This window comes from Dendropsophus ebraccatus, chromosome 3 (assembly GCF_027789765.1).
Source record: "Dendropsophus ebraccatus isolate aDenEbr1 chromosome 3, aDenEbr1.pat, whole genome shotgun sequence".
Lineage (NCBI taxonomy): Eukaryota > Metazoa > Chordata > Amphibia > Anura > Hylidae > Dendropsophus > Dendropsophus ebraccatus.
In genome coordinates this window covers 36,073,646-36,217,824 of record NC_091456.1, presented here as the reverse complement: position 1 = coordinate 36,217,824, position 144,179 = coordinate 36,073,646, and the positions used below count along the sequence as shown (strand labels likewise).

The window sequence follows — 144,179 nt, the reverse complement described above, 5'->3', positions numbered from 1 at the left end:
CGAGATGGGCTCTAGCTGGGGGGCGGGCGGCCTTCACCCCGGCACGGGGGGGGGGGGGGGGTGACAGGTTTCCTTTAATAAGCCAATGCCAAAATGTCCTGTGTTAAAGTGAGCTTCATATCCAATAAAAAATGTTTCAGATATTAACTGGTTAACTGAATGCATTATACTGTAGATCTAAAAAGAGCCAGAGGAACCGAACACTTTTAGATCATGTTAATTTTAAATAGAGGTTGCATGCAAATAAAATCCTGAGCCAATTTCTTTTTTTTTTTAATCATCTAACACCCATTAATGCAGATATTCAGTGTCAGCCAGGGTATTCTGTAGGATTGTGTCTCCTTTCTAAGTGGGCAGATTGATTATTCAGCACCCACTGCTCTTTTTGGGAAAGGCGCCTTGGGATGCCCAAAGTCACAATGCATTAGAGGCGATTGCTGGCCCTTTGGGGGTGCCATGTCTGCAAGCAGCCCAACTGCATCCTCTGTGACTGCTGCCTTTATCTAGCACAGTGCTGAGTCTCCTAATTAATGCCACGTGTGGCAGTGCGCTGTCAATCCAGATCAATGTTCAGAAAGCTATTAAATAGCTAGATTTGTAAATCTGCGAAGCTCCTCTAATTGAAGAAAAGTGCCGTCAAGTCACCCCTAAGTTTAAAAAAAAAACAGCACACACAACACAGGTCACTGGGACTTAGAAAGACATTTTGTTACGTTTTTGCCAATATTCTGGTCTGCTACACATGTGACGGATAGTAATTAGAGAATTTTACATAGTATTCTTTGTGGTAAAATATACTATGTGTAATGCTTATGAGTTATTAGCCTCATCATCCTACCCAAGGATACTGGCTGTGCATGAATATTATTAGGATTATTAAAGAATTCTATCCAAATCATGTTTCAGAAAGGTAATTTGTGTAATCCGAAATTTGAAACACAAGAAAAAATATTCTGTAGTGGAACTGAAAGAAGCAGCAAAAAAAAGTGATCTTTCACGCAGACCATGTATATTTAAGAAATTTCACCCAAATCGTAGTCAGTGAGTTTCAGGACCTCTGGTGTCCCTTCCTCAGGATGCATCCTCATTTTTGAGGTCTGAGGAAGGAACACCAGAAGTCCCGAAACACATTGCCTACAATTTAGCTCAATAAATTTCTTAAATATTCATGGTCTGGGCAGAAAATCTTTTTTATTAATTTATTTTTTTGCTGCTTTGGAGATTCTGACGTCTGTCCGGACTTCTTGGTGTTACATAGGCTGTCTTCCTGCTGCAACTATCCTGTATGACATAGACTGTTAATATCTTTATACAGTAGTTGGTTGTGACTTGGTATAACCAAACCAGTTAAGCGGTTATATAGAGGATTCTTGAGCCTACCTTAAACTGAAATTGTGTCACCCTATGAGGCGCTCAGCCCTCTTTTTCTTTTTTGTTTGTCTCATTTCCACTGAACTGAAAGAAGGCCTCTGTGTAAGGGCCCTATTACACAGGATGATTATCGTGCAGAAAATCGTTATATCGTTCGAGTTTAAACAATAATCGTCCTATGTAATTGCAGGCAACGATCAAAAAGTTGTTTGTGTGTTGTTGATCTGACCCTAAAATCATTGTTAATCATTCACTAATCATTAACTCTGCATTTGTTCACTAATCGTTCACTGTAATTCCACATTGTTCCTTCTTTTGCTGGAATCAGATAAAGTAAATTATAGTAGTAAGTATCAATCGTAACTAACAACTATCATTCTGTGTAATATAGTGAACGATTTCAGATTTACCATAAACAATCTTGTTTGCTATCGTCAATCGTTAAAACTTGCGTTGTCTAGTAGGACCCTAAGTCTGTACTCCACGTAGCGATTATCATTTAAAGATTGGCTATAACGATCAATTCATAGTGAAAACTAGTGATTTTGTAGCAAACAATTCTGAGGTTATTTACATTCACCAATTACTGTTATGAATGATCGTTTTTTTACGTCGGTATATGGTCACTAATCATTGCTCAGGACAACCTACACAACATGTTTGGTTGGCAAATGACTTATTGCACGAACAGATATGCAAACGAACGGTGAACTACCAACAATAATTTTTCAACATGTTGAAAAAAAGATTGAACAATTTTTTAGTCATCATATGATTGTTGGGTGTTATTCCATGGACAGATATACAGTTATTTTTCGATACTCGATCCGTGTAATAGGGCCTTAAGTCTAGTGTAGTGATGAGCGAATACTGTTTGATCGAATAGATATTCGATCGAATAGTGAGATATTCGAATATTCGATATTCGTATGAATATCCCGCGAATATTCCCGATAAATATTCGATAAGCGTTCAAATCCCCCAACTTCAGGTTTCACCCTCCAAATGGTCAAATAGATGTTTTTCACTAATCGAATACTTGTTCCCATAGACTTTAATGGGATCGAATATGCGAATATTCGGGATATTCGTACGAATATCGAATATTCGAATATCTCACTATTCGCTCATCACTAGTCTAGTGTAAGGAAAAAAAAACTGAACCCTCTGGATTGTTGGTGTAAACTGGTCAAAAGAGTCTTGTGTACAAAAATGCTTCATAAAATTGACCTACATCCAAGGACATACTTTGGGTCCACTCTCCATATGTATAGGTGGTGTGTATAGTACATATATTTGGGTATTAGTTGGATGCTGTTTTATCAACAGTGGCTGTATCTGCACACAATTTATTTAAGAGGTATTCCCATCTGGACATTTATGGCATCTGCACAGGATAAGATGAGATTCACACCTATCTTGAGATTGAAGACCCTCCACCTCTACCAGCATGGATGTAGCCCTAAGACCTAGTTGGGATAAAAAAACATCTTATCAAATATTTTACACAGTTTACATAACCTTTGAGCAGTGAAAGCAGTGCAACACTGACCGGGACTCCTAAGTGGCTTTGAAAAGATGAAAAAAAATTTAAATATCATATGTTAAAAACTTTTTCATATCTCTACATGTATGGTCCCCTTAGCACCGTAAAAAGAAAAAAAGATTATGACCCAACATTACAGTGGGTTACATATAGATGTAGTGTTTCTGAAATGGTTGGTACACTGTAGGAAATAATGGGTTAATATGACTGGCCTGTATACACTTCCTTACTTTTCATTCCTGAAGAGCTGTGCAGTGAACACAAGGCAGGAGGGGCTGCTCAGAGGCTCTAAGTGACTGGAGACTGTGGACAATTGAATTCTTATTGATATCCTTGTCTGAGTGTTCACCTAAAGGACTTGACTCGTAGGCCAGATCATTCTATTATGGGCTCTTGCCGACATAGCTAGTAGCTTGAGGATCGATTGTAACATCTTTTCAGATTGTTTGTTTGGGAGTTCTAAAATGAAGCTTTAAAATATGTTTTAGTATCGGGAGGGGACAGAGGATGGACTCCGTGGTGTCTGGGGATGAGGACGGCGCATCCATTAAAGAGGAAGACAGACCGACAACTTAACGTTTCTTTTGATGTTATACAACTTTAGTAAAAATCTAGAAGGTTCTTACTGGCTCTACGTGTATATATATATATATATATATATATATATATTAGGAGTTATAGTCATTAACTTCATATATTTTAAACGGTTAAATATGAAGTCCGGCGATTTATAAAATCTGGCAGCCGGCTGGGGGGAAATTGATTACAAGTACGGACTTACCTATCCCCGTCCCCTCGGTGAGGAGCAGGATCGGCATTGGGACCCCTACCAGGCTCCAGGATCTCCAGAGCTAACATGTCCCGACTCGGCTGTAGGCTGGCCGCTCAGTGATTGCGGCGGGACACCGCTCAAGTCTCTGATTGGCTGAGCAGCCAGTCCATCAGCCAGGACAGGCCTTTTCCCCTCCGAGTCATCACAACTCAGGGGGAAATGCCTTCTGGCACAGGGAGAGGTAAGTCCGTATTTGTTATCAATTTCCCCTGTGCCCCTGCCGGCTGCCAGATTTTTTAAATTGACGGACTTGAATATAAAAAATTGCATGTTTCAGTGACCATATTAGCTAAAATTATTACAAGATTAAAAAAAAAAAAGTTGTTTTACAATTGAAGATTTGAGAAATAGAGTGTCTGCAGGTGCCAGAAAAAAAAATATGGGGGCCGTATTATCACTGTGTCCTCTGTAACATGGCAACGTTTTTGAGCCATCTATTTTCTCTTTTTTTTTGTTTCACTTTTCACTATAATTTTTGTAAATAAAGTATCAAGTATGATATTCAAGTCCTGCAAGAAGCACATTATTGCCTACACTGGCAATATCTCAAGAATTGTGTTGCTATTTAGTATTTACGAGCTCTCTACAACAAGCATTCTATTACAGGGGTAGGGAACTTAGGCTCTCCAGCTGTTGCAAAACTACAACTCCCATCATGCCTGGACAGCCAAAGCTTTAGCTTTGGCTGTCCAGGCATGATGGGAGTTGTAGTTTTGCAACAGCTGGAGAGCCAAGGTTCCTTACCTGTTCTATATTATTTCTCTACTTTATTACCCAATAGGTAAGCATGGGAATTCCTGCACTAAGCATTCCCCTTTCATTAAAGGGTTAAACTTCCTGGTGGTTAAGGTAGAGTAAAACCCGAGGTGTGAACATAGTAAGAATAATAAAGCGGACACTAAACCAATGCATTAGAAAACTAATTACATTACTGGGTGAATGTGCCCACGTTTTGCGTGTGATGTGATAATCACTTAAGGCCGTGCACTCTCTTAACTGAACTGTAACAACCTTATTGGAAAATGGGCCGCGGCCTGCTACGTGCAAATGACTGCATTCTTTTCCCCCAGTAGTGACAAGTGTGTCCTTATAGTGAATTAAAAACATGGTTAAAGGGAGGCTTTTCGTCCCCTTTGAAGTAGATGGCGGTTAATTTTTAAACACAATTAACATGGACGTTTTATAACCCTTTTACAGGTGTATGTGAGTCTATGATACCCACATGGGTTTATATATATATATATATATATATATATATATATATATATATATATGTATATTTGTAGGGACTTGAATAACGTATATATTCTAATAGAACTGATGAATGACTACAGTACAAGAAAATGCTGATTGGATGATGTAATTAATTAGCACCCCCCCCCCCCCCCCCTTAGGGCTTGGTCTCTGACAGGGGAAGAGGCTGCTGTTTTGTGTTTCAGCAGAACCTTTGTGGCCTGCTACTGGTCATTACATCCGCAATGACTCTCTCTGGACACAGGCCGTGACCCTTAGCCAGCTTCCCTGGGGACTGGTATGAGGTCAAAGAGCAAACTCTACTAGTGATGGGATTATATTGAACACACATATACTGGGAGCACTGACTGAAAGCTTTAAGCATGTTTTACAATCTTCAAGTAAACCAGAGCAGGTACTGTACAGATCAGAAATATATATATATATATATATATATATATATATATATATATACAGTATATTAAATGAGTATGGGCTGCCAGGCCATGTGATATAAGTAAGTAATAACATATGTGATTGGTCTTTGTAGAAGCTAATTATGTACTGATAGCTGAACCCAATTCATCAGTCACTCGCTATGGATATTGTACATTGATTGCTTCTCTTTACCAAATAAGCTCACTTAGTGAAATGAATGGAAGGATCCATACCAATTGTCAAAGCTCTTCTACCATTCTCCTTTAGACGCTTACGGTTAAAGGGGTTATCTAGCGCCACAAAAACATGGCCATTTTCTTCCAGAGACAGCACCACTCCTGAGTTATATAACTCAGTTCCATTGAAGTGAATAGAGGTTGTGGTGCTGTCTCTGGAAGAAAGTGGCCGTGTTTTTTTGTATCCATGAATAACCCTATCAACGTCACGCCTCTTGAAGGAATAAAATAGAAAGCTTGTTTTAAATGGTATTTTAGAAAATGATTTCCAAAAAAACCCAATATTATTATTTGGAAGCAGGTCTGCAGTGACCTGGCCACGCCTCTATGACACTTCAGAGCTACAATAAATAAGCATTTTTTTCAAGGGATTGCAGCCTCAGGCAACTGCAATAAAGGAACAGATATTGTCACTACTAGCATAGCAATGTAGCCATGGAAGCAGCTGACCGATTCTCTTTAAGGGTATAAACCCACACACCGTATATGCAGCGTATTTACTGCTGCGATACGCAGCAAACTCACAGCAAACTCGCAGCAGATTAGATCTAAATAACTGAACACAGCATCAAATCTGTACCAACAAATCTGCTGCGTATTTGTTGCGTATCTGCTGCGTATACGGTGTGTGGGTTTATACCCTAAAGGGATACTCTGGCGCTGATAAAAAAAAAAACAATCAATCGATCATAAACATAGTTTTTACATTTACCATCCCTCCGTTGTCTGTCTCTGTTTGAATTTCCCACTGTTTGCAGGTCCCTAAAGCTCCAGTTGGTGGCTTCATTTTTTCTTTACTTCCTGGTTTGGTCTTTCCCATGATGCACTTTGTCTCCTGTGATGTCTAACTGACTCTGTAAAACTGTTAGATGGCTTACAGCTGGTTCAGCCAATCAGAACTGAGCAACCTGTGTCATCTGACAAATAGAGGCTGGCCTAACAGGGCTTAGACCCGCCTCCCTCTTGATGATGTCATTGTCACAAAATGGCTGCCACAGATAAGCCTGGGGTCAACAGTCATTAGGTAGGAATGAGTTTACTTCACTTCCTGGTGGGGGTTAAGGGGGGGAAAGATAGGGAAGGGGGCAGATAGGTAATTGAAGCATATTACAAAGTTATATAACTTTGTAATGTGTTTCAATTACTGGGAAAAAGCTTTTCGCTGGAGTACTCCTTTAAGGTCCACGTGCATTATGTCACCCCTGAAACTCCACTAACGGATGATGTCAGTGGAGACAGGGCATGATGGAATTTTACAGAGATAAGCCACTGCCATGTGTATGGGGAGGACAGGGGAGATAACTGTCAGCCGAACAATCATTCGCCGACAGTTTTTGAAGATGTATGCCCACCAATTACCAAGAGTGCATCTACATCTACAAGGACATGCAGTTAGCTAAAGCCCCTAATACATAGGACGATCAAAGGGAGCTCGCGCTCGCTTGCTCCTCGTTCCCTCGTTCCCTAGGAGATAGCGGGTGATGGCAACAGATCATTGCTGTCGTTGTCTTTCCTCTAATAAACTTGATCATGTGTATCTGAAATCAGGAAAGAGATAGGGAGTCACACTGAATGGTGACAATCACTATACAATGCTGAGAGATATGTTGTGCTGTGTAAGCATCATAAATAAATGAATAATCTATGCTACACTATTGGGAATCCACTGGATATAATCAGTCAGACTTATGCTGCGTTTACACGAAGCGATAATTCACCCAATCGATCGTTTACCGATTTTGAAGCAACGATTTGGTTTTTATAACAATCAGCGTTTAGACGAATAAATTGTTAGAAAAATCGTTCAAAAATTCATCAGAAATATCGTTATTGCGATCGTTTTTAAGATCTCTTAAGCCCATCTTTCACATAGGATAAATCTTTGAAAGACTGTTTATACGAAGCGATCTGTGATTTTTTTTTTTTTTTGTACGACGAACGACTTAAATTAACGATTTCTCGTTTGTCGCTTAAAGGGGTAGTGTGGCGCTAAACAATTATTCACTAAATAACACACATTACAAAGTTATACAACTTTGTAATGTATGTTATGTTAGTGAATGGCCCCCTTCCCTGTTTTTCCCCCCACTAACGCCCCCCCTGAAGTGTAGTGCTCTATACTCACCTGATTCGTGTCGACCCCCGTCCGCCATCTTGAGACAATGATGTCATCTTCGGGCGGCCGGCCTCTGCCGCGACATCAGCTGCTCAGCCGCGATTGGCTGAGCACAGTTATGTTCAGCCAATCGAGGCTGAGCAGCTGATAACGCGGCAGAGGGGGGCCGGCACGAGGGACAGTCGGAGCGGTTTGGCCAGCCGCCCGAAGATGACATCATTGCCTACTGCCGCACATTGACATTGCCGCACTACCCTTTTAATCGTTTGCTGTGTTTACACGGACCAATTATTGCCCAAATGCGATCGTTATTGCGAAAATTCAAACGATAATCGCTCCGTGTAAACGTAGCATTTGTTGTATAATAATATGTGGACTATAACAGTTCCTAGAGACGTCCTGCAGATCTGCTGTCACCGCCCTGTGGCTTTTTGGCGTTCTTTTCCTTGCCATATTTTTTTTTTTTCACTGCATCTGTCTGTAATCTACTTGACCTAGAAGTTGTCTTGTATGGATCATAACAGTGTAATCATTCTCTATTTCCTAATCAGCACCCCTTCCCCCTCCACTTGCCCTGTCTGGGCGGCTGGTGGTTTTCCCTGAATGTTTGCAGGTTTTAATTAGTCCTGGGGGCTAGTAACAACCCTGTAACCTATCAGAGACCCCGAGTAGAAATAAGACAGAATCATGAGCAGGAGACTGTTGCATGTCAGGCTAATATGTGTTTTCGGATGACTGTATATGATCAAAGGCCTTCAAAGGGCAAAATGTGAGCAATAACTTATCCCTTATATTAAAAATTCTGTTAAAATGAAATAGTAACTTTATATAGGACCATAACTTTGCTCATAACTTCTACGCTGAACTGATACTGAAATGTTAATGTTGTTGTTGTTGTTTTTGTTGTAATGTTGTATTGTTTTGAGTTCTATAGTGTACAATTATTATTAGAATGTCTTGCCGGTTTGAGGGGGGATCCACATTTAAGGGCCTTTTATACGTAGATGCCATATGCCATTTGTGTCCTAGATGGGTATCCATCAAGTTAACCATGAAAATCTCAGCCTGGAGCCAACACAGACTGGTGTTCCACAGCTTTCCTCATCCTGATAATACTAGGCTGGTACTGGTTAATCTGTACTTGGGAAATTATGAAAAAGAATGGAAAAAAAATGTAGGTGTCCTTTGGTTTTTGATAACCAGTGAGATACAAACCAAGCAGCGTAGTATTACTAGGGGCCTTTTCACCCTATTGGTCACCTAGAGAGTCATTTTGGACTGCTCCCACCCCCACCCCCGGCACTGGTACTTGGATTGTGCATTTACAGATTTAGGATATGTTCACACTACGTATATGTCCGGCCGCATATTTTTCGCGGCCGGACATATACGTGTAAAACTCTGGCAGGAATTTACGCAAGTTGCGGCCGGTTACGTACGGTCCGCGAACTTACGCTCGTAAGCTACGTACACTTCCCGAGCGGCGTACGTAGCAATCTGACAGCGGTCTTTTACTTGAATATCTTTGGCTAGCCCCGGACACCCCACAGAACCTTTTTGATCGGCAAATCGAAGTGGAAAAAAGAAGAAATCACCACTCCGTACGGGACCGCATATTACGCTACGGGCGTAAGTTACAGCATTTCCGTCCCAAAAAAATGGTCTGGTTAATTTTTTACGGCGCCGCATACGATCCAGGCGAAAGTTCTTACGTAGTGTGAACTGTGCAGCCGTAGATCGTATACTTTCCATTGTACGCAAACTACGTAAAGCTCTGGCCGCTTATTCACGGAGCGCGCTACGGCCGGAAACTTACATAGTGTGAACCTAGCCTCACAGACATTTATATGGCCCCACTACTAAGTCCATAAATAAAAAAAAACACCCCAGATGCATTCTGTTTAGCTGTTCTCCTAATATGCAAGAGAATGGGATTTTTGCCATACCCCTCCACTGCCATCCAGCTGCTGATTGACAGGTGACTGCCTATACACAGCATGGATAGATACCTGTCAATCAGCAGCTGGTGGGCGGAGTTTTCTGCTTCTCATGAATATCCAGGACTACTGGGCTCATGCACATAATGGAGAAGACTACTTATTGTCCATTCAAAAGGATAGCTTTGAATTAGCTGCACAGAACAATGTAAGCGAAACATCATTCTGTTCAGCTTCTCTGTCACTTCTCCGTCTCTTAGATAGAACACCATAAACCTACTGACAGAGTCTCTTTAAGTCCAGATTGATGGTTGACCTTCTGAAAGTTTCTCCCATTTGCACACAGGATCTTTGGAACCACTGGGTTCTTGGTCACATGAAAGCCCTTCTTCCCCCAATTACTTCGTTTTTCCAGTTTAATAATTCTAACCTTTCTGGTTTCACATTATAGGGTATTGTGTACAATGATGAGAATGCAGTGAACATACTGAACACTTCAGACCTCAACTCTCTACTACTAAGATGGATGTCACTGATATTACTGCTGATGTTGCTGATGCTAGTGATGGTCCGCTCCTGCACTTCTGAGCCTTTTGGCCTAGCTGTCTCTTGGCTGCACTTAGTTGTAATTGTCAGTGAACACCTCTGATTTCAGTGTCACAGTTGCAAATCATGTATATAGCAGGAAGACGCGCGAGCGTGTATGTCAGCTGAATAAACCTGTGGGAAGCTGTCAGATCCTGTGTGCTGAGTCTTCCTGCTACATACTTGAAGTGTATTCTACAAGTACCGGGTGCAGTGCTGAGTGCCGACCAAACTTCCTACACAGTTGGGAATCATATGGTAGACCATCACCATAGCCCAGCTAGCAGTGCCTACTGCCCCAGCCTCATTCTCTATCAGTGTTGGCTTGTCTCACAGGCCAGAACTGCACACTTTTTTTGTAAGGTAGGACAAGCACCTCTTAAAGGGGTCCTATCAGCAGGTTCATGAACACAAACCCGCTGATATCTCCCTACAGCTGCGTACCTCAAGTTTAGGACACTGGTCTTCTTTTTTCTCCAGGTCCCCTCACTTTGGAGAAGTATGCTGCACTGGGGGCGTTTCTTGGCCCCACAGAGTACTCCATTGGCCTGTCCGCTGCCTCTTTCAGTGGCGCCTACTGTGCATATTCATATATGTATAGTCAGACCAGTCTTTGACGCGCATGCGCAGAATGAGCACCTGTATAGAGACGGGCTATTGCACATGAGCGTCAAAGACCAGTCTGATTATACATATATAACTATATATAGAAGGTGTCACTAAAGGAGGGGGTGGACGGGCCAAGGGGGGGGGGATTTGTGGGGCTCAGGAACGCCCCAGTGCTCCTAACTAGCTGATTTGCATATTTTCTCTGAATGAAACATCTGAATAATGCCGAGACCTAGAGAAAAAAGAAGAAAGGTGCCACAAAGCTGAGGTACGCAGCTGTAAGTTTGTTTGCATGAACCTGCGGATAGTTTCCCTTTAGGTACATCACTACTTTATTTTATTTTTTGTACCTTAATCTATGGCATGGACCTTCTTTTAAAATTGCCGTCCAGTTCCCATGCTCAGACCACGCAACCAACATCCCTGTGCCAGCGCCGATTGATTAGGGTAAAAAAAGCAGAAATCAGAATTTGTCTAGAGAACTGTTAGACGGTTTTGCACAAACCAAGCTCTGTCCATAGCTCTTTCCATAGAACATCACAGCACTTTCCGGCAAACTAGCCCTGCCACATATTGCCAGAACCACACGGCAACCAATATATATATATATATATATATATATATATATATATATATATATTTATATAGTACAGCTTCTTCCCAGAACTACGTGTCAAATGTAACCATAGTCTCCCAAGATAACCGAACGGGAGAAACGGTTGCCTCCAAAAGATCAGGACAATCAATTCCATCCTCTGGGAACATCCAGAGATGAAAACTGAATATTGCACGGTGTCCCTGCTCAAGTCATCACATCTTAAAAAATCCCAGCTGTCAGCTGTTTTCAGACATCCCCCCCGAGGTATGATGAATTGATTATGTGTTTTTAATCAGACGCTTATAGGATTTAGGGATTAAATGTTCAAGAGAATAGAGATCATTATTTCTTTAAATGATGTAACTGTAAAAGTTACCGTTCCCATTATTATAGTTAGTCAAAGAGTCTATTTGTGGCCTAAAAAAAAAATCCCCAGAAAAGTATTAACATATTTCTAAAGCTGTGCTGTGTATATATGTATATGTGTGAAGGATTAGCTAGAGAAGGGTTAATAATGTGCTTTGGCTGGTGCCATGTTCCATTGCTTTAACCACTACCCCTAGCACAGCAGGAGACAAATTATTTCCTGCGTCGCTTCGGTCCGTTGGCATCTTTTCGCCAGTAGTTTTTAAATCATCTCTCTCTAGCGTCTCCCTAATGGGAACCACTTGGCTTGTGAGTCGACCAAGCTCATTTCAAGTGTTCTGGCTCCAGAGTAGAAAGGATTGTTGTTAGGGAGGGGGTCATCCTTTCACTTTTGCTTGACTTCCCCCCTAAATCACACACTAGTGCACCTAACCAATTTTTATCTCTTCTGTTTGCAGTTCTCCACTCTAATTACCTGCGCTACTAAAGCTAGAGAGGAGGGCTGAGTCCTCCGAGAAGTTGTGTCATGCTTATAGAAGAGATGGAATGGACTGCAGCTTTTACTATAGTTTCATGTATGTTTAAAGCACTTAATCCAATAATTCATCCTAGAACACAACTATTGATTGTGTATTGATACCATGCCCATTACATGTTATTGCATACGTAATAGCTGCTTTAAAGGGGTACTCCAGAAATAAAATTCTTTCAAATCAACTGCTGCCAGAAAGTGCCAGAGATTTGTCATGTACGTCTATTAAAAAATCTTAACTCTTCTAGTACTTATCAGCTGCTGTATGCTGTATTTGCTACTCTTCTGGACAATTCCTGACATGGACAGAGGTGGCAGCAGAGAGTATTGTGTTGGAATTGAAAGAATACACCACTTCCTGCAGGACATACAGTTGCTGATAAGTACTGGAAGACTAGAAATTGTCTAGTACTTAGCAGCTGCTGTATGTCCTGCAGGAAGTGGTGTATTCTTTCCAGTCTGGAGAACAGGAGAGGTTTTCTATGGGGATTTGCTACTGTTCTAGACAGTTCCTGACATTAACATAGGGGCAGCAGAGAGCACTGTGTAAGGCTTGAAAGAATACAGCACTTCCTGCAGGACACACAACAGCTGATAAGTACTGGAAGAATGGAAAATGTCTAGTACTTATGAGTTGCTGTATGTCCTGCAGGAAGTGGTGTATTCTTTCCAGTCTGGAGAACAGGAGAGGTTTTCTGTGGGGATTTGCTACTGTTCTAGACAGTTGCTGACATGGACATAGGTGGCAGCAGAGAGCACTGTGTCAGACTTGAAAGAATACATCATTTCCTGCAGGACATACAGCAGCTGATAAGTACAGGAAGACTGAAGATTTTTTTTTTAATAGAAGTAAATTACAAATTTCTGTCACTTTCTGACACCAGTTGATTTAAAAGAAAAAGATTTTCGTTGGTGTACCCCTTTAACAATCACTATTATTCATAATGGGAATTCTATTTTACCACATACACAGTTTGTTTAAGCAAGTCTACTTACAATTTATAGTGGTTGAAAGAAGTAAACACCATAACGAAAATCTTTTATACCTATGTTACACACATGACGTGGCCGGTAGTGGACATAAAATCATAAAGCTCATCCTATCATAAAACCTTTGTGGAGTAAATGCCATTTGCTTTGTCCAAAGGGAAAGAATTCTCCCCATCGGTTACTGGAAATCTGACAAAACATTATAAGAAAAAAGCCTTAAATCAATGAGTTTTTTAGAGGGTTGTAAGATTTTCAGTAACCAGCGGAGAGGGTTTAGCTGCCTCTTATTCTGGGAATCGGTGGCTGAGATCACAGACTTCAACAATTGATCTATACACACGTATCTATGACATAGTAGGAGATCGTTTGGATTTCTACTTTTAAAAATAATGTAATTCAGTTTCTACTATAAAAATTTTGAATGAAATATACACAATCCAGAAGCCTATGTTTACACACTTAGGCCAGGTTCAGACTATGTAAGTGTGCGGCTGTATTTGCGGCTGTAATTGTGCGGCGGTATTTTTGGTGGTTCATGCGTACGCTGCAAAGTATAGGATATACAGCTGCACAGTGCACACTATGTATGAATGTACGGCCCGATCGTAAACGGACCCGTAAAAAATGAACAAGACCATTGTTTGCGGCTGGAAACGCGGCCGTGGATTGACAGGCGGTCCGTACGGAGTACTGCAAAAATAGCCGGCAATGATGCCGAATGCCGATGCCTCTAATAGTTAATATATTAAATTAATAAAACACATTTTCTTTGTAATAAAGTCCCTTTCGTTGGTCAATAATTTAATTCTAACGAATCCATCATTTGGCAATTAAATATACTGTTAAAATAAATAGATATATAAATAAATGTATATTTATATATATATATTTATTTTTTGACAGTATATTTAATTGCACAATGATGGATTCGTTAGAATTAAATTATTGAACAACGAAACTGAATTTATTTCATCGAAAATGTGTTTTATTAATTAAATATTAATTAGTACAGGAAGCTCCATAAGCCGTTAATTCATATTGTCGGCAATAGAGCATTCTGTACTAATCATCACTTTACTTTAATGAAAACATCAAATGTTTCTTCTAATTATGTTATCACAATAGCATTATTAGAAGAAACATTTAGAATTATATGTGCGCTCAGCTGATTGGCTGATCGGCTGAGCGCACATATAATTAGCGGGTCCGCAGCACAGTGACTTCATTGTGCTGCGGACCAGCGAAGAGACAACATCGGGGTGAGTATAGAGCTCTCCCCACCCCCTCCCCAGCACTGCACCCCTCCCAGCAAGGAAGGGGGGGTCAGTTAACCCCTTCCTTGCTGGGATGGGTGCAGTCTGACATCAGTCTGGCCCCCAAGGGGTTAAGGGGGATGCAATACATCCTCCCTTAACCCCTTGGGAGCCAGACTGTAAGCAGCGATCTGTAAAGATGCTGCATACTGTAAGGTGCACAACACTGCTCACAATGATGGGTGTTGTGCTCCTGTTTGTGTGTTTTTTGTGTGTTTCTCCCTTTTTGTTTTTCAGATATCGGTATCCTGGGGATTACGTCGGATTCCGTGGACTACGTCGATGACCAGCGTTTGTTTTTTTTTTTTTTTTTAATAAAATGGTCAATGAGGGGTGTGGGGGTGTTTTTATTTGAATAAAAAAAATTTTTAACTTGTGTCTTGTCTTTATTTCTTTACTTTATAGACTTAGTAGTGGAAGCCGTCTAATAGACGGAATCCATTACTAAGTTGGGGCCTAGTCTTAGCCGGTATAAAATGGCTAACACTAACCCCCTATTATTACCCCAGTACCCAATGCCACCAGGGGTACTGGGAAGAGCCGGGTGCCAGTGGTCCCGGAGCGTCAAAATTGGCGCTCCTGGACCGGGCGGCAGCAGGCTGGTAAGATTTAGGCTGGGGAGGGCCTAAACCAATGGCTCTTCCCACCCTGGTGTTACCAGGCTGCTGTCGTTTGGTTTTTAACCCGGCTGGTTATAAAAATAGGGGGGACCCTATGTTTTTTTTTAATATAAATAAATAATTAAAAAAAAAAACGCATAGGGTCCCCCCTATTTTTATAACCAGCCGGGTTAAAAACCAAACGACAGCAGCCTGGGAACACCAGGGTGGGAAGAGCCATTGGTTTAGGCCCTCCCCAGCCTAAATCTTACCAGCCTGCTGCCGCCCGGTCCAGGAGCGCCAATTTTGACGCTCCGGGACCACTGGCACCCGGCTCTTCCCAGTACCCCTGGTGGCATTGGGTACTGGGGTAATAATAGGGGGTTAGTGGTAGCCATTTTATACCGGCTAAGACTAGGCCCCAACTTAGTAATGGATTCCGTCTATTAGACGGCTTCCACTACTAAGTCTATAAAGTAAAGAAATAAAGACAAGACACAAGTTAAATAAAAATTTTATTCAAATAAAAACACCCCCACACCCCTCATTGACCATTTTATTAAAAAACGTAGTCCACGGAATCCGACGTAATCCCCAGGATACCGATATCTGAAAAACAAAAAGGGAGAAACACACAAACAGGAGCACAACACCCATCATTGTGAGCAGTGTTGTGCTCCTTACAGTATGCAGCATCTTTACAGATCGCTGCTTACAGTCTGGCCCCCAAGGGGTTAAGGGAGGATGTATTGCATCCCCCTTAACCCCTTGGGGGCCAGACTGATGTCAGACTGCACCCATCCCAGCAAGGAAGGGGTTAACTGACCCCCCCTTCCTTGCTGGGAGGGGTGCAGTGCTGGGGAGGGGGTGGGGAGAGCTCTATACTCACCCCGATGTTGTCTCTTCGCTGGTCCGCAACACAATGAAGTCACTGTACTGCGGACCGGCTCATTATATGTGCGCTCAGCCGAACAGCCAATCAGCTGAGCGCACATATAATTCTAAATGTTTCTTCTAATAATGCTATTGTCATAACATAATTAGAAGAAACATTTGATGTTTTCATTAAAGTAAAGTGATGATTAGTACAGAATGCTCTTTTGCCGGCAATATGAATTAACGGCTTATGGAGCTTCCTGTACTAATTAATATTTAATTAATAAAACACATTTTCGATTAAATAAATTCAGTTTCGTTGTTCAATAATTTAATTCTAACGAATCCATCATTGTGCAATTAAATATACTGTCAAAAAATAAATATATAGATAAATATACATTTATTTATATATATATTTATTTTAACAGTATATTTAATTGCAAAATGATGGATTAGTTTAAATTTAATTATTGAACAACGAAAGGCACTTTATTACAACGAAAATGTGTTTTATTATTTTAATAGATTAACCATGAGAGACATCGGCATACTGCAGAGGATCGCAAACCCCGGTAATAACGATTCATGTAAACTGTGTTCTCTGCTTTCCCAGATGCATCCAGAGGTGTTTGCATCACTTTCTTAAGATTTTATTTGTTATTTTTAGTTGAACCAGATTTCCAAGTAAATGACCGTATGTTTTGAGCCGCACGTCTATTTTTTCCCACGGCCGTAGTTTCATCCGCACATTTACAGCCGCATAAAAAATACAGCCGCACAGTTACATAGTGTGAACCTAGCCTTAAAGGGGTAGTCCACCCAAAAAATTTTTCTTTCAAATCAACTGCTGCCATGAAGTGACAGAGATTTGTAATTTACTTCTATTAAAAAATCTCAAGCCTTCCAGTACTTATTAGCTGCTGTATGCCCAACAGGAAGTTGTATTATTTCCAGTCTGGAGAGCAGGAGGGGTTCTCTATGGGGATTTGCTCCTGCTTTGGACAGTTCCTGACATGGACAGAGGAGGCAACAGAGAGCACTGGGTCAGACAGGAAAGAAAACACCACTTCCTGCTGGACATACAGCAGCTAATAAGTACTGGAAGACTTAAGATTTTTTAATAGAAGTGAATTACAAATCTCTGGCACTTTATGGCACCAGTTGATTTGAAAGAAAAATTTTTTGGGTGGACTACCCCTTTAAGGTGGCCGTACACCTTCAATAACTGACAGCTGAACGTCTGTCAATATTCTCTCATTTCCGGCCGCTCTACTTTCCATACACACAAACGTTCGGCACGGCTAAGTATGTAATCTCTATCGGGAGGGGTAAGCCGCAGCGAGAGAGCTCTGACAACAGTTTATCTCTCCTGAAACAAAGGGGCCAGGTGGTGATTTTCCATCACGCGCTACTCCTATCTCCATCTGTCGATGGATGGTCGGGAGAGCCCCACACACGGAACATTGACGACTGAGCACTGGTCCAGAATGTAGCAGAGTCCAGCTCAGTTTTTAGGGTTGTTTGTAGGCAAGCTGTCAATCAGTAACATTACAGTTATATGGAATATTTAAAGAGGACCTGTCACCCCCCGTGCTGGGGTGACAGGCTCCCGACCCCCGTTACAGCCCCCTATACTCACCTGATCCCGCCGGGTCCCGCTTCCTGATCCGGTCGGGTCACAAAGATATGAGCGCTCGAAGCCCGGCGCGCGCGCTCACAGGAGAGTCTGATGCCCATAGAGAATGACGGAGCATCGGACTCCCCATTCATTCTCTATGAGCGTCGGAACTCTCCTGTGAGCGCGCGCGCCGGGCTTCAGGCGCTCATATCTCCGCGACCCGACCGGATCAGGAAGCGGGACCCGGCGGGATCAGGTGAGTATAGGGGGATGTAACGGGGGGTCGGGAGCCTGTCACCCCGACACGGGGGGTGACAGGTCTCCTTTAAGGGGTTGTCCAGGATTAGAAATCGCACAGCACCTCAGTCCCTAGGTTGTGTCTGGTGTTACAATATATTGTAGCTCATTCACTTTAATGGAACTGAGTTGTAAAACCACATACAGACTGAGGAGAAGAGTGGTGCTGTCCCAGGAGGAAAGCAGCCATGTTCCTGTAAGACCAAAACATGAGCTGTCTAGCATAATCATGCAGAAATTTATCAGGAATTTAGCATTTATCACTCCTTAATCAAATAGCCAGGAAGTTCTAGAAAAACCTGGGGACTATCCAAGTAAATGTGTTTGTAAGCCTGGATCACCCCTTTAAAGGGAATGTGTCATTAGAAAATAACTTATTGTTTACATTATGTTTTTATGTTAAATATGTTTTTTAAGAATTTTTGGTGATTTTTTTCCCCTAATTTTCCATTTTTCTGTCTATATCAGGGATGAGAAAACTTCGGCCCTGCAGCTATTGTAAAACTACAATTCCCATCATGCCTGGAAAGTCGAAGCTTTAGCTTTAGGTTCATATTATATTATAATCCTGAAATCTGGCAGTTTTCTTTCTCACTACTGGGGCTAAAAATAAGCTGAGACTTCCTGTTGTGTATGTGGTGATAAGAGGAGGCTGCTGTAAAGTGATCTGTACAGCATTGCAGAAACATGTGACACCAGTAGATAGAGACAATAGCAGTTCCCTGTGAAATGACCTCTTCACAGGTCACAGTGCATGCTCAGTAATGTTTCACATTCATCCCAGGGGGACAGACTCAGTCTATTGTTGTCTATGTCTATGAGTCTTGCTGTAAAGCATGCCAATAAGTGCTGTTAAAAACAGCTTAGGCAAGATGGAAGCCCCAATAACAATGTACAAAAAGTGAAATTAAATTAAAATGACAGCCAGAAAATACTAAAAGATTAGAATAAAGGAACAAGTATTAGTATCTGACTTTAATCAGTAAAAGGAGGTTTAGGTGACACAATCTCTTTAAATGATGTCTCTATAGGTTCTATGCAAAAGAGCTGTCACTGTAAATTGTCACATGCTAACAAAATTCAATTAGCTTCTATGCTGTATGCTCTTTGCTATGAATTCTTTTTGAATCCTTCTATGACTAGCCTGAATTTCAAGAGCACATGAGTTTTAGCATGGAGGCAGTAAAGTTGCTATTGCCAGCATTAAAGGGGTACTCTGGAGACAAAAAAAATATTGTTTAACACATTGCTTACATTACTGCACAGTGATGAAGCTGTTCGGCAGTGCTAGAATAGAGCAGGGGATCGGAAAAAGCAGGGCTTAAATCCCTGCAGTTTTGACACAAAAATTAGTGGCAGAAGAGGGGCCGTTTCACTCCTTACTGTTGACAGTCAATTGAAGCACATATAAATATAATACTTTTTTATTTATAAAGTTATGTCGGGTTAATGTGTAAGAACAAAAAAAATCCCTCAGTCTCCGGAGTACCCCTTCAAGTCTGTGATGCGAATCCTATGTGTTAGAAAGGTGAATTTTCCAGAGCAAAACACTTTTCAGTTCTGCATAGCTATTGAGCAATACCAGGAACATAGGATGTTAAAGGGGTTGTCCGGCGAAAAAAAATTATTCACAGAATAACACACATTACAAAGTTATACAACTTTGTAATGTATGTTATGTCTGTGAATGGCCCCCTTCCCCGTGTTTCCCCCCACCCACGCTAGACCCGGAAGTGTGGTGCATTATACTCACCGCATGTCGTGTCGTCCACGGTCTCCGATCGTCAGCAGTGACGTCTTCTTCGGGAGCTTGGCGGATCTTCCCGAGTGCCGGCCGCCCTCTGCAGCGTCATCCGAAGCTCAGCCGCGATTGGCTGAGCATAACTGTGCTCAGCCAATCGCGGCTGAGCGGCTGATGACGCGGCCACGTCAATGTAATGTATAGCGCACCACACTTCCGGGTACACGGGTGGGGGTGGTGGGACACGGGGAAGGGGGCTATTCACAGACATAACATACATTACAAAGTTGTATAACTTTGTAATGTGTGTTATTCTGTGAATAATTTTTTTTCGCCGGACAACCCCTTTAAGATTTTTTTTTAAACCTTATAGTCGATTCTGTATCCATAATCTGCGCCCTACCCCCCCCCCCCCCCCCCATCCGATTGTACTGTCAGATAGCTGCTTTTAATCCAAGATCTGTCCTGGGGTCCGTTCGGCAGGTGATGCAGTTATTGTCCTAAAAAACTACTTTTAAATTTGCAGCCCTGTGTTAAATTGGCATGGCCTAGAGTGTCTGTGCCCTAGGCCTGTGACACCTCTCCTCTTTGACCCTCCTCACCATTAGGAACACCCCTGGGCAGGATTTTCTCCTATTCATCACTTGTCTGAGCGGTGCACATGCGCAGTGTTTAGATAAGTGATGATTAGGAGTAATCCTGCCATGGGGTATTCGTAATGGGGAAGAGGGGAGGGAGGAGGGACGGAGAGGCAGTGCAGCCCTAGGGCACAGACACTGCAATTTGGTCCCACCAATTTGAAACAGGGCTCCAAGTTTAAAAGTAGTTTTTTAGGACAATAATTGCAACACCAGGACCTGAATCAACGGACCCCAGGACAAGACTTGTATTAAAAGCAGCTATCCAAGTGATTGGGTGGGGGGGGGGCAGGTTGTGGGTACAGAGTCTCTTTAAGAAATAGACATAAGATTTTGAGCGTAAAAGAAAACTAACAATGAAGGATTTTACAGGAGATAGAAAAACAGCGCATGCCAAGTGGTTGTAATCTGCCGTCGTTATGTGATTCTAATGAACATAGCACCTCCTCAGTCTCCAATCTGAGTGCCTAGAGAAAGATGTATCATTGTACGTGTCCTGAAGAAAGAAAGAGAAAAAGGATCTTCTGTCAGTCTCCCTGTTTTCACCGCTTGCTGAGAGCTCAGAAATAAAAGGCCTGTTTAGCACCTATCACTCAGAGCTCACAGGGTGCAGAGCAAGGAATTCTGAAGCAGCCAATCCCTGGCCGTATACGGGGTGAATTGAGTGATATGTTTTTATGGGGAATGCTTCGGTTGCAAAAGTCTTTAACAAGGTTCTACCCTCAGGCCACATTTAGAAGAAGGTAGTGGAAGGAGTAAGGGGGGGGGGGAAATGGTTTTTCACCAATTGAGCCAAAGCCTTGAGTTACTTGGCATTTCCTTTAGGAAAGATTAAAGTCTCCGTGTGATATAGAACCATTTATTTTTGCTTGTAATGAAGAAAAATGGCTTGATCTCCTAACACCTTCCCTGAAATTTTAAACAACAATTAGTTCTTTCACTTCTTGAAAGGGTAACAACAGTTTACCACGAAATTTGCTGTGGCATCAAAGGCGTTAATTGTTTTTCAACACTAAAGAGCGCGGCCTCAAAGGTTTAGGTTTAACGCAGCATATAGTTCCTTGCTTCTGGGCTTTTTACAAAAATGTTGAGGATTGCAAAATAAGAAGAAACAGATTCTCATAACTAGTATAAAACTCTGCGTATCGTGTTAATATTATTGCAGTTACACTATGGGGACATTGACTATGGAGTCTAATGTGTGAGACTATTGGGTTGGTGTTTATTTTGTTCCAATATGTGTGATTAATGGAAATCTCACACTGTCATAGTAATCTCAGTAAAAAAAAATTCCAAAAAAAAAAAAAAAGTTTTTGTAACGACTAGAGACATGGATCCCCTGTACCACCACTAGCGATGGTGTTAACCGCACCAGGGAGCGGAGTCTAAGGGGCCATTGGTCTTCACTAGTGCCCACTGCAAGGCAGGATGAACTTGCTTTGGCAGGCGACCCCCAGACCGCTACCCCTGGTTTGACACGCTAGCAGCGGTGGGCAAGGTGCAGCTGGAGACACGTAGCCAGGCACAAACACAGCCTGAACCAGAGGCAGCAGGAACACAGCAGGACTGAACAACTGCTGGAACAACAGACAGTAGAACCACGAGCAGGAACCATGGGTAGGAACAATGAGCAGGTATCACAGGCTGAAAACATGGCAGGAATCGCAAAGAGCTGGGACCACACGCTACTGGAAGCATACAGAGGGTCCAACACTAGGGTCAGGGCAAGTTAGGATATATAGGAAGGTGATTGGTGTACTTGGCCAATCAAGGGCGTACTGCTCCTTTAAATCCCAGAGAGCCAACGCGCTTGGACCCTAGGGGGCAGAAACACGCACACTGGCAATGAGTGGAGCAAGCGGAAAGGTGGCAGGGTAAGATCCCATCCTGGGGGGCCGGGGAACAAGCAGGAAAAACGGCATCCGGCGCAGAAACAGGACAATGAGAACGGGGCCGGCTGCGTCCGTAATAAAAAAAAAGTGATAAATTGGGTGCAAATCCTGGATTATGTGATTTTTGGGTAAATACTGAAAAAAGTCAGATTAAAAAAAAAGTTGCATCTAAAAATATTTGCCTGTCGAATGCTGGTCCATAAATAGAACTTAGACCAAAAATGGGCGAAAAATCTAATTATTCACCCAAAAATAGGCGCAAAGTCCTTGATAAATGTCCCTCTATGTGTGTATGTTTATGGTTTTAAATGCATCTAAAATACGTGCAGATTTTTGAGCCTTTACATATATGTAACACATTCTTGAGACTCAAGCTGATCTGTAACAGAGTCTGCCTTGTGAGATTTAAAATACAGGTATCTTCTTTTGTGGCAGAAAGTCTTTTAAACCCTTTTGACAACCAGGAGTTTCCCATTGTAAAACGCATGTAGAAACTCCAGTGCTTTTGAAATGTAGCATGTTTTCCCAATAGCGTTTTTGCATGCGTATTTACTTCATTTGAAAAAGTGGCCTTGACCCCAAAAATACCACCAAACGTTTTAGCCAATAACATATGAACACTATGACCATGTTCCAACAATGTAAACTTTCTATTAATCACAACTATTAATAACAACAGCACATGGTATACACTCCGACCAGGATCGCTAGCCAGTTTTTTGCTGCCATATCGGCCACACAACCCTGACAGTGCACACAATGGAGAGTGTGGCTACGGGCACACTTTTCATTGTGTGCAATGGCGAATTGGGATGGGGCACACACAGATGCACCCACATCCCAATTCAATAGAAATTAAGTTTATTCAGTACGGTATTGCAGTACCTGGATAAACTTCACTGACACCGGCCGGTCCGTGACACGGCCGCATCACAGAATGACCGGTGTCATATTAAGTGTAAACGTGGCCTAAAGAATGATGTGCATGGAATTAGCCTTAGAGAGTCTTTTAAGCACATATAAGTGACCTTGGTAAAAAAGAAAAATGGATTGGACAGCGCCCTGTCTTGGTCAGTGATTGGTTAAGAGGCCTGTCGCAGCAGCTGCGGTGAGCAGAGAGCATCCAGGAGGACACCGCAGAGCGTGGACATGTAAGTATTACTTTATTATTTTCTATATACTGTTTTATCGATTGCCAACTGCACCACCCCTATTACACAGTGGGATGTGCGGTCAGCGTCCAATGATTTTTAAACCTGTTAAATAGAGATGAATCAGCAATATCTGTCCAATTCTGCTTGATCGGGCAGATAATCCCCCCTATGGCAAGGAGTGAGAAATGCCAGGAACATAGGATATAATAAGATTTTTTAAACCTTAAAGTGACTCTGTACCCACAATCTTCCCCCACAAACCGTTTGTACCATCAGATAGTTATTATTGTCCTAAAAAACAACGTTTAAACTTGCAGCCCTGTGTCAAACTGGCGTGGCCTAGAGCATCTGTGCCCTAGGCCTACCACCCCACTCCTTTCTACTTCCTTGCCCTCCTCACCATTAGGAATGCCCCTGGGTAGGATTTCTCCCAATCATCACTTGTCTGAACACTGCACATGTGCCTTAACAATCCAGTTTTCTGCTGCCACCACCTTCCATGACAGTTACTGTCCAGATCAATCGCACCCATACATAGCTCTACTGCTCTGTACAGAGGTGGCAGCAGAGCGCACCATTTAAAACTGAAAAAAAAAAAAAAACACCACTTTCTTCAGCAGCCTAAAAGTATTGAAAGACTTGATTATTTTTTTGTAAATAGAAGTAACTTACAAATTTTTATAACTTCCCCTTTAAAAGACTAAATTTTAAATCTGTCTATTTTAATTGAGTAGGAGAAGCTCTAGACGTTAATTTCCCATGTCGCCTCAGTTATTGCATAGCATAGAGACAGCTCAACCGTTATACTGTATGCATGAAGAATGCACGTTCATATATTTATCATTGTTAATATAAAGTTGAAAGGAAATAATGCTTATACTATGGGTGAATAAAGACTCTGGCTTACTCGGGGGATAGTATGTATACGAGGTTGCTTATTTCCTCTTCAGTACTTCTCCAACCATAGAATCCGTACCCCCCCCCCCCCCTCCTTTCTCCTCCTGCTACCAAAACATAACAGAACAGCGCAAGATCTTGATTTTTAAGTAACTGTAACTAAAGTCTTGATTGGCTAACGCAGTGGAAAATATGCTAAAAGCGCTCGAAGCGAAAGCAGCGAAGATTGGAGGAGTAATTTAGTCGAGGCGGCCTAATCTCCCTCACATGAACTGGCACAGCACAGAATCTGTGTGTCAAAGACACTTCCGCTTCTTGAAGCACAAACACTATGATCCCTTCTGCTTGGGTTCCAGCTATGTGCATCCAACCTTCTCGTCTTCTGTAGCCTCTGGTGCTTGGGTTTTGTATGTATATATATATATATACATATATATAATTTACATCAATTGCAATATACATACAGCGCTGTATGAGATTACATGGCAGAAAAATGTGCTCTAATACATAGGGGAAGGAGTGGTTTGTGAAAAATGTCACATGTTATTAAAAGGGAGATCCTGTTTCAAGGAGTTCACAATCTTGTTAACTTGTAGGCGTCTTACGGACAGGGTAGAAGTGCCTTGATTAACAAGTGCAGGCTTTTGAAGTCAAGTGCATCTGGAGTTAGTTACATAGTTAGGAAGGTTGAAAGAAGTCCATCAAGTCCAACTTTGTCATATTTCGTCTCAGTTTATCGGAAAAGGGGTTGGCGAGTATTTCTTTTTTTTCTCTTTGAATAATGGCATTCATGGTTGAAGGCTACTTTAAGTAAAATTAGATTTTTTTTTATAACAAATTTTTAATTTGTGTAGAAGAACATTAACCGATAGATGACTAAAAGCCAAAATAAAAGTCCAATGCGATTTTGTTTATGACAATCTATGTTATATGTTAATGCAATAGACAGACAGATGTACAAATATATATATATATATATATATATATATATATATATATATATATATATATATATATATAAATGAGGCATTGTATAATATGTTAGCAGATACTTTCTCTTGTCAGCCACCTTAAATTGTCTTCCAAATAAACTGGTTTCAGAAAGTTATACAGATTTGTAATTTACTTTCTATTTAAAAATCTTAAGTCTTCAGCTGCTGTATGTCCTGCGGGAAATATTTCTTTCTAGTCTGACACAGTGCTCTCTGCTGCCACCTCTGTCCATGTCAGGAACTGTCCAGAGCAGGAAAGGTTTTCTATGGGGATTTGCTACTGTTCTGGACAGTTCCTGTCTCAGACAGAGGTGGCAGCAGAGAGCACTGTGTCAGACTGAAAAGCAAACATTTCCTGCAGGACATACAGCAGCTGATAAGTATAGGAAGACTTGAGATTTCTAAATAGAAATAAATTACAAATCTGTATAACTTTCGGAAACCAGTTGATTTGAAAAAAAAAAAAAGATTTTCGCTGGATCACCCCTTTAAGCTGCTTATTTTCAGAGTATGTTCTACTGTGCCACAGAAAAACCTATAGTAGCGGTAGATAGGATGAACATAACCAATAGCTGCCTTTGTTCATGCCATTGATTTAACACAGTATTATAACATTCAGTTTATGTTATAGCCTTACCCATTACGCTCAACCCGTGTCATTGTTATTAAATTACAAAAACAAAGAAATAGAAAAATACATTCCCAACATTAATATAACTTCTTATAAAGAATGCAAGCTATAAAACCCAGGGGAAGATCATTGTAGCTACAAAGATCTGATGCCCAAATGTAATTGGACCCAGTAGATTTTACCTTCAGCCACCCTGCCAGGCTCTGAGGCTTAGCCCCAAAATATTGGCCACCATAGGTTCCACCACTCTCATGTGTTACACCTTTTACGAGAGCCCATTATAATGCACCAGTCCACCAAAATTGTTCCAACCATAATTGAAGGGAAGGGTCATACTTCGTGATGAGTCCCCCATCCCTCCCAAATTTAACCACCAAGGACAAGAACCATAATGAATCCAGTACAATCAGGTTATCGTTTTTATGTAACCATATAGCTGGAACTTTTTATCTAGCCTAATAAAATTAAGATAAAAAAATAATAACAAATATATAGGACAGGAGGCAAAATTAGGAGGTCACCATACAATAGTGTATACCTAAAATGAGTTTGTTATAACAAACCATATAACCAACATCTACAGGGCCCTTGTGTTACAGTGTATTCAGTTTCAAGAAAAAACATCTTTCAAAACTCCCAGTATATGGATCGCAGGTCTTGCAAGATTAAAAAGTTTAGACCATTGTATTTATATAGGGAGTATTTGTTTGCTTCCCCGTATGAAGAAACAGAGTATAAAATAATCTGTATAAAACAGTATCGGGTGATTTGTATCTATGATATTATGGTAAACCGTTTTTCTCTATATGAGAAAGAGAGAGACAGGGGGCGCTTCCTCGTGTGATAAAAGATGACCAGGTAATCCACAGGGATCCACTCACCTGGATAGGTTGTGCAAAGTTTAGGCACAACTCTATATGCAGCATAAAGGGGTGTACTCCGCAGCTGTACTGGGGGATGTCACCACCGACGGTGGGAGAAGCAAATGCAGATGTGTAATCAGCCGATTACAGGACCAAGAGTCAAATCCACACCAGGTATAATAAGCGCAGGAATATTCAGATTTGCACACAGCGGTGCAACCAGGGATCATCCAGAGGTAGATGGCATAGTAAACATATACTCTTTATTGCAACGCGTTTCGGCCCTATATTGTCTAACATGGGCCTTTATCAAAGCTGTCTCAGATCACCTGCCTACTGCTCCTGCTCACCTTGCCCGCCGTCACCAGCAAACCAAGCCAGGGGTAGCGACCTGGGGGTCGCCTGCCGCAGCAAGCCCATCCCGCCTTGCGGCGGGCTCTGGTGAAAACCAGCGGCCCCTTAGACTCCCCTCCCTGGTGCGGTTTATGCCATCGCTGGTGACGGTACAGAGGATCCACTACCCCAGTCGTTACACATTGCTGTACCATTCTTCACCTCGGCCACCTACCAAATAGTGACTTGGGGTCGTCTCCTGCAGCAAGTGCGTCCTACCTTGCCAAAGGCTCTGGCAAAGACCAGCGGCCCCTTAGACTCCACTCCCTGGTGCGACTTATTTTCATCACTTGCAGAGGTTTGGTGGATTCACTACACTCCAGCCGCTACATCCAGATAGTGATGTTATTTGCAGATGAAACATGGCCGCTGAGGTGCATGATCATGTGATTCCCAAAGGGGAAGTTGTTTTGGATGGGACACTGATTAGTACCAAAAAGTCAGGGGCAGATGATAGAATTGGTAAGAATAGAAGGCGTGTTGTAGTGCGTGATTCGACTGTTAGAAGTGTATATTTTAGGGAACAATGAGGATGTGCTGAAGAAGATGAGAAGCCACTGTCAGCAGGGATAGGAGACGTATTTCATAGATTGCAAAGGCTACTTGTAAGGATAGTGGCTCATCCTGGCACAAATGACACAAAAATAAAATAAATAATATAGGGGGGAACTAGATGGACCAGGTGGTCTTTTTCTGCCAATCTCTTATGTTTCTAATTAGCAGCCCTGCTTCCTTCCTTGCCAGTTTGAGCCCCAATCTTTGTTCAGTAGCCCCTAAAATGAATAGTATTTCATGCACAGGGAATGTACTAGCGGAGAATGTTACATTAGCATATTGTGCTCAGAACGCTGTTTTAAGGCAATTATTTTATGAACTGATTAAAGATGACTTTTGGCGGGGAAGAGAGAAGCAGAAATATTTGTACACACGAAAGCTCTTTTGTTTTCTCTTTGTTAAGCTTCAAAAGCTAAAGGATAAACAAATGAGTCCAGACTCTCCGAGCTGTTTACATGTGGGGTAGAAACAGATAGACCAGGAAATATCGAATGAAAAGATGCAGATTTAAAAATAGGAACAAAGAAAGCTAATTTTAGATTTGTCCGATTTGACCACTGTGTTACCAAAGGACAAAGGGGAAACAAGACTAAGGTATCATGTGTATATATATGTACCGTAACAGTTATATACACCCTTCTACAGAGACATCATATGGCACCTACAGAACAGCAGGAGGCCATGCTGCATGTGGGTTGTTGTTGTTGTTTTTTTAGACTGAAGGGGTATTCCACTCAAACATATCTTCTGATATATTGCTGCCCATGGTGAGACTAACCATTTATTCCATACTTGTTATTATCTATTCAGTCTCCTTCCCCCAGTTTTCAGCTGCTGCTTTCTGCTGAAAACACAAAAATCTGTGTGTGAGCTTTTCTCTCTGTCCCCTTCTGAGACAGCTGACATAAACGAGTCCTTGACATGCTTTATCTGCAACATTGTAGCTTCTTTGTAATGCTGGGATGATTGACCACAGTGAGTTCTTTAGCAACTTGACCTCAGATTAACCTTCCTAGCATTACACCATGGGCAGCAACATATCAAAAGTTATGTTTGAGCGGAATACCCCTATAAATTAATTTTGGAGCTGCCTATGCTACCACTAGCTGTTTTTATGTTTCAAAATGTGATCATTATTAGCTGGTTTGTCCATACTAACCTGCCGATATGTCCTTGTAGCCGTCTACCTCCTTGCTCCAGCGGTGTTCTTATTTTTCTAGCTGCTGCTTTTTTGAAACAATTAGTTACATAATAAATATGCAAATTTGTTCCTTGGGTGCACTGGGGACGTTCCTCGATCCCTCAGAGCACTGTTCCACCCACCGCCTCTTTATGTATATTCTGCTATTTATGTATATTTTGCTATGCATAAGCAATCAGATCTCCGTCTCAGGCTTTAGCAGCTATGGCACTGGTACAGAGGCGTGCTGCTGTTTCTGCATATGCGAGAGAATGAGACCTGTCTGCATATGCATCAGTAGGCATGTGCATCAGACTTTTTAAGACACTACTTTGTGTAGGACATACAGCGGCTGATAAGTATGGGAAGGCATGAGCTTTTTAAAGAGAATTAAATTACAAACCTATATAACTTTCTGACACCAGTTGATTTGAAAGAAAAAGATTTTCACCGGAGTATCGGTGCCTGGGGCCTTTCTTTGATTTTTTTTTTTCAGTCTTTGTTTCTAAGAACTCATCATATTCTCTTCTGACCCTAAAACCTACAGCAAGCCACCAAGACTGCGGATTATTCTGCTCAGTTTCCATTGCAGTAAGTTCATAGGAAAGTGAAAGGAAATAGTTCCAGTGCTTCTCGCTAACACGAAACATTGCGATACCCAAGCCTCAGAACAAGACAAAGATTTCCAAATGTTTCTCATTTTTGCTGATTTTTGGCAGTGCTTGAAGGAAACCTGAAACAGAGGGAATTTCAATGGGCTGGCAATTAAGCCTAGTGCTGGAGAGGCGGGCTTCATTCATTCTGTCCAACCTATGGCAGTCTCCTTTTTCCCTCTCCTTCTTTCAGCTTCTCCTCTTACTCTTTCCTCTTTCCTATGTTAGAATTTCTCTGTGTGTTTTGTTTATTTTATAAGACATCTCTTTTTTCGTTTTATTTCTCCTTCAGTTTCACTTTTTCAGCCATTTCCCTAGTTTCTTATATTTTTAACAGATGTAATATATGTAGGCAAGCTATATATCCTTAGAAAGGTTAAGATACACCTAATGCATGCTTGTATTGTATGGCTGCTTAAAGTCAGTCTTATAAATAGTTTACAATTATTATCACAGTATCGTGTACCAGACGGAGCGAGCTGACAATACTTTCCCCTTTTCTTATGTGCTTTTTATGTTGTTGTTTTTTTTTTTCTTCCGATTATTTTCCTTCCTTTCCTTTCAGCTTTTGTTCTGTCTTTTTTCAGCATCTCTGTATCACACTTCCTTCGGCAAGATCTGAGCAACACATACGTACCAAATACTACCGCATGGTATGTGTTACACACATTAAGGCAGCTATTGAAAGCAAGGGATCACTAAGGTTTATTCTAAAGCAGTTATAGAGAATTATTCATTTATTTCAGCTAAACTTGATATTCGCTATTGCATAATCATTGTTGCATCACTGTATTCCCCTTTTTTGTTACAACACTCGGATTAAGTAGAACTTTTGCATGTTCTTCGGGAACATATCGGAGGAAAGCGGCCATCTAGTTAAGCAGACGACCGCTAATAATGATCATGCTCTTTATTAGCCTCCGTTTATTTATCAAGATGGCTGCCTTTACCCAATATGTTCCTGAAGTGGGAACATAGCCTTAAAGGGGTTCTCCAGCGAAAAGCTTTTTCCCAGTAATTGAAACACATTTCAAAGTTATATAACTTTGTAATATGCTTCAATCACCCCTCTGCCCCCCTTCCCTCAATCCCCCCCCCCCCTTCATTCCCCTACCAGGAAGTGAAGTGAACTCATTCTTACCTAATGACTGTTGACCCCAGGCTGCTCTGTGGAAGCCATTTTGTGACAATGACATCATCAAGAGGGAGGCGGGTCTAAGCCCTATTAAGCCTCCCTTTGTTAGATGAGTCAGTTAGACATCACAGGAGACAAAGTGCATCATGGGAATGACCAAACCAGGAAGTAAAGAAAAAGTGAAGACACCAACTGGACCTGCAGGGACCTGCAAACAGCGGGAAATTCAAACAGAGACAGACTCAGGAGGGATGGTAAATGTAAAAACTATGTTTATGATTTTTTATTTTTTTTTATCAATGCCGGAGTACCCCTGGGTAAAGTGTGAAATGTATTTTGTGAAAACAAAATTGTTTAATAGTTTAAAGGGGTAGTGCGGCGGTAAAAAATTATTCACAGAATAACACACATTACAAAGTTATACAACTTTGTAATGTATGTTATGTCTGTGAATGGCCACCTTCCCCGTGTCCCACCACCCCCACCCGTGTACCCGGAAGTGTAGTGCTTTATACATACCTGATCCGTGCCGACACGCGTCCGCCATCTTGTGCCAAACGTCATCTTCGGCCGGCAGGCCCGAACACCTTCGATCTTCCCGAGTTCCGGCCGCGTCATCAGCTGCTCAGCCGCGATTGGCTGTGGCTGAGCATAACTAATTAACATTCTGTTGTGTATAGTGAAAAATCTGATTTTTTTTTTTCCTACACTCAATGTATTGAATTAAGGGAAACATTTTGTTTGTTTGGGAACTGTTTGTTTATGTCCCGAATAAAGTTTCCGTACAAAAAGTTGTGCTCCTTTTTGTGAACAAGTTGGGCTTCTTGAGAAAATGATATTTTACTGGGGAAAATCTTTCACACTATTTCATTAAGCCAGAAGCAGTAAAATGATATATAGTGGTGCCTTGGATTACATGAATCGAAATGAATCGAAATGCAAAAACAGTGTGAACCCAGTTTAACTCTAGTTTTTGCTTTTTATAATTTTTTTGATTTCTGTAATGCCCGTCTATTTCATTTGACAGCAAAATAGGCTTCCAAGCACCATTCTACCGAGTGGAACTATATGAGGTGGAGCTTCCTTCCCTGTCTCCATAGCTCCCATCTCCACTGAGAAACCCAGCGCCATGTAAGTCTATGACAGTGGTCTCTCATTAGAGAAAGGAGTCATGGAAGCTAATGTGTTTGTGTCAGTATAAAGGGCGATTGGCTGGGCGGGCTGAAACATCACAACAACGGCCATTGTGGGACGGAGTGGGTGACATACCAGCAGCGCGGCCGGAGACAGGGAGGAAAGGATGCTTTGTTATTTTTAACCTCGTCACGTAAAAAAATTAATTTTACACTAATATGATACTAATAAAAACTAGAGATCATGGTGCAAAAAATGACACCCCAACCAGCCCTGTAGGTGGCAAAATAAAAGCGCTATGGCTCTTAGAAGACGAGGAGGAACATCGGTTTAATTTGACCCGGACATCCGGGCACCAATGACCTTTGGTCATGAAAGAGTTAAGAGCTGAGTACAGCGCTCTTTTCATAACAGAGGCGGTCGGGGTCTGATACGGAGATCACCAGGGGGTTCAGGGGTCGGATCCCTGCAATCTCCCGGAGCCCCACAAAAAGTGAATTTCTCCCTGAATACTCCCTGATTTTTGCAGTGAGATCCGCTATGAGTCAAGGTCCTGGCAGGTGTCTGTCAATACATACTCGCAGCAGTCTGAAAGACCACTGCGAGTATGTAATGCAGCCGCACCCTTTACCCCCTCGGCTCCCCGCTGTCTCTATATACATTACCTCTCTCCTTGCTCACAGGGACTCGGCGTCCTGCTTTCCCGCCCAGCCAATCAGTGTGTAGCCACTGATTGGCTGGGTGGGAGAGCAGGACGCCGGGACCCTGTGCGGCAAGGAGTGAGGTAATGTATATACAGACAGCAGGGGAGCTGAGCGGGAGCCGAAGGGGTTAAGGGGGGGCTGCATTACATACTCGCAGCGGTCTTTCAGACTGCAGCGAGTATGTATTGACAGACACCTGCCAGGACCTTGACTCGTAGTGTTTCGGCTGCGAGTCAGTACGTGTGAACGTACCCTTAATGTCCATATGTCCTTGCAAATTTTATATATATCGTTGCATTCCAATACCTATAAATGTTTCATTTTCATGTCAATTGAATTGTCTGTGATTGTGATTTTTTTCAGGAGCAGTTGAACTTTTTTGATGAAATTATTGGACACATACAACTTTCTGTTGGGTGAGCAAAAATACCAGTCCTGGCAATGTTTTGTATGTTTTGGTTTGTTCTACAACATTCACAGAGTAAGATAAATAACATGGCAACTAGGTTAATACAATCACAGCAATGTGTACAGTTTTTGTTATGTTTTGTTACTTTTGCACAATTAAAATAAAATGTTTGTTTTGTGTGGCCACATTCCAAGACCCACAACATTTTTATTCTTATTTCAACGGATCTGTATAAGAATTTTTTGTGGAATGACTTGTAGCTTTCATTTGTACCATTTTGGAGTGTAAGTGAATAAAGGAAAACAATTCTGGCATTTTCTATGGTGTTCATTGTGCATAGTAAATAAATTGGTTTTATACAAATGCAGCAATTTGGGGGTTTGAGGGTTATATTTATATTTTCATATCACTTTATGAATTTTTTGGTTATTATTATTTATTTATTTTTACTACAAGAGGACTTGGCTTGATTTTGATAGCTTACATAATATGCGCATAATATGCGCTCGGTCTGAAAGACCGCTGCGAGTATGTAATGCAGCCGCCCCCTTAACCCCTTCGGCTCCAATTTGAGAAAAGTTTTGAACTTTCTTAGAGCTTTCTGTATTCTCATTAAAGGACAACTCCTCCGAAAAAATATTTTAGCTTATTTAACACACATTACAAAGTTATATAACTTTGTAATGTGGTTAAATACCCGGTCTGGTCCCCTTCCCCCACTTTCGGACCCCCGACCCCCCCGCCCGGAAGTTAAAGAATGTATACATTACCTATTACGATCGTCACGGTCCTCTTCTCCCGGGCGGCATCTGGTGACGACGACGTCAGAGCCGGGGGGCGGTCCGGGTCTTCTTCCTCCTCGGCGTCTTCATAGAGAGTGAATGGGACGGAAAAGGCTGCTGGTGCACATGCGCACCAGCAGCCTTTTCATTGGCTGGAGCGCATCACATGGCTTCCAGCTTGCTCAGCCCTGATTGGCTGAGCTTGCTGGAAGCCATGTGATGCGCTCCAGCCAATGAAAAGGCTGCCGATGCGCAAGCGAACTGGCAGCCTTTTCCATCCCCAGGACCCGGAAGTCAGAGACATCGCTGGACGGTGGACGGCGGTGACGGTGAGGCGGACGGCGGGCGAATGGAGTGGCGATCGTCACCGGAGGGATGGTGAGTATGGTGTCTGTGTGTGTCTGTGTTTTTTTTTTTGGGGGGGGGGGGGCTCCCGCCCGAGTTGTCCTTTAATAATTTGGACTGTGTATGTCTGTATTTGCACATTGTATATTACGCTCTGTACAATGTATCACAATGTTTACATAAGCACTGTGTCACACTCCCAAGGAAATTATTATACTATTAATTTAGAGAATATATTGTCTATTTATTTGAGGACCACATAGAAATATTAAAGGTGTATTCCAAATTCAGCATGTAAATGTCATTTTAATTATGTGTTGTACCAGCTGTTCACAGTTGTCAAGATCTCTCCAGACATCTTGCAGTAGCTTCCAATGGATAAAAACCTGTCCTGGTCATGTGATGGACACCTCAGGAAAGGACAGAAGAGTGATACATACTGTAAGGGTACTATTACACAAAGCGATTTTTTTTTGACGATCAACGATAAACTAACTCAATCGACCGCTATGGTGAACGACCTGAAATTGTTTACCCAATTACACGGAATGATGATCATTACTTAAGATTGTTCTTGCGGTCATCCTGTCGTCTGTAGTGTCAACATTACTTTTGTGTCCGTCAAAATAAACGGATCTGTTTTTATTCGTTTTTTTTTATTATGGAAGTCAATGGAAAAAGGGATCAAAACGAATGCACACAAATGCATCTGTTTTTTTGCAAAAAAACGGATGAAAAAAAACGGATTGCAAAAACGCAGTGTGAACCCAGCTTTATAGTGAAGATTTAGCAAAAGATGAAGATAGGGCTAAGATGAAGGTAAGAAAATTACCCTCATTTTCAGCAACCCCAGCGCTATGGAAACATAAGGCTAGCCTGCTGTTACCCTTTCACTCTCTATCTTTATGTAGCAGACTGGAATAATGGCCCTATTCCACGGAACGATTATCGTTCGTTTTCGGACGATATCGACCGCTACGGACGATAATCGTTCCGTGGAATAGAGTGCAACGATCAGCCGACATCGTTCATGTCGGCTGATCGTTGCAGTCGCTTGTTTTTCAACATGTTGAAAAACAAGCGACTGATATAGCAGCGATCTGCTGCCGTCGCTCCGTTGAATAGGAGCATCGGCAGCAGACGCTGCTATATCCTATGGGCTGCCCGGACGATCTAGCGATCCCCCGGGCAGCCCCCCCGCAGCTCCCCGCCGCCCCCTCCCGCACTCACCCGCTCGCTGCAGCCGCGTTGAATAGCGGCGGCAGCGAGCGGCGAACGAGGAGCAAACGAGCGCTGACAGCGCTCGTTTGCTCCTCCAATGACCCGTGGAATAGGGCCATAAGGGGAACTCTTTGATGAGAGAGAATCGCTGAATAAATAAAATCCTTGTCATAGGCCTATTGGAAGCAAATCTGCCACAAAGGTTAAAGAGAGGAACCGCACCTAGGTGTTATTGTAAGTTATGGTAGACCTTGTAGTTCGCCCTGGAACTTCTCTGTCACTGCTACCTGAGGTGTTGGTGGACACGTCCTTGAGGTTGGTGAGGTGCAGAGTAAGGGCCCTATTCCACCAGACGATTATCGTTTGCATAATCGTTAACGATTAACGATCTCAAACGACCGCTATTGCAAAAGACCTAAAAACGTTCACTCATTTCCATGGAACGATAATCGTTACTTATGATCGTAATTGCGATCATTTTTTCTTCGATATTTATTCGCTATTGCGTTCGTATCTATTGCGAACGACCAAACAATGTCTTAGGGCCCTATTCCACCGGACGATTATCGTTAGCATAATCGTTAACGATTAACGATCTCAAACGACTGCTATTGCGAAAGACCTGAAAACGTTCACTCATTTCCATGGAACGATAATCGTTACTTATGATCGTAATTGCGATAGTTTTTCTTCGCTATTTATTCGCTATTGCGTTCGTATCTATTGCGAACGACCGAACGATGTCTTATTCAATGCGAACAATTTGCGAACGTTTTGCGAACGAGCAACGATAAAAATAGGTCCAGGTCTTATGAAGCGATCAACGATTTCTCGTTCGGTCGTTAATCGTTAACTGCATTTCAACCGAACGATTATCGTTTAGATTCGAACGATTTAACGATAATCTGAACGATAATCGTCCGGTGGAATAGGGCCCTTAGGGCCCTATTCCACCGGACGATTATCGTTAGCATAATCGTTAACGATTAACGATCTCAATCGACCGCTATTGCGAAAGACCTGAAAACGTTCACTCATTTCCATGGAACGATAATCGTTACTTATGATCGTAATTGCGATCGTTTCTTCTTCCGTATTTCTTCGCTATTGCGTTCGTATCTATTGCGAACGACCGAACGATGTCTTAGGGCCCTATTCCACCGGACGATTATCGTTAGCATAATCGTTAACGATTAACGATCTCAAACGACCGCTATTGCGACAGACCTGAAAACGTTCACTCATTTCCATGGAACGATAATCGTTACTTATGATCGTAATTGCGATCGTTTCTTCTTCGCTATTTCTTCACTATTGCGTTCGTATCTACTGCGAACGACCAAACGATGTCTTATTCAATGCGAACGATTTGCGAACGTTTTGCGAACGAGCAACGATAAAAATAGGTCCAGGTCTTATAAAGCGATCAACGATTTCTCGTTCGGTCGTTAATCGTTACTGCATTTCAACCGAACGATTATCGTTTAGATTCGAACGATTTAACGATAATCTGAACGATAATCGTCCAGTGGAATAGGGCCCTTATTCAATGCGAATGATTTGCGAACGTTTTGCGAACGAGCAACGATAAAAATAGGTCCAGGTCTTATAAAGCGATCAACGATTTCTCGTTCGGTCGTTAATCGTTACTGCATTTCAACCGAACGATTATCGTTTAGATTCGAACGATTTAACGATAATCTGAACGATAATCGTCCGGTGGAATAGGGCCCTAAGGCTATGTTCAAACTACGTACAACGGCCGTACTTTTAGCAGGGTGGAACAATGCCTTATTTTTAATGGGATCCCGGCCGGAGCATACACACATCGTATATGCTCCGGCCAGGATCCTGTGCGGGGCTGCAAATAACTGACATGTCAGTTTTCTGCGGCCGCAATTCAGGAAACCCTGTCAGTTCACACAATGAAGCGAGCGGCTCCGGCCGTGTGCTTCACTGTGTGCTATGGGAAGCTCTGATGCGGGGGCGCGCAGATGCACCCGCATCAGAACACTGCGGCTGGAAAGATGATCCGGACAGAGACCGGCCGTTCCGTGACCTGGCCGGGGTCACGGAACGGCTGGTCTCATACGTTGTGTGAACATAGCCTAAAGCAGACAACAGGGAGTCGTGATCTTGAGGTGCAACAGTGACTTTATTTGAACCTGAGGTACATAACATATCCGCCCATTCCTCACCACTGACACTGCTCAGACTCTGACTGTCGCCCTGATCCACTCCCGTCTTGACTACTGTAACTCCCTACTAATCGGTCTTCCTCTGTCTAAGCTCTCCCCTCTCCAGTCTATCCTGAACGCAGCAGCCAGACTCATCTTCCTCTCCAGCCGCTATACCGATGTCTCTCCTCTGTGCCAGTCACTGCACTGGTTACCCATCAAATCCAGAATCCACTTCAAGCTCCTCACCCTCACCCATAAAGCTCTCCACAACTCTGCCCCTCCATACATCTCCTCCCTCATCTTCACCTACCATCCTTCCCGTGCTCTGCGCTCTGCAAATGATCTAACCTTAACATCTTCCATAATCAGAACCTCTCATTCCCGCCTCCAAGACTTCTCTCGTGCTGCACCAATTTTCTGGAATGCCTTACCCAAACACATCAGACTAATACCCAATACCCACAGTTTCAAGCGTGCCCTGAAGACTCATCTCTTCAGGCTCGCTTATAACGTTCCCTAAACTGTTTCCCCCTTCTGTTTCCCTTGCTCTATTTCTCTGACTGTTCCTGCACTTTATATGTTTACCTGCATCAGACATTGGCGTTGTTACTGGCTCATCCTGTAATTCTAATTATGTACAATGGCTGGACCATGGACAAATAAAGCACTTATGCCTGGTGTCTATGAAAATTAGTCTGTAAGCTCCAACGAGCAGGTCTCGTCTATACTCTGTATTTTGTATTTTTTGTTATTTTTATTAACTATGTACTTATTTATTCCAATTTAACTGCGTATTTATGTACCTCTGTACTGTATGCATAGAAAAAAAGCGCTGCGGAATCTGTTGGCGCTATACAAATAAATTTATTATTATTATTATATACAGTGTCTAGCCATGTTAAGACATTGTAAGAGAAATCAGAAAAGATCATCCTGGTCGGTAGAGCCGGATGATCTTTAGCGACGCTTAGTTCTGATGCATGCACATCCGTATCAGAACTTTCCACTGCACACTATGGAGCGTGCGGCCAGAGCCGCTCACTGCATAGTGTTCACTGGGTTTTCTTTGGCAGCTAATCAATGAATAGCGGCCGCAGAAAACTGACATGTCAGTTTCTCGTGGCCCCACTAGGGATCCTAGCCGGAGTGTATACCATGTGTGTACACTCCAGCCGGGATTCCATAGGCAGAAACAGCACATATATTCTTGTATTAATCACGGCTGTTGTTGTAATCGACAACAACAGCCGTAGTTTTCCGAAAGTATAACACAGCAGAATTTCTACCAAGATTGTGGTCGGTCAGAGCTGGGTCACTTGTGCTGGTATGGAGGTTTGTGTTATAAAATGGAGTCACCCTTTTGATACTGGTAGTCAACCACAAATCCAGTAGAATTGAAGTCTTTTTAAGGTTTTCTGGGTCGGGCCATAAGCCACAAAGTTTCTCATACCAGAAAATACTAAGGGTTTGTCAATGAATTGCCCCTCAGTGTAGAGTACCTTGAAGACTAAAAATGATCAAGCTTTCTCTCCTGTCAAAAATAATCTTCTTTGCTTAATAACTCGCATCTGTCACACTGACTTAGTCCTTGGTGAGCTGGCTCCTATTAATCTCCTCAGTTTCTCAAAATCTATGGTTCCCTCTGTTAATGTTATCATTACCACAGCTACTCAGGGAATTCCTGTCACAACTTCCTTTAGCATAGCCCCACCCACTTTCTAGATGCTTCCTCGTACTGATGTCATACACTAAGGAGGTAGTTGGTGGTATTATTAACTAGCTCATTGAATGTGGTGTGTGTATATAGCTATGGGGACCCATCTTTACCTCAGCTCAACCATAATATACATTAAAATGAACACATCCTAATAAACATAAACAATTGTAATTCAGGTTCCATTCTCTGCCCAGGCTTAGGAAAATCCACGTCGGTACACTCCATTTACATAATATGAGGTTATGCGTTGTTCCACCCACCAGACCATTCATTTATGTATATTGGGGCAAGTGCAAATTGCTGACTCTCCTATTACACCTAAGGATATTTTACTGAAGTGTGTGTTGACCTGTCAGATCGGTGTTCGATTTCCCCTCATTCCCTGCTCGCTTTACTGCTATTACAGCCACAAAAAATGATCAGAGGGAGGGGCCACCTGAACAATCCTTAGATTGTTTGAGCTACCCATTGAAGTCAGCAGCCGTCTTTTGTCGCCACTCCTCGTACACGAAGCAACGCACTGCAGACCATAGCTGATCTTTAAATATGTTGAAAGACCCCGATTCAGCTGATCATTGCCTTTCAACATGCGCTCTTAGGGCCCTTTTACACAGAAAGATTATCTGACAGATTATCTGCCAAAGATTTGAAGCCAAAGCCAGGACTGGATTTGAAAAGAGGAGAAATCTCAGGCATTCCTTTCTGACCTGGTCTCTGTTTATAGTCTGTTCCTGGTTTTGGCTTCAAATCTTTGGCAGATAATCTGTCAGATAATCTTTCTGTGTAAAAGGGCCCTTAGGGCCCTATTCCACGGGACGATTATCGTTCAGATTATCGTTAAATCGTTCGAATCTGAACGATAATCGTTCGGTTGAAATGCAGTTAACGATTAACGACCGAACGAGAAATCGTTGATCGTTTAATAAGACCTGGACCTATTTTTATCGTTGCTCGTTCGCAAATCGTTCGCATTGAATAAGACATCGTTCGGTCGTTCTCAATTTCCATGGAACGATAATCGTTACTTATGATCGTAATTGCGATCGTTTCTTCTTCGCTATTTATTCGCTATTGCGTTTGTATCTATTGCGAACGACGTCTTATTCAATGCAAACGATTTGCAAACGATTTGCGAACGAGCAACGATAAAAATAGGTCCAGGTCTTATAAAGCGATGAACGATTTCTCGTTCGGTTGTTAATCGTTAACTGCATTTCAACCGAACTAGTATCGTTTAGATTCGATCGATTTAACGATAATCTGAACGATAAATGTCCAGTGGAATAGGGCCCTTAGGCTGGGTTCACACGGAGCAAAACTGGCAGAATATCCATTCTTCAGCGCGGAGAGAGGAGGGGCATGAGCCTCTCATAGACTGTCATTATGGCACAGAGGCTGGCGGGATTCACCAGTTTTGCTCCATGTGAACGGAGCCTTACAGTGAACAACTATCAGCTGGAACAGTCGGTAATCGTCCAAGTAAAGCCAATAATTGTTCAGTGTCATAGGGCCCTAAGCTATGTTACTACATTTGATGTCAGCTACTCTATGCCAAAATTCCAATGGATATTGATCTGTAGATAAATTATTGTACGTTGACCATTGGTGATTATATAAACATCAAGTCGTCATTGCAGACCGAACATGGCAGCCATTGCTGTTTCCTTACTGACCAAACCATTATAATAGTCCTCCATGGGCTGAGCCATAGGTTGGTTCCTAGGGACTTCCTCCCCATTTCATAGAATTACAACATTTCAAGATGAACTGCTGCTCTAAGCATCCTTACACATGCAAACAGCTCACTCTTTCATCACCCAAGCCTGATCTAAGCATGTTGCAAATGTGAAACACGCCATAAATCTGCAGGTCTGGAAAGTTTTACCATACAGTGGGGAGGGAAATGCCTTTAGATGAAGCACCTTCTTTCAGCTGTATATTTCAGATCACTGTGAGGTGGGAAGATTCCCAGACCCTGCTTTCCACCCCCTTCCAGCACACTTGCATGGAGCAGGAGACCAGATGTCTCACACTTTATAAATATAGCTCTTCTGAGACACCTTGATTTGTACTCCTCTTACTATTTGCTTTTGCTAGTGACCCCCTTTATAGGGTACGATAGAGTATTTTAGAATCTACTCTGTATTAAAGTGTCCTGCAGAGCATCAATGGAATTTTGCTTATGTGTCCAATGAATATTGCAGATGATAGTACATGATATATTGTTACTTTTGAAGTCCTGTATCATATCCCTTGACATGGCATCCATGTTTTCAATACATTTGCATATGTTGAACAATCAAGGCCACCTTACAATTAAAGGATACCCGTCATTATGGTCAGAGTATGGCCGCAGATGATGCTGAAAGATCAGGTTGCTGTGGATATGTCCCATACCCGGTGGGTTCTGTGCAGGAGCTCTATTAGAATATGGCTTGTGCACAGAACTGGCAGTAGTATAGGATGTATTCATGGGAACCCCATCTTCCAGCGTCAGCTGTAACTGCAGGCCGATCTGGGGAGGGAATCATAGTGACAGGTACTCTTCAACTGTGCACTGTGTACTTATTTGCATTGTAAGGCCCCGTTCACACTACGGAATCGCATGGGGGTGGGTTTCCGCCATGTTCCATAGTGTGAACAGGCCCTAAAGATGAATCATTTTTTTTTATTTCCTTTAAAGTGGAAATGTCACCCCTGACCGCCTTCCGAGCTGGGGACACTGTTTAATAGATTTTTTTAAATAGAATTTTTTTTTAAACAGTTTTTTTTTAATCTGGGCCGTGAATAGAGTCAAAGAGGCGGAGTCTATTTCTGCTGGTCCCTAGCACCACTACCCTTCATTGTGCTATATGCTCATCCCTTGCATAATCTGTGACATACACTGTGTATACAACACAGTGAAGCATAGCAGTGCTAGAGCCCAGGGGACAATAGGCTCCGCCTCTTTGACACTTTTTACATTATAAATAAAGGTGTTTTTTTTTTGGACACAGGAAACAAAGGTATATTCTGAATACTTTCATTGATATTTATCCAGCGCTGCCAGTAGCTTGGTAAGCAGTCAGGAGGTCATTCACTTTAAAGTGTCACTGTTATTACAGGCTTGAGAAAGACCCCCAGGGGTCGAAATGCTACCATGATGTATGTTGCTTGAATAGACTTCACCAAGAACTTTACCACTGGATGCTGACAGACCAATTCTTCTTTGATGTTACTTAGTCTCCTATTGGGATTGGAGACCTCCAGGCGAGCGTCCTAGAACTACTCCCAGGAAGGCTCTCACTTTGTGACTGGTGCTGTTGGACCCTTTTCTTTTGATGGTATGTCAGACAGACATGTCAAAAGTTTTGATCGGTCAAGGTCTGAATGTGTTCAGACCCTGACCATTCATGAGAATGAGCCTGGAGAAGTCCCTGCTCAGCATGGTCATCTCCACACTCGTTCTCACGATCGGTCAGGATCTGAACACTCAGACTCGGACTGGTACATTTTTTCACATGTCTCTATGACATGTCAAGTTTTTTTATAATAACAGTAACACTTTAATTTCTATGATGCTATTATGTGCCCCTCACTGTACTATAGTTTTAGATTTAATAACATGGCATTATGAAATGAATTCTTATTTAAACACATATGCATTACCTCTGTTAGGTGGATGCCTTTGCTTTGCAAGGAGAAATTGAATGCTTTAGATAAACTTTTTTTTCTAAAATCCCATGTTTTTGAAATTTTGCAATTTTTCTTTAACTCAAAAAAAAAATAATAATAATAAAAAATTGTTGAACTAGTGCTTTACAGAGGGTGTTTTAAAGTCCAATCTTTCCAAGACATTCACAGTATGATGAGCAGCTTATGACTAACTGCAGTTCTGGTCTCTTTTCAGTCTCCTCTTTCTTCTCAACCAGAGCCGTGTCTATGACAAGCCAAATTCAAGGTCAGCCAGTGGTGCTAAGTCAGGATACAAGGTTAGGTAAGGTTCACAATAAATAAAGAGTACTCGGGAAATCTAGGCTCACAGCTAAAAATGGTCTAAAGTCAGGAATAAAAATAAATAGTCAGAACTGGAGTGAAAAAAAACAAAACAAAGACATTCATGACTGAGGCTTTAACAGATATTAAACCAGAAGATGCTCTATGTTAATAGCAATGAAGAACGCAAAGACACATATTATTTCTACTTGACATATCCATGTGAAAAAAAAACAAACTTGAAATATTCTAGTTTTAAAGGGTAACTCCAGGCAGCCTTGTTAACAAAAAAAAAATCTTCCAAACAATGCAAGGGTCTTACCTATGTTCCCCCCCTTCATGCGGTTTTACAGTAGGCCCGCTCCTCTGGTGCAGGTAGTCCTTCAGATGCGTCAAGTAACTGGGTGACATTGCTAAGCTGATGTTCCCCTGTGCCCCATCTATCTTTTGTAGTCACTTTAATGATGGAAAGAGCATAAATAATACTTCTGGACACTTGGATTTAGTGAAATAACTTTTAACATGTTTGGCGAAACTTCTTCTGCCAATAATAATAACGATTTTATTTGTATAGCGCCAACTGATTCCGCAGCATTTTACCTAGTTTGTCAAAGTTGTTCCAATACAACACAATTGTTTTAGCACAACGTGGAATGTTACAGTCTTTAGTATAGATGAGTGAACATTTGTGTATTAGCAGGTGTATGTTTAATTACTAATGTAGTTGTAGATGTTGTACAGTCTAATTTATCTTAAATTCTCCTGATGAGGATCTACACAGAGTGACTATATTGTAGGGCAATTCTTCTGCCTTGGTGCTTTAATTCTTGTGGACTCACAAACCATGGTCTACCACACAATATCCAAGTCATGTGACCAAGACATCACACAGAATATGCAATCATTAACGCTTATACTACTAGATGAACCTAAATGCATGCAACAACAATGTAATATGCAAAGACAATTTTACTGGTAGACTTACAGTATCCCACACAGGCCGTTTACAGTCACATGGTGACTGCTGATTGATGGTAGCTGGAACACAGGTTCTGGGACACTATACCAATTCTCGATTCGGAGCTTAAACTTCTTAGTACTGCTCTATAATGTTCTCTATGCTGCTGTTGTTATAGAGTGTTTTATAAAGGACCAGGATACCCTCTCATGTGTATGTGCAGTGTAGGAAGACATCCACTCGCTAGCTTAGAGACAACTGAAAATTAGAGGTGGATTCATATGCTAGTTATATAATGGCCTTGTACCTGAGCTTTTGATAATGTAATGTATGATGTGCGGACACCATTTTGGACTGGGTTAGTACAAACTTTTGCAAAATTCGTAATGAATCTTGGTTCAAGAAGTTCGGTTTGCTCATCTCTAATAGTAGCTTATGCTTTATAGGTTTAAATGTAACTAATTTAATACATATTTGGTGGAGATATTAAAGCAACATCTCAATAGCCTGGGAATCAAAAGCTTAAGTGCAGGTGGGTCTTCCAAATGGCCAGTGAGCCCAAGCATACTTCTAAAGTCGTGGCACAATGGCTTAAATAGGAACTTTTATTTCAAAAAACATTTTCATAAATAAGTAGTAGAATTAAATATAAGAAACTCTATTACTGTATATCTTATCAGATAAAATGCCTCTTTCTCATTTTATTAGGCTCCTTTTCTGCCCCCATAAACCGCATCATTCACTCTAAAAAAAATAGACAGCTTACTGAAGGATCAGTTACATGTTTATAGAGAGAGGTGGGGCAAGAAAATAGATGGGGGGGGGGGATGACTGGAAGGAGAAACAAGCAAACACATTTATGTGTGTTTTACATCTCACCTTGACTAGTTCACATCTTATACTGCTCAAAACTGCTCTATAATGTCCTTAATGCAGCTGCTGCTTCTTCAGGAGGTGCAAGGTCTCCTCTTCTGTGTGTGTGAAGTGTATAGGATCCATCATAGACATATCCACTGGTGATGGAGCCTGCAGAGAAGTAATGTGTTCCATATACATTCCATATACAATATAAATAATGGCTGAAAGTGCGACCACCTCTTGTACACACATGACAACTTTTCCTAACTATTAATAGTCATGTGATTGCCGGATTACTTTTAATGGGGGGGGGGGGGGGAATGCCAGAAAAATGCATATAGACTTAGTATTTTGTCTGGCATCCCCCTCCCCAGATAGAAGTCTATGAAAGGCAAAAGCCAAAAACAAAAACATAATGGGGGTATTGTGTTTCATATTTCCCTATTGACTCTGAGCAAACAGCTGGCCGCACAGTTTTGAGACAAACAAAATTGTTGTTTTTGTTTAAGGGTCTAGTATGAGTGCACCCTAAAAGTTCCTTGTTCCAACAGGGTGATCCCATTGTCCTTGTCTGTCCTAAAAGTAACTTTCTCAGTGTCATGATTAACCCTAAAAAGAACTTCTAGAAAGTTTTTGAAACTTTACTGCATGGCAAGAAAAACACATATATTTAGTATTTAAAGTGACAGTGACCCAAAACATACACATATTAGTGAACAGGTGCTACTATTCATCTTTATTTATTAAATTTTAAAGTGTTGTGATTCCAGAACACTGTACATAGATAAGGAGTTAAAATACAGAATATACATATAAAATCAAGAAAACTGTATGAATAAAGTAAATGACAGATTGCTACATAGGGAGAGGACCCTGCCCATGAGGGTGTACAAACAGCAGGGTGAGGGGAAGGAGACAGTGGCAGTAGTTGAGGGGAGCAGCTGGTCACTCTAGATTGTAGATCTCAATGTTATTCACTTCGACCAACAGTGGTTTTAAAGGTGTTATCCACCTAAGAGCGAAAAAATGAAATGCTAGCTGGTCTTATTCACCAAGTCCCCCTGAGTATTTTAAGACATCTCCTGTCTTTCTAGCTGCTGCCATTCCTGAGTTACAAGTTTTTCTAAAAGCCGATATATAACCAAGATAGGAAACTACATTTCCCATCATGCATCTCCATTATTGGTCCATTTGCGTACTCGCCCCCTTAGCTTTCTTTCCTGCCCACTGCTGTCATTACTAATGCACAGTATTAAATCATATATAAACAGGGAGCTAACCACTATACTATTGATACAACAACAGGATGCTACCTCTGTTTAAATTGTAAGCACAAGAATCCCAAAAATATTAAAAAAAAAACCCACATGTAGGTGCACCAATGATCAGTCCAAAATATACAAATATTATTTTACATCAATCCACATAATACAAACACAAAAACTAGACAAAAAAAAAAAACAAAACATTTAACACTTAAAAACACCCATAAAGGATGAACAATTCACAGAAGCAAGCATGATGTGTTATGCTTCATACCGAGTAGCTATCCCTATGATTTGGTATTTCAGGGTCCACAATAATCCGATTCCTAAATAAATTCCAAAGAATATAATCGTTTACATTGTTCCCTTTTTTCTCTTTTTTGAGTAAAGTGCATATACTGTAAGGCTATGTTTACACTACGTAAGAGCCGATGGCAACAACTTCTGTACTTTTGGCGCGGTGGAACAATACCTTACTTTCAATAGGATCGCGTCCGAAGCATATACACATCGTATACACTCCGGCCGGGATCCCGTACGGGGCCGGAAATAACTGACATGTCAGTTTTCTTCGGCCGCAATTCAATGAATTGCGGCCGTAGGAAACCCTGTCAGTTCAAACTATGAAGCGAGCGGCTCCGGCCGCTTGCTTCATAGTGTGTAGGGGGAAGCTCTGATGTAGGCGCGCAATGATGCGCCCGCATCAAAGCTCTGCGGCCGGACAGATCATGTGGCAGGTACTTAAGTACCGTCCACGATGATCCGGGCAGAGACCGTCCGGTCTCTCACGCCGTGTGAACATAGCCTAAACTTATAATCCGTATACTGTATGTGAATAAGTCACTAATTCCACAATAAAATTCTAGTGCAAAATCAAACCAAATAGTGCAAAATACACAAAAATTTTAGCTTTCTTTCCTGCCCACTGCTGTCATTACTATTGTACAGTAAACACAGGACTGTTTTTCACTGATTTTGCATCAAATCACCCCAATATGTATTTCACACTAGCTGATGATGCAGCAGAGCTGATGGGCGCATGGTGTAGCTATATGCTGCATAATGGACATCGGTTTGCTCGGGGTGTAGTGTAGGTTTAGATCTCTGCTTGTTGACTGTGAATGAAAACATTCTAGTTTCATCCAGAACATCTAGAACACTTACAATATACAGAGCTGAGACACAAAGACATGTACATATGCTTGCATTCACTGACAGCAAGCAGATAAGGAACTATAACATTTCATATTACAGAGACCTAGGCTCAGAGACACATGTAAGTCTGTGGAAGCAGCACAGGTGCATGGAGATGATGCAGATAATGTCTCCTGTGGGTCGGGTTACCAAGTCAATAGACAGCTAACCCGATGCCCAGAGAGGAGATCACATGTCCTATGACTACAAAAGGGGAGGGGGGCTGTGCGTAGTCAGAGTGGACCCAGAGTAGAGGATTTTACATATTGGGAAGGGGGATCGTTTAGACTATTTTTTTTTTTATATGTTTTTGTTACCCGGATAACCCCTTTAATGTTTTGGCTTAACATTGTACGTGAGATAAACTTTCCTGAAAGTAGATGAGTATTTGCTTGATTTTCAAATCATGTCATTATTCTTTTCCTGTCCAGTCCAGTTTTCTGCTGGTAAATTATAAAAACTTTACTATGCCCAAACTTTCTAATAATGTCACTTTGTAACCGAATATTCCAACTCTGATGACATCACCAGCTTATACACCAACATCGATGACCGATCCTCATTTATACGCCATGTTACATCCAGGCAGGTTAAGGTTAAATGACTATGGAAAAATATATGTTTGGTCTTTAGCGGCAGGGATTTCACCTTCTGCGAGGGATCACAAAAATATCTCTTTGCACTGTGTGAACTTTTGAACTTTCCTCTCATCCAGCAGGCTGGAGAAAAGCTGTGCTGTCAGTCATAGCTCCTTCCATGGATTCCTGCACATATGAGAAACAGATACGACTTACACTGCTCTGTGTCTGACACTTTGGACATTTCATGCTCTTTATCCATATCCTTAGAAAGACATCAGAGATACATGCCTCTCATTCTCCAGTTATGCACACCCCATACATCTCACCTGTTTCCAATGCATAAACCAGTGACACATTAACACTTACTTGTTCCCTGTATATAGATGCCATAACTTAATATACAAGAAGTACATACTTTTTTTTTTGTTTTTTTTAACGCCATCTTGGTGAACTGTACGATAATGATCAGGGAAGTCTTCAACATCCTCCTTGTACAGTACACAGACTACTGAGAAATGCAGGCTTTGACAAATGTATGTGTTGATACTCAAAGGGGTTATCCAGCGTAAATCTTTTTCTTTCAAATCTACTCGTTTTTGAAAGTTATATAGAATTGTAGTTTACTTCTATTTAAAAATCTCAAGTCCAGTACTTATCAGCTGCTGTATGTCCTGCAGGAAGGGGTATATTCTTTCCAGTCTGACACACTGCTCTCTGCTGACATCTCTGTCTGAGATTGGGACTGTCCAGGGCAGCAGCAAATCCCCATAGAAAACATTTCCTGCTCTGTACAGAGATGTCAGCAGAGAGCACTGTGTCAGACTGAAAAGAAATGAAATTTCCTGCAGGACATACAGTAGCTGATAAGTATGGGAAGACTTGAGATTTTTAAATAGAAGTAAATTACAAATCTCTATAACTTTCTGAAACCTCTTAATTTGAAATATTTGTTTTTCCCTCGCTTGAGTTCTCCTTTAAACCATCCATATAAAATATATATTAAAATGTAAGTTAACACTCCACATGCCAGAAGAATCTATAGAGTCCTAGATCTTTTAAATTATATAAAAACATGTTAACATTGGGGGACATTTAAATAAAGCCACACCCCTAGTTACGGCCCCTTGTATATTGGTAACATTAGTCTTGGTTTTCTGGATTTGGCCAACAACAGTGTAGTGATATGATCATACTATAGTAACGTTATATATTTGTTCTATCCCCTATTAGTGCTATTCTGGGGTCACTTACGCACCCTGAGCCCCCACAGATCTTTGTATTTTAATCTCCCACAAAGCATCCAGTGTACACATTGGATCCTCCAACTACAGCCGCTGTAAAAACTACAAATCCCATCATTTACTTACAGCACATAGTCCTCAGTACATGATAAGAGTTGTAGTACATCCAAACAGACAATCCTCTGATACGGACAATCCTCTGATAATCGCTGGTGCTGTAAAGGGATTTTCACTGTTGAGACCCGCTGTGATCTGGAGATATAGCCATGGAGAGATCATGGAAGCACAATCCACTCTCAGTTCTGCCAATACTTTTTAAGGCTATGTTCAGACGGTGTTTGAGACCGGTCGTTCCGTGACCCTGCTGGGTCGCAGTATGGCCGGTCTCAGAAGAGATCATCCTGGCCGCTACTGCAGTACTGCAGATGATCTTTAGCACCGCTCAGTTCTGATGCGGGTGCATCCGTGCATGCCCGCATCAGAACTCCCCACTGCACACAATGGAGTGTGCGCCGGAGCCGCTCGCTCCATAGTGTGCACTGTCAGTCTTCTAAGGTGCCGCTAGAGATCCCGGCCGGAGTGTATACTATGTGTATACGCTCCGGACGGGATTCTATAGACGGCAAGGTAATGTATATTTTTGTATTTATCACGCCCATTGTTGTACCTTTTCGAAAATATACGTTGTGTGAACATGGCCTAAGGGCCCCATTCCACGGGACGATTATCGTTCGCATAATCGTTAACAATAAACGATCCAAACGACCGCTATTGCGAAAGACCTGAAATCGTTCACCCATTTACATGGAACGATAATCGTTATTTATGATCGTTCTTGCGGTCGTCTTGTTGTCGCTATTGCGTGTTTCACTATTGCGAATGACCGAACAACGTCTTATTCAATGCGAACGATTTGCGAACGAACAACAATAAAAATAGGTCCAGGTCTTATTAAACGATCAACGATTATCGTTTAGATTCGAACGACTTAACGATAGTCTGAACGGTAATCCTCCTGTGGAATAGGGCCCTTAGTCTTTGAGAAAATATAGACAGAATGAGTGGCCGACTAGGGAGTGGATCGCGCTGACGTGATCTCTCCATGGCTATATCTCCTGATCACAGCAGGTCTCAGCAGTGAGACCTGCTATGATCAATAACTTTTGACAAGTCTGATGACATGTAAAGGGATTTTGTAGCTACAGTGCCCATGTCAACTATTCCAGTACTACTTATCTAACAATCCTGCCAGGTTGTCTGCTAAATAAAGAGGTGGTACAAATATGTCAATTAGTCAAGTATCTAAAGTTTCTATTGTTGTCGCTTTCTTTAAAGACTTATCCACAACCAGTATTTGTTCTTCTGATATACAAAGCTCTAATAAACATAGATCTTCTTATACAGTGCACATACATAGCGGGTTCATCACACCGGACATATGGTAATATTTGACAAAATTCCTCTTTCCATGATTTATGGAGAATAAAATTTACTAGTGTCACCCTCTGTATTGTTTCCAGAGAAGAAGGGGTGAAATAGATATGTAGTGGAATGTCTGACAAGGAATGAAAAAATTCTGCCAGCATCTTCCCAGGAAGCTGTCATCATCTCGGCAGGAGCTACACAAATTTCTGAATCATGTTTCCTTAAATCCCGAGCATTCTCTTTGAAACTGAGGAACATTGTATTTTATCATCTAACACCGGCTGAGACGTTTTCAGAGCACTCCGCTCTCTATGTGTATACCCCAGACAATAACATCTACAGACTCAACAGGCTTCAGGTTATTTTTTTAACCCCTTTAATGACCAGTCACCATTTAGCTATTTTTAGTAGGTGCTGGTTAAACGTCTATAACAAATGATAAATATAGATAAATGATAAATATAGATAAATGATGTCTAGGTTTATTTTTGTGATAGAGCTTTATTTCAAATTGAATAATAGAAACTGAAGGAAAAGCCGTTGTTCTCTGATTTACAGACCAACTGCGTCCTGCCAGGGCTGTAAAATATAAAAGTATACACCACAGATCTTATCCCATCCATTGCTCCGATTCACCCAAATCTCTTTTTATTTCTTGTGATGTCACACTTTCCTGCCTCTACTTATGACGTTCAGAATCCACTGCAGCCTCAGCAACTTTAGAATAATTTAATATGCATTAAACACTAGATTATTGCAAGGTTCTTAACGCAGCATCTGACTGTGGGTTGTTCGAATCTAAGCAGTGTATTTTTTACAGGGCAATACTTAGGTAAGTATAAGAAAGGCAACCCTAGCTTGATACATGGAAGGAAGAAGTGCCTAACTGCGCGAAACAGCCATCCCGGCTGTTACACCTACCCCATGTAGCTGATCATCAATAAAGCAAGCCTGTCTGCATCTGATTTGTTGAGTGCTCAGTGACTGTTGTTTGTTGCACGTACTCTTCATTTTTTACCTCTCCCATTGGTCTGGTCATGTAGTAAACCTGGCTGATCATAAATGGCGCCCTGACTGTTATCACGGCCAGCTATACTTCCTGCATGTTCCTGCCTCTGGTGTTGGGAGATCATTGAGCATTTGTTATGTATTGTAAATAGGTCTATGGAAGTTTGTTCAAAGTAATTGGTGTTATATGGAAAATAACCACAGCAGGCATCGGACAGGAGGTTATCTTTAGGTTATTCTTCAGGTCTTTGAAGGAGAGCTTAAAAAAAAAAAAAAAAAAAGCCGCTCATATACTTTTCTGAAATCCTCAATGTTTTTCTTTTTCTATCATGGAATCATATTGTTTGCAATTGAGTGCTTGTCTTCTTTCTTCAGTTCCTAGAAGAGGTCTTCTGAGCCATGTGCAATACACCAATAACAAGTGCTGATTTCTTGATTGTACGGAAAACATCTGCACCAGGCATCTCTGATATCCCAAGAGCTATAAAGATGCTTTTTGAAACATGTTGTGGCCGAGACTGCCCATAGAAAGGGGTATTTTGGTACCAGAATTTTTTTTATTTAATAAAATTTACTTAATTTCAAATTTAAGTATCGCCTAGATTAGTTATTGCTGATTAGAGGCAAATACTGGAACCTGCTCTTTTTTTTAATCTGTTTCTATTTTCTGATTGTCATTTTGTATTGGTATTTTTTTGTAGTGCATTATTAGTTGTAGTACATATTGCCTAAGCTGTTTTTAACAACTGAGTTGATAAAAAAGATATACAATTTTGAATGTTGACATGGAAAAGATATGTATGCATATGTAGGGGTTAATACTATGGAATGAACAAAACAACGCATTGAATTTTTTTATTGTCATGTTTCCTATGGATAGCATTTGTACCACAGTAGTGTAATGCAGTCTTTTATCATGAGGCAAGTCTATTATGAAGTTATTTTTAACTTGTGGCACTTTAGTGACCTTTTTTTTTTTTTTTTGGGACTGTTGATTTGCTTGTCTGTCGACTGGCCAAACTGACCCTAGCGTGAACTCTGAGAAAGGTCTAGGATAGGAGTAATCTGTTTGATTCTGTACATGCCTCTTGTGTGGATGTGTGGCCATATGGGCAACATTTTAGAAATAGAAATGGTGTAAGAAATTTTAAATTAGAGTTACCCAGCTTACCCTTTAGATACTCTAAGGTCACGTTTGCATTTCAGTATTACAAATATTTATTCAATTAAAACATTTACTTAGAAATGTTTATGTTATTGTTATTGTTATGTTGCATTTATGCCTCCATGGACTTTTTTAAAGATGACTTTTTTCAATATGCAGCATGTGCAAATAGATCCTTATTGCCATTTTTTTTAGTCCATGGAATATACTGAACATGGCTTTTGTTTTTGCATAATTCACATGCGGGAATTTGTTCTGTTTTGATATATATATATATATATATATATATATATATATATATATATATATATATATATGTGTATATATGTTTGTGTACGCATCTCAGAAAAAGTACAAAAACAGAAAAAAATCTATTTTTTAACAAATACTGTAACAAATAAATGCAGACAATGTATAACAAAACACAGAGCAAAACAAATATAATATGGAACCAAAAGAGGAATCATTAAAAAAAATTACTTGTATTGCATATTTGAATTTGTTTTGTATCTTTATTTGTGATATTACATGTTGTGACTGATGTGAGTAAGATCTATTGACAAAATCTTCAAATTGATTGCAACTCCATGGAAAACTACTGTTTAACTGCAAAATTGTTGGTCCATTAACATTTAAAATGATTTTTTAAATTTGAAAACAGAAATATGTGACAATCAGCAATATGGCAGCTAGGTGTGAATCCTGCCTAATGTCTTTGTTACTTCAAGTTGGGTCTGTTTTTACTGTTTCCTTTCTGCCCTAACTGAAAATGTTACTAATGGTCTACAACTGTAGTTACTTCTGAAGCCGCCACATTTTACTTGTAGAAAATAATTTTGCTTTCCAGAACCAGTAGCATCTGGTGTAGGTGTAGAAATCTTATAAAAAGCAAAGCATTAGATGGGCATTAGAGCTTCTAAGCACTCCCAAGTGGCAACTGTAGGCAGTCTGAATGTTATAATTTAAAGGGAAACTAACAGCAGGTTATATAGTTAGTAAGCTTTAAAAAAAGACACATGTCTATCAAGTTTAACCAATGGAAGGGGATGGCTGAGAGCAAAGAGGAACATTTGCTTTCAGCATCGTGCCATGTTCCCATAGCCATACCATACACCCCCCAAAGCCATGTCGATTCACTTCTCCCACAGCTGTTCACACATATAGCCTCACATGCTGCTGGCAGTATTTAAGAAACATATATTATCACGGCACCTTTACCACCACATACTGTAGTAACTAATACCACCAAATTGTGACTAATACCTCATACCATTATTAAATAACATCTACTATACAAAGACCATTATCCCTCCATACACTGACCCATATAGAGGTACATACCAATCACACACAGGTTCTGCACACTATATAAGCGATTACAGTGCAGTTACATCCAGTGACTCACAGGGGGTGTCTTCTCTGATGTAGTAGACAGCATTCCTCCTGTTAAGCATCACCCCTTGCCCCATTCCCCCTGTTAACCCCCCCCCCCCCATGTAGGCACTCCACCTGTTAGATATCCCCCCAGGTAGGCATTCTCTCTGGTAGCTAGCCCCCCATGTAGCCATTATTCTGTTAGATAACCCCCATGTAGTCATCCCCATGGTAGCCATCCCCCTCCACGTGTAGACACCCTCCCTGTGTAATTAAAAAAAAAAAAAAAACACTTTCACCTGGCTACAGCTAAGCTCTGCAGTCCTCCGGCATATTCTCTCCAGCTCTGTGAGAACATGAGTGCCAATGCAAGAGCAGGGGGAGAGAGTGGCCGAAGGCAGAATGTTGCCTGCGGCCACAAGGGTATTGGCAGAGTTGGGGAGCCAATAGCTTCTTAGTCTGCCAGTGACACTCGTTGCTGCATTTAACTGTGAGCAGCACTCATCAGCAGCACTCATAGTTAAAGGGCCACTTGCAGCATCTAGTGACGGCAGTATAGGACAGTAAAGGACATCCTGGGAAAGCCGTATATAACCCCAAAATTGGGAGTGTCTCGCTGGATCTGGGATATGGATGGATGGCTAAATTCTATATTTCTACATAAGCATTAATACTATTTTGTTCTAAGAACTTGTCTAAGCCTGTTTTGAAGCCCTTCACTGTTTTTATTGTTACCAGCTCCCAAGGTGTGTTCCACAGATTCACAGTTCTCATGTTAAAGAATACATCTCTGGAAAATGCTTTTTTATAACACTGCAATTGGCCATCAGCAAAGACAAAGGCATAGCTTGTCCTATCTCCCAATGACCTATCTGCCTGTGTCTGCTGCTCTGTACCAGGTACGGACCTGACAGAGATTCCCTTTAAACTCTGTAAAACACCTGTGGGTGTGGGTACTGTGTATGTGTGCTGGTTCATTCCTATTTGATCCCTTCTGTGTGCCCAAACAGTATATGGCTATATGTAGGTTCCAAACTGAGGTGGGAGGGGCGCAGATGTTTTGGTACCATAACTCTTTTGCAGAACCCATATGGTGCCAGGAAAAAGCTTGTCAAAGCTTTGATTTTAACCCCTTAACTTACACTTACGGCCCTGCTGCCTGGGCCTTGGCGCAAACGGGCGTAAATGTACGCCCTGCTGGGGTATCAGGCTATGAAACAAGCTCAGGAGCTATCAGCAGCCTAGCCCTAAAAAATAAAAATAATAAAATAAATAAACATTGTGTAATTGTCCGATCTGTAAAAGTAAATCGCCGGGCTCCAGGATATCCTGCATCATGACCTGGCTGATACACTGCCTGCTCAGCCAGTCAGTGACTGGGGCGGGACGCCACTCCAGTCACTGATTGGCTAAGCATTGACTGGGACAGGCACTTTCCCCCAAGTCTGGGGAATCCAGGACACCTATCCAGGATTCCAAGGTAAGTGCTCTATTCAATTGTGCGTGCGCCTTAAAGACACATGCACAATATACAGACCACTGACAGGCGGATGGGACTTCCGGTGCAGGCAGCATCTGTAACACATGCTGCCTATGCCAGAAGACTAGAAGAGAGCGCAGGGAGCTGTAGCAATGGAGGAGCATGTGAGAGGTAACTTTTTTCTTCCTTTTTTTTCTTTAATATTTATCTACTTAAGAGGAGCTTGGCCATGTACTAAAAGGGGATATCCATAGCAGGGGGCTATCTACAATAGGGGAACTACACAGGGCAATACACAGGGGCCATTAACAATTAGGGACACTACACAGGGGACCATCTACAACAACGTGACTACACAGGGGGCCATCTACTATAGGGGGCACTACACAAAGGGGGACTACACAGGGGCCATTTACTAAAGGGGGACTTACGCAGGTGGGCATCTACAAAAAGGTGACCTACACAAGGAGAGAGATACTATAGGGGAACCTACATAGAGGGCCATCTACTAAAGGGGACCTACACAGGGAGAAATCTTGTAAAGGGGTACTACACAGGGGGGCATCCACAATAGGGGGACGACAAAGGGGGACATCTACTAAAGAGTGTACTACACAGAGGCCATCTACTAAAGGGGGACTACACAGGGGGCTATCAACTAAAGGGGGACAACACAGGGGGCCATCTACTATTGGGGGACCTACACAGGGGGCCATCTACTAAAGAGGGACTACATTGGGGGCCATCTAATAAAGGGGGACTACACAGGCTATTTATTATAGGGGGACTAAACAGGGAGTTATCAACTTAAGGGTGACTAAACAGGTGTACACTATATAGTACAGGGCTACACTCCAGTATAGGTGGACCTATACTGGAGTTCATCCACTATAGGGAGACTATACAGGGAACCATCCACTACATAGGGGATGCACAGAGGGCACACTGATGTGAGAAAGTTCGTAGCTCTAGGGTCCTGCATTAGTGTGCACAGGGGGGGAGGGGGATGCAGGTTGGATGGACAGCCCGGGGCCCAAGGTACATTTAATCTGCCACTGTACAGGTGTTATTTGTGTAGGGGAAGTGATACTGATTCCAGCAATGATATTCTTTTCTTGATTCCAGGCCCAGAACTCACGCTTGCACAGTAACACTAGCTCTGCGCTGTATGGGCATTGTTACTGCGTAAGATCTTGGCCGAGGAGAAAGATGTGACAACTTATATATCAGTAGAAGGCGATGAACGAGCTTTTCCTAAGAATACTTAAAAACAGAGCAACGGATCAAGATAAGAATATCATCGCTGGAATCAGCATCACTTCCCCTACAGGTACATAACATCGGGTTCGTACGTACAAACTGTTATTACATAGTTACATAGTTACATAGTTAATACGGTTGAAAAAAGACACATGTCCATTAGTTTCCCTTTAACAGAGATCTATTGGTTGCTTTCTTTTTAAGGGTCTCACCAAGTGACACTTGTTAGCGGTACTGCTTCCCTGGCCAGCAGTTCTGGTCTATAGTCATAGCCTATGCCGGTGCTTTTGTATAACTTATGTGCATATTTTATATACTGATAATCTTAAAGTGCATAATATCTTAAGGAAGTGGATATCCTCATCAAGATCATGCAGTTTATTGATTAGCGGCCAGTAGAGTTGAGGTGACCAAAAACACAGTAAACTGCCAATGAATCCTCAGCTAGATCTTCTCATTTAAAAAGTAAGGAATGCATTGGTCACAGCTAAATGGAAACAGATTTGGGCATCATGGAGAAGAGCCATGGCTCTTTGCAACCGCTCACTGCACTACTTTCAGCACATCTTGAGTAAATTGAGTTTGTCCAAATTTCATCCAGCATTTAAACATTAATGGGACTTGATCCTACTTAATGAATGTCATGCGTGGAGGAAATGGATACTTTCCCTTTAAAGGCCCGTCGGACAGAGGTGAGGGGGAACAACAGTTGTTATAATCTTAAAACTAGGATTGAACCCAATTAATCAATGCTGGGCTGATTTAAATCATGTGCTATGCTTGGTCACCTTAGTGATATCTTATCCCTGTCCTTCCATGTGATGGATGGGAGAAGCACTGAGAACATAGAGGGGAACTCTAGTTTGCCACTTTAGACACCAGAGCATAAATTAAATGTGACCTGTTTTTTTTTTTTAAAGAGATCATTTTCATACAGGCTTATGATCACTCGGGAGAGATTAAAGACCTCACTTCTATGTATGAGGTCACCACTTCAAATGAAAAGTGCTCCAGTTTATGCAAACAATTTAAAGGGGACAAAACTTAGGAAAAAGTAAAAGTGTTAGTATTTATTTACAGACTACATGAATATATACCATGAATAATATACCATACAATAAATTAACAAGCAAACAATCAGGTAAAAAAAGCAATCATCCTGCTTCTTCTGTCTGTCCAGTTCTGAAACAATCAAAAATCTATTTGTTTTGGGGGTCTTGGTCCTGTATTTTGTGGTTGCAGCATCCGCTGCTTTCACTCCCTGTCTGTACTGCCTTGGCAATGCTTATCACAAGGCAGCATGCTGTACATGCTCCCCACAGACATGCTGTCTGGAGCATCACTGGGCGCGAGAAAGGGATTAACCATAATCCCTAGCGCCCATCCAATCAGCTGCAGGCCCCTTTGTGATGTCAGCACCTCCCTCTCTATATAAGGTGGTTCGGTAATGGACGTGGCCAGTTGGCTGGTGTGTGGAGGAGAGAGCAGGATGGCAGCAGGCAGTTAGAGCAGAGCAGGGAGAGACTAACAGAGCGATATAGGGACAGAGAGGAGAGTAAGGTTTGTTGTAGCTGCCAACCAAGTGTCCAGTTTACCAAGTAACTGGGTGCCTACAGGGATTCACTGGCGCCAGTGAAGACACAGTCCAGTCCACAATCACTGGGCACTGTAAACTCCTATTGAATTATACCAATTTACAGGGATCAATGAATGGAGCATGCGTCTTACATAATCAGTGCTCGCTCACCACTCCTACTGTGTTAGGGTGGGTTCACAATACAGAATTCTTGCCGATAAACTCTCTGCGCGCACGGCCATGCGCCTTTCCGCCGGCTCCATAGACACCATTCTATGGGCCGGCGTATTCCGCTATCCGCCAAAAGAAGTGACATGTCACTTCTTTCGGCGGATAGCGGAATACGCCGGCCCATAGAATGGTGTCTATGGAGCCGGCAGAAAGGCGCGCGGCCATACTGCGTGATTTTCCAATTTTTTACACTTTTACAACATGTTTTAACAAATTTGCCCTTCTGTTACAGTCCCAGTACGATAGCAATTAAAGTTTGGCTGTTTTATTGAAATTCGTTAAGCTCCGATTCATGAATATTAACGAATTTAACCCCAAATTGGCGAAGCTCGCTCAAAGATTTTCCAGCTGCTTTGCTCATCTGCTTTGCTTAAAAGAATATAAGATGATGGTACATGCAGACATTATTTATGGTGGAGTTGGGAGGAATAGCTGCCCAGCTGACCACTTTCTTATTTGTAAGGCCACCTATGACAAAAAAAGGGATGGTTGGTATTAAAATGCCCTGCTACAACCTGACTAATACACACATGTCAGTTACGATTACCAAGGTAAATGTTAGGGGATGTATAATACGACTACTAAGGCAACCATACAGTAATGTTTTGTCTGGAGGCAGCTTGACACAAAATTTTATTATGCTGCAGATCAGCTTGCAGCAACTGTTAGTTTTCCCAAGACAGGTGCAAAGCCTATGCCTGCCATGAGGAGAGGCCATGTCACTGATAAATAATGGATGTCAACAGCCCGATAATTAACAATACATTTAATGACATAAGTTCATGCTTATTACGTGGGAAAATGGATTTACATTTGTTGTCTATGTCTTCTCCTGTATTCCATAACAGGATTACACCGATAGGCATGACATTTAAGGGGATTTATTCTGGATGTTCCCAGTGTGTTCAAATAAAAAACTATTCTAAAAGTCCCATGTCCGGAGCCAATGCACAATGGCTCCTCTTAGAGGGCGATGGTGGGTAGTGTGAACAACTAATTCTTGTCATTAGATGTAGCGTTTGCTCCTCCACTTCCTTGCCAAAGCCTTTTATTTGTTTTGTTCCCTGATTCGGTGAGACAGCCCGTGCTCTGTTCTGTATAATCAGAACTTTTTCACACAATGTTCCCCTGCATTCTCTGTCCCTTCTACTCCACTGCTTCGGGAAGCTTTCGTCAAAAACAATTTTACTCTCCTCTCCAAAAGCCAAAGATTACAATTTACATTTCTAGTTTTTATTTATATTTGCTACATCTCTCAACAAGTATATAGCACTTTAGCAGGTATGATATCGGGCAGCGTTAGGAAGATATAATATGAATGTGTTACCTACGTTCTTCTGTTTTCAGATTGTATAATTCTTTTTTTTAGTACTGTAACGACTGGAGTCGTGGAACCGCTGTACCACCACTAGAGATGATCGAACAGGGCCGAGGTTCATGTCCGTACGAACCCGAACCATCGGCATTTGACTCCCCCTGCCTTCCCGTTCCGTGGGGAAGGTGGAGAGAACTACAGTACCGCCTGGAAAACAGGGATACAGCCTAGGTAATAGGCTGTATCCCTGTTTTCCAGGCAGTACTCGGGCTATCTCCACCTTCCCCACTGAACGGGAAGGCAGCGGCAGTCAAATACCGATGGTTCGGGTTCGTACGAACATGAACCTCAGCCCTGTTCGATCATCTCTAATCACCACTAGCGATGACGTAAGCCGCCCCAGAGAGCAGAGTCTAAGTGGCCGCTGGTCTTCACCAGTGCCCACTGCAAGGCAGGATGGGCTTGATGCAGCAGGCGATGCCCGGGTCGCTACCCCTGGCTTGGCTTTCTAGTGGCGGACGGGCAAGGTGTAACTTGAGACACAAATGTAGCAGGACTCAGGACTGGCTGGTACTACAAGCAGTAGAAACACAGCAGAATGCACAGCTGGAATCACAGGTAGCTGGAACACAGCAGGGCACTGGTTGGAACCACGGGTGGGAACTAAAGGCAGAAGAAATGGAGAGCTGGGACCACACACTAATGGGAAGTATGCAGAGGCACTAACAAGGAAAGGCAGGACAGGTGCACATATTTATAGTGAGGAGGTGTTTAGGAACAAATCCAATCTGGGATGTACTGTCCCTTTAAATTGAAGCAAAGTCGGCGCACATGTATCAGTATCTGATTCTAATTTCAGGCTATGTTCACACACTGTAAAATAAAATAAAAATATGGCTAGAATTCTTAGGTTAAAATATGGCCGTATTTTCAATATAATATTGCACTCTTTTGTAGACAATGGAAAATTGGCCAGCTGTGCACACACTGTATAGAATACCATCCGTAATTGATTACAACTGTCCAGATAATGAACATGCTGATTGCTTACGACCTGTTTTTACAAAATACTTCATTGTTTTAGGGCCCTATTACACTGCCCAATATTAAGAACAGGCGAGTACCGACCTCTCTGGGTGCTCTCTTTGAGACTGTGGTCCCAGCTCTCTTCAGGTTATTGACCAGGTTCTCCTGTGTTCTCTGTGTTGTTGCCTTCTCAGCAAGCTGATTAACTATTGTCCTGTAACCCATCCCAGCCTTGTGCAGGTCTACAATTTTGTCTCTTGTGTCCTTAGACAGCTCTTTGGTCTTGGTCATGGAGGAGAGGTTGGAGTGCAATTGATTGAGTGTGTGGACAGGTGTTTTTAATAAAGGTAACAAGTTTAAACAAGTAAAGTGTAGCTACAATATAAATTACAGACTTTGTAGGTGGGGAAACTTGCAAAATCTGCGGTGTATCAAATACCTATTTTCCCCACTGTATGCAAAATATACGTCCACAGACTTTAGAGTGACTGGGTAGGCCATGTGCGTATAGTGGCGGGCTTGAGTGCTACGATTTAGAGTGAAGGGGTTGAACTGTGCTGGACTTGTGGGCTTTATCCCCTAATTTGTGTATTGTTTTTAATGCTTATATCTGGGCATTGGAGCACCGGATTGCAATAACAGTGGCATCTATGGATTGATTCGGGGTAAGAAGTCCTATTGTACATTGCCTTTAGCATTATGAAGCTGATGACAGCTCTGTTTAAACCATTGGTTTCAGCAGTAGACTATTGTATCTCATCCAACCTGGCCATTTAAATTAGGCTTGACTGACTTCATTGCTTAGAGCTTTGGTCTATCCTGTCAAATGTACCGATCTTATTTATACCCAATACCACTATTGCCATGTTATAAGTTGCTACATTAAAGGTGAAAGCAATGCCTAGTAGAGCCATACGGGAAACAGATCGCTGATCTCAGGGAGACCAGCCAAACGATAACTGTGACGGCTGCTAGTGAAAGCGCTCAATGCAATGAAATCCTAGGTGCATTGCCCCTTGGGAACCATGAATATGCAAAAAAAAAGAGCCCGTGGAGCCTCATTGAAGAGTCTCAAAACACAGGACTAGCTAGATATCCCTCCAAGAAGGACCCAGCCAAGGGGTGGCTCCTGTAGTGAAACCACCAAAACCGTCATATCATGTAGCCCTATAAGTCAATGTAATGACAAGGGAAAAAGCAAGGACAGGTAACCATCCACATACAGCTGTTTCGGGGTGTTGCCCCTCATCAGGGTGGATACTGGCTAGGTGGGAGCAATGCCTAGTAGAGCCATAAGAAAAACAGATCGCTGATCTCAGGAAGACCAGACAAACGATAACACTGCCGGCTGCTAGTGAAAGCGCTGAATGCAGTGAAATCGTAGGTGCATTGCCCCCTGGGAAGCATGAATATGCAGTGTCAGCAGAGAGCACTGTGTCAGACCGAAAAGAAAACAACATTTCTTGTAGGACATACAGCAGTTGATAAGTATGGGAAGACTTCAGATTTTTAAATAGAAGTAAATTACAAATCTATATAACTTTTTGAAACCAGTTGATTTTAAAAATAAAAATTTTGCTGGATAACCCCTTTAAATAGTAGTTCCAAACTTTTCAAATTGTACGTATGATTTGTCTATTTGCTAACTACAAAAAAGAGCAAGAATTTTCAGCTATATAGGAATTAAAACGTAAAAAACGTGTCCAGGAGCCACTGTGCTATGGAATGCATCCTGATAGTTTTGATTGTGTTAAGATGTGTATAGCATGTGGATGTGTGGCCATGTCTTTTTTTCCTCTTTATAGAAGAACATGGCCTGTAAATCAAACCTCAAAGGGTAAAGGAAGCATTGCTTTTCAACACATTCCAATCTAGTCCACCACACAATGGCTATGCTTTATATAGGCACATTTCCTTTGATGGCCTATAAGATAAGGGAGTATTTGATGTTTAGTGTTGGGTAATTTAGATTTTAGTAAGTAAAGTTTTGAAAACTATTTTCAACCGAGTAATTTTAATTATTATTCAATTAGTACATTCACAATAGGTGTTAGACATTTTAAGCTACATGATCCGATTTATATTCCTATAAATAGTTTCCTAGGATTCTCAATTCTATCCTTCATGACGGGCCATTAATGTATAATCCAGTACCCAAGACCTACATTCATCCGCTGACCAGCAATGTCATGGTGTGTCAGTGTCTGGTACTGCAGCTTGGCCCATTCACATGAATAGGCTGAGCTACATTACCATTCACTGGCACTTCTATAGATTTTTAAGATTCTGAGAGTAGGTTAAAGGGGTACTCCGGGCAGGGGTTATTTTTAGGGTATGGCCGAGAAGGGGTTGAAATAAAGGCCAACGGTCACTTACCTCCCCGGTTCCAGCACCAGGTCCCGGATCGTGCTGCCCCGTTCTACCGTCTGGCCGCTGCTTCCTGGTCTGAGCTGCGGCTTGAGATGTGACGTCTCAAGGCAGCTCAGCTATTCAGCTGCACGTCTTAAACCCCCCCTCAGACTAGGAAGCGGTGGCCAGACAGGAGAATGGGGCGGCGCAATCCGGGACCCGGTGATGGAACCGGGGAGGTAAGTGACCGGCGACCTCTATTTTCACCCCCTCCCCGGCCATACCCTAAAAATAACCCCTGTCTGGATTACCCCTTTAAAGGGATACTCTGGCAATTTTTTTTTCTTCACTTCCAGTGAATACAGATGCGGGCGCACCCATGTGCTCCCGCATCCCAATTCACCGCTGCACACAATGGAACTGATAGGTTTTCTGCGGCTGCTATTCAATGAATAGCGGCTGCAGAAAACTGACATGTCAGTCTTTTGTGCAGCCAGATGGAATCCCGTGCCGGAGCGTATACTATGTGTATACGCTCCGGCCGGGATTCCATTCATTCCAATAGAATGTGTGTTTTGTATAATTCACAGCCATTGTTGCAGATTGCAGATACGTTGTGTGAACATAGCCTAAAGAAGTATGCTTTAAAAATTGACCAATGGAGGGGGGGGGAATTGACAGAAAGAGGAAATAATGTTTGTAGAATATCGTAGGATTTATTGTAGAATATTGTCTATCATTAGAGTTGCTATGCAGGCCTATATAAAAATGGGAGAAGGGGGAGGAGAAGAAAATCCATTTTTTTTTTAAATAACAGACAGCAAAAACCAAACACAATTTACAGAACACTTTCCCTTATTAAAAAAAAATACTCTCATTGTACTATAGGTTGTTTATTTGTTATGACATAAAAAGTTTGTTGGGCATATATAGCATTTCTAATGGGAGTCTTTAGCTACACATGCCATCATACACTTTTACATACATGAACAATTGGTAAAACTAGATCAGTGTCTGATGTCTCCTGCATTTGCTCGTAATGATAGATGATGGGGTGTAATGCAGATGATAGATGATGGGGTGTAATGCAGATGACAGATTATGGGGTGTAATGCAAGTCCTGGGATGTAAAAACAATTCATACACCCTCATGTATCAAGCAAAGGTGAGGGTGAAATGTACAGTGGATTATTACATGTCTGGTTACTGGGCCAATGACCTATAAGAATTAAAGTGAATTTATCCTTACATTCTTTCCACCGCCGGGGTGGGGGTGCGGGTGGGGGGGTATTCAATTAGTTTTATGCAGCAATGTCATGGAACCATGCTCTCGTATAGTTCTACTATCTCCAGGAGAAAATTGATTCTAGCAAGTGCAAATTAAAAAATTAAATAAACCAGCCTCTTAGTATCTTTCATGTCGAGTTGTAGAAAAACGCCATTATCTTCAGCTTGTCTTTGTGTTTTATGCTTACTTATAGGTAGAGATAATGGACAAATGTTCAGGTATCAATATATTTTAACTGTTCCCCGTAGTAATCTAAGGCTATGTTCAGACCAGCATTTTACCCTATTCAGTTTCTGTATTCCATTTTGATGACAGAGAGTTGGAACCTAGCGGATCCATCAAACTCCCCATTCATTTCAATGGTTTTTTTTTGTGCTTTATTTTTTGGGGATGGAGATAAAATTGGTTCATCCAAATCAAAAACAGAAAATCATTAAAAAAAAAAAAAACAGAAGACAAATGAAAAGTGCACATCTGTTGTTTTTTTTTCTACACTATAGTTGAAGATGAATCTAAACAGAAGGTATTTCTATTCACAATACGTTTTTTGCAAAAACAGATGGAAAAACTGATGCATCTGTTTGACTTTCATTATAAAAGGATAGGTCAAAACGCATCCATTTTTGTAACCACGTTGACCACATTTTTGTGTGCACATGCGCAGAAGTGGGAAATGCCGATTGAAGCAAACTAATGTACAAAAGTCGAAATGCAAACAGACCATTAAAAAAAATGATAATTTTGCAATCAGTTTGCTCATCACTTTGGGGGAGATTTATCAAACATGGTGTAAAGTGAAACTGGCTCAGTTGCCCCTAGCAACCAATCAGATTCCACCTTTCATTCCTCACAGACTCTTTGGAAAATGAAAGGTGGAATCTGATTGGTTGCTAGGGGCAACTGAGCCAGTTTCACTTTACACCGTGATAAATCTCCCCCTATGACTTGATAAATCTCCCCCTTTGTGTTTATCTGTTCATTTAATATGGACGGACCTTTTCACGAATGAGACAAATGTAGGTGTGAACCTAGCCTTGACAATTAGAGATGAGCAAAGCGAATTGGGCAAATCAAGATTCGGTGCGAATCGCGCTGTCAACTTGTTTCATTCTGCAAAGCGAATTCCCGTCGATTTGTTAAAGAATTTTGCAAACAAAATCTAAATGGCGGCCGCACATGCTGTCTGGAGCGTCATTGAGCGGAAAAAAAGGATTAACCATAAGCTCTAGCGCCCGTCCAATCAGCTGCAGGCCCCTCTGTGATGTCAGCACCTTCCCCCCTATATAAGGTGGTTCGGTAACGGAGGTGACCAGTCAGCTGTGTGGAGGAGAGAGCAGGATGGCAGCAGGCAGTTACTGCAGAGCAGGGAGAGACTAACAGAGTGATATAGGAACAGAAAGGAGAAATTGGATGACTGACTGGATGGTTGACTTTTTTTTTTAATTGTGATTTTCCGATTCTTGACAATTTTACAACCAGATGCTTTAATAAATTCGCCCTTCTGTAATAGTCCCAGTACTGTAGCTTCTATAGTTGTGGCTGTTTTAATGAAATTCGTTAAGATTCAATTTGTGAATCTTAACCAGTTTGACTGAAAATTAGCAAAGCTCCCGAAATGAATTTCCGGCTGCTTCACTCATCTCTATTGACAATCCATTCCTACATTAAGAGCTTATTGGTTACTGTAAGCTATGGTCTGGTGAAGAGGTGGCGATTGTCTGTACCTATTCTGTTCTTCTGACATCCTGGGCACATTTCCTGAAAGCCAATTACTCTGTGTGCACATCTCGTGCATTGTCACATTTTCCTATAGATAACACACTGGCTTTTATTGTCCCGTTGTACACCCTGGACTGTGTAGAAGCCACAGTCATCTGTCCTATAACTGAGGAGCCTGGCCTGAGTCTGTCCTGGCTGTACAACAAGCCTTGAACAGAGTTCATTGAGTATTTAATTGTTGGCATCTGTGTACTGTACAAGTTAGGACATATAAAGGACACAAGTGGCCAGATTGCTGTTCTGGGGCCTGGAATTCCCAGCTCTCCCATGGACTTGAAGAAAATGTCTGAATCCCTGTGAGCTGAAATGAATTTACATTGATTTGTTTTCCTGTTCTGAGTCTCCTACAAATCACATTTACTTCTTTCATTTCTTTCCCCCGTCCGCTGCTGTTTCTGGCTCTGCGAGCCTGGCCATTGTCAATCAACGGCGGGGGCTTTTTAGAATCTGGCTCCTATTGTGTTTTCCCCCCAGTTTCTGCTTAATTGTATTCCCAAATGGATTTACCTTGATAGATTTACTTCCTTTTATAATTTCCAAACTATGTACACTTGGTTTGCTTTCTCCGCAGTTAATGTGGAAAGAGTGGCCCCTAATCCTCGGCTCCCAACTCAATGTATTTTCTTCTAAGGCTTCTGTCATATTCTTGATTGAAGTACAATATAGATATAGTAATGCATAGCAATTCCAATGATTCCTCTTCTAAGCAGTATATTGTCTTTATATCAATATTTGTCTTTATACCAGACTCCAGCATTGCTTATTGGATGATTTATTGCTGATATCTTTTTTAAAAAGGTTACAATAACTAATAACTTTATTCAACTCTGATTATTTTTTTAAAAATTTTATTGACCCTTCAAAGATCACATAATGTTTCTATTTATATACTTACATAAGGAAAAGTACCACTGTGCTACTCATGTTTTATAGATACTACCAACATTGGGATCAGTATGAAAAGCAATGTTACTGGCTGTAGGATAGCTTCAGACATTTCATGTTGTTAAGTTCTTTTACATTGCTCATAGATAGATAGATAGATAGATAGATAGATAGATAGATAGATAGATAGGAGATAGATAAAGATAGCTAGATAGATGGATAGATAGATAGATAGATAGATAGATAGATAGATAGATAGATAGATAGATAGATAGATAGATAGATTCAAGGAAGGCCTCAATGTTTTTCTTGAAAAATATATTATTACAAGTTAAGGGCACTAGATTTCTGGTGATACGTTAATCCAGAGATTATTCTGATTTTGGAGTAGGGAAGGAATTTTTCTCTCTGTGATGGGACATTTGGCATCTTCCTCATAAGGGTTTTTGCTTTCCTCTAGATCAACACAGTTGGGTTTCTGTAGGTTGAACTTGATGGACTCTTGTCTTTTTTAGTAATGACCGAACATCCCCATGTTCAATTCGGATCCCGAACACAAACATAAAAAAAAAAAAAAAATGATCGTGATCGGTTCGTGTTCGCTGAACTTTCATGAACAAATAACAAACATACAGTAGAAGCATATGTTTTGATCTACACACGTGTACAGATTATCATGTGCAAAGCATAAATTATGCCATTGCATACGTTTTTGTCTACGCACATGTGTACAGATTATCAAGTGCAAAGTTTAAACTGCAAAGTTGCTTACATCGCGAGATAAATGTTCACATGTTCAAATATTTTCAAAAATTGTTGCTATAACCATTCTGTTCATCGAACAAATTGTTTGTAATCGGCGAATACAAACAATTAGCGTCATGTTCGTACGAATTTATGTTCGCTCATTACTAGTCTTCTTTCAACCTTATTAACTATTTTACTATGTTACTTGGTGTTTGACCTGCCCCAGGACTCTGGTCAATAGTAAGAACACAGCCGTCCCAGGACACAAACCATTGATATATTATTTGAAATAAGTGGTTATGTAAGAATAAATGTTGGACCGACTGGGCGTTTTGTCCTGTGTAACTAAAAACGCTTTTCAACTAAATATTTTTGAAAATGAAGAAAAATTCTTGCTATTATCTTTTTGTAAGAATTTAGTTTTGCTGGATTGTTCACAAATTTGCAGACCTCTTTTAATGAGATATTGCATGTAATTCATTTTCTTAGGCCTATTTATGTATAACACAATGAAAGTAAAGGGTAACATTTGTTGTTGCAGTGTCACATAAGACCGTGACCAAACCAGGAGATGAATTACTACCGACTCTGTTTCACCTGACATGGATAGACTCACAATTTAAGTCAATGGGGCCATCGAGGTCTCAGGTGGCACCACAGTTGTTTACCTGCTTATTTTACTGATTGGTCAGGAAGTGAACATATCATAAGTTCCTATAGCATTATCAAACGTCTGACATGTCATGATGAAGTTTGTATCAATGGAGGTGTGGATACAAGGACCCCCACCAGGCACTAGAATGAAGTGTCAGAAGCCAACAGCTGCAAGTGCTCTGCTCATTTATTTCCACTCTACATGGCTAAAGCAAGTCGAATGCGGTTACTATGGAAGACAATGCAACTTACGGAATGGGGCGTACAGAATTGCTGAAGTCCCATAGACTTTCATTGTAATTCCATATACCTCTCATTTTAGCTGTACAGAATGAAGCTGTAGGGGCACAGTGCATGCAACCTTGGGTTTCTGCCACTTTATTCTAGAAAACAGCACCACTGCAAACTTCTGATGTCGATTGACATGTTGAATTTATTTGCACTGTTTGTTGTGATATTTGATGGCTTAAGGCCATGATGGCTTATAACAATCGAAAATGAGTCATTATTTGTCCGTGTAATAACACCCAACGATCAAACGACAAATGAAAAATCATTCATTTTTGTCTTTCAACATGTTGAAAAATTATTGTTTGTAGTTCACCGATCCTTCGCAAATCTGTTCATGTAATAAGTGGTTTGCCGATAAAACGAGTTGTGTGGGAAAGATTAGCGACCATATAACGACGTAATCGTTCATAATAGTAATCGGTGAATATAATAACCTCAGAATCATTTGCTAAAAAATTGTGAGTTTTCCCCAGCGATCGATCGTTATAGTGAATCTTTAAACGATAATCGCTACATGTAATAGGGCCTTGAGTCATCTCCATCTTTCTAACAGTCTCGTATCACAACTCCAAGAGTGTGATCCTCTAGTGCAGTGCTTCTCAAACTTTTTCTACTAGAGCCTCACCCAACAGACCAAGGCAATGCCTGGGCCTCACCAGACTGACCAAGAGGGTGCCTGGGCCTCACTATCTGTGGTGAAAGTCCATTTAAAAGCTGAAAATAATGCTAGGGCTACCTTTTACCCGTCTCACAAGCTCTATACACTAATAAAGTAAGAACATAATAAATTAATAATGTTACTAAAATGAAGATTTTTGCAAACTGCATAAGGACTGTGCAAATTATAGTTACTTTTGTGAAAACTGGCTCACCAGCTGGGCCTCAACAACAACTGGGGGGCGCCTCACAGTTTGAGAAGCACTGGTCTAGTGGCCTTGATGCTGTCCCTGTCACACGCAGTCCTGTCCATCCAACTGATGGGCAGTTCCAATACAGGCTGGAGATGACAAAACAGAAATGCTCTATCACTAGATTAAAGCCTGGTTATTCTTATGTCATCCTTAATATAAAAAGAAAAGTGCAATGGTGCACACTTCTAAATAAATTAATTGCATTTATCCAATGTACGCCAGCTACAGTTTCTAGTGTAAATATAGAAAATTTGCCAGGGTTCGCATGACTACACCATCTACATGTAAAGCTCCATTCATTAAAAAAAAAGAGCCAAAATTGCACAAAATTGAGCTTTTCCAAAAATTTAGTGTGTCAAAATACTGGTATACTACATTGATACCCCACCACCACCACCCCAACCAGAGTATTGTAGTAGAGGATATAGAAAAACATATGTAACACAATAATTGATGAATCTTTTATCAACACCATTTTCTCATTTTTTGGCAGCAAAGTTTACAGGCAGGTGCCAGTGATCATTTCTCTTGGGTCCGCCATGGAAATTCACCGTGAAAGAGTTGAGACTCCATAAATCATCTTCAAAGATTTTTGTCCTCTCCTCCTTCCTGTACTGAAAGACAAAAAAAAGTTACTTTATCTGAGCTGCAAAAATTCATGTCTTCACTTGCTCCCTGTCACTTTAATATCTCCAGATTTATCCAGAGTTAATGATCCCCCTCAATATGGTAGAGACAAGATGAAACAGAAATACATGCTCGTATTTAACGTGATAACACTCCATCAGGCTTTGTACTTTTTATAGTGCACCTTCCATTCGAGACGGAGGTGTGACTCTTTTGACCTTATCAGTCCCATCAGGATGCACTATACATCAGGAGAGGTTTATTTAAAATGCACAATACATTCTAGGGAATGTGCTTCATAGGAGACAGAGTGACTCCTCATATCCTCCTGTATACAATCTGAGAGGGGGTCTCTGGCAAACAGATGGCATGATTGTCAAAACAAGTCATCTGAAACCTCCAGCAAAGATGGAGTTAAATACATAGGAAACAGTTACCAGATGTTAGTGTCCCTTTAAAAGACTAGGTTCTGAGAACACTTTAATGTCCTTTTAAATACAATAAATGTTTATTCATTTAATGTTAACATAGACTGGAACGGGTTATACAACGTCAGGAAAGGTTCATTGGATTTGACAAAGACCTGAAGTGTAATTTTATGTCAGATCCTATCTGATGTGTTATTATATTATTGTATCAGTCTGACTATATTCTGACAAAAGGCAGAATTTTTTTTTATTTTTTTTTATATATGGGCGTTTTACGTTCTACTTTTTTGATGTGATCCTTTGCCAGTACTATAATCTCGCTACAAAAAATTCTAAATCTTCCTCCATTATTATACAACAATTCTTTAGCAAGCATCCAAGAGCTTGAAGTCATCTCATCTTTCTATAAAAAATCCTCTCTAAGCTTAGTGAAGCTTCAGCACTCCATCCACACTAGAGTCCACAAGACCCAGTTGGTAATTCGGCTTCTGCCTCCGGGAAGCATTTGTTACATTGTGTTTGCTCAATAGGGGGCATATATCCTTTCAAAGAAGGCTGACAAGCAAAACAAACATGGTATAGACAGAAATCTAGACTCAAAGAAAATAGAGCTCTCCTAATTCTAAGATCAAGATCATTACTTATTGTAATAGATAAGTAAATTGGCTTTCAGTTGAAACAGGCCAGAAGTAAAAGGAAAGTCAATGGGTTGGGGGGGTCCAGGTTTTGCAAGCTTGTCTAAAAACACCAATTATAAGACTGGGCTGAATAGATTGCGTTTTAGGAGAAAATGTAGAATATAATTATTTCAAAGCAAATGGACTCTATCTAAAGGTAGTAGAGAAACAATGACCTTCCACTATGTTTTGGCTCTGTATAAAGGAATAGGCATTGGAGTGGCTGGCTGACGTACATAGTTGGCTTGTGTAATCAGTGGTCCTAATGTTGCAAAAAAAAATTAAAAAAAGAAAATAGTATTGGCTATGTTATTTCTATATAGTCTGGTCTAAATGCACTATTTTACATGGAGAGATTATCTGCCAAACCAGGAATATATCTCTCCATGTTATAGAGCCAGTGATCAGCATACGATCCATTCATATAGTAAAAGATACACAGACGACGGCTGATTAAAGGAAAGGGCTGAACGATTATTGGCTCTGTAAGTGATCTCGAAGATTAGCTCTCACTTACCTGCAGGTCGGCCCATCTAATACAGCCTACGGCTTCCATTGTGTAAGAAATAGGCAGTTTACGATGATCTCCTCCATTTTGTCCATAGAAGAATATTTATATAGTAGATTACATTAGATTGTGAGCTCTAATAGCAACAGGGAAAGGTGAGGACTACAGAGCTGATGAAAGAGTTGGTGCTATATAAATAAAATTATTAATATTATTATTATTATTATTATTATTATTATTATTATTATTATTATTATTATTATCATCATCATCATGCCACCCAGTTCTTCTGGATAAAACTGGAGTTCAGAATTGGGCATAAAACCTAAGAAAAAAAAACATTTTATGGCTAGGTTAACACACCATAAAATAAAAATATACAGATGTAATTTTTTCATATTTTCAACATATTAATGCGGTCCATTGACGTCAATGGGAAATTGGACGTCAGTGCACACACTGTATATAATGACAGCTGTCATTTATTACGCACCCTCTTGCTTTTGCAAATTATGGCCGTATATAACTTTAATTTTACTGTGTGTGAACCTAGTCTATATGGTAATATTTATACACAGGGTACATCATGATTATCCACACTCAGAATGATAAAGACTTGGGTGGTGGGACTTTGTGTATCTTATTTACACTGTGTATAAATGTAAATTTTCTAATAATTATTTATAAAAAATAGATTAGGGTGCAAAAAACTAAAATAAATGAAAATATATTTCCATAGAGCCATAGTTATGATATGTTGCATTGATGAAGACTTATAAGCCAAAAACATCAGAGTAAATGGACTTATCAGACTGTGCTATACACCCAGGTCTCTGGATGCATCGTTGGCACTGGTGGCAGAACAATCTGCGTGTCTCTTCCCACTGTCTCAGAATAAAGGTAAAATTCCTGGCATTTAGAAAACTTTGTAGTGTTCATGAAAATGGATTCTAGTTATAAAGGTCGTGATCATTACATTGTTTATAGGATTATATAATTCAAGGAAAAAAACGACCAATTCTTTGATTTATTTTTCATTTATTTCTACGGGATTCAAATTGTTAAACAATGTAGTTGTTCTAATATATATATATATATATATATATATATATATATATATATATATATATATATACTTTATACACCATCAATATGGATTACATGCCTGTATAAGCAATGTATTGGAGTTTTTAAAAAGCGTCAACCTAATTCTGCCTAATTTTCACAGACTTGCACAAATTCCTTCATTTTATTATATTTTGTCTTACTTTACTTTTTGCTTAACATCGAGCAGAACATTTGCCGTTTCCAATGCAAAGTTGCTCCTTTTCTTTTTTTTGGCCAAGTATTTGTGTTTGTTGGGTAAATACTAGGAATTCAATATAATCCGCTTCATGTTATCTCTGAAAGGTAACAATGTTTAGCTAGGCTGTTATTTTTGACTATGATAATATTGTATTAAAAAGTAAAACTTTTTTTAAGTTTGTTTTTTCTTTTCTTTGTATATTATCAGTCCATTTTTTTTTAATACATTTTTAAACCAAAAACTTGCCACGTGGTATCTACAGACATAAGACCTCTGATCATTAACACATTGTGGCAACCTGTCGTCCCGGATGTCTCTTCATAATGGAGTCAACCCTTTTAATGGCCACCCAACAGTTCTGTAATATCAACATTTTATTTCACTTTTTTTTTTCCCCCTCTTGTTGTTTATTTGAAGCTTTCAACAAGGGCAAGTACTCTAATTCTTGGGTAATCTTGTGAAAACACGGAGAGCGTAGAAAGGTCACATTAAATGGGAAGTGTGGAGAAAAAAAAGACTATTCAGGGTTAGAAATAAATCAAGGCACTTTATGCATGGAAACGTGTTGCGGGGTAGCCCATTCACCCCAAACTAAAGCAGTGACATTTAGTACTCTTGTAAGTCTTTTTTAATCATGGGGTAATCCAAACTGCACCTTCTAGAGAAGTCTAAGGCATTAACCCTGAGACCTGATATATTTCTCTCAAATCAGCATCTGGTAGTCATAGAGGAAGGGGATTGAATTCCTCCGAGACTGCTTCAAAGGCCTCTCCTTTGGCGTGTTTATAAATACACAGATAGATTCATAAATATATATGTATCCTTATTGCGAGGGGCTCTAGACATCACAGAGTCGGACAGAGCAGCCTAGAGTTTCTTTTTTTTTTTCTCTCATTTCGTCCCGCCATATTGAAACCACTCGTTCAATCTCTTGTTAGGAAAATGTGCCGTCAGTTATTCAATTATCTGTCAATAAATCCATGGGCAGACTTTCTACACAAAAAGGCATTGAAAGTACAAGGTTAAAGTGGGTGATTGAGGAGCAGGGTCGGGAAATGGGCAGCTGCAGCGACTTTTAGGTAATTGCTTGTTTTCCTGTTTGTCTGGGAAATCCAGATTAAAAGCAAGTTTTACTGGGGCTCGGAGCCTTGGGAAAATGAAAATATTCAGGTGAAATGAAGCTCCATAATGTAATTGTTACCTAAACTCTGCAATTTATTGTTGGGGTAAGTGGTTAGAACGGTTTAGGAATCTTTATCCCCATATCCAGCGCTTGTGTTTTCAGCCTTGTAGGGGTTAACATAGATCAATATGAGTTTACTTGCCACTGATGATAATCCTCTTAACCTATGAACTTCTATAAAGCAGTGTTTTTTGGGACAAGGTTTAGGGAATTCTATAATGGATTCAACTCTTGAAGTTTTTCACTGTTAAAAGCAAATGTTGTGCCGTTCATTCATGTAGTCCACCAGGGACCGGCTCATACAATGAGATTTGGAAAATAGTAAATAAAAAGTATTACAAGCCAAATAGTCTCTCAGTGGGGAGGGCTGTAAAGTGATCCCTGCGCTAAACTAATAAATGATATGTTTTCTATTTATGTATTTGTATATGGTTTCTTGTCTGATCTGTAACACATTAGTGAATAAGAATCTAGCCAGGGTTTAGCTAGAGAAAGGGAAAATGATAATCGATCAAAGGAGAAACTTTTAATTCTGCAAGCATGATTTTACTGCAGATATAGGTATATACTTTAGCAAATAAATATCTATTAGATGTGGGTGTCAGTATATGGCTATGTTCACACGTTTTTCGAAGCCTGCCATCCCCTTGCAATGACGGGTGTTTGCACATTATCTTAGTTTGGGGTTACTAATTGCCCTTTGGATGCGGCTTAATTGAAAAATCCATTGAATTTAATAGTAAAAACGGAGAAAGAACGGTGACAATAGAAGAACTGTCTACAACTAATACAAAACTTCCGCTATTTGTAAAAAACGTCCGAAAATAATGTTCATGTTCATTATTTTGACGTCCGCGGCAAAAACGTCCGTTTTTCAATGCATTGTGGGCATAGGACGTCCGTCTTCCCATTGACTTCAATGCAATTGCATTGAAGTCAGTTAAATAGCTGCAAAAATGGACGTTTTTTAAATAGTGAAATCTGATGTTTTTTCTCCATTTTTGACGTTGTGTGAACATAGCCTATATTTCTATTTAGTGGTAAGCATATACATTGAGTTATTTCTAAAACTTTTTTTTTCTGAGATGAGACAAGGTTATGTTCCCAGTAGACTCAATTCATCAGATTCCTTCAGAAATGTTAAAGATCAAACAGTTTCCATGGAGCTATACTTGGTAAGTCATAAAGTTTTTATTAACATTGCCAATCACCCATTGGTTTTCTTGGATTATTTGATTGTGTTTTGATTGGCCCAGAAATCCCTGTTAAGGGACATGGATGGATAGATAGATAGATAGATAGATAGATAGATAGATAGATAGATAGATAGATAGATAAATAGGATATATAGAATAGAGCTAGTTACAGATAGATATGAGATGTTAGATGGATGGATGGATGGATAGATAGATCTAGTTACAGATAGATAGATAGATAGATAGATAGATAGATAGCGAAAAAGAAAGAAAGAAAGAAAGAAAGAGAAAGAAAAAGAAAGAAAGAAAAAGAAAAGAGAGAAAGAAAGAAGAAGAGAGAGAAAATCTATGCTCACACGTTTTTTTTAGCTCTGTTGAAAATGACGTCCATCATTTTGAGTCTAAAATAATGGACATTATTTAGCTATCTGGCCTCCCCTTAGTGCAAAGACGGCTGCTGGTACATTATTCTAGTTTGGGTTACTAACTGGCCTTTGGATGCGGCTTAATTGAATAGTCCATTGAATTTAATCGTAAAAATGGAGAAAGAACGGTGACAAAAGAAAAAGACGTCCGAAAATAATTATCATGTTCGTTATTTTGACGTCCGCGGTAAAAACGTCCATTATTCAATACATTGTGTGCATTGGACGTCCGTCTTCCCATTGACTTCAATGCATTGCCTTTGCAGTCAGTTAAATCGCGGCAAAAACGAACGTTTTTTGCATAGTGAAAACGGACGCCTTTTCTCTATTTCTGATGTTGTGTGAACATAGCGAAAGAAAGAATGAATGAGAGAAAGAAACAAAGAAAAAAAAAAAAGAAAGATAAAAAGGAAGAGAGAATGAAAGAGAGAAAGAAAGAGAATGAAAGAAAGAAAGAAGAGAAAATGAAAGTGAGAGAAAAGAGAAAGAAAGAAAAAAAGAAAGAAAGAAAGAAAGAAAGAAAGAATAAAGAGAAAATGAAAGTGAGTGAAAAGAGAAAGAAAGGAAAAAAGAAAGAAAGTATACTAGAAGTAAATACTAGCTTAACTTCACACCAAGGTTAACTTTATAGTTGAGGTATACTTTGATATAATATGATAAAAATACTATCTATCTATATATATATATATATATATATATATATATATATATAATGTATTTTTATGTTTTGATTTGTATCAGTCTTTTCAATAATGTGACAATAATACTAAACATGTAAACTGTACATGTGTATGCAAAATATACACACTTAGCATACATCGGATTCATAAGAGGCTACATACTTTTTATTTTATTTTATAAAGATTCCTTCTGCCACCGGTCAAATGTGCTGTAAACCTGGCCATAGCCTTAGCCTGAGAGGTCCCAAAATCTATTTGTGTATGTCACAGTACAGTACAGCAGGATCCGTTCCTTTTGTACTTGTGGTTTGTTTCATGGACCCATTTGCCATCCTAGTAACAGCTTTACTGGCGTCCATTTCTGAACAATGCAGCTGGCTGTTCATAGCCATTAAAGAGGCCTGATGAAGACTCTGGTCCGGTGCCGAAACGCAAAGCCATCTGATGTTAATAAAGATTTCCTGATTTTATTAACTTTCCCAGAGGTCAGCAGCACTATTTGACCTCCATGTATTTTGCCTATTGTACATTATTCAAGTGGCAGTGATATTACATGTAAACCAGTTAAGAGGAGCCGCAGCTAACCCCTACCTACATTACATTCATATACCAAGGATGAGTATAGTAAAAGCCTAACAAAAGAGCTTACTATTATACATCATAAGCCATTTCTTTCCTCAGCTCGGGGATGTCTTGACCATAGTGTGCCATGTCTTTTTCTGTTTTAGTTATTTTCTGATGAATATGTTTCTTAAAGGGTTTTTATAGGACATGAATATTGTCAATCATCGGATTGAAGGGAGTACAGTGTTCACAGAAGTGCTTCTGCCGTCTCCTCTATTACTAGACACAGTAGTGTACCTTCAATATTCAAGTGAATGGGAGAAGCCTAGTAAACAATGCAGAGGCTGTAGCACTCAAGTGTGAACTGCAGCATCTTCAGTCAGCTAATCTGCACAGGTGCAAAGAGTCAAGCTCCCACCAATCTGATATTGATGGCCTATCCAATGGATAGGCCTCCATTATTTAGGTCCTAGAATTTTCTCTTAGGGTACAAACCCACTTGACGTATTTGCTGCGTGAATCAGTCTTAAAAATAAGCAGGCAAAACGCAGGTTGGCTTTATACGATTGTTCTGCGTTAAAATACACAATTGCGTATTTTTGAAGCGTAAAGCTTGTTGTTAGCAAAGCATCAGTTGTTAACAATTGCGTATTTTAACGCAGAACAATCGTATAAAGCCAACCTGCGTTTTGCCTGCTTATTTTTAAGACTGATTCACACAGCAAATACGTCAAGTGGGTTTGTACCCTTAAGGTAAAATTGAGCAACAGGTAGAAAAAAAATATGCTAACACAAAAACTAATTCAAAAACACAACATTAAGTTTCAACTACAATCAACCCAAAAATTCCCAATCCCCACATTTTAGGATGTTGGAGTGTGAGGGCACACAGGTATATAGATGTATAGCTGTTTTAGATAATTCTTTGCCCACCTGGAGTGAATATGTGTTAGGATAGGGACAGGAAGACATAAGGACAGGTGAGCCCTGACACTGGCACCCGCTCCTTTATCCCTACCTACTTGCATCAGATGCTCTAAGCAGCAACGGACAACTGGGCGGCAGTCCCTGCTCTAACCAAAGTGCAACACAGAACAAAACAAGGCAATACACAACACAATAAAGGGAGAGTCAGAAGTCCTAGTCAAAAACCAAACGAGCAGTGAAGTACAAAATTGTGTCCAAGTTGTAGTCAAAGGGTCAATAGCAGAAGTCAGGTAACCAGAATACAAATGCAGGAAAACGCTAGGTCAAGATACACTAGTAAACTAGGCACTATCGCAGGCAAGGGACACATGAATGGGGAGGATACTTTCGGGGCTTGGAGTCCCAGCCCCAGGCATGATTGGGGCTGAGGCTCCAGCCCCAGGACACACACTATAGATTCATTGGCAGTGCCGGCCGCCAATGACTCTAACCAGACCAAGATCAGATGTGCCACTCAGCCGGGGGCAGCCAGATAATGAATAGATGCCGATGCACCCCCAGCAACCAGGCTGGCTGCTATGGATGGCGTTGGCGCGCCCCTAGGAACCAGCCAAGCCGATCGCTAGGGATGCCGTCTACTCCCCTATCAGGCCAGCCGTGCGCTCCGGCGGAGCCGGGATCCAAGCACATGGACCTGTCTCTGACAATATGTTATCCTAGGTTAGATAGTTTCAAAATGGGACTGAAAGAGTACAGTGTCTCCTTGATGAGTTCGACAAACTAGTGTATGTAGTCTTAGAAACCATACACAGACAGCAAGTGGGGAGGAGCGGGGAGCTGCACGAAGTTCTGTCTGGACGATCCTTAGATCGACCGGGTGGCCCATTGGCTCATTAGAGCGATGAGCAGCAGACCGTTGCTGACATGATCGGGCAATTTCAACATGTTGACAGACTATGATCAGCTGACATTGTGCATGTCGGCTGATTTAACATGCGATATTAGACCGAATAATTATCGACTTAAATGGGCAATAATTAGCCAAGAGCGGATGATAAGTTTTTGTGTCATAGGGCCTTAAAGGGGTAGTGCACCCAAAAAAAATTTCTTTCAAATCAACTGCTGCCATGAAGTGCCAGAGATTTGTAATTTACTTCTATTAAAAAATCTCAAGCCTTCCAGTACTTATCAACTGCTGTATGCCCAGCAGGAAGTGGTATTATTTCCAGTCTGGAGAGCAGGAGAGGTTTTCTATGGGGATTTGCTCCTTTTCTGGACAGTTACTGACATGGACAGAGGAGGCAACAGAGAGCACTGTGTCAGATAGGAAAGAAAATACCACTTCCTGCTGGACACACAGCAGCTGATAAGTACTGGAAGGTTTGAGATTTTTTAATAGAAGTAAATTACAAATCTCTGGCACTTCATGGCAGCAGTTGATTTGAAAGAAAAATTTTTTTGGTGCACTACCCCTTTAAGTCTCATGTTGAAAGCCTCATACCGAGCCCAACGGTGCTGTAAAGATGATGTGTAAGCGCTCTGAAACAGCTGTCTATAAATTGGGTAACTTTTCCTTTTTGGAGAGTATCTGGCTTGACATATACTCCTCAATCATGTTTTTAGACATTTAAGAGTTGATCATTGATATGAAGGGAAGCTTTCTGCAGTAGGTGGTAAAAAATATATATATATTTTCTTTTTGCAGAGCATTGCATGTCTTTAAAGAATGCATATTCAAGCCTGGCAGTGTCCTCCAGATAAAATACTACCCCTCAGTTCTACTTAGAATAACTTGGATTATTAGGAGTGTTTAGGCCCTATTTTCCAAAGAAAAAATTTCATCCTTCTAAAAGGTGGTCTCTCTACCTGCATTGATATTTCTTTCTGTTCTTTTTTTCTCTGCTTTGAGTACCAAACAATGGCTGTTGATCAATGCATTGTGTGAAGACGGCCATTGTACCATTAAATGGCTGTTGTTTTAATAGAAAACAATGTCCGTTCTTTTTAAAAAAATAGTATGTTGTGTGAACATAGCCCGTGGGAACATTGCAATTGATTGTTGTTGTTTTTTTTTGTTTTTTTTTAAACAGCTGCTGTTTTTATGAAAAAACTGCCATTATTTGTCATAAAATGATGTCAATCCATTTAATTTCAACAGTGTGTGAACATAGCCTTTCTGTGTTTTCAATCCACTCCTGGTTTTGGTTGCAATATGAGGACCAAAATACTGAGCAACAATACCGTGTGTGAACCCAGCCTTAGGCCATGTTCCCACTACTGAATTGCGGCCGCAGAAAACTGACATGTCAGTTCTTTGCGGCACCATATGGGATCTCGGCCGGAGTGTATACTATGTGTATACGCTCCGGCCGGGATCCCATAGCAGATAAGGCAGTGTTCCACAACGTACGAAGTACAGCCGTTGTTGCCGATGGCATGAACATAGTGTGAACATAGTCTTAATATGTTTTTCCCATTTTTCATTGATAATGAAATGATTTATGCAATGGTTACCAGAAGATTGGATGGATAAATGAAACAATTTGTTTTTAATATTTTTTTCCCTGGCAACACAAAGGTAGGTACACTTGTTTTCACTTGAGGTGCATCCATAACAGGTTGAATTTTAGAATTTGGTACAAGAAAAATGGGATATGATTTTTAACCCCTTCCCCAGCATGCATTCTGGGCCTTAATGCCCAAGTCTTTTTTTTTTATATTTTGCCTCCCAATGGATGTAAATCTTAGCCATATGAAGGCTTATTTTTTGCGGTACAAGTTGTATTTTTTATTGGTACCATTTTGAAATGCACATGAATTTTTTATTTTTTTTTCCTTGACGTATTTTGGGAAGCAGATTAACAAAATGCATTAATCCTAGCAATGTTTAATTGGGGCAAAACTTAGTATGTGTATTTTTTATGTCTTATGTAGAAAAAGGAAAGGCAAACTTTATATTTTTTTAAAAAAATAAACATTTTTTCTTGTCCCACAAGATAACTTTTACACTAATCATTAAATCACTGCTATTATACACTGCACTAGTCCTCTAGTGTAGTGTATTGAGCCTGTCAGCATAATAGTGACAGGCACTGTTCCCAACCACGTTGCAAACACGGCCGAGTACTCAGGCATTCATAGTGGGCCTGGGGGTCTCCACAAAGTCCCTTAGCTACCATTTAGACTCATCAGCACCAGAGATGATATCATACCAATAGGCAAGTGCTGCACTCTTTAGATTTTGTGGTCACAATCTGACTGCAACATGTAATGGGTTAATCTACCAGGAACTGAGGTTTCTTCATTCCTGGCAGATACAGCAGGGGCTTAGCTGACAGCCAAGCTCTTGCAATCCCCACACAGGAGGACCCACAGTGCCTTAGGGCCCTATTACACAAAGCAATAATCGGCAGAATCTGGCTGATTTGGCCGATTATCGCTCAGTGAAATAAAGACAATGATCAGCTGATAAAAAGTTCATCAACTGATGGTTGGTTTGGGTTTGGACCTAAAATTGTTATGTGTCTCTCCTCGTTATCGCTATGTCTCTCTTCTGTGCTCTGCAGCTTCTCGGTCCCAGGGGCTGCAGCGTCTGAGCGTCCTGTCAGCTGACAGGCTGCTCAGCCAATCACAGGCCATGGCAGTCAATGCAGAAGCCGGGACCAGGAAGCTGTGGAGCACAAGAGAGAAGACCTGTAGCGGGGAGAGGTAAGGTATCAGGTGTTTGGACAAGGGCTGTATGGACATTGCTAACGATGTCCATGCAGCCCTTACTGCCCGATTATCAGTCCCTCTAATAGGTCCAGTAAACAAGCGCCAATCTAGCAGATTGGCACTCGTTTACTAAAATGATTGGGCCGTAGTCGGACGGTGTAATAGGACCCTTATTCTAGGCCGTGACCTGGGATAGCCGCATACCCTCAATGACTGCCATGAAAAGGCACATCAGTGTCATTAAGAGGTTATAAACTGCTCATACAGAACCCAAAGATGTAGTATGTTAAATTTCTATATTTAACCCTCTAGTCTACTGTATAGATTAACATTTCTGATCATATACGTTTATGTGAAAAAGCACATTCTCTGTGTTTGGAATTGGACAATTCAGAATTCAGGACAATTCACATAATTGAGGGTAAATCATATTACATCTGTACTGTACAATCCATATAGAATCTCTCAGCATATAGGACGTTACATCATAATCTTTAATGGGCTTCAAAAAGTCTCCTTTTGGGAAACATTGAGCAAAATTTACTGAGGACCAGGACCACCGATTATACTAAAAAGTGCTTTTCAATACAGCTACACAGCACACAAGGCAGATCCATGCAACTGTATTGCATACTTCTAGCTCTGTGTGTGCTGGGATGATTTCAGCCCAAACAGACTATAGTTTGACTTCACTTAGGCTAGGTTCACACTATGTAAAAATGACACCCATCTTTCCTAACAATGGCCTTCATTACGCAAAGAAAGTCAGCTATTTTTAAATTAACAAACATTATTTACACCATGATCCCCGTTGTTATGAAAGATGGATGTCATTTTTACATAGTGTGAACCTAGCCTTAATATGAAAAAAAAAAACACAAAACTGAAAGATTCTTTTCATCTTTATTTAGCAATGTAGATATTATGAATGGCTGTGTGTGAACATAGCCTTTTTGTGTTTCTAATCCACTCCTGGTTTTGGTTGAAAAATACTGACCAAAATACTGAGAAAAAGTACTGTGTGGGTACATAGCCTAAAAAGCAAAAAAAAAAAAAACAGCAAATGCTACGCCAAAACAATCATGCAACAAAGGAAAGATGTATCCTAAAAGTCTTTCTGGCTTTATTAGAATAAATATTAGTACATGTGATCGGGGCTAGATAGGGGGATATGCAAACACGTGCCTAGGAACTAGTCCATGAGAGTGTTCAAAAGTAGTGACAGCATTTCAAGAAAAAAATCTAGTGTTCATTGTATGAGCATGCAGCCATAAGAAATATAAAATAAAAATCTTGTATAACTGCAAATCTTTGGAGATCGATTTAACTATTGGGCTATGTTCTCACAACATTGTTTTTCAGCCCTATTTTGAGACAGCCGTCATTTTGGGGCAGAAAACGTCCGTATTTTCACCTCTAAATGACGGGCACATGTGGGAACATAGCCTCTTGCTGGCCCAGAGGGAGGCAGAACAGCAAGCTTCAGCAAATATCCTGCTTTCATATTGGGGCTAGACATAAAGAAATCAAATTGTAAAAAAAAACCTCGGACCTTTTTCATGTCCAACAAGCAGTATCACATACTTTATTTCACTGACCACCAGTGCAACATTTTGAGGCTGTGTTCACACAAAGTACTTTTGTTTTCACACAGTGCAAGCAAAAATAGTATGTTGTGTGTAGCCCTACTAAGAGTCTTTATCAATAAAAGTCGTGAGGCTTTGCCAGTGGGTTGTGGGTCACATACCCCTTCAGTCCGATGTTAGAACAAATTAATTACTAATTTTTGCAAAAAACTATTTAACTGCAATGTGTGAATATGCCCCTATAAATAAAATATTTCAATCCTTCTTAAACTACTCAGATCGATATAAAATTAATTTAAGTTTTTTTATGCAAAGGTTTCCTTACTGTTACCAGTCTTCTTCATAGGAATGTTGTTATGAGAAGAGATATTCACGGGCGGCATCAAACATTCTTTATATTGCCGCAGAACTCGGAGGCTGCTCTATTTCCTGGATGAAAAATCCCCCAAATCTTTCATTGCCGATATGTCCTTTTAATGCACATTAGTTGAATCAGTAAGGACCTGTAATTGTTTTCATTATGTATTATCACTGTATCTCTGCACCTATACTTATATAAAAGAGGGGGAGGGGTGATTGCTGTCTACACCGATGGCAGGTGACATGATATATCTCCTAAAGGTAAATCATATCACCTGTAGGGTTTTTCCTGTATGATAAATTTGAGCTTCCGAAGTTTTTTTTTTTTTTTAATATTTGTAGAAGATGAAAGACTCCAGAGATTCCTCGGCTATTGGATCATGCTGTTTAAACCTAAGGGCATTCCTTTACCTGGTGTATTTACATTGGGGTCAGAGTGTCTAGTCACCACTCACTGTTAATACAGACAGATCACTTGGATGCTCAGATAATGAGAGATTTGCCTTTTCCCCTTGTCTCTCCTGCTGACCTCAACCTATGTCACTTAATCTTAAAGTAACCAAAGAGAATGTGGTCGGTATTACAGTAGTCTTGGAGATAATGCAGGTGAGTCTGTTACAAGACCTACTCACCCGGAGGTAGCTGCATGCATGATTTCAAAGAGAGAAAGGAGTAAAACAATATTTGGATGAAGTCCCAGAACGCAACAAAAAGAGGATTAGGCAATCAAACGTTTTTTTTTTTAGAGAATTAAATAATATGAGGTCTGGTCAAAAGCGAGCGATTGGAGGTCATGGGTCCCTGTGTAGCTTATCTATTTGGTCTTAAGTCCCTATTACACAAAGCGATTGTCGGTCATGTTTGGCCGATACCGACCATTACGGCCTATAATCGCTTTGTGTAATAGATGTCAACGATCAGCCGACCAATGTCGGCTGATCATTGTCTTTCAGCCGACCAATGTCGGCTGATCATTGTCTTTCAACATGTTGAAGCGGCAACGAATGGCATAGCAGCGATCTGCTGCCGACGCTCTCCGCGGAATAGGAGCGGCAGCAGCAGACCGCCACTATCTTCTTTGGGCTGCCCGGGCAACCTAGCAATTTTTTTTTTTAGAAGAATTTCTATATGTACATAATTATTGGCCAGCTATTAGTTTGCTGAATTATTTTCTAATAATTATCTCATCTCATTTAGCCTGATGTATCAATTTCTGGGTCTTGTTCAGTGGTGGTCATGTTTCAGGCTTGGCCATGCGTCTGGGCACTGAACACCTTGTACCTTGTTAGTGATGAGCGAATACTGTTCGATCGAATAGATATTCGATCGAATAGTGAGATATTCGAATATTCGATATTCGTCCGAATATTCCGCGAATATTCGATAAATATTCGCTAAGCTTTCAAATCCCCTAGCTTCCGGTTTCACCCTCCAAATGGTCAAATAGATGTTTTTCACTAATCGAATACTTGTCCCCATAGACTTTAATGGGATCGAATATTCGATCGAATATTCGAACATTCGCGGGATATTCGTACGAATATTCGAATATCTCACTATTCGCTCATGACTATACCTTGTAGTCTCAACAAACGTTTTATGGTTCTAAGCTCACGCCCTAATATTTTAGCAAATTCAAAACTTTTAACAATTTTTGTGTCATGTGTCATGTGTCTGTGCCTGTTCAGACCTCAGTGCAGTCCTCTCCCCATAAAATACATCTGAGACTGCGCTTTTATCCAGGATTCACTGCCTGATTTGTATGTTTTCTTTGCACCAGTCTGAACTCAGTACTTGTACTGGTTTTTGGTGATTGACAGGTTTCACCACACCCATCTGGTTTCTTCTGCTAGCCTAGTCCTGGGCTGCAGATGGTTTAGACTGACTAATAATATACAGTTGCCCTCACAACTAATCTCCATTCCCTGTTAGTCTGTGTTCTGTGTGGCCTGCATGCCAAAAAGATAGTCCAATCACACCTTGGACAGGAACTCTGACATCTCATAAGAAGTCCACTTCTTTGTTCTAGGACCTTGCCAGAGTTTCATATTAGATTGTCCTGTTTGGAATTTTGACCTCTTTACCTGTCCTTCTGACCTCCGTTTTTGCCTGATGTTCTTGTACCGTTCTGCTATCTCCCGTTTGGCCTGCATCTGCCTGACCATTCTTTATTGTGTTTGTCCGTCTTGTCCTGTTCTGTGGTTCACTCACTCAGCTTAGAGACCGCTGCGGGGTATGGATACTTAATTATGGCTTACTGAAGAGGAGAGTAAAAATCGCCTTAAATAGAAATAGTGTTTAGGAACGAACCACATGAGCAAATAATCTTACCTAATAGAAATATACGTTGGCGTTACAGAGACTCCACGTGTTCTATTGGTCTGTTGTACCTGCATTTGCATGTTCATCTGAGGTGCCTGCGTTGGAAGGAATATCTGATAATAGAGTGTTCTCTCTGAATGAGGTCCATGGTAACCATTTTGTGTAGAATGATTTATTACTGCTGGAGATCCGGCAATGAGTTCGAGGCTATTTTGCACCTGCGCAGTACGGCGCAGACCGGACCCGCTGTACTGCGCATGAGCCGCACAGCAAGAACGTAGGCGTGCTGACGTTAGAGACAGCGCGCCTCCGATGACGCCGACACAATTATGCAGGCTAATCACGCCCAGAGGGGCGTGATTAGCACTGCAGAACGCCCAGGGACCGTGACTACTTGCCCGCAGCTCCCCGCCCAGAGGACTACTTGGGGGTAATTTACATACAGGGCGCAGAGTTTATAAAGTACGTTTTTGGCTTGTACATTGCAGGGACGGGGGGTATAAAAGCATGTTTGTGAAGTGTGCTGTGTGCTGCTACAGCACATTCCCATAGCTTTACATGCGTTTTTTAAGTGATTGGTTCCCTTTAAACACGTTTAGAGTTGCTACATACACATAATCCGATAAAAATAAGCTCTACCGAGCAGGGTCTTCAAGAGTGTGGCTCACCTTCGTAATATGCTTAGAAGAGTTCACACACAGGTTAGTTGCATTACTATCCCCTTTGTAGGGTATAAGGCAAAAAAAAACTGCTTTAACTTGAGGTAGCACTGACTCCAGCCGCATACCCACAAGGAGTCCAGTGGTCATAGAAGAGCATATGTACAGCTTCCATGTCTTCTGGCTTCAAGATGATTCTCCCTCTTAAAGTTGAAACAGGAATGGAGGAACAGAGACCCTATTTCAGTGTGGAATGGGGACAATTTCTGGTAAAACCTCCTACAATGTCGCACGGTGCCAGGATCACTATGACAAACATAGAGCTGACTCCAGATATACTTAGCAACTTGGAACCGGATTCCTATTCTCCAGCAAGGCCAGCGTTATAGAACTTACTGCACAGCGGTGGAGCCCACTGACTAAATGATTGCTCAGTAGCAGAGCTGGCAGACAACCTTATACTTTTCTGGCCATGGCCTGACTCAAACTGGAACAATTCAGCCCCCTAGTATAGTATACAAATAATACTATATGAATGGGAAGCGTAAGACAAGGAGAAAGCTACTGGATATATACACTAAAGACACTGGCACCACTAGGTTTAAATGAGATTATTAAAGTGCTCTATGAGTCACTGTAAAATTTCATGCAAGTCTACATGTATACTAGTCATCCTTTGGTTTACACTATGGGGGAGATTCATCAAACATGGTGTAAAGTGAAACTGGCTCAGTTGCCCCTAGCAACCAATCAGATTCCACTTTTCATTCCTCACAGACTCTTTGGAAAATAAAAGTTGAAATCTGATTGGTTGCTAGGGGCGCATAATTCGTTCTGGGACCGTTTTTGTAATCCAAATCCACTCTTAGGCTATGTTCACAGTACGTAAAAAACACGTCCGTATTTCATAACAACGACTGTTTGCGCAATTACAGCCGTTGTTATGAAATACGGCCTCGTTCTTTACGTAGTGTGAACCCGGCCTTAAATCAAAGCAAATTTTCCCATAAGAAAGCATTGAAATGGAGAAACAAAACAGATTAAACATTTGAAACAAACATTCAGAAACAGCTGAATATGTGATATTATAAGTTACTGTACAGTAATGGAGAGGATGGTAAACACAAGGGCTGACAGAGACTGCAGGGAGCATGAAGGAATGAGCAGGACAGATGTGGGCACATACATGCAGCGCTCTCTGTCCGGGGAGAGAGGGGTTACAGGGGTTACCTCCACAGTCCTGTCCCCTGATGTAAGCCCCAGCCTGAAGTGGATCTGCCATGATTTGGATGGTAAGGGAGACTTCCTGGGTCAGAGTACAGTGCTGTAGACCCCGCTATGCAGACCATACCCCTCCCCCACTCCCGCTCTCACCCAGTACAGGGAGCTCTTAAACCAAGTCACAATTTTGAAAAACTGTGAGCTTTTAAACCAAAATGCTCTTAATCCAAGTTACTCTTAAACCAAGGTACCACTATATATATATATATATATATATATATATATATATATATATATATATATATTTATATATATATTTATATATTGCTGCTGTTGTGCAGCTATAGGAGACTGGCCTGACAGGCAGGTAGGCCTCAGTAAAGAAAAGAAGTTATTTAGTTTTTAGTTTTGAAAGAAGATGCTCAGCAAGGCCTGGTTTGTGACGTGATGTTTTGGGTGATTTTCTCCAGCCCTGTCCTCATCAACACCCACACCTGTGTTAATGGAGCAATCACTGAAACGATGTTAGCTGGTCCTTTTAAGGCAGGGCTGCAATGATGTTGAAATGTGTTTTGGGGGATACAGTTCATTTTCTAGGCAAATATTGACTTTGCAAGTAATTGCTGTTAAGCTGATCACTCTCTCTACATTCTGGAGTATATGCAAATTGCTATTTTAAAAACTGAAGCAGTAGACTTTGTAACAATTAATATTTGTATCATTCTCAAAACTTTTGGCCATGACTGTATAGCTAGAGGTAGTAACTAGTAGGAAGAGGGAGATTGTGATCCCACTGTATAGAGCTCTAGTGAGACCACATCTGGAATACTGTGTCCAGTTCTGAATACCTCACCTAAAAAAGATAATGATAAAATAGAATGAGTCAAGAGACGCGCTACAAAAATGGTGGAGGGTGTCAGGCATAAAACATATCAGGAAAGACTTAAGGATTTGAATCTGTATAGTCTGGAGGAAAGAAGAGAAAGGGGGAACATGATCAAAATAAAGGACTAAATAAGGTTCAGCAGGGAAGTGTTTTTAATTTAAAAAAGACTGAACTCAAGGACAAGAGGACACAGTGAGAGGTTAGTTGGGGGACAGATCAGAAGCAATGTGAGAAAATATTACTTTACTGAAAGAGTAGTAGATGCTTGGAACAAACTTCCAACAGATGTGGTTTGTAAATCTACAATAACAGAAAGTAAACCTGCCTGGGATAAACATATATCTATCCTAAGATTATAAGAAGGGAAATACTAAATAGGTGGACTAGATGGACCAGGTGGTGTTTTTCTGTCGACAATCTTCTATATATCTTATATATAACAGTACAAGGCCATTTAAGCTCAATTAGAATCAAATCAAAGTTGATCCAATTTAATTTCCACATAATTGAGCTTAGATGATCACTCAGGAGAATACAGGAGTGGCTGGAGACCGAGCCCTCCCATGAGTGAGCAGGAACTTCAGAACCAGTTGCAAATTTTTAGTATTGCCCAATTACAAAACTTTTTAGCCTATAAATACCTTTATTTTAATACCAAAAAAAAAATCCTCAAAGGTCTCCATAGCATTAAGTCTGTAACTTACATTAAGCAATCAATGACTTGTCCTCTGCGCCCATTTCATGGCAGGACAACCTCTGTTCTTGCAATGTGTGTTGATGTTTGCAAACATAAGGTAATGGGCAGCAGACATCTTCTCACAACAGAACGCAGACATTTCACCCCGGATCACTGAAATCCTTTCACCTGTTAAAGAAAAGAGAACAGTGAAAGCTTCACGAAGCCTGCATGTGTCCCTCTCGTCTCCCCCCTCATTAGATCTATCGCTTGTCAATACGCTCCAAGCCTAATTGGGCAAACTTCTCAAAGAAAAACAAATTCAGTAAAACCTCAGATCTGCACAACGGCAGAACAAAGCGCCTCCCCCTTCTGTCCTGCCAAGGGGCCTCCAAATAGATGTCCTCTGTGGATTACATTTGCCTAAGAAATCATAATTAAGGATTGGATGCAGAACCAGTGTACACACAGCTCTCCGTACACACACTTATCCAATCTCAACATAGTCTGCTTCCTGAATGAGCCCTACATGTCACTTGTTCTTCTGAACATTCCATGTTAAGGTCCCCCCTCTACTTCCCCTCCCTCCTCGACCTGTAACCCTGTTATTTCATGGCATTGTAACTGTATTTATTTACTCCAAGCTTTTTCTTTGCATGGAACTGCTCACAAGTACATCTAATTGGCTCCCCAATTTTAGTAGCAAATGCAAGAAAATTGCACTCAAACCTCTCCACTCCCCCTCCAAGCCCAGTAATCCTGTTCTACCCCGACCCTCGTCCAAATATATCCTTCAAACCACAGCTAAAACATCTTCACTCAAATAATTACCAGTTTGTCAAAGGCTCTGCCATACTGCAAATTACATCTGATGAGATTTTTTATGAGCGCCCACATATACAACACAATGGTTCAAACTAACTAGAGCTCTTTCTTTTCAGTTCTTTAAAATCATGTACATTAGGTTCGAAAAGAACAAACACTTCTTCATCATAAAGGAAAGCAATAAATATTTATTTTTATGAGTAACATGCAGCGTATCAGCATACATGCAATTTTTATAAGTTTTGGCACTTTTTAGGCTTTTTAATTTTTTTTTTACCTGTTATAGATTATGCACTTTATATTTTTAAACAGATAATTGCCATATAAACCATACGTTTTTGTTTAAATCTGAGCTTGAGTTTACTCACAAAATTTCCTTCTTCCTTATTATTTTAAATGAGAGATTAAATTTAAATATACAATAAAAATTTGTTTCCGAACACAAACTTTTTTTATACTAAAATTTCCCATGAAATTTGATATGTTTTGTTATATACTTAGCCAATTATCCATAATTCAACCCCCCCCCCCCCCCAAATATCGTTCATAAAAGCAGATTTATCATAGTAAAGTTTTTGCCCATCAATAAATTAAAATATGAATTGAAAGTTGAATAAAAGCCCTTAAAATAATTAGTTTTTGGCAGCAGATCATCCATGACAATGATCTATTCAGAAATGCAACTCCGGTTAGCAAATTTTTTCCTTTGCATTTGTTACTCTGGAAAACCATTTCATTTTGCAGAAGCCTAATAATCATCATTGGTGAGATCAATGGAGCCCCGGTCATAAGAAAGCACATTATCCAAAGTGAAGCAATTTTCTGAAATTACTGAAACCAATAAAAATCTAATTATTGCATTGGCAGTATAAATGATGCTGTACTTTGTAATAACATCTGCTAAGATAATTCAATGTTCTGTAAGATGATTGAAATAGGAGCACACAAAATAATCTACAGTTCTGCTACCAGACCAATTCTTTATGGCGTTTTACAACTTGAATGTTTCAGCTTCTTATCTATTGTAAACGTGACGTGCATGACATATAAAGTTTACAACGTGCAAGTAGTTCAATGGTAAAAATTAACCGCCGTATAAGCAGGAGATAGTTTCCAAAACTGAAAAAAGTTTGACTAATAATGTTATCCATTAAAAATATTATGCAACCCAAATATACCGTATGTAAAGTCAACGTACACAGTGATTGAATAAAGCAATTGGATTCTCGATATGAAATTTTTACTAGAAATTGTTTTCCGATTATGGGAACGTTATTAAATAGCAGAAGGAAGTAACGGAGGGACAAGAAAAGATTGAGTGGTATAATTGCAAATTATCAATCTCTGTAGAGCAATTAAGAAGAGAAGCTAAAATACAAGGGCATGGTTATAGTACACCACAATGAAAATGTGTTCTGTACTCACGGGACTTTAGATGAGTCTGCAGAGCAAGGGTTAAAGATGTAGACCACATCAGTACTGTACAAGAGAAATTCTATTTGTGACTCTCAGATATCTCACTTCATACTGTCTGCTGGATTGTTCCGAGCTTAACCCTATATATTTCCACAAGAATCAGGTTTATATTCCATAATCAACGTAATGTCCTATATGGCATAGCACTATCCAAATTTAGATTTATAAGCTTATTTAAGGTATGTTTACTTGCCCAATTCCCGATATGGTAACATATGTTGATAAAGTTGGTGCCATGGAGATCGCCTATCTGGACTTTGGCAAAGTCTTTGATACAGTTCCCCATAAAGAGCTGATGGAGAAGTTGGAGGAAATTGGACTTGTATAGTTTAGTGGATTTGTTGTTGGCTGAAGGATAGATATCAGATATCGGGCTACAAAAATGATGGAGGGTGTGAAGCATAAAACATATCAGGAAAGAATTAATAATTTGAATCTGTATAGTCTGGAGGAAAGAGGAGAAATATATAGGAGAATTATATATGTTAAAGAACAAAATAAGGTTCAGGAGGGAAGTGTTTTTAGAAAAAAAATTAACACAAGAACAAGAGGACGCAGTGAGAGGTTAGTTGGGGGAAAGATCAGAAGCAACATGAGAAAATATTACTTTACTGAAAGAGTAGTAGATGCTTGAGCAAACTTTGAGCAGATGTGGTTGGAAAATCTAGAATAACTGAATGTAAACCTGTCTGGGATAAACATATATCTATCCTAAGATAATAAGAAGGGTCATACTAAAAGGGCAGACTAGATGGACCAGGTGGTGGTGGTCTTTTTCTGTCTTCTATGTTTCTATATGTGGGACTTTGACACATAATGCCATATGATGGAATAAATGGGTTAACTTAAAATCAATTGTGATAAAGTAGTGAAATAATTTATGAACTTTTCTAGAAGAGGTGCATGTACATCTTTTCTTCCTGGGCAAACAAGTACTAAGCCTATTCAGCTCCAGGATGCCAGCTCATTTACTATCTGTTTTTATTAGTAATTCTCATTTCGAGTACTGCTGTCTCCCAGGAACCTTGCCCTGCTCTGCTGAGAATCCTATTAATGTCCTTCCGTCCATAATGCTGTTCAAACTCAATCATATTGCAAATTGACTGGAGGAAAAAAAAATAAAACCGTTTGCTTGCTTTGCTGTTCAGAGCGCCATTAACCCCCGTCAAGTCTAGGAGTCCAAGCCTGTATGAAAGTATGAAATATATTGATACAAAGCATGCAGCAACAGAAAGGTTAAATGCAACTATTAGTAAAATCCAGACCACTAAGATCTTATTTTTTCAGTGTTTCCAAATGCTTTTTAAAAAAAATATATAATAATAATAATCATTTTTGAAAAGATTCTCAGTTTTTAATGGTATTTTTTATACATTCATCAACTCCATGGTCAAATCATGGTTCATTTGGAAAAAAAAACCACCAGGGGCCCAAAAAAGAACATAAAATGTTGCCGACCATATTGTTTTCTATGTAGAGCGTTTTTATATTTCACTTTAATGGCCTTTTCACACTACAGGTTTGGGGGTGGAGTGTCCGCCAGAAATCCCTTCTGCTATGTCTTTGAATAGGAGGGCTTGTGCGCCTCCGCTCTCCGCACCTTTCCACTCAGATAATTGACATGTCAATCCTTAGAACAGAGAGCGGAGGCGTGCGAGCCCTCCCATTCAATGAAAAGTCTGTAGTGTGAACTGGGCCCTAAGACTATGAACGGGCTGTCATTTAACGTCTATTCATAATAACGACTGCAAATAATGTTCATGATCACTATTTGCATTCATCATTATCCATAGACGTCTGCCTTTCCCTGCTAAATGACAGCACATTCCCATAGAAGGGACATAGACCTTAGCATCTTTTCCGGGTTTTAATGTCATCCTTCTCCACTTTTGTTATGTTCATTTTCTTTTCTTCTCCCATCACGTATATAGAGGAGTGATATTATTATTTTTTAATATACCTGATCAAGGCTACGTAGTAGCCGAAAAGTTTCTAAAAATTGAGTGAGACTGCACCATGTCTTTTTGTATTTTATCACGCATTTCGCACCAATAAAGTTGAAATTTTTAAATCGGATTCTGACTCTGAAATACTTTCCTTTTTGAACTAAACATCTGGCACCAGCCCATGAAAAACACCAAGAAAAACACAACAGAGTGCTGTGTATGAATCCAGCCTCATACATATATCCCTACCCACCACATTTCTTAATTTATAAGAAGAGCAATCGCATTTCTAAATGAATAAAGAATTATCTGAGAGCACTGGGCAAATATTTGAGAAGATATAAAAGTTTAGTATTGACAGCGCAGGTGTTTTCTGCCTCCGTCTATTGAGATTCCTCATAAAAGCCTGTGCAGAAGACCACTGCATAAGACGACTCGAGTTAAGAGATATGGTTATCTGCCGTACTTTGAAATTAAATGTTTCTGATTTCAAAAATGGGATTTTTGTTGAAGAATATGATTTGAGTCAGAAAGTAAATGAATCACGCCATGTTCCCTAACTCACAGATGGGGACATCTACATCTGAACACCGCGTAAGTAGGCTCTCGCCTGAGCAGTGGATGGACTAATAAGCGTGCCTTCTATATGAACATGGAGACTTGAATGCAGCCAGTGCAGACACTTTATCTATATAATAGAGTAGAAGCCAATTTATTTTCAAAACCTAATATGTTCTTCTTGAAAGGAATTATGAGAGCAAAGTGTTGTCATCTTCCCAGCCAAGAATGTTGGACATGTTGTTCTGTAATGCCTAGAAATCCAAATGATCAAAGCAATGCTGTGTATCTGAAAGTTGTTCAGACCATTCCACAATTATTACAACAACTGTTATTATTATTTTTATTATTTTTTATTATAATTATTATTATTATCAGCATCACCTAGATTTTTCTGGTTAAAAAAACGACACAATTTTTTTATTAAAGTGTTCCTGTCATTATAATTTTCAAAATCTAAATCAACAGTAGATGTGATATAAAGCAAGTTTGTGATATACATTCATTTTTTTTTTTTTTTTTTTTTGTTATCATGCTGTAAAATCCAGGTCCAGGCTTCTGAAGGCATATTTTCTGACTTGTGCCCGTGGAAAAAAACAGACTAAACACATTAAGTCCCAGCCAGTAGAGAAAGTCACGGCTCAATGTGTCCATCAGTCACATGACTGCCTTCTCTCTGTGAGTGCTCAGATGGCCTGGGATACACTGGACTTCCTGTTTTCTGAGCCAGAAAACAGGAAGTGCCATAATGAATGTATATAAACATCGACTGTTTATTTAGATTTTGAAAGTTAACGACAGGGACCGACAGTTCAGTGTTGCTAAGTTGTGGTTGAAGAGTACATGTCATTAGAAAAAACTTTTGACATGTCACAGAGACATGTGAAAAGTGTTGATCAGTTGGGGTCTGAGTGTTCAGACCATGACCGATCAGTAGAATGCAGAAGGCAAGGAGAAGTCACGTTCAGCGCATACTCCCCAGCCTCTGTGTCATGTGCCGAGGAAGGCCACATAATGTAAGTCTATGGAGCTGTCCTACACACACAGACACAGAGTAGAGAGGAGCATGTGGCAATGCAGTCGTCTCCTCGCTGGTTCTCCTGATCAGTTGTAGTCTGGTCACTCAGACCCCAACCGATCAAAAATTTGACGTGTCTCTATGGCAAGTTAAAGGTTTTTATAATTATAATTAGACTTTAAAATGACAGGAGACACACAAGTCCTTTTTCTCCATCCTCTCTTACTAAAGGTCCTCATATGGCGGGTTCGGACGTCAGTATATGGGGACCTCCCAAGTCCCCACCAACAGAAGATGCTGATAAAGGTCAGACATAATGTATTTTTACTGCCCATCCCTTTGTACTCCAAGAGACAAGCCACCGCCAGAGCTGCCTGACAGCAGCTTACCCCTCCCCATGGAGAACACTAGAGATGAGCGAAACCAAGCATGTATCATTTGAATACTGGTGGCTGAAGTAGTTGGATGCAGCCCTAAGGCTTTCGAGAACTCCCTAGGGCTGCATCTAACGTCTTCAGCCAATGTTAATTAAATCCTGCATGCTTGGGTTCGGACAAAGCGAGCTCAATGTCCATCTCATCTCATGTGTCATGTGTACGGGGAGGATGAGAGAGATAACTGTTGGCCAAACTACTGTTACTGAAGGTGTATGGACACCTTTAGAGACATGTGCATTATCTCTTGCACATGAGTTTTTGCCCGTTTTACTAGATCATTGGCACTTGTTTGGGCTCTATGACTAGAATACAAACAATTACTGATAACCTGTAGTGATACTTTGTTTCATAGACATCTGGTGTCCTACTTCACCTCTGATCACTTTACAGTAATACCTCGGTTTTCGAACGCTTTGGAACTCGAACTGCTTGGTATTTGAACGAAAATTTACCCAGAAGTAGTGTTTGGATTTTGAACTTTGCTCGGTTTTCGAACGTTTTTCGAACGTTTTTGCGAGCGTGGATGGTGGGTTGTACCTGGCGAGTTAAGCAGTGGTGAGGCTTCACATACAGTACAGTGCTGTATAAGACTGCTGGAGTGCATATACAGTGCAGTAGTAGTACAGGCAGTGCACCACCATCTCCCATACATTACAGTGCTTGGATGGGGGGACGCTATACAGTAAAGGATGGGTGAGGAGTTGGTGACTACTGTACTATAATTACTGGTTCTGATGAACATTTCTTATGTTTAATGTCCTGTACAGTATAGTGCTGTTCTGTACTGTACTGTAGTGATTATACTGAGCACTTATCAGTGTAATAAATAAGTATTGTAGGTAATTATTGGTGGCTGCGGGAACCAATTAATCACATTTACATTATTTCCTATGGGAAGACACTGCTCGGTTTTCAAACTGCCTTCCGGAGCCAATTAAGTTCGAGAACCGAGGTACCACTGTATATTCTTTCTTACTTGGATTTTGATTGCCCTTTGCCAACCTGTGCTCAGTCAGTACTCTGTTGATCTGCGTCTGCCTTGACCTCTGCTTCACCTAATCCTGTCTATAACATCTGTACTGCACTTTGGATAATATGCAATGGTCTCGTCTCTCCAAAGACATTAACCACATGCACATACCCTTGGGGCAACCAAGTACCAGTAAAAACAACTAGTTATAAGGAAATAGGACATTGTTTCCAATGCTGACCATGATCATCCTTCTCGTTGTGTAGCTTAAAACTACTCTGTACCCACAATCTGCCCCCCTCCCCCAAACCGCTAGTAACTTTAGAAAGCTACTTTTAATCCAAGATCTGTCCTGGGGTCCGCTCGGCAGGTGATGCAGTTATTGTCCTAAAAAACAACTTTTAAACTTGCAGCCCTGTGTCAAATTGGTGTGGCCTAGAGTGTCTGTGCATTAGGCTTGCACCACCCCTCCGTCCTTCCTCCCTACCCTCCTCATCATTAGAAATGCTCCAGGCAGGTTTTCTCCTATTTAAATGTGTTGGATCGTTAAGGCACCTGTGCAGTGTTCAGACAAGTGAGGAATAGGAGACATTCTTCCTGGGCCATTCCTAATGGTGAAGAGGGCGGGGAGGAGGGACGGAGAGGTGGTGCAAGGTTAGGGCACAGACACTCTAAGCCACGCCAATTTGACACAGGGCTGCAGATTTAAAAGTTGTTTTTTAGCACAATAACTGCATCACCTGCCGAACGGACCCCAGGACAGAGCTTGGATTAAAAGCAGCTATAAGAAGGTACAAGTGGTTTGGGGAGGGCAGATTGTGGGTTCAGAGTCTCTTTAAAAACTAGCTAAAGTTCAAATGGGAGAAACATATTAATTCTTTCAGTGACCTGTGCATGCTATTGCAGTAAACGTGCACGCTGAGTTGATATGAGAATGCACGTGTGTGGGGGAGTTGTCAAGTCATATCTAAACCTAACAAACCTTAAATTGTACCTGTCATGATAGATAGATAGATAGATAGATAGATGCATTTCCTGCATTTAGTCTCTTTTTTGCTGTTACTAAAGACCAAATGGCTTTATTGATGAAGCCTTGACTGCAGTTTCCCAGTAAGTGAGACACCTAGTGGCAGATTTTATAGCATTGTATTTCATATAGAAAAAAGGCAAATAAAATAAATGAAGTAAATTGGAAAGATGTAGTGTATCATCTCCCTTACTGATTGAACAATATTTATTGGTAATGACAGTGCGCATATTCGTTGTTGGTAAAACACTCATTTAGAAAACACCTAATCTTCATGACCTCCTATATACATGCAACAGTTTGACCAAGGTGCATGTTCCCATTGGGGAGAGAGAAATAAACTACTTCCAGATACCTCTGTCAGAGTCTTATGTCCTGTAAGAGCAAAGAATTGGATAAAACTCTTTGGGATAAATAACCTTTTATTAGTATAGACATTTCCATACACGGCAATATCAAATATGTTGTTTTTTTTTTTATTTAGTTTAGAGTTCTTTATAGGGATGGTCCGAACCTGGTTCGGGTCGGGTTCGTACAAACCCAAAACCTCGGAAACCATAACCATAGGCTGTATCCCAGTTTTTCAGGCGGTCCTCCCGCTGTATCCGCCCGCTGCAAGGAGCGGCCAGACAGCGGGAATCTTATGCCAAGCGTTCGGGTTCATACGAACCCGAACCTCGGCAGATTCGGACCATCCCTAGTTCTTTATTTTAAAAAAATTTGAAAAGGGGGATGATTACATATTTTATTAGGGAAAAACTCCTTTGGGAGTTAAACGGAAAGTGCTTATTAAAATTAGCAAGCTGGGTAACTAACAAAAAGAGAGAAACACTGTGGGAACACAGTAAGGGTCTTATTGCACAAATCGATTTTTCCTCGATCAACAATAACGATAAACAATCTCAAACGACCAATATGGCAAATGACCTGAAATCGTTTACCCAATTATATGGAACGATGATCATTACTTATGATCGTTCTTGAGGTCATCCTGCTGTCACTACTGCGTTTGGTCGTTACAGCGAATGACCAAATTACGTCTTATTACATGGGAACAATTTACAAAATATCAATGATAAAAAAAGGGCCATATTCTATCAAACGACCAACTATTTCTCGTTGGTCATATAATCATTGTCTGTTGTTACACTAAACGATTATTGTTCAAATCCGAACGATCTAACGATTTTTCAACCAATAATCGTCCCGTGTAATACCACCCTAAGGGCCCTATTCCACGGGATGATTATCGTTCGAATTATTGTTACATCGTTCGGATTTAAACAATATTCGTTTGGTTGAATAGCAGTTAACGATTAAACGACGAACGAGAAATCGTTGATCGCTTAATAAGACCTGGACCTATTTTTATCGTTGCTCATCACAAAACGTTCACATTGAATAAGACGCCGTTTGGTCGTTCGCAGTAGCAACAAACGCAATTGCGACGACAAAACGACCGCAAGAACAATCATAATTAACAATTATCGTTCCATGTAAATGGGTGAACGATTTCAGGCCGTTCACAATAGCGGTCGTTTGAAATCGTTTATTGTTAACGATTATGCAAACGATAAGGGCCCAGAGGTAAAAACGTAGTTAATTGTAGTCAAAGTAAAACATACCACTAGTGTGATCAGTAAGGGCCCTATTACACCAACAGATTATCTGACAGATTTTTTTAAGCCAAAGCCAGGAATGGATTTGAAAAGAGGAGAAATCTCAGTCTTTCCTTTATGACCTGTTCTCTGTTTATAGACCATTCCTGGCTTTAGAATAGGTAACACTACTGAGTGAGATACAAGACCAGGATAAACCTCCGTCCATACACTGATCCGTGCAATGTCCATGCAGCCCTGCCCGCACAATTATCACAGCTATCAAGCCACGTAATAGGCTCGATAAGCGAGCGCCGATCTAGCAGATGGCCCTGATGTTATAGTTGGATGTATCTGTATTTTAAAGTAGAGCTGTGCTCTTTGTAAGAACTATTAGGACACCTACATATATTATTGATACATTTAAATGTGTACACAATGACAGTAAAACATCTAATTAACCAATAAAGACATGTTATAGGGTTCCAACATTGATCTATTGTATCTTTTGCAAGATCCTATTTATTTTGGGAGGTGAAAGGAGTCGGCTCCACCTGTCTCACCCAGAATCCGAGAGAACAGTGAAAGCAAACCTGCAATTTGGCTGTCACTCAATGACTGGCTTGGAAAATACTGTATTTGTAATAATTGAAGGTTTCTTCCTAGAAAAACCAACAAAGGGTGTTAAGGAAGCAATCAATTTAACCTTGCCTCCCGATGTGTCCAGTAAAGTATAATGTGCACATTCTGAGCTGGGAAATGACTGCAGTGATGAAAGACGGTGCGCAGGTTGGTATGAGCTATGTCTGTGTCGGGGGATTTTCTCAACCACGTGTACAATAGAAATATGGGAAGAGTTTATGTGATTTCCATTATTCAACCTTCGGTTCATGGAATTAATCTCAATATTTATTGCTTAGTTAGAAAAACACTCCAGTACCTCCTAGGGTATATATGACTTGATTTATATGAATGTCAAAATGCCACAATTGATGAATACTCTTATAAGGCGGGATGTTTTTCCTGGCTTTTTCATTGCTGTTTTTTCACAGCTTACTTCAAAAACATTGCAGCCAGATATTATTTTTAAAGTTCATAGAGAGTATTGAAAACTCTACCTACACTACAGTTAGTTCGTTTTACGTTTTCGGAGTCAGTGGTATATTTCAAATATGTTACATGCTATAGAAATAAGGTTTTTTTTATTAGTTTTTCCCCATTGGCAAACAAAAATAAATAAATGTACAAAATGTTACTAAAGAAATTCCAGCGAGATGTTTGCAAAAGTGCCATGAAGCATGTTTGAAATGCACAGCCCATTTTACAAGTGTGTAAGTGTGCGTATGAACCTCTGGATCTGAGAGCATTCAGCTCTTGAAATGCACTGTCCATTTTCTATACTTTAAGTAGATATACTTTCGGGGGGTTTTTCTTAATTTTTAGTTTTTCCAGGAGACCCAATATTTTCTAAATATATTTTCTACGCCTGCTGATCTCCACATATTTGGTATCACTACGTTGGTAATGACCCAGGCTATAAAACTACATTATTATTTAATCCAAGGGGTGAACACCATAAGTCAAAGAAGCCGTATGCAAAACGCGCATCGGGTTGGCTGGGGTTCCCCTCTCTTCTTTCACCTCACTTTTGCTTTCAGTTGGGGCCAATGTGGTCACTTTGATATTAAATTTTTCACAACTTTCCATCCAACTAGGGTTGACAGTCTCATAGTTGCTCCTCTGATTGAGATCCATCTGCTTTACAGTGTTTGCTGGCCTTATGTAAATTAAGGGGGGCAGTTATATAGACCAGCGTACTCATAGGCCAGTCTCTTGGTGAACACTGACAAAGAGCTCTTTCCAAGCTGCCTGAATTGCTGCAAACTAGAATGTCTCCTTACTCCCCCTCCGATCCCTATCCCTGCTTGACAGTCAGCTGAGAGCTGAGCCCTGATTTCAAATCTTGCACCTGCGAACAATTTATATGGACAGCATAGTAAGGGGACCTGTTATAATGGCGGTCTGCTGCCACCGCTAATATTCTACGGAGCGACTGCACGAAATCGCTGCTATCCTGGTCGTTTGTTTTTTAACATGTTTGAAAGACAAAGGGCGCAACGATCAGCCGACATGAACTATGTAGGCTGATCATTGCCTTCTATTCCACGGGAGGATTATCTGCCGTAAAGGTTGATATCGTCCGACTACGGACGATAATCGTTCCATGAAATAGGGCCTTTACTCTCAATCAAGCAGGGAAAGGAGTTCAAGGGGGAACAAGGAGGTGTTACCGCCCTCAGCAATAATGGAGCTTGGAAACGCCTCTACAGAATAAAAGCATTTTTTTACATTCTGGCGCAGCCAGATATATGAAAGGTACCATGTGTCTTCCTGATCTAACAGCTATTTAATAGCCTGAGCAGTGAATTGAAAATGTGAATTTCAACTTAGGCTGGGTTCACACTGTGTTTTTGCAATCTGTTTTTTACATCCGCTTTTTGCAAAAAAACGGCTTAAAAACGGATTGCAAAAAACGGATGCAACCGTTTTCCATTGAATTCTATTATTTAAAAAACGGATCAAAACGGATCCGTTTTTTTTTACGGACACAAAAACGTTGCTGACACAATTTTTTTGTCCGTTAAAAAAAACGGATTCGTTAAACGTATGCTGAAAACGCAGTGTGAACCCAGCCTTACAGAATCCCTGCAATATACTCATCTGTGACTTTTTTTTATTTTAAATGTATTTGCAAATCTAAGCCATGCAAGAGATCTATAAGTTACTTCTTGCACTTCTTAATACTTTACACCATTTACAAAGCTTTCATAGTTGTAAAAAATAAGATCCCTTTTGTAAGGTCAGTTTTTCGGCAACAAAGGGGTTAAAATAAAGCTAGCCACCTTGCACTTGACAGAACAAAGATGCTGTTGTGTTTCCAAACACCACTTGGTTCTTGGCCAGAGAAAGACCTCTGAGAGATGAGAGCTGGCTGAGAGATTCTTGCCCGGACCCTCATTCAGCACAGCAGACCCGCAGCCTCCCTGGGAATTAATGGATTCAATGACATCTAAGTGTGTGTTAAGACAGAAGGTGAGTGCCACTGGCTCCACTCTCTTGAGTGGGCTGACTGAGGGAGCTCTCATTTCAACAAGCGGTGGGAAGTGGCGACAGGTCCTTGCATGGTGGGAATGTGTGACCTCTTGTGTTGCAGCATGTAGGCTGGAGAAAACATGGAGGCCAGATTCCTGTGGTGTCTGGACATTGTCTGTCAGGTCTTTTACTGTAAAGGTGATAACAAGTTACAGGGGAGATCAAACTAGATACCTCGAAGAATGTCTAGGCCTTTCGCTCTACCTGCATTTTAGTGGTAATATATGAACCATTTCTACATGGTGTAGACTGGGAAAAGTAAAGTCTACAGGGTGAAAAGTAATGTGTAATGTATTTAAATGTCAGTGTTCACATCCAGGGCCATTTGTGTCACTAGTAATGGTCTCTATGTCTGGGTGGTGTTTATTTATTAGTCTTTAAGTCATGATAAAAATCAGTTGGATTGAATTTTATTTGCAGTACAGAGAGCTAAATCTGGCGCCTGACTAGTGGACAATGCCTTTGTATCATAGGGCTAAGCTATTGTTCTGTGTTGCTTAGCTGAACTAGACAAAATGTCTACACAGTATGGAATTATAGAAGATGAGTGACTCTTTGCTTCAGCGTTTAAATGGATAAAAACTGATCGTATTTTAATACTTTAAAGTGTACCTGTCGTTATAAAAAAAAAAAAAAACTTTTGACATGTCACATGCCAAAAGTTTTGGGTCTGAGGGTTCAGAACTATACTGATCGGGAGAATGAGCTAGGTGAAGACCGCGCTAAGGGTGGTCCTCTCCCGGCTCCGTGTCACGTTATGAGTCAAGCTCATAGTGTAAAGCCCCTATTAGATGGGGCAACGAGAGCGAGCAAGTGAGTGCCGACCTGTCAGGTCAACGATCGCTTGCTCCTCGTTCCCCACTTGCTGCCGGCGCTATTACACATGACGGCAGCAAGCAAGTAAGAGTCGGGGGGCTGTGGGGGGCCGGCCTGAGTGATCGCTAGATTGTCTGGGTAGTCAATAGAAGATAGCGACAGTCTGATGCCGCCTCTCCTATTTCATGGAGCGACTGCAGCAGATCGCTGCTATCATGATCGTTGATTTTTCAACGTGTTGAACGACAGTGATCAGCCAACATCATGCATGTCGGCTGGTCATTGTCTTCTATTACACAAAGAGATAATCGGCCGTAACAGTTGGAATTACAGCCGATAATCGCTTTGTGTAATAGGATCTTTAGTCTATGGAGCCTAAGGGCCCTATTACATGGAGCTGAATCAGGCCAATTATGCTCCGTGTAATAAAGACAACGATCATCAACCGCGCATTACTAAAAGTAATCATTGAGCTGTCTTCCAGGGACAACACAACTCTTCTCTCCATTTTAGGTGTGGTTTGCAATTAAAGGGGTTATCCCGTGCTACAAAAACATGGCCACTTTCTTCCAGAGACAGCCCTCTTGTCTCTAGCTTCGATGGGGTTTTGAGCTTAATTGCAAAACGCACCTGAACTGGAGACAAGAGTCGTGTTGTCTCTGAAAGAAAGTGGCCATGTTTTTGTAGCACTGGATAACCCCTTTAAGCTCCATTCACTTCAATAGAACAGAGTTGTAAAACCAGCACCCAATCTGAATAAAAGGGGCGATTCACACATCCGCAATATACTGTACATGCACGGACTATATACTCTGAACCAGACCTGGGAAACTGTCTAAATCTTTGTGTGAGTACAGCAGTGTGAATACTCACACACACTAAAATACATTTTGAGTGAAAATTATACAAAGTATGAACAAATTGAAAAAAAGCCATCTTTTGCAAAAGCAGGTGGTAAATAATAAGGATTTTATTATTTTGATGGTCATAATCAATTACAGCTGTTACTCTATACGGTGGGTGCACTGCCAGCAAATTTCCCATTGACATCAATGAGGGCATTATTAGGGTGCGTTCACACGTACAGGATCTGCAGCAGATTTGCTGCATATTTGATGGCGCAGATTTGAATCTGCAGCAGATCTGCAGCAATCCGCAGTTATGTGACCACAATGTGAAAATGTTGCAAAATTGTTATGAGTGAACGAGGCCTGAGGCTATGTACACACACAATATCTTGCACCATATTTCAAGCCTTAAAACAATGGTTTTACAGCTGGAAAAAAAAACACACACACACACACACAAACACCAAAAGCAAAAATGGCAGAAATTGCTGTTTTTAAAGGTTGAAAAATCAGCTGAAAAAAATGAAGACAAATATGGTTTTAAGGCTATGTTCACACAACGTCTTTTTAAGGCAAAGAAACAGCCGTTGTTCGATAATCACAGCCGTAAATAATGCTCATGAACATTATTGACGGCCATCATTGTAAAATGACGCCCGTTATTTTAAAAACAACAGCCATTATTTTGCATATAAAGACATTTTGGGAACATAGCCCAAGGATAAAAGATTTAAGATTAAAAAAAAAAAATTATATGTTAATTTTTTTTATGTTCAGGATCCATAGAAACAATTTATTACTTTTATTTTGCTTCGTTTTATGATTTCTACACTATTATATTATGTCCTGTATAACATAACACAGAAGACGTAAGCAGATGATTTTCCTATCTTTAATATTGTGTGTAATCCGTACAGAAAATACAGAGCTCTGGGGTTGGTAGGTGACTTGGTCGGGATGTACATGAAACTGAAGTGTTGTGGATGTGTGTGTAATCTAGTTTCTATTCTATAGGAGTTACCTGATGACTTCCAGACTGGCTGGCACCACTGGCCATCTCTGTAGGCTATAGTGCTGTCAATTTAAGCTGTGGGACAGGTGTAAATCTGTCCTAACATTCCACCCTTCCAGCACTCCTCACCTGAAGCAATCTCATTTATTACACAGAAAGCAAATAGCCAACACAATTGCCCTGCCTCACAAAATACACCAAGCAGTTAAACATCTTTGGCTCTGAATTTAGTGGCCTTAAAGAAAAAGCTGTCAGCTGTTTGTTAAAGAAAAGCAAACAAAGGCAACTCCACTTGACAAAAAATCCATTTATTTGATGTCTACGTTTTTTTTTTTTTACCGCTGCACTTCCAACTGATCTCATAGAGTGTGTGTGTGTGTGTGTGTGTGTGTTCATGAGTGGATCAAGGCAGCGTGCTGGAGAAAGTTAGAGCCATCCCAAATCCCTAGATTAGAGTATTTTTGTGTTGGTTTATGCTTTCTTTGATGTGATTTCAATTATAAAAGGTTATCAAAATAACAAAACACAGGTACAGTAAAGTGTGTGCTTACATGTACCTCCCAGCACGAAACTAAAGCATACATGGGAATTTTACATGAAATAATAAATGTGCTAATATTTACCAGCAAGGCCGAGCAAAGTAGTTTACAAAAATTTGCTTCATTAAGCTTTGTTTGAAAAATTTGTACGAATAAACAAAAAAATATATATATGCTTACCTGTCCATGCTCCCCCAGTGTCCTCCTCTGTAGCTCTATTATCTTCAGCTGCCTCCAGCCTGCTCAGCCAATTACTCTACAGACAAGAGTAATAGCCTGCTCAGCCAATGGCCACGGCGCTGTCCCATCTGAGTCAGTAACTGATTGGCTGAGCAGGCTGTCACTCTCATCTTTGGACTGACATCCCGCTCAGCCAAGCACTGGCTGCACCACTGTCCCTCAGTCAGTGATTGCCTGAGTGGGATTTTGGGTCTGGGGACACCAAAGATCAGAGGCCGAGGACTGAAGACACGGGGGGAGCATGGACAGGTAAGTATTGATGAGAATACAGCTGAAAAGCACAAACAATTGTTTAGCTGTTTTAGTATGTTTTGTTAGGGTTAGCAATTCTCATGGAATTTCAAGCGGAGCCCGAGCCGCAGACTCTGCTTGAAGTTCCACTTGTCCTATTTATTGAATATTAAAGGAGAAGTCCCGCGAAAATTTTTATTTAAGCATTGTATAGGCCCCCAAAAGTTATACAAATTCCCAATATAGACTTATTAAGGGAAATGCTCATAAAGTGCTTTTTTTCCCTGCACTTACTATTGCATCAAGGCTTCCCTCCATAGATAAAATGGTGATGTCCCGACCCGACTCCCAGAACTGTGTGGTTTGTGACTGCTGGAGAGGATGATGGCAGGGGGACACTAAGGGACACAATGCACTGGAGGGACACTGAGCATCCCTCTGCCATCATCCTCTCCAGAAGCCACAGCCCGCACAGCTCTGGGAGTCGGGTCGTGACATCACCATGTTATCCAGGAAGTGACATCACCATGTTATCCAGGAAGTGACATCACCATGTTATCCAGGAAGTGAAGCCTTGAGGCAGTAGGAAGTGCAGGGAAAAAAGCAGTTTATAAGCATTTCCCGTAATAAGTGTATATTGGGGATTCGTATAACTTTTGGGGGTCAATACAATATTTTATTAAAAAATTTTGCCGGACTTCTCCTTTAACATGGCTCCTGAGCCAGCTAACTGCCATCTTCGCTTCTCCAAAGCTCTGCGAGTGCACAAGTGACGTCACGCTGGGGGAGGGAGCGGCCTCTTTGGGCTGGAAGCACAATGCGGCCACAAGAGTGACTGACAGAGCGGGAGCCAATGGCTCATTGTTTAAGTGCAGAGATAGGTCATGGGTGGAAAAAATGTTCATGGTGGTCTGGACACTGAGAAAATAAAAACAAGAAGGGAACAACATCAATCAGAGAAGATGCCCACTGGTGTCACCTTTTACTGTAATTCTGTACAGATCACTTTCCAGCAGTCTTCTCCTTATCATCACAGATATGAAAAGAAACCTAGAGGCTAGAATGATTACTGCAAGGATTTCAGGATTATTTTAAAATATATATTGAAAACTGGAAAATTATTATCACTCAAAACCTGTTAAACATAACATATTTATGAAGTAGGCAAGGGGGTTACTCCTGTAACTCCGGTTACCCCAGGGTTAGGTTCAGCAGTGCATGACTGCTGTATCTCTAGAACTGGAAAACAGGTCCTCTCTCTTCCTTACCTAAACCACAACTAACTAAACTCAGGAAGGAAGTGGTATGTGTGGGCAGGCTAAACCTTCCATAGCTGCAGCTGGTCACAGGGGGGTGAGACATCTAGTGGCTGGAGTAGAGCACAGCAGCTAACTGCACTAACTGTGGCACCTGACAGAACTACTTTTACCTAGGTGTGTAGAAATAGAAGAAACCCGTAGTGGGACACTACATATTGAACAACGGCCATTGTTCCCCTATGGCCGCCAAATAATTGATATGTCAATTATTTGCAGCTGCTAATGCAGGAACAACGGCCATGGTTCCAGTTCTGTCCACACAATGTATGGCCGTTCTGACGGCTGTACATTGCATGGACTTCGATGGTTAATTGCATACTCAAATCCAAATAAAATAAGCTGATGTTCCTGTTATAGTAATATAGTCCGCAGGAACATGTCAAACAGCGGCCGTTGTTTATACACTGTGTGAACATAGCCTTAAAGGGGATGCCCAGATTTTTGTATAGGACTTCTTTTTGTGCACAGTCCCAACACAATTTGCAGCACTGGATTTTCAGGAGATATGCATTTCACCGCTTAACAAATGTAAAGTGTCACTGTTGTTTCATTTTTAATTTTTTTGCAGAAATCAATAGTACAGGCAATTTTAACCCCTAGACGACCCTGGACGCACAGTTACGCCATGGAAGTCTGTCACCAGACGACCCTGGGCGTAATTGTACGTCCAGAGTGCTTCTCCTGCTATGGAGCTCCGGAGCGAGCTTCATAGAAGGTGGGGGCCAGCTGCAGTGAGCAGCCGACACCTCACCATTAATGACAGGCTGCAGCAATCACACTGCAGCGTTTTATTAACTCCTTAAACGCCGCGATCGTGGCACGGCCGCGGCGTTCAAGTGTAAGTGGGAGTCCCCTGTCACTTAACGATCGGGACCCCCACAGTGTGACTGCGGGGATCCCGATCATTGAAACGGACCGCCGAAGGTCTCTCACCTGCCTCCATGTGGTTCGATCGGCGATCTGCTACACTGAGCATGCACAGGCAGGCTCAGTGAGCAGATCGCCTATTACACTGATCAATGCTATGCCTATGGCAGTGATCAGTGTGAATAATCAAACAAATGTATGTAAAAGTTCCCCAAAGAGACTTCAAATTTGTAAAAAAAAAAAAAAAAAAACATATAAAAATAAATAAATAAATAAACATATAATATACCGTAGCGTGCATAATTGTCCGATCTATTAAAATATAACAAGCGTCATTGTGAATGGTGAACGGCGTACATGAAAAGAGGAAAAAAAAATTGCGGATTACCGATTTAATGTTACATTATATATTTTTTAAGATTTATAAAAAGTGATCATAACGTCCGATCTTCACAAATATGCTGTTAATAAAAACTAGAGATCATGGCGGAAAAAATGACGTCCCATACAGCCCCATAGGTGATAAGTCATAAGTATCACAATAGGCCCATTTTATTAATAAATTGGCAAAAAAAAAGGATTTCATAAAAAAAATATATATAACATTAGAGTATCTGTGTAACCTGCATATGGTTGTGTTCGGACTGACCTATAGAATAATGGTATCATGTCGCTTTTACCATATAGTGCATTACGTAGACACAGGAACCCCCCAAAAGTCACAATATTGCAATCTTTTTTACGATTTCACCAATTTATATGTTCATAAATAATATATTTGGGATTCCGTCATACATGTTATGGTAAAATGAAAGGCGCCATTACAAAGTACAACTATTCCTGTAACAAATAAGCCATTACATGGCCCTGTAGATAGAAAACTGAGAGTGCTAGAGCTCTTAGAAGGGGAGGAGGGAAAAACGAAAACACTAAGATCAAAATTTGCGCGGTCCACTCTTGCGCGGTCCACTCTTTGTTGGGGTGCAAACACACACACCATATCGCAGTGAATTTTCTGCTGCGATACGCAGCAGATACGCAGCAGATTTGATGTAAATAACTGAACAAAGCATCAAATCTGCACCATCAAATCTGCTGCATCTCTGCTGCGTATACGGTGTGTGTGTTTGTACCCTTGTCCTGTTTTGGTGCCTCATCTCTCTCCCCCCCTCCCCTCTTCATAGAGAACAATGAAGACGGGGGAGAGCTTCAAACTGCTTTAAACTGCTATAAACCCAATTACAAAGTTTCTTAAAATCGCCTGTACTATTGATTTCTGCAAAAAAAAAAAAAATATTCAAAATTAAATGACACTTTAATAAAGAACTTCCAAAACACATAAATGTCACAAGTTCAATTTATTGGACCATCTGCCAACCCACAATTCTAAGGACAGGTTAATTTACATCAGTGTTTCCAAAGTGTAATGGGTGCGTACCTTGACACGTGATACTAAGACAAGCAGAGGCATTCGTGCCGCTCAACAAGTCATGCACCTCTGTGGTTTGTAAATTACTGTTTGTGCGTGCCAACACAACAGAACCTTTATTGTGTACTTCCCTAATTATTGTGATAGAAAATAATAAATTATTCTGAGCTATCCTCAAGCTGGTAAAGAAAATGTTGTATTGATAGAAGACGGCACTCTGTGGTAGCGATGGTGCACGTGGTAGGAGTTATCCCAAGAATAGGTAAAAGAGTCAATCCCGGCACTCATCAGGTAGATTTCTGCTTATTTTATTGGCATAACAAGTGCAGTATGTACAGGAGTACGCGTTTCGGCTATGTAGCCTTCCTCAGCTCAAAGTACAGTGGTAGCTGGCGGATTTAAATACACAAAAAGACCGCCAAATAACAAGGGGTGGTCCGATAGTGACGTCACAATGACGCCATATGTAAACAAATCAAGCATGGCCAGATGTTGGAATAAAATGCACAAAACGTCCATAACAAGAGTGAGTCAAGTGAGGGAGAAGGTTAGGGTATGGGTAGCAACTAAACAAATACAAAAAGAACACTAGTCGGCAGTTCCCCATAGTCCTGTGTGCACGCTATGAGCGGGAGCCGCTGGCCGGAGAAGCGCTGGTCCGGCGCATGCGCGGTACAGAGATACGGCCGGCAATCCTGGACCAGCAGCTTCAAAGTATCTAGAGGAGCGCATCACAGTATCGGTAAGTCCAGTTAAAGAACAGGTCATAATGCCAGCAATGTAAGGAATACAAACGGTCAACATCATGAATGTAGCAATCATAAATGTAGTCATAAATCTAATAATCATGAATGCAATGTGGCGCTTGTTTAAGTGGCAATAATGGGAACTGCGTGAAATGTGTAGTGTGTTCAAGGAAGATATATATATATACATATGTACAAGAGCATATTTACAAAATCAATATACAAAGAATCCAAGTGGATATCTAAGGTGGGAAAACTGAAAGCTAGTCCCGCATGTGGGAAATGATGGAAGAGAAGGGGGGCTGTAGTGGATAAATGGTAGGTGTGATAGAGCGGTCCACGGGACACATACCTAGGCCAGCTCCCAGTGTAACAAGCCAGCCAGAGCGGGGAAGTCACGGGCGGAGGGCAGCCTGAAGAGAGAGAGATATATATGTGTAGTATTATAACATGAAACTGGATAATTCATACTCCCTGTTCAAACCTTTGGGTGCAAGTGTTTGCAATGTATGTATCCAGTACGCCTCGCGTTTTTGTAGCAGTTTTTTTATGTCACCTCCTCTACTGGGTAGGGATACCTTTTCTAAGACCTGAAACCTGAGTTGGGCCACAGTGTGTCCTCTATCATTGAAATGATGCGGTAGGGGTAATAGCAGATTGTTACACCGGATGGTGGATTTATGTTTACTTATCCGATCCCGAACCGACTGTGTGGTCTCGCCTACGTATAGTAAGCCGCAGGGGCATTTGATGCAATAGACCACATTTTTCGTGTTACATGTGTAGAAGCCCCTGATTTTATGTAGTATGCCAGTATGAGGGTGTCTCACATCACCACCCTTGGTAACATTATTGCATTGGGCACAATGTAAACACGGGTAGGTGCCATTTTTAGTTGGATGTAGGGACCGTTGGGTGTCAGTGGGGCTGTCTGTCTTAGTCACAGCTCTCACCAAGCTATTATAGAGGTTAGGGGCTCTCTTGTTACAGATGAGAGGTGCCGACTGAAACTCCGTAATACCTGGGTATGCCTTAGACAGTATAGACCAGTGTTTGCGTATGACATTGTCCACCCTGGGGCTCAAGGGGTGGTACTGTCGCACAAAAGGAATGCGTCGGGAATTGTCAATGGCGGGCCTCGTAGAAGTGCTGTTCCTAAAGAAAATGTTGACCTGGCCGTATGACCTTTACACAGTTATTTCCTATTGGAGCGGACAAACTGAATGAAGTACTGTACAATGAACATATTGGGCCACATGTATCATCCTGCGAACGGATGATTTTCGGCGGAAAGTGCCGATTTGCGTATTATTTTATACGCAAATGGCCGATTTGCAAATAAAATATTCGCAAATCGGCACTTTCCGCCGAGTACGCCAGGGGGGCGGAAAGGGGGCGTGTAGTGGGCGGAACGGAGGGCGCGGACTCAGAGTCTGCGCGATTTACCATCCGTTCCGCCCAAATATACGCCGAAAACCTACTCCAGTCCTCAGCTGGCGTAGGTTTTTGGCGGTGCGCACCGGCGCGCACGGGATTTATGTAGAGGCAGTCCGCCTCTACATACATCTCCGTAGCGCCAGAGCTGCAGGGGCATTTTTAAGTCCGGCGTAAAAAACGCCGGACTTAATAAATGCCCCCCATTCTCTTTAAAGGACAACTCCGGCGGGACCCCCCCCAAAAAAAAAAAAAAACACAGACACACACAGACACCATACTCACCATCCCTCCGGTGGCGATCGCCACTCTATTCGCCCGCCGTCCACCTCACCGTCACCTGCGTCCGCCGTCTAGCGATGTCTCTTGCTTCCGGGTCCATGAGAGAGAAAAGGCTGCCAGTGCGCTTGCCCACCGGCAGCCTTTTCATTGGCTGGAGCGCATCACATGGCTTCCAGCAAGCTCAGCCAATCAGGGCTGAGCAAGCTGGAAGCCATGTGATGCGCTCCAGCCAATGAAAAGGCTGCTGGTGCCCATGTGCACCAGCAGCCTTTTCTCTCCCATTCACTCTCAATGAAGACGCCGAAGAGGAAGAAGACCCGGACCGCCCCCCAGCTCTGACGTCACCTGACACCAAAGAAGAGGACCGTGACGACCGTAATAGGTAATGTATACATTCTTTAACTTCCGGGGTGGGGGGTCGGGGGTCGGAAAGTGGGGGAAGGGGGCCAGACTGGGTATTTAACCACATTACAAAGTTATATAACTTTGTAATGTGTGTTAAATAAGCCAAAAAAAAATTTCGCCCGAGTTGTCCTTTAACCAAGATAACCCCAGAAAAGAGAGAACTTCAGATGGGTGGGGAGCAGATTGTAAAACAATGGGCTCACATGTAGAACTAGAATTGCCCCACGTGGTTGGTTGGTAACTGAAGGTGGGGGGAATTCTAAGAATTTTTTGAATTTGCATTAAAACACTTTTATTCACCTTTTTTTCTATATATAATGTTGATGATGAATGGCTATGTATGTATATCGATAAAGAGGAGCAAAGGAGCAAACTTTGTTGACCCTAGAAAATGCAAATCAAGTTGTTTTCCTTATTTCATTATGCCAATTATGAGAGATTTATTAACCCCTTCCCACAATTCTTACACTGCACATTTACAGTATTGTATTTTTTTAATATACTGCTCTATATCCCAATGCACCAGCTGGGATTAGACGCAATTGTCAATAGTGACCATGGGATCTAAAGGATTAGACATCAGGAAGGAGCTGCGGCACTCTGTCACGCCACTGGCTTCTAGGGACATATAAGGGAAACTGTACAGTCAGCGACATCTGGTTGCTGCATCCAGGATCCTCATTCTAGAGACATATGCAGGTTACTAAGGCCCAGCCTGTGGATATGTAATCAGTTAGAATTTACCCTTTTAGTTAAAGGGGTTATCCAGTGCTACAAAAACATGGCCACTTGCTTCCAGAGACATCACGACTCTTGTCTCCAGGTCAGGTGTAATTTGCAATTAAGCTCCATTCACTTTAATGGAACTAAGTGGCAAACCCCACCCAAACTGGAGACAAGAGTGGTGCTGTCTCTGGAAGAAAGTGGCCATGTTTTTGTAGCACTGGATAACCCCTTTAAAGCAAATGTACCATCATGTTCATTGCTTTGTTTTTTTTTACCATAACGGATCGGCACCAGGACAGGGACGCTGGTGCCGTGGTCCTTTTTTGGAACCACCACCCGGTTCCCGTGCACGGTACTGGTATATAGTCCATACTCATCCCCAAGACACAAGTTTCTCCTGCAGCATCATCTACTTCATTCCCACCCCCATCCACCCGCATGCTGTATCCTGTAAGACACTATACTGAAAAACGTTTCAAAAGAATAGTACACGTAATACAAATTTTGGTAACCGTGATTGCTGACAGTAGCTTCTCTGGAATAGTTGCTTGGAGAAGTAAGAGCTGTGGTAGAAGCGGCATTGCTTTTGTAGAGGTAGAGAAGAGGAGAGGAGTGGCCAGAGGAACCCTGCCCAATGTAGATCTTGTACTCTTCCGGAACTGTAGGATATTTATATATATATATAAAGTAGATAAGTGATACCCGTACTCATGTTTAGACTAATGTCTGACCGCCTACTGCCCCCTAGTGTCGTAGAACCCGTCCAAGGTGGTTAGCACGAGCCCCAGTTGTCGGCTATCTGGGTGTAGCAGGTCCCCTTAAGGTAGAGTAGCACTGCATAGTGAAAGTAGTGGTCGCTAGGGATCTTCGCTCAATTACTATGCCTGTGATGCCTGCGATCCCGGGTGCATAGTTGCGATCCCGGGAATCTGCGGGCAGGATCTTCCAGGGAATTCAAGATACATTCCCTGGATTTCCAAGCGATCCCGGCCGCAGATTCCTGGGAGCTCAAATATACACGCGGGATCGTAGGCATCGCACTGGAGTGAGCGGCTTTCGGACCGAAAGTCCAAAAGTTCCGCTCATCCTTAGTGGTCGCTGCTGTATAAGCAATCTCTTTCGGAGCTAGTCTCTCCTGCATCTGTGCCCTTGGACCTCCAACAACTAACCCCCTGTACTGCCTACCTCACAGAGCTAACTCTTAGAGCAGTGCTTCCCAACCTTTTCCACCTCGGGGCACCCCTTGAAAAAAAAAATTACCTCGGGGCACCCCTACTAAATAATGTTCTACAAAATAAGAAAACTGTCACAGGTGACTCACAGGTGACGTCTTTGATCTGATTCGTCACTTTCCCTCTTCCTCTCCATCCAGTCCAGTCCTCCATGATGATTTCTTCCAGCTACGTTTCATCTTTTCAGAACCTGCGAGACAAACAAATTAGGCTCCGCACATTTCTAGCAACTTCCTTCCCCTTCTCCCTCCTGTAGGCTCCCAAAGTAACTGCGCTGTTTGGTGTTATGTGCAGTAAAGCGAGTAGGAATGTGGGATGCCCCCTGTATGTAGGATCCCCTGCTGTGCCCCCATGAGCTAATAATGCCCCCAGAGGTGCCCCGATGAACTAACAATGCCCCCAGAGGTGCCTCCATGAGCTAATAATGCTGCCAGAGGTGCCCCCATGAGCTAATAATGCCCCCAGAGGTGCCCCGATGAACTAATAATGCCCCCAGAGGTGCCCCCATGAACTAATAATGCCCCCAGAGGTTCCCCCATGAACTAATAATGCCCCCAGAGGTGCCCCCATGAGCTAATAATGCCCCCAGAGGTGCCCCCATGAGCTAATAATGCCCCCAGAGGTGTCTCCATGAACTAATAATGCCCCCAGAGGTGCCCCCATGAACTAATAATGCCCCCAGAGGTGCCCCCATGAACTAATAATGCCCCCAGAGGTGCCCCCCATGAACTAATAATGCCCCCAGGGGTGCCCCCATGAACTAATAATGCCCCCAGAGGTGCCCCCATGAGCTAATAATGCCCCCAGATTTGCCCCCCATGAACTAATAATGCCCCAAGAGGTGCCCCCATGAACTAATAATGCCCCCAGAGGTGCCCCCTATGAACAAATAATGCCCCCAGAGGTGCCCCCTATGAACTAATAATGCCCCCAGAGGTGCCCCCATGAACTAATAATGCCCCAGAGGTGCCCCCATGAACTAATAATGCCCCCAGAGGTGCCCTTGTGAACTAATAATGCCCCCAGAGGTGCCCCCCATGAACTAATAATGCCCCCATGAACTAATAATGCCCCCAGAGGTGCCACCATGAACTAATAATGGCCGCAGAGGTGCCCCCTATGAACTAATAATGCCCCCAGAGGTGCCCCTAAAAAAATAAACATCCTACTCACCTAATCTGCGCTGTGTGTCTGCAGGCAGCAGCTCTCCTCCTCTTCTGGCTCCATGAGGTGCCCCCTCCTCTTCTGGCCCCCAGAGGTGCCCCCCATAAACTAATAATGCCCCCAGAGGTGCCCCCCATGAATTAATAATGCCCCCAGAGGTGCCCCCATGAACTAATAGTGCCCCCTATGAACTAATAATGCCCCCAGAGGTGCCCCTAAAAAAATAAACATCCTACTCACCTAATCTGCGCTGTGTGTCTGCAGGCAGCAGCTCTCCTCCTCTTCTGGCTCCATGAGGTGCCCCCTCCTCTTCTGGCCCCCAGAGGTGCCCCCCATAAACTAATAATGCCCCCAGAGGTGCCCCCCATGAACTAATAATGCCCCCAGAGGTGCCCCCATGAACTATTAGTGCCCCCTATGAACTAATAATGCCCCCAGAGGTGCCCCTAAAAAAATAAACATCCTACTCACCTAATCTGCGCTGTGTGTCTGCAGGCAGCAGCTCTCCTCCTCTTCTGGCTCCATGAGGTGCCCCCTCCTCTTCTGGCCCCCAGAGGTGCCCCCATGAACTAATAATGCCCCCAGAGGTGCCCACCATGAACTAATAATGCCCCCAGAGGTGCCCCCATGAACTAATAATGCCCCCAGAGGTGCCCCCATGAACTAATAATGCCCGCAGAGGTGCCCCCTATGAACTAATAATGCCCCCAGAGGTGCCCCTAAAAAAATAAACATCCTACTCATCTAATCTGCGCTGTGTGGCTGCAGGCAGCAGCTCTCGTCCTCTTCTGGCTCCATCTTGTGAGCCGCAGGGACGGGACCTCCGGCAGGCGTGATGACGTCACATCATCACGCCTGCCGGAGAGGTCACATCCCGGCGTCCCACAGGCTGCAGGTATGAAGTGCCGGCAGTCTATGGGAGTGAATGTAGGAGCAGGACGCTGACAGGTCCTGCTCTTACATTCTGCTCACTTTAATGTTCCGCCTGCTCACTGTGCGGGCGGAACATCAAAGCGATCTGTGCATCCCGAGAAGCTGCGCGGCCGCAGCTTCTCGGGATGCTTAAAGAGACAGTGTCACATTTCCCACGGGGATTCCGCGGCACCCCGGTTGGGAAACGCTGTCTTAGAGGGTGTATGTAAGAGAGGACAGACAGGATAGGACAGATAGAAAACCTATTTTAAACCATTAACTTCAGCTGTGCATAGAAATAAAAACAAACAGTGGAGACATCTAGTGGGGAAACTAAGGTACTATGTCCACCACTTTATCTTAGTAAGAACTTTAGGACAGGTGCACAAGGGAAAACACCAGTGGTGGGACACCACAGAGGTGAAAAAAGAAGCAGAGCGTGTTGGAGTGAACCTGGATAGAAGAAAATTTCCTTATTTAAGAGGAAGAATCGCCACGGCAAGCTTAGAAATGCAAAAATGAAAATAGAAGCAGATTACAGACTGCAGGTAAGTATGCTTCTACATTTTATTAAATAACAAAAGTTTTAAGGGGAATGCCCCTTTAAGCATCTTTTGCTTCTTGTCACCAAATCCTATTTTGTTTTGTTTAACAAAATGAATAACACTTTTAGTATGACTTCTCTGGGAAAACTTCACATTCCTGGCCTGCCTCTGTTCTTTACATACTAACAAAATGTTGTCCTGATTTACATCTTATTTAATGTACTGTATACAGTACTGTATTTTGTGTTGCATTCTTACAAATCCAGCTTGTTTTGAATGTGTGATACCCTTATATGCAAAACTTAATAAAGAATTGATTTAAAAGAAATCCAGCTGTTGCCTATATTGCTGAATATTTAGTGTAGATGGTATAAGTACACAAAATAAACCCTCAACTATTATAATTCATGAAGTTTGCATGCCAGCATAGAGACTGTACTGTAGGTCACTTTTTTAAGTTGTGCTTCAAATTAAGTTTTACTTTAACCCCTTAAGGACAGAGCCTGAAATGGCCTTAAGGACAGAGACACATTTTATGAATATGACCTGTGTCACTTTATTTGTTAATAACTTGGGTGTGCTTTTTCCTATCCGGCTGATTCTGAGAATGTTTTCTCGTGATATATGGTACTTTACATTTCTGGTAAATTGGAGTCGATACTTATAACAAATCTTTATGAAAAAAAAAATAAATAACGTGAAAAATTGTGAAAAAATGCATTTTTCCAACTTTAAAAAACTTTTCCGTTTACACAGAAAATGGTTATGCCACATAAATTATATATTAAATAGCATTAGCAACATGTCTACTTTATGTTGGTAGCTTTTATTAAACTATGTTTCATTTTTTTAGACAATAGAAAGCTTAAAACATTAGCAGCATTTTTCCAAATTTTCAGTAAAATTTCAAAATTAGATTTTTTTCAGGGACTTGTTCAGGTTTAAAGGGGACTGTATGTTAGAAAGCCCCACAAAGCACCCCATTTCAGAAACTGCACCCCCCAAACTCTGCAAAAGCAAATCTAGAAAGTTTTTTAACCCTTTAGGGGAGTCACAGAAATAAAAGCTAAGTGTGTAAGAAATTTGAAAATTTTATTGTTTTCCAATATTTTTCGTAATTATAAACCTATTACCAGAGAAATGCACCCCAATATTGATTGCCCCGTTTCTGCAGTTTATAGAAATACCCCATATGTGGCCCTATTGCGCTATTTGACGCAACCCGTTTCTGCAGTTTATAGAAATACCCCATATGTGGCCCTATTGCTCTATTTGACGCAACCACAAGCCTCAGATATAAGGGAGCACCAAGTGAATTTCAACACCTCCGTTATATTTGGTCATTTTTGACTGTACCACTTCAGGTTGGCAGAGGCTCTGGGGTGCCAAAACCTAAATAACACCCCTAAAGGGACACCATTTAGAAAACTACACCCCTCAAGGAATATATCAAGGGCTGCGGTGAGCATCTGGACCCCACAGGTGCTTCACAGATTTTCAGAACAATGTGGTGCCAAAAAAGAAAAAAAAATTGCACTAAAACATTGTTCTAGCCTTCATTTTTCATTTTTACAAGGGGATAAAAGAAAAAAAACTCCAAACGTGTAGCGCATTTTCTTCCGAGTACGGAAATACCCCACATGTGGACATAAAGTGCCAAGCGGGCGCAGGACGAGCCTCCAAAGGGAAGAAGCACCAATTGACCTTTGGAAGCTGAATTTCACTGGAATGGATTTAAAGGACCATATCGCATTTACAGAGCCCTCGTGCTGCCAAAACACTGGAAACCCCCCACAAGTGACCACATTATGGAAACTACACCCCTCAAGGAATCTAACAAGGGTTGCAGTGAGCATATGGACCCCACTAGTGACGGGCACAAATGTGGAAGAATGTGACGTAAAAGTGAAAACTTAAATTTTTTCACTTTCACGGCACAAATGTGCCCGTTATCCAGTAGTCCATATCCTCATTGCACCCCTTGTAAGATTCCTTGAGAGGTGTAGTTTCCAGAATGGGGTCACTTGTGGGGGGTTTTCACTGTCTTGGCAGCACGACAGCTCTGTAAATGCGACATGGCGTTCATCATCCATTCTAGCCAAATCCAACCTCCAAAATCCAAATGGCGCTCTTTACCTTCTGAGGCTTGCCCTGCGCCCACATGGTGCTTTATATCCATATGTGGGGTATTTACGGAGTCGGGGGAGATTGCTCTACACATTTTGTGTGTTTTTTTCTCTTTTAACCCCTTGTGAAAAGGAAAAATTTAAGGCTAAACCAACATTATAGTGTAAAAAATTAAATATTTCATTTTCACGCCACATTGTTCCACATTTGTGCCCATCACCAGTGGGGTCCATATGCTCACTTCCCCCATTGTTACATTCCCTGAGGGGTGTAGTTTCCATAATGGGGTCACTTTTGGGGGAGTTTCAACTGTCTTGGCAACACAGAGGCCTTTCATATGCAAGAAGGCCCTCGAAATCCATTCCAGCCAAATCCAGCCTCCAAAAATCAAATGGCGCTCCGTCCCATTAGAGGCTTACTCTGCACCCGCATGGCACTTTATGTCCACATGTGGGGTATTTTCGTACTCAGGGGAAATTGCTCTACACGTTTTGCAGGTTTTTTTTTTAACCCCTTGTGAAAATGAAAAAATCAAGACAAAATCAATGATTTAGTGTAAAAATTAAACATTTTTTACACTAAATGTTGGTCTAACCTTGATTTTTTTTTCCATTTCCACAAGGGGTTAAAAAAGTAAATGAACGCAAAACGTGTAGGGTAATTTCCCCTGAGTATGAAAATACCCCACATGTGGACATAATGTGCCATATGGGCACAGGGCAAGCCACCAAAGGGACAGAGCACCATTTAGAGGCTGGAATGGAGGATGAAGGCCATGACGCAATTACAAAGCTAGAAACCCCCCACAAGTGACCCCATTCTGGAAACTACACCCCATAAGGAATCTAACAAGGGGTGCAGTGAGAATATGGACCCCACTGGTGACGGGCACATATGTAGAACATGTGCCGTGAAAATAAAAAATACCATTTTTTTTTTCATTTTCACGGCACAAATTCGCCTGTCACCAGGGGCCCATATCCCCGCTGCCCTCCTTGTTAGATTCCTTATGGGGTATAGTTTCCAGAATGGGGTCACTAGTAGGGGGTTTCTACTGTCCTGGCAGAACAGAGGCTTTGTAATTGCATCATGGCAAGTCTCTAATGGGAATGGCAGCCATACCTATTTAGCTGGGGAAAAGGGACAATTCTAATTTATTTGGGGGTATTAGGCCAATTATTAGTTTATAAGGTTGAAAATGACAGGTGTCCATCAAATTCAACCTCTGTTGATCCAGAAGAAGGCAAAAAACCCTCATAAGGCAGACGACAGTAGCCTCATCACAGGGAAAAAATTCCCTCCCGACTCCAAAATGGCAATCAGAATAATCCCTGGATCAACGTGACCCCTGAAATAGGAATAAGGTAAGAAATTTAGAAAATGTAGAACTCCAATGACGTGTGGTACGCCTTGAAGCGATAACTTAAAGGGTCAGTGTGCCTTTAATTGACTGCTGCTCTGAGACTCTCCTATAAATTGCAGCCCTACCCCACCACAGGTGTTAGAGCCTCTGCATGCTTCCTAGTGTGTTTTGTCCCAGCCACCCGTTGCTCCTGCCTGTTGTTCCTGCTCGTGACTGTTTCCGTGTGTGCCGCTGCCTGCCTGCTGCCCCACTGTTCCTGTGACACCTTGCCCCCGTCACTAGCAAGCCAATCCAGGGGTAGCGACCTGGGGGTCGCCTGCCGCAGCAAGACCATCCCGCCTTGCGGTGGGCTCTGGTGGAGACCAGCGGCCCCTTAGACTCCGGTCCCTAATGCGGTTTATTCCATCGCTGGTGACAGTCCAGTGGATCCACTACTCCAGTCATTACACTATAGCAGCGATCGCCGGCACGGGGGGGGGGGTTAATCACCCCCCTTGCCGACGAGCAGAGATGGCCTGCTATACATTATAGCAGGCCATCTTCCCCGATCGCTGTGTGTGTACTTTATATAGCTGAAAAGTATCCTGAAATCTTGCACTTTTTATTGTAACCAGTAGGTCTAAAACTAAGGTCCCTTTTACACAGGCTGATCGTATCGGCAAAAAGAGTTTTTAGAAATGATCATTTGCTCATCCCGCGAGGAGCTGGAAAACTCCCAGTTATCGGCTGATCGCATCTTTTGAGCAGTTCTAAAAATCATTGTTTTTGGCTGCAAAGCCCCCTGTGTAAACAGGGGATGTGCAGCCGATAGTAATGCATTTAAATGACCGCAAAAAATAAGGATAGGCATTGCAAGAGAGCAATGATCTCGCTGATCAGCACTCATTTGCGGCTGCAGATGGTCGAAGATTGCTACATGTAAAAGGACCTTAAAGTGAATGTACCATCAGGTACATTCACTTTAGGTGTTTCACATGTATAGAACGGCACCGTTGCAGGGAAGCTGGCGCCGCGGTTCTTTTTTTTGAACCGTGGTCCGGCTCCCGCGAACTGCGTCATTCTATTCCCGGGTACCGGAACAGGCTGGAACACTGAAGGTGGGCCAGCCCATCCCCAGTGGGAGGAAACCCCTGCCCCTCTATGATGCGGCTCCATTGATTCGATTCCAGTGCTCCAGTGCTTCAGCCAAGGCAGGTGCCCGAGAATGTCTACATGTCTACATGTGTAGAACCTAAAGAGAATGTACCTGATGGTACATTCCCTTTAAGCTGAGGTTTCCTGTTCTGTACAGATCATTTCCCAACAGTGTCCATCATATCAAAACAGACAGGAATACAGTGACAGAGGACACCAGTTTATAGATAACAGAGGTGCACACAATAGCTGTTGCTCACAACTCAGCCTACCCCTGCCCCCATCTCTGTAGAATGACCTTTCTAAAGGTCACTGAGCATGCCCAGAAACCTTTCTCATTCAGCTGAATAGGTCTTGTCTATTGTGTCCTATGGTCCATGGGGCTTGCTATAAAGCGCATCTCTAAATGCTGTTCAGATAGTTAAGGCAAGATGGCAGGCCCCACAATAATGTCCAAAAATAAAATTACAATCAGCAAAAAGAAACAAATTAGAAAAAAAGAACATGTCCCAGTACCTGTGTCTGATCAGTAAAAAAAAAACTCTTGGTGATAAATTATTATTAAATATTGCGTAATCTGAATCATTCACAGTCTGTCACCCAGTATATACATTTCCAACTATATTTCCTGAAGGAAAGGCTTTTATGTGGCTGCATCTCAGTTCTGAGCTTCTTTACAGAACACTCATACCAACATAAGGACACTATTAAATAGCATTAAAATAATTGTCTGGCACATTATCGTGTGTGTAGGTGTGATTCTAATAACTTTGTAGGTTTGCTGAAGCACCTTTAGTCTTACCTTGAAGAACAGGACCTCCATTGTTCTGCTAAGCAGACTCAAACAGATACATTACTCCTCTGAAGACACATTAAGGAGTTTGTAAGCTCTTTATCTGAAGCCTATGCTTTCACCCTGTAATGTATATAGGGCATTTTACATGGGGCGATTACTGGCAGAACAAGACGATTATCGCCCCATGTAAAAACCCAGTAATCATCTGACAAACAAGAAGTTGACAACGATTTGTAGGGCAGCATGAAAGATCCAGCACGCAATCATTGAGCCATCTAAAAAACTCCTTAAAGGGATGGTGTCACAAAGAAAACTAGGTCTATAGTGATGCATTATATCAATATATACATATATTTTCAATGTACAAGCATTTCTTTAATGTATTGTTTATAAGATATATATACACACTAACCCCCATAACCCTGCTTTGTTTGATAAGCAGGTATCCACTAGCTTAGGTCACTCATGCTCAGTTAATTCGCAGTCACGTGATCTGTCCCATTAGTACTGGCAGTTGATTTTCACTTTACATGCAAGCATAGGGGATTCTGTCTTCTTTTCAGTCTGACACAGTGCTCTCTGCTGCCACCTCTCTCCATGATAGGAACTGTCAAGAGCAGATGAGGTTTTCTATAGGAATTTGCTACTGCTCTGGACAGTACTATTATGGACAGAGGTGGCAGCAGAGAGCACCATGTCAGACTGGAAAGAATACACCACTTCCGTCAGGACATAAAGCAGCTAATAAGTATGGGAAGACTTGAGATTTTAAAATAGAAGTAAATTACATATCTACATAACTTTCTGACACCTGTTGATTTGGAAATAAAAATTCCCGGAGCACCGCTTTAACCCCTTAACCCTTTCCCGCACGAGGACGTAACTGTACGTCCTGGCGCGGGTGGGAGCAGTAGGAGCGGGGCCGCACGGCTACCCCGCTCTGAACCGCCGCGGTCCCGGGTACCGCATGTAGCCCGGGGCCACGGCTATTAGCGGGCACGGTCCGATCGCCGTGCCCGCTAATTAAGTCTTCAGATGCAGCTGTCAAAGTTGACAGCTGCATCTGAAGACTTCAGAGCAGCTTATCCCTGGTGTCTAGTGGGGAGATCGCTCCCCCGTGACGTTGTCACGGAGGAGCAATCTTCGTGACTGGTGCCGGCCGGGGTCTGCGCCGTAATGGCGCTGATCCCGGCTCGGCATTCGATTGCTTCCGGCTGCAGCAGCTGGAAGGCAACGAGTGCCGATCTCAACGATCTATGCTGCATATCTATGCAGACTCTATGCATGGAAGGCCGATCCGACAGGATGAATGTAAGTGACTTACCCTCGCCTGTTGGTACAAGCAATCGGGACCCCCGCAGCATGGCGGAGCTTTTCCTGTGACTGAGTACCTTAAACACCGCGATCGCTATAGATCACAGCGTTTAAGGGGTTAATGAAAGGCAGCTGCGGGATCGCAGATGCCTCTCATTAACCTCAGCCCCGGACACACTGATGTGTGCGGGACCGCTCTAACTGCAACGGTCCTGCACACATCAGTAAGCCCCTGAATTCAGGAACGTATATATACATTCCTACGGCACGGGGTATGTGCAGTAGGAACGTATATCTACGTATTACTGACATTAAGGGGATTAGGCCATTTTGGGCTCTGTCCTTAAAGGGTTAATCATAGCTTCTTTTCCATTATGTACTTAAAGGCTGGGTTCACACACTGTATACTTCAGGCAGTATTTGGTCCTCAAGTCAGGTCCTCATAGCAACCAAAACCAGGAGTGGATTGAAAACACAGAAAGGCTCTGTTCACACAATGTTGAAATTGAGTGGATGGCCGTCATATAAAGGTAAATAACTGCCATTATTTCAATATAACAGCCGTTGTTTTAAAATAACAGCAAAAATTTGCCATTAAATGATGGCCATCCACTCAATTTCAACATTATGTGAACATAGCCTTTCTGTGTTTTCAATCCACTCCTGGTTTTGGTTGCTATACAGCCTCACAAATACAGCCTCAAATATACATAGTGTGAACCCAGCCAAAACATGTATTATACATTTTATGGTTCATACATTAATCTATTTTAGGAGTCATCTAAAAACTGCAGAACTGAACATGGAAAGAGATTTACAAGAATTCTGTCACACATTGTGTGAAAAATATTGGTTTATGTGTATGCTTTTGGGTTTTTTTTTTACTAGAAAAAGGTAGATAAAATGTAATGCCAGGTACAAAATATTTACAGTGGAGTTAAGACAGACTTCAATGTCACTGAAGGATCAGGTTGCCCTGTCCATAGATGTCTATAGAGAGGGGAAGGGTGGATAAGGGAGATAGATGAGGGAGGAAGATAAAGAGTGCAGGAAGTAAAATAGAAACACAAGACCCCTATTTTCTAACACCACAGCTTATACTGCTCTATAATGTCCTCCATGCTGCTGCTACCTCTTGGAGTTTGCTTCAGAGTGATATCCATGTTCTCTGGAGAAGAGCTTGGAGAACACTTAACCTTAGAGATGGAGCCAGCAGAGGGATAACCATGTGAGAAATCCCATTAATAAGTTATATAATGACCAAAAATGGTGCTGCTTCTCATGTACACACAGGAAAGCTTATGCTGAAAGTCCTGTGAATTGTTATACTTTAAGGTCCAGTTTGGAATTAACCCCAAGACAACCTATGCTGTAAGGGTAAGGCAAGGGCGCCTGTGGCCAGACGACCCATACTGTACCTGTACATCATTAGGAGCCAGGCCCTCTGTTCCGGTCTCTGCACTGACAGGCCCCGACCACTCAGCCAATCACTGGCCAGGACAGGCTACCGGTCGCTCAGCCCATCACTACCCGCCGCCTGTCTCAGCCAGTGATTGACTGAGCAGTTGGGGCCTGTCAGTGCAGAGACTGGAACAGAAGGCAGAGCTGCAGACACCGTGGAAGGCCTCCAAGGACACCCGGGGACGTAGTAAGGTGAGTTAATAGTTTATTATTTATTACTACAATCATCAGTTGCCGGTGGCACATCACTATTACACATAGCCATGAACACCCGATGATTTTAGGCCTTGACCTAAAGAAACGATGATTGTTTTATCGGCTGATCAGGAGGATTCGGCCGATTATCGTTTTGTGTAATAGATAGAACGATTAGCCAATAAAACAATCAGTGGCTGATCATTTCTTTAGGTCCAGATTCCTTTCTTCAGGTCCTCATTCAGCCAATTATCTTTCTGTGTAATAGGGCCCTAAGGTGTATGCCCCAATTTGCAACTTTGTTATACCACAGAAGTTTTTCTATATATTCTTCCTAATCCAGGGACAGATCAGACAAAGCAAAATAGGGATTCTATATGTTGTATTGTATCATGCTTCGACTCCGCAAAATGTATTTGAGAACAGTGTACCCTAACCATTAGAAACGATAAAACTCTACTATAGCTGTCAGAGTCATAATATGTAAATGATATAAGCACTGATATAATCTCCAGTTTAATTATAAGGAGACAGAAGGAGAATGAGACAGAGAACAAGGGTTAAATTAGAGAAGTGGGTTAGGGAGAGGTATAGCAATTGGCCAGAAAGCCAGCAGATGGACACAAGTAGCGAGACCGGACAATAAAGAAGAAAGTGTGTAACATAGACAGATAGTAAAGATTTACAACCAGCTGTTGTGTGAAATGATGATATTGATTACTGTACCACTATGGAGGACCCATGCGGAGGTCTATTTTATCTGTTTATATTTATAAACTTCAATTTAGAACATAAAGTAACATTGCAATCAGCAACAATATAATCAGCAATTAAACTTGATTATTATCAGTGAATTCTGTTATTTCTGTCCTCTAACATAGTCCACAGAGCTATCTATAGATTCATTCACATTAGCACCCACTTTCCCCAGTGGGTTTGGAAACCTGATTTCCCTGGCTCACTCAAACACATGCTAGGCCATTTTCATAGGAAACCAATTAGCCTGTGTATACTGTTAGAGAACACTACAGAAGAAAATTCAATAATTCAGCCTGATAGATGAACAGGTTGAGAAGACCACTTCAAATTGTAGGGTATAATAGGTTGACCTGGTAATCTAAAAAGAGAAAATCAATATGCAGGGTAAATATGTAAAAAAAATCAGGCATTATTAAAGTGAATCTTTATTGTGTGTATAATATTTGGGACAAAAGAAGTGGACTTCTGACAGTTGCACTAATATGAACTTCTTTGACATCCAATTTCAAAAGTAGGGATGGTCCGAAACTGCCGAGGTTCAGGTTCGTATGAACCCGAACGCTCGGCATTCGATTCCCACTGTCTGCCCGCTCCGTGCAGCGGGTGGATACAGCAGGAGAACCGCCTGGAAAACTGGGATACAGCCTATGGCTATGGCTGTATCCCAGTTTTCCAGGCGGTCCTCCCGCTGTATCCACCCTCTCCAAGGAGCGGGCAGACAGTGGGAATCATTGCCGAGAGTTCGGGTTCGTACCCGAACCGCTCGGACCATCCCTATTCAAAACCAAAGAATTTGGAATTTTAAGGGGACTCACTCTCAAGCTCTTACAGTCTAAGTTTGGCCATATCATGTATTTATATATGTCTACTCATGGCCCAGGTCTTTGCAATACACATTTTGGTGAACTTCATTCCACTGCCCCTTTGCCACTGCCAATATGTAATAGGATTATAATTCTGCATGGGACTGTAGGTTAGGCTAGATTCACACTGCGTTTTTGCAATCCATTTTTTTCATCCTTTTTTTGCAAAAAAACAATGAAAAAAAAACGGATGCATTTGTGTGCATCAGTTTTCATCCGTTTTACCATTGACTTCCATTGTAAAAAAAACCGGATCAAAACGGATCTGTTTTTTTTTTTTTACGGACACAAAAACGTAGCTGACTTTTGTGTCCGTTAAAAAAAAATCATCCGTTTGGATCAAAACGGATGCACACACATGCATCTCTTTTTTCATCCTTGTTTGCAAAAAAAACGGATAAAAAAAACGAATTGCAAAAACGCAGTGTGAACCTAGCTTTAGCAGGATGTTTTAGGAATAAATATTGATGCACATATCACTTTACACGTTTCCCTGTACTATCACCTAATGTTTTCTAAATTATTAACAAAAGTTGTTTTAATAGAGGCTGCAATATAATCAATAATAATACTATTAATTAGGGCTGGTAATATTGGTAATAGTGTCTTCTGTTATAGCCTTGTAATGTCACTGATGCGTCTGCTCAGAAATAAAGAAATTGATCTTTCGCATGCATCCAAGGCGTTTTTATTTATGCTTTTGGTATTTCTCTTTTCCAATTGCTAAAGCCAGCTCTGTTCTGCTCAGGTAATAGCTAAACTAAATAATACATGATTTTTATTTTATCTGGATACTTTTTAATGGCGTTCTCTAATAAGCATCCTGGCTCCCAAATCCCAGAGTAAAATAGCAAAGCTCTAGAATGAAAATTGCATTGTAAGAATGAAACAGGATATGAAGTAATGTCAATAAAGTAGACCCAGCAGTCATATATATATATATATATATATATATATATATACAATAAAAGATAATCTCTGTAAAAATGAATGCATCAACAACAGAAAACAAGAACAGCATCAACCACATGTCAATGACACTAGAAAGCAATTGCATCATATCAATAGCGGACTGCATTCTGACACAAATCTTTTTCTGCCATTCCTCTGTTGATCTGTTGATTTACTTGGGTCCTTTGGGTCCTTATTCTCCTGTCAAATATTTTATAATTTTTTAAAGAGGTATTCCTGTCCGGGGAAGACATGCCCAATCCCCAATGATCTTGAGAACGGGGACCCCAAAATCTCAATTGAATATGTGTAGAGCCACCAAAAAGAGCCAACTGCAGCTTTTTATCATTTCTTCTCCCTGCACTGTGAATGTTTACTCAAGGTGCTCAAAAAATGTCTTGCATGGTATAATTGTCTGTGAGTTATTATTTTAGTCAAATTACGTTTGCCTATAATTGTGACTTGGCATTCAAACATTATTTTAATAGTAATCATTGCAAAATCTAGATCCTTCATCCTCTGCTGGTCAAGGTCTCTGTCACACAGGCACAAGGACTTTAACAGGGTTGTCCCATACTCTTGGTTAGCACAGTGAAAAGGGGGTCTATGCGGTATATATTACACAGGGCTATACTGGTGTCCCCCCCAATCTTTAGAAGGTTTGGTAACTAATGTTTATGGGCATGTAAGTGCATATATAATCCCCTAGCTCACAGTCAGACCTGGAATATTAAAGGGGTATTCCATCCCAACATATCTTTTCATATGTTGCTGCCCATGGTGAGACTAACAATTCATACTTATTATTTATTCAGTCTCCTTCCCCCACTTCTGAGCTTTCTGCTGAAGACATAAAAAACAGTGTGAGCTTTTCTCTCCATCTTCCTTTCCTCCTCTCTCCTCCCTTCCGAGACAGCTGTTATAAACAAGTCTCCGGCCAGCTTTATCTGCAACGTTGTAGCTTCTTTGTAATGCCGGGAAGGTTAATCTGAGGTCAAGTAGCTAATAAACTCACTGTGATTAATCCTCCTGGCATTAGAAAGTTGCTGCTAAGTCACAGATAAAGCCAGTCAGGGACTTGTTTACTTCTTTTATCAGCCTTCTCAGAAGGGAGGAGGGAGGAAGGGTTTAAAAGAAGAGACTGACTGAACAGTTCAGACACAGTTTTTTGTGTCTTCAGCAGAAAGCAGCTCAAAACAGGAGGAAGGAGACTGAATAGATAATAACAAGTATGGAAGGAATTGTTAGTCTCACCCTGGGCAGCAACATATGAAAATTTATGTTTAAGTGGAACACTCCTGTAATAGTTGCAGTGTAAAAAAAACACTCACGCAGAGCGAAACTGTGTCAACTGTGTTGTGTGCTTAAAAGCACACGTATCTGGACCATTATTCATATGAAAAATAACATATGTTTGGGCAAAATTTGTTGCTGACCTTTTCCAGAAGGAGAGGAGCTTATTCTCTGGTGCCACTCTTAAGAGGTAACTGTGGGTGAGTTTCCCTTGGCTTGGCTTTAAAAATCCCTAGTCATGTTCTAAGGCTTATTAAACATAGCACCCCCTTTTTGGAAAGGGCTACTTTGCATATCCTTTTTACAAGAATTCCCAGTGAAGTATGTATGGCCTGTATGTCTCCTCCATATTACCCCTCCAGTCTTAAATTTGGGTAACAAGGTATGCAAAATTTATCAAAGTTGGGAAAACTATGTGATAGATCTGGCATCTCTTGGTAACTGTAATAGACTCCTTTTTTTTACTTACACTACCCCTTGGTGTGTGCAAAAACAGGAATTCACATAATAATAAAAAATATCATGTCATCATGACTCACCTGGTTATTACATTTACAACAACCCATGTTTTTAGAATTATTCATATTCCATGTTGGAGGGTGAAGCTAAAATCCACCTAAAGAGTATAACAGCCTGTATCCATGTTTTCCCGGATACCCTAGGGCTGCATCCAACTTCTACAGTCACCGTGATTAAAATATTGAACAGTCAGACTGAGAGAGGAAATCTGAAGAACCATGAGATCAGGCATTTAGGGTGAAGGCCTCCTGTTGAAGCTATTACAATATACACAAAACAAAAACTACTAAAAAAATTTCTACGACTTCTGTTTCTAGGTAGGTTGTAATAGGTAAGGTGCCCAACTGCCCCAAAAACATTGGAGAGCTGTGGGTAAACTTCCAGATGATAAATTTAGATAAAACTTGTATAAATGTTATCTACCCTTACATATTGGGACTGATTTACTAAGACTGTCTGGTTTTCAAGAACCCCACACCTCACGGTTTTAGTTTCCCAAACTGACGGATTTATTAATGTGTCCTATCGCCCTTAGGTTTTTCCCAGGACAAAACTAAAACCCAACCAATCTGCTATCCTAGAAGTGGCTGATGTTTAGAATGGAAAACCGTCAAAAAATGACGGTTTGCTTAATAAATATGGCAGGTTTTAAAGGACATTTTTCATTTTAAAACACAAAATTACAGGTGGATCAGTGTTTAGAGATTTTTGTGGCGGACAACGTTAGTAACTGAGATGAAACAGGTAAAAAACTAGCAAAAACCATCAATTTGATGACTGAAACATGTAAGTAGATCAGGGCCATTATGCGGCTTCTGGGGTTTATCCAATGCAAACAACAGACAGTGAAAAAAATGTGAGTTTTTTCTCCCTTTAAACTTCATGAAAAATCTGCCCCAAACGGCTATGTGTAAATTGGTCCTGTCGAATCTTATGGTACTTTTACACGGAGCGATGATTCACCCGATCGCACGATTAACGATTCCGAATGATCGATATGTTTTTCATAAGGATCAGTGTTTAGACGGAACGATATATCATACGTAAAAATCGCTTTGCAATCGTTTTGCAATCGTTTAAGCCTATCTCACACATAGCTTAAATCGGTGAAAGACTGTTTACACGAACGATCTGCATATTTTTTGCGAACCAATGATGATTTGAGAATTTGTTGAAAGATCAAAATGAACGATTTCTCGCTCGTCGCTTGATCGTTCGCTGTGTTTACACGGAACGATAATCGCTCAAATGTGATAGTTATCGTGCAAATTCGAACGATAATCATTCCGTGTAAAACCACCATTAGTGATACTATCATCCCTTCTTACTATATGTGTGGTTTTCCTCCAAAAGTTTAAGGCCCTATTACACAAAGCGATTATCGGCCATATGAAGCCGATATCGGCCGTTACGGCCCATAATTGCTTCATGAAATAGAAGACAACGATCAGCCAACATGCACAAAATCGACTGAGCGTTGTCTTTCTAACGGCTGGAACGACAACAATCCGTGTAATAGGAGCAGTGGCAACAGACCACTGCTATCTCCTATGGGCTCCCCCGCAGCTCACTCCGCCCCCCCCCCCCCCCAAGAACTTATCCGCTCACTGACGGCGCATGTAATAGCTCCGTCAGCGAGTGGGGAACAAGGAGCATGCGAGCATTGACCTGACAGGTCGATGCTTGCTTGCTCCAGCTGATTGCTTTAATAGGGGCTTTAGATACAGCACAGTTGATATATATACCTTTATAAAACGTGTCTGTTTCTTCTTTTGTTCCAAAATGGAAAGTGGACAGTGTCACCTCGGTGGGGCTTCATGGCCGTTGGGCCTCTCTCCCTGCCTAGGTTCCCTCCAGGGATGTCATATTGAGGGCCGCTCCTACTGCAGCCTGAGCACCAAATTTTACCTTAGTAGCCCTAAATATGATGTCCTGGAGGGTGGAGACTATGGCACCAACCTAGGTGGGGAGAGGGACCCAACAGCTGTGAAGCCCAGCCTAGGGAACACTGTCCACTGATGAACTAAAGCCATTTTAGAGCATAAAGGAGACAAAAACACATTTTATAAAGGTATATATATGGTTTGTGCTGTATTTAAGCTTGTGCACGGTCCTGAGAACTGCACATTGAGTAATGAGGGGGGGGGGTTGACAATATCACTTTAAAGGAGAAGTCCAGCGAAATTTTTTATTAAAGTTTTGTATTGCCCCCCAAAAGTTATACAAATCACCAATTTACACTTATTACGGGAAATGCTTATAAAGTGTTTTTTTTCCCTGCACTTCCTACTGCATCAAGGCTTCACTTCCTGGATAACATGGTGATGTCACTTCCTGGATAACATGGTGATGTCACGCCCCGACTCCCAGAGCTGTGCTGGCTGTGGCTGCTGGAGAGGATGATGGCAGGGGGACACAGAGGGACACAGGGCACTGAGGGACACAGAGCTCTAGAGGGACACTGAGCATTCCTCTGCCATCATCCTCTCCAGCAGCCACAGCCCACACAGCTCTGGGAGTCGGGTTGTGACATCACCATGTTATCCAGGAACTGAAGCCTTAATGCAGTAGTAAGTGCAGGAAAAAAACACTTTGTGGGCACTTCCCATAATAAGTGTATATTGGGGATTTTTATAACTTTTTGGGTGCATTGCAATGCTTTAATAAAAATTTTCACCAAACTTCTCCTTTAAGATGCTTTTACACAGGCCAATTATCGTTAATACTAACTAACACCATTCTCGCGGTCAGGTTGTGTAAAAGGACCCTTAGATGGAATAATTATAATTTCATGATCTTAGATTTAGAATTATTACATTTGTACATATTTCTTCTCCTCCTGAAATGTTTACCATACATTTACGTAAAAGCTGCAAATCCTTTGGCTAACACGTGCGAGACCCAAGTATCTCCCCAGAATACATTTAAGTTGTTCTCTCTTGAAGGAGTGGAGAAAAACCTTCGAGCCTTGGCAGCAGCAGCAAGCTTTATAAAGTCCTCTTTTTCTCAAGCAGTTGCCGTTTGCAAGCTTTGTGTAAAAGCTGGTTTTATACGGAAGGCTGTTGTGTTTTCCATATAAATAACTCTATATATTTCCCCTTTGAAGTGACTCTTTTTGCTTCCAAAATGAGGTCATAAAACAGGATAAGTAATGGGTTTTGAAACCAGATGTAGTAAAACATAAAATTTAAACCTACTCAGTTCGGGATTTATGACTTATGGTGAGGCTAATCATTATGGCATGAAACACGGAGAGCTTGCAAAAACGTCAGATGCTAGCCAAGGATAAAGCACCATAATATTATGTATACTGTCATACCAGAGAAGGCTGGAGGTTAACATCCTGAAATCTGTTAGTCTGCCAATATTAGCAATGCTGCACTCACAATATTACGTCTTGCCAATTGATTGTAAAACATGGTGTACATGCACGTTGCTGAAAATATGGGTCATTTCTAAATAAAGTAACTTTCCAAGTAACACAAGCTCCAGAGAATGCGGTTAAAAAAAACGTTAACACTTGTCACACAAATTAATTGCAAATAATAATTCAAATAACCTGTTTTAATGGTATTTATGTAAAACCTGTAAAATCATATTAAAATTACATCTACCAAATCTTAAAGAAAATCTTGTTTCCCTAAATGGAAAAAAGTTATGAATTAGTCCTAAACTATATTAAAGGGGTTGTCTCTCTATAAACCTCCATAGATCACATGTTGCTGCCTGGGAAAGCTACAACCAGTTATGCATTCTCTAGACATTGCAGAGGAAAAGTAGCTTTCCATGTGATATATGTATGTAGTGGCCCGATACAATGGTGAGAGATGCTGTTTGTTAGCGGCTACCATTTTAGAAAACAGAGACTTTCATCTTCTACATCTGTCTGCCCAATCGAATAATCCCTTTAAATGTTCAGTATACAACGTACATCTGCATAAGGTGTTACTGTGTGAGAATGGCAAACCTCTGCTACCATTATGATCTCTTCCAGAGCATTGAAGGGCACTGTAGGGGGACTTAGGCTGGGTTCACACTACGTTTTTGCAATCGTTTTTTTTTTTTTCATCTATTTTTTGCAAAAAACTTTGTGTGTATCCGTTTTTCTATTGACTTCCATTATAAAAAAAAGGATCAAAACGGATCAGTTTTTTTTACGTACACAAAAACTTAGTCGACCTCATTTTTGTGTCTGTTAAAAAAATAAATTGATCCGTTTTGATTTGTTTTTTTTTATAATGGAAGTTAATGGAAAAACGAATCAAAACGGATGCAAAAAACAGATGGAAAAACGTACTGTGAACCCAGCCTTAGTCTATTTAAGAACTACTAACTTCAGTGCATTAAAAAATATATATATTTTACAATTTAAACAAGATTATATTTAAAACATGACAGAAACATAAAAATTCGGTTTCCTAAAGGAGAAGTTCGGCCATTTTTAAAATTCGTTAGCTGGCAGGGGCAGGGGGGAATTTAACAACGAGTAGCAACTTACCTCTCCCTGTGCCCACAGTGAGTGGTGGGACCAGTCTCGGGACCCCCACCAGGCTCTGGGATCTTGACGCTGCACACATCATGACCCGGCTGATGGACCAGTCAGTGATTGGGGCAGGATGCCATTTCAGTCACAGATTGGCTGAGCGGACAGTCCATCAGCCAGGACAGGCATTCCCCCAAGTAGTAATGTCTTCTGGCAGGGGTTCCGAGGCTGGTCCTGTCGCTCACCGCAGGCATGGGGAGAGGTAAGTTCCTATTTGTTATCAAATTCCCTCCTGCCCCTGCCAGCTGCCGAATTTTAAAAATGGTCAGACTTAACGAATGCCCTCACAATCATTGCAAAAAAACCCTTGTAAAACCAGTTGCTGATTAAGGCTAGGTTCACACTGAATATTTGCTATCTGCTACGGAAAAAAAATGGATGCAAAAACGTTATAAAAAAATGATCAAAACGGATCAGGTTTTTTTTTATTTTCACATACACAAAGACGTGGTTACATGGTTGACCCTGTTTTTCTGTACGTCAAAATTAAACATACTAAAACAGACACAGTGAAATGGATGAAAAAACACAGTGTGGACCCAGTTAGTACTTTTTTTTTACTTTGTTTTTTTTTGGGGGGGGGCAATAGAGATACAATCCTGAACCATGCCATTGTTTACCTGGGCTCCCCATGCTTGAAACAAAGGCAGCATAAAATGCTATGCCCACATGCTTCAGTTTTTCTCCTTTACTATTCAATGTATTAAAGAAAAACAGACATTTTAACTTTAATTTAGGAAATGTTCTAAATATGCCTGTTTCCTGTGTTTGTTAAACCACGTGCAAAATTATATTAGTACAACTGTTCAAAATTACCTGTTAATTACAGAGATTGAAATATTCTGTGCTTGCACCAGACTTTTAGGGGAAACAATTTCCAAATGCATGGCAACAACATACGGTGAAGAGAACCGTAACCTAATTCTTTGTAATTACATAGTCCTTGTTTAGGTTAGTTACCAATTGTCCTCATGTAATTGGAAAAAGAAAAGCCCCGTCCCATCTTAAAATATTGCAGTCCACATACATCTATTTATCAGTTACAAAGTATGTATGACTTCATACACACTTTGATGTGTACAAAGCTGTAAAACAGAACCCATAGCCCATAGAAGTGACTATAGGGGCTATAGGAGTTGCAACAGTTGCCACTGCAGCTGGGCCTGTACTCCGGGGGGGGGGGCTGCTGCCTGCCACCACCCCATCATGTCACCCTTCAATTGGACCAGCCATCACTGAATAGAGTGCTGGCAGGAAGAGTAGAGCCCCAAGCTCCCTGTCCTGTCACTTCCTCCTGTGTAATGCAAATAAGTGATTTGCTTTGCCCCCATTACAAAGCATCCAGACCCGACCAGAAGAGGCCTGAGCACCAAAGAGAAGGGGCCAGGACAGGTGAGCAGTGTAATATGGGCAGTACTTCCCAGCCTTTGCTCTCTATGCTAAAGAACTACAATCCCCATCATGTCCTGCTGACAGTTCATGATAGGAGTTGTAGTTTTGAGACAGGTGAAGAGCCACAGGTTGGGAAACAATGATTAAAGGACAGAGCAGTACATAGGCAGACAGTGACATAGTACATGAAGTGACAGAAAGTACATGAGGAAGCAGACAGTACATGAAGGGGCAGACAGTGGCACAGTACATAAAGGGAAGACAGTGGCACACTACTTGGAAGGGGCAGACAATAGCACACTGCATGAGGGGCAGACAGTTGCACAGTACATGAAAAGGTGGACAGTAGCACAATACATGAGGGGAGCAGTGGCACACTGCATGAGGGGGGAGACAGTAGCACAATACATGAGGGGATCAGTGGAACATTATATGAGGGGGGAGACATTGGTATAGTACATGAAGGGGCAAACATCAGCACACTACATGAAGGGGCAGACAGTGGCACAGTGCATTAAGATCACAGTAAGGTGGCACAGAGGACAGGTGGTGGCTCAGTACATGAAGGGGCAGAGAGTGGCACACTGCATGAAGGGGTATGTAGTGGAACACTACATGAAGAGACAGATAGTGGCACAGTACATGAAGGGGCAGACAGTAGCACACTACATGAGAGGGGCAGTTGTACACTACATGAGGGAGGGACAATGGCACACTACATGAGGAGGCACAGTATATTGAGGACATTGACACAGTTTAACGGTTCACAGTGGCATCCTTAAATGATGGGAAGGGGAACAGTGGCATGATTAGTTTCTTCAGTATTCTATCCTCACCTGTTTTATTCCTGCCATGTGGAGTGCTCCTGCCCTTGTCCTCCATGTTCCCATGCAGAGATTACCTGCCCAGTCACTGGCTTTTGGGGTCTTGTGCCATCTACTGCTGAGGTCTGTGATTGACTACTGGGTATATTGGCACATCATCTCTGCAGAGAAGTAATGAAAGGTCGCTGGGAAGACCAGAGCAGCAGGAGTGATCAAATAGGTGAGTATACCATCATTTATTTTCAGTCAATAACACACTGTATATAATGTAGACAATTCAGACAATCCCTTTATGGGGTCATGGTGGTATAATTATTCAGATCGGGGATCACACTTGTGGCTTTGTGTGACAATAATAATAAATAGTTGAGTATGAACACCTGCTTGACAATTTAGCTGTGTCAAAATAACATTCACATAAATGCAAGGAGGGCTCAAGGTTGCCAAGCAGAACATTGTCCGGAGTATCTTTCTTTCTCCATTGGCTTGATTTCATCAAACAATCATGATGCCATTCCTTCTCCAGGCAGCGCTCACAGTTAAATGATGCAGCACTGTGATCAACAGAGTGAGGAGTCATTGGCTCCCTGCCCTGCCAATCAGTCTTGTGGCATTATTCATTTGGCCACAAGAGGCCGCTCCCTCCCAGAGTAACACTAAAGAAATGCCAGGTGAGTACACATGGAGGGGCAGCCTAACATGGGAGGGGCTGCCTACTGGGGGATTACCTACAGGGGGATGCCTACAGGGAGGGGCTTCCTACTGGAGGATTACCTACAGGGAAGATACCTACATCAGGGGATCCCTACTAAGGGTCTAACTACAGAAATGTGAGTGACTCTGATCAGAGAAGACATCACCTGTGAGTCACTGTGTATAAGTCACTTTCATCATTTATACGGTATGAGTAGCACCGATATCTACCAATACATAGTCATTGTTTGGGAGGGACATTGTGCATGGTATATATATATATATATATATATATATATATATAACTGGTTAGAGGAGATAGTTTTATCTTTCATTTAGGTTTAATTTAAAATCTATGTTTAAACGTGTACACTCTAGCTACAATTTAGATTTATCGCTAGATTGTACAGATCCTATACTTATGCCTATAGTTGTCAAGAGTATATATTTCATAGTTTCACATCATAAAAATAATTTCAGATAAGATATTATATCTCTTCTCTCCTAGCAATGAATAATAACCTCACATTCTCTATGGATACAGTAAAAGAGAAAACTGACAGACTTGTATTTTAATCTCATAACAATAATTGTATGGCAGGTTCTAGTCTTTATGTATAATCATTAGTTAGTGTAAACAGCCATACATCTAGCCGTCATTTAGGGTGCGTTCAGTAATAGAAATAGATATCTGGTATGGAGAGTGTGCCTATTTTACAACAGTAGGACAGTAAAACCACTTTGAGAGGTGGTCTGGAAAGTATATGGCCTTCTTAAAGTGGTATCCTTTTATAGAGGGGTGTACCACATGCTTCTGTTCTGGGTCCTATTTCTTTTCACATGTTTGTAAATTAAATAGTAGAAGGTAGGTAGGTAAGGTTTGCCTTTTCTGTGTCACTGGAGATGTCTGTAATATGTAAAATGATTCTGCCTTACTGGAGAAGTGATAAAGACAATGAAAACTGTAGTTTAGTCTTTCCAAGTGTAAAATAATGCATTCAGGGAGGACGAATCCTCTATCCAAGTACCATATTAGCAATTCTGTGTTAGCAAAGACTTCAGAAGAGAAGGATTTAGGGGTAGTGATTTCTAACAGCCTTAAAATGAGTTACCAGTGCAGCCAGGTGGTAGGGAAAGCAAATGATGTGCTGTATATCTAGAGGTATAAATGGTGGGAAGAGGGAGATTGTGATCCTGCTGTATAGAGCTCTAGTGAGATCTGGACTACTGTGTCCAGTTCTGGAGACTTCACTTACAAAAATATATTGATAAAATACAACAGGTTCAAAGACAGGCTACAAAAATAGTGGACAGTCAAAAGTATAAAACCAGGAAAGACTTAAAGTGTCACTGTCATTATTTCTTTCAAAATCTAAGTCAAGAGTCGATGTGAAATAAAGCAAGTTTGCAATATACATTCATTCATTCATTATTTATTTATTTATTTTGTTATCATGCTGTAAAACAAAGCTGTACTTACCAGAAATCCAGGTTCAGTCTCCTGAAGGCAGATTTTCTGACTTGTGCTGATTGTAAAAAACAGACTAAACGCAGGAATTCCGGCCAGTACAGAGAGTCACGGCTCAATATGTCGATCTATCCCATGACTGCCTTCTCTGTGAGCGTCTCTCAGATGGCCAGGGATACATAGGACTTCCTGTTTTATGACTCTTTGAGGAAACAGGAAGTGCTGTGTTTTCCATAACAACTAAATATAAAATAATGATTGTTAATTGCAAACTTGCTTTATATCACATCTACTGTTGATTTAGATTTATAAAATAATAACAACCTAAATCTGTATAGTCTGGAGAAAAGAAGGGAAAGGGGGGACATGATCGAAACCTTTACATATGTAAAAGGACTAAAAAATAAGGGGGGGCACAATCTGAGGTTAGTTGGGGGAAAGTTTAGAAACAACACAAGAAAATATTTTACTGAGAGAGTAGTAAATGCTTGTAACAAGCTTCCAGCAGATGTGGTTGGTGGATCTATAGTAACTGAATATATACATGCCTGGGATAAATATAAACAGTATCTATCCTATGATGATAATAAGAAAGGAAATACGAAAAGAACACACTAGATGGACCAGGTGGTCTCTTTCTGCTGCCAGGGTATACTATGTTTTTGTTTCACTGTATTAGAGATAGTTATCATCATCCAAAACAGAACAAAAATACATTAACATTTTTTCTCTGAAGATGATGTTAATAAATGTGTCTCATTGTCCTGTGCTGCAGGTTTTTCTTTAAGAGTCCCATCCGATGTGTAAAATATCAGAATGGTAGGTAGTATATCATTCTCTAGTCTGGTAATGTATTTTCCACTATAGCCTGGAATTGTTTGGATAAGTAACATATAAAACCCAGCATTTGAGAAAGTTCATTATCTTCATTACCTAACAAGAAATGCACAAATCAATAAATATTCTGGAGTGTAGTAAAAATGCTGGTTGTTCCCAGTCACATGTGTGTGTAAAATTAAATGTAAAAGTATAAACAAAATACTAAAGTTATAAAAAGTTATAAAATAAAAACTTATGAGTAGACCAAGGAAGCTGTCAAAGTTTCAGAATAGAAAACTTATAGCCTTATAATTAAATAATGGACATCAAAATAAACTTAAAGGGACTCAGGGTAGCATAAATTTACAGACAATGTAAGGGTAGCATAAACTAATGACAAAAAAAGCTGAACAGAATGATGTATCACTTACATTGTTCTGTGCAGCTAATTAAGAGATATCCTTCTGAACAACATGGACTCTGAGCACTGCACAAAAGTCCTCTTCTTTATGTGCATGTGCTCAGTAGTCCTCAATATTTATGAGCACCATCTCCCTCTGTCCACTGTCAACCAATTTGAATTGGGATTTGAATGTAAGGTAAAGGACCAGGAAAGGGAGCAGCCATTACCCCAGTTGACAATGCACAGGTGTGCTGAGAAGATTTGAACACAGGTTGAATATGTATCTTGCCACAGGATGTTTTTCAATAAGAAAGACATATCAACACACACGGCCATAGTTACATTTTTGGGGCTTCCAGATGTATAGGCTATATACACAATGACATCTGTCACCCATAGACTATAATGGCATCAACATTTTTTAATCTATACCAAGTGTAGTTTACTGTCTAAGCAGCCCACAGCCCCTTTAAATCCGGAGACCATCAGTTAGACAGTGTCTTTGACTGTAAAATAGATGCCACAAGCCAGGGGAGGCAGGGGAGGTAAAGCTTCATCTTGGCCATCTATGCAGTGTACAGGGACGTCACTCTAACTGGGAGGAACGGGGCCCGGCCAGCATGACTGAAAAAGAGAGAGGAGGCATCTATTCTATATCTATTTTACATTGACTGCTGTTCCCCTTATATATAAGGTACTAGGCTGCTTATATTGCTCTGGGGTGGTGACAGGTCCTCTTTAAATGCTAAATGTATTTGAAATACATGTAAATATGGTCTAAGACTAACATCCTTTCCCTTCACTATTCCCTTCACTATTACTGGGCTTTTACCAGTAAAATGGAAACTTTTATTGGTCAATCTAGTTCAGCGTTTCCCAACCGGGGTGCCGCGGCACACTGGGGTGCCGGAAGAGCCCGCCAGGGGTGCCGCTAAATCCCGTGGGGAATTATGACACTGTCATTTTAAGCATCCCTAGAAGCTGCAACGACTTAGCTTCTAGGGATGCACTGATCACTTTGATGTTCCGCCTGCACTGTGAGCCGGCGGAACATTAAAGTGAACAGAATGTAAGAGCAGGAAGTGTCAGCGTCCTGCTCCTACATTCAATCCCATAGGCCGCGGCATACCTGCAGCCTATGGGACACCGGGACGTGACCTCTCCGGCAGGCGTGATGATGTGATGTCATCACGCCTGCCGGAGGTCCTGTCCCCGCGGCTCGCAAAATGGAGCCCGAAGAAAGAGAAGAGCTGCTCCCTGCAGCCACACAGCCCGGATTAGATGAGTAGGATGTTTTGTTTGTTTTTTTTTGTTGTTTTTTAAACTATTGGTGCACAGCAGGTGGGGGGCTAAGAAGTATGGGGGGCAAATCATGGTGGAAATAATTACTAGGGGCAGAGCAGGGGCATTATTATTGCATAGGGGCACATCTGGGGGCATTATTATTGCATGGGGGCACATCTGGGGGCATTATTATTGTATGGGGGCACATCTGGAGCATAATTATTGTATGAGGGCACATCTGGAGCATTATTATTGTATGAAGGCAAAGCAGGGGGCAATATTATTGTATGAGGGTACACAGCAAAGGGCATTATTAGTATATGAGGGCACAGCAGAGGGCATTATTATTGTATGGGGGTTCACAGTAGGGGCATTATTATTAGTACTACTGTATGAGAGCCTATAGGAGGGAGAAAGTAAAGTTAGTTGCTAGAAATATGCAGAGCCTAAGATGTTTGTCTCACAGGTTCTGAAATCATCATGGTGGTCCGGGCCGGATAGAAAGGAAAAGTGACGCCTCAGATCAAAGAAGACGTCACCTGTGAGTTACTATATGACGGTTTTCTTATTTTGTAGAACATTATTTAGTAGGGGTGCCCCAAGGTAACTTTTTTTTCCTCGGAGTGACCTAAGGTGGAAAAGGTTGGGAAGCACTGATCTAGTTATTCACATGTGCTGCAGATCCTGACTGTCTGTAGCATTGTATGTTGAGTCTGGTCTCAAGTTATCATGATCCAGAAAGGACCATTGTATGTTGAAAATATTTTATCTTGAGGCCATTGTAAGTTAAGGGATCACTGCAGGTCTATACAACAGTAGCATGTCTCAGCTTGGCAGGAGGGTCCCAATAAACAGTACTTGCTGTATGATTGTTGGCTCTTTGGCCAATGCTACACCATGAGTGACATCTTTAAAACAGGAAGGAGAGAATGGGTAGATGTCTCACCTACTGTTGGCAAGTTTCCATGCAGCTTTGTCTTCTTCTGCAGGAATATCAGTAGAAACGGGTGGAAAATAAACCAGTTCATTAATTAACTAACTAACTGATTAAAGTGAGCAAACATAAACAAGCAAACAATATATATAGTCTTCACATCAAATTAAATGGTCATTGCTTTAAAAAGTATATATTTAACCTTGGCGTGCTGCAAGATCATCTCTAACTTCAGAAGAGTTAAAGGCACGGAGAACTCAGAAACTTTGGCTTCCTTGATGAAGTAACCCCCTCATCTATAGGATCAGACATGAGATAATGAGGCCTCCACTGGCTCCTTTGCTTCAGCTTTCGCTCTTTTTCCCATGCACTAAACCTGTAGCCACTGTGCCGCCCCACTCAAATCCAATTTACCCAGGACAAAAGCTGATCGACCAAATCCCCCACTAACAAACCGGTCAGCACAGACAATTCGTATAATGTTTGGTTTTTATTCATTTCGAGACTAATTAACTTGAATCCCCCACTCCGCTCTGTACAGTGCCCAATTAATCTGCAATGCATGTCAAAGGGCTTCAACCTTCCGAGCCTGTGGAAAGCTTTGTTGAGAATTGTATTGATCTAACTACAGTTTCCTACACATATTTACTTTTTATCCTTAGTGGCGTAAGCTGGGCTTTTTTGTTGTTGTTAAAAGCCCAGGCTTACAAAGTTTAATAGGATTTTAAAGCCACCCTTATCCCTCCCCATCCCTGTTTGTTTCTAGTGCCCTCCAAATACAAACTCTTATGGAGTCTTACAAATTCTATTGAATTAGAAGTATTTGTATATGGGAAATAGGAATAGAGAGGTGTAAGTATTCTAAAATCTTAAAAGTGAATACACTGAAAAGAAACATAAATTATTGATGTATGTAATTCCTTAAGGGATTACAATGTTTGCCCCTTAACCCCTTTTGTCATCTATTGAGATACTACAAGTATGCTCTGAAATCTTCTGATTTGTCGCAGTTATGTATACCCAGACTGGAATCTTTAGCTAGGAGGAACCCTTCACCTTTTCTTTTGCTGCCTTTCTTTGTACTTTTTTTATTTCATTCATTTATAATGCACCAATATATTCTTCGCTGTTGTAAAAAGACATCTATCCCTGTCCATATTGAAGCTCACAATATAAGTTCCAGATTAATCCGTCAGT

General features: G+C 41.2%; 1 long non-coding RNA gene across 1 annotated transcript; it reads right to left on the bottom strand.

Annotated features, from left to right (window-relative positions):
• Positions 1–70,655: 70,655 nt before the first annotated feature.
• Positions 70,656–137,489, bottom strand: LOC138787019 (uncharacterized). Its single transcript, XR_011362279.1, has 3 exons — positions 137,394–137,489; positions 90,121–90,281; positions 70,656–70,761 (listed from the first exon to the last, which is right to left on the bottom strand). It is a non-coding gene; the product is annotated as an uncharacterized lncRNA (long non-coding RNA).
• Positions 137,490–144,179: the final 6,690 nt, after the last annotated feature.